Source organism: Glossina fuscipes, unplaced genomic scaffold (genome assembly GCF_014805625.2).
Source record: "Glossina fuscipes isolate IAEA_lab_2018 unplaced genomic scaffold, Yale_Gfus_2 28, whole genome shotgun sequence".
Lineage (NCBI taxonomy): Eukaryota > Metazoa > Arthropoda > Insecta > Diptera > Glossinidae > Glossina > Glossina fuscipes.
Window position 1 is genome coordinate 17,733,392 of NW_023998423.1, and position 130,223 is coordinate 17,863,614.

General features: G+C 34.0%; 1 protein-coding gene and 1 long non-coding RNA gene across 2 annotated transcripts; one reads left to right on the plus strand and one right to left on the minus strand.

Moving 5' to 3' along the window:
- Positions 1-11,907: 11,907 nt before the first annotated feature.
- Positions 11,908-17,382, minus strand: LOC119636386. Its single transcript, XM_038031700.1, has 5 exons — positions 16,643-17,382; positions 15,919-16,570; positions 15,644-15,852; positions 15,506-15,565; positions 11,908-12,011 (listed from the first exon to the last, which is right to left on the minus strand). Exons 1-5 carry the CDS (start codon positions 16,899-16,901, stop codon positions 11,908-11,910), a joined length of 1,284 nt encoding a protein of 427 aa, XP_037887628.1. The 5' UTR covers positions 16,902-17,382.
- A 21,123-nt stretch (positions 17,383-38,505) lies between these two features.
- LOC119636427 lies at positions 38,506-104,527 on the plus strand. The gene is made up of 2 exons (XR_005247139.1): positions 38,506-38,680; positions 104,183-104,527. It is a non-coding gene; the product is annotated as an uncharacterized LOC119636427 (long non-coding RNA).
- Positions 104,528-130,223: the final 25,696 nt, after the last annotated feature.

Genomic DNA, 130,223 nt, shown 5'->3' on the forward strand with positions numbered 1-130,223 from the left:
CACAGTGATCGAGAATATATATACTTTACATTGTCTCTGAAGCTTCCTTTTCGTTGTTACATATATTTTGGAAAAAAACAAAATCAGTATACCCCCATCTTACAGTGGTGGGTATGAAAACTATTAGATAAATCTAAATGTAAAGCTTACCTCATCGTTGGTAATCGATTTGTGAGAAGCGTTGGGTAGTCCCTTCTTCTTATAGTTACGACTATCTTCCCTCTAGTTACGAGTCCTTTCTTCTTACATTGCGATTCTAACGTTTGACTACAGAAACCGAAGAGCCACAAATGCTTTCCTAATTATTCACAAGCATCTAATTCTTAACCATCGTAATATTGCACGTGTCTGTCATACTGTGAGTTTTATTGTAAGTCAAAAATCAAATCAAATCAAAGAGATTTAATGAATTCAATGAAATTCAATGCCTGCTTAACAGTCGTTAAATCGCGTTCCCTTCTTTTACGTATGCAATAATGGCCTACCTATGGCTATAGCTCAGAACTTAAAAAAGATAGCCTAGTAAAATTTTGATGTAAATGGAACCGGAAAGTGAACAGAACTCTCTTCTAAAAGTTCAATGCAAAATTAGTCTTAGCAGCTACAAGTTGATAGGTCTTTAGCTAACAACATTATTCTTGTTTTTAACCTCGTCATAGGATGAGTACAATTCTCTTGCTTCGACGTACATGATCGCTTGTGAAGAGAAGCATATTATACGCATTTTGTCGTATCACTTGCAAATATTAAAACGCTTTTTTTAAACTTTAATCAATCTTTTCAATACGTTGCAGTTACATGCAACATTACTACATCCTTGCTTTTCATTCCGTTTGCGAAGCGGATGGCTTATGTATGAAGGTAAAGATGCGGTTGCAAAAATGTGCACAGCCGACAGCTATATGTTATAATATGTAATAAATCATTAAATCGTGCTACATATGATTTTTTTTTACATAGGAGTTATGAAAAGAAGAAATCCATGAAAAACATATAAAATATGAAACAGAGATGATTGCCATAAAACAGTAACACAGTTCGCATTCATGGTTTTTTTTTTTTTTTTTTTTTTTTTTTTTTTTTTTTTTTTTTTTTTTGTAGAATAGATATAAAGAAGTGAATAAAAAAATAATAGAAATAACTTTAAGAAATTAATCAAGTTGGGACAATGTATTTAATGTGCTGGTAAAATTTCGGGCAAAGGGAAATGTCGGCTGTCGGTGTGAGTTCTCCCTGTGAATTTTTCTACCTTTAAAGAGCTCATTAAAAACCAATTATAATAACGGGTTTTTAAAAAAGTATGACCAATATTTAAATTAAATTGCCCGAGTATATCGAATATCAGATATTGTTTTTTTTTGACCTTGTAACACTTTGACAGCACTTAACGGACATTTTTCGATTTTTTGCAATCTGTGCTTTTTTTTGAGCAAAGAAGTTGCACTAAACTTTGTTGGCGAAATAAAACTTTTTTACTACTAGGGAGAGTCTTTGATGAGCAGACTTTCTCGGGAAGAAGGGTTTACAAGTGGTATAAACAATTCAAAAAATGCCGAGAACGGCTTGAAGACGAATAAACCTCTACCGATGAAAGTCACATCCAAAAAATCAAGGGTTCAGAACGCCGAATAACATTTGGGGTCCTTGCTGAGGCTATTGGCATTTCAAGCGGGTCAGTCAACAACATTTCGAAAGATACTTTGGACCTGAAATGCGCTATATTTCGATTGGTATCAAAAAGATCATCGCATTAGAATCTGTGATGAGGTGACTTCTGACTATTAATCGATCACGAAACGCCTTATTACGGGAGATGAGAGCTGATATTCTTTGATTATCGCGGTGTTGTGCACTACGAATTCCTTTTGTCGGGCTAAACTTGGTTAATAAGATTGCTTGCTATGCGTCGTTTGCGCGAACCTATTCAGAAAAAGAGGCCCGAATTTTGGAAGGACAACTCTGGGTTTTCCACCATCATAATACGTTATCTTACACTGCATTAGTTCTTCGATACCATTTCATTAAAAATTCAAACCATATCGTTCCATAACCACCGTATTCACCTGACTTAGCTTCACGTGACTTCTGGCTGTTTCCTAAACTCGAAAGATTACTCCGGGGACAACGATTTGATCGTGTTAAAGGAAAACATGGTCAATCGCAAAAAATGTTGAAGGCCCTCACGGATAGCGACTATAACAACTATTTCGATGATTGGAAACACGTTGTATAGTATCCGAGGGGAATTACTTCGAAGACGACCAAATAGATTTGGAATAATAAACAGTTTTAAAAAAGATAAAATTGAATTGGTCTTACTATTTGAATATAGAATCCTACCTACCAATATCTACCAATGGATCCTAAAGAAGTCTTCCTTTACAGTCTGCAATTGTAGACAAATTCTTACAGTAAAGATATTACTTTCTAACACCACTAGGCTCTCAATAGCGCCGATAGCTTATATTTTTAGTGCTTAATTTTTTTTCTGGTAGTCAACACTGGCGTTCTTTGATCAAACGAGGAACCCTATTGAAAATGGTTCGGTTCGGTCCATCTTTTCGGTCGCTTCCAATATTACGCCTTATTTTCCAAATTTGTTATATGGAAAAAAATTTCATTTTTCAAAATTTCTCGACAAAACTCGCTCTGCGATAGTATTTGGACGTTCTAAATTGATATGAAAAATTTGGTTCGGCCGGACAAACTTTTTGAGTCACTTTTCATATACCCCTTCTTACGACAACTGAATCTTTATATGGAAAAAGGGGTGGAACTTTCAGTGTTTCATGGGGGAACTGTTTAATAATAATAGATTGAGAAAGATCTCCGCCTTATTTGGACCACGTAGGACCAGTCAGGCAATGCAATACCTCATATGCCAAAAAGTCCTAATTATTAATATTTCGTGATAAAAATTTGCTCATTATAACAATTTGACATAAAAGTGGGCCAAGTTTGAACCGCATGCGTTTATTTCTTCAATCCCACTACAATAGTAAGCCCTTTAAAAAAAGATTTAAATTTTAATATTTTATGATGAAAATTAGTCTCTAGTAACAATTTAATAAAATATTTAATGGCAGGGACTTAGAATCACATAGGTGTGTTTTGTAGACCCTAGCTCTTATTAGGGATTATTAGGAAAAGGAAGCCCTTATATGGAGACAAAGTCCAAATTCTAGATTTTATGACGGAAACTGAAATATAAGAGCATTTTACAAAACTAGATTAAGTTTGCGAAATTTGGGTCATCTCATGTGATGTTTTGGGCATGCTCCAATATATGAGCTTTCATGAAAATAATGTGTCATTTTTAATTGCATCAGTACCAAAACCACTGAATATCTGCTTTAGGCGAAGTGTTGTAGTATATGTAACGGCGGCCTTCCCCGACTGCAATGCGTGCACGTTTTCTTTATTTAATAGGAGAATGACTGAGGAATTTAGGCTTGCTTGGCCAGAGGACTCAATTGAGAGAAAGTGCTTCACGTAAAAAAGACATAGAAAATATAGATTTTCCTGTTTTTTTTTTTTTTTTCAAATCGCTTAGAAGATGTCCTCTGTAGGCACAACACGGTGACGGTCAGAAATAAGTGAGGAAAGAGACGAAGGGAAGTCTTCTAGTGAGTGGAAGCGTATTGGTTAAATGTGCTTTTACCGAGCAGACACTCCCTACAGCTACGATCATGTTTGATCTACCGTACTGACATTTTAAGCCTACCATGGCCGCCGTCATCCTTATCTACTCGGTTACTAATATAAATTCTTCAAGCAGTTAAAAATGGTTCACACCGAACCACCTTTTCGACCACTTCGCATAAAACGCCTTACTTTCAAAAGTTTTTATATGAATATGTTTATGATGGTGTAGGGTATTTAACATACATACAAGTAATTATTTAAAATGCAGAACGAATACCTTCTCCAATGACTTCCGTGCAAATTTATGTGAAATTTGCCTTGTTATCGCCTTTTCATGCACTATTAGTGTTGCCGGTTTGTATGTTTATGTATGTTCGATTTGCAAATCTATTGAAATGTGGTATCAGCGACTCTTGAAGTTATTAAACGACAGCAATTTTTGTGTGGGTGCAGCACTAAACTCTAGATATGTTTAGATTTGTAAATATTTTCAGTATTTGTTTCGGAACTGCACTTCGAACTGCAGTCGAAACCTTTTCACAAAGATTTACAAACTAAGTAACGCTCCTCTAAGCATGGTCATCGATTTTCTTTCCGCTTTGTTTGTTTTGTTGACATTCGTTTCTAACACGATGGATATATTTTCATAAGTTAAAGTGCTACGTGCGGCATTCCGAAATAACTTAATTAAATTGTAATGATATGTACATTGTATACATATATATGTATATACATATATGTAGAGAAATGAATGCAATTTTCTTATTTGCCTCTCGCTTACTTTACCCCTTTCGCGATTACCTAGCATTTTATGATATGATCAGAAACAAACGCAAAACGCAAAAAGAGAAAAAAATTTTCTTTTTTCTACGCGAATATTTTTATACAAAAATGTACAACTGTTAGTATATTTGTGTGCTGATGTCTATCGATTGTTTAAATGAGCGAGTGATAAGCAAAAAAAGAACGAAAAAATACCCTTGTTTGTCTGTATTTGTGTTGGGGTCTTACTTGTTGTTGTTGCATTTGTCCAAGTATGTTAAAGAGAAAGGATGAGAGAGGGAGAGACAGGATGTAGACATACAAGTGTAGTATGCTATTCGGAGGGTTGTAAAAACGGGTGCGAGTGTCGCTGCGCGTGTAAATATTGCGCTCTCTGGTATATATTTCTGCGATTTATTGCATTATCAATAAAGTGAATAAATTTTGAGGTTATTGTGGCGTGATAAGAGTTAAAAAGAAAAAGAATAAATATAAAGCTCTGTAAAAAAAAAGAAGAAGCAAAATACAAAAAAATTGGTATAAATAGCTGAGAATAAATGGTCAATATGTACAAAAAAACAAAATAAAACAAACAAAAAAAACAAAAAAAACGAAAAGAAAAATGACAACGTCGGTGTACTTTTTTTCCCTCGTTCACATTTTTATGCAGTAAATTTTTCAATGTAAGCAGACTCACTCGCATACATTCACGTGGCATGTACTTATAAAAAGTTTTGTAACAAAGTGTAAATGCATGCTAAAGGCCTTTTTACTGTTTTTCTGTTATCCTTATTGTTCTGGTTATTGTTCGTTGTTATTATTGTTGTTGGTCGTTGTTGTAGTTGTCGCTGTAGTTGTTATAGCTATTGTTGTTATTCATAATGTAAATTGTTGTGTTAATTAAAATAAAACTTTATAAATTTTCTCATATAAAATATTTTTTTTACACACAAACACATTATTATTGTTGTCGCTTTTGCACACATGCACATATAATGAGTAAAAAAATGTTGAAAAAGAAAACTTATATGATGAATGTTGATGGGCTCGTGTACGAGTAACAGCGAACTTTAATATTAATGTACATGCATAAGAGAGGGAATGCTCAAGTGCGTGTGCACTTGTCTGTATGCTTATGTATATGCGTACGTTGAAAACATTGTTGCATGTGAAAAATCCAAATATTGAATGTATCTGTGTGAATATGGCATACGCACGCTCCCATACACACACCATACACATATATACACAAATGTGAATATGTTGAGCACGAATATGTCAGCAAAGGCAAGTTTTTCATCAACGCAGAGGTAATTCAATGGCATTGCATTGCTGATAAAATGCCAACGCTGCAATTAACTGATTAAAACGTGTGTAATATCATATGTCACCCAGTTATGCAAACATACATATATATATATATATATATATATATGCACATATACATTCATATATTTGCATATATTTATTTAAAATTATATAAAAGTGCATATGATGAACAAAAAGCCCATATCGTGATGTGTGTACTCTTGGCCGTATGTGTGTGTGTGTGTGTGTGTGTGTATGTATGTTTGTTTGTTTGTTTGTTTGTTTGTGGAATTTGAGCAGACAAACTATTCAGCAGGCTATTTCATCTTTCTATCTCTTTCTTTCTCACATACTTTTCGTTTTTACTTCTGTGCGTATTTGCTCATTGCATATCAACAATTAATAAATGAGCTGCTCGGTGGTCAGGTGGCCAATGTGATCTGTAGACGTGCACAAATACATGCATATGTTCTTTTTTGATTACTTATCGTATATCATAAATTATAAAATGCTGCTTTTTATATACTTATCGCCGAAAAGTATGCTCGTTTTTTATTCCATATGTCTCAGCATACACAGAATGCAAAACAAAATCTATAAAATGCTTAAAGATCTTCTTGCAACAGTGGCGAGAAAATTTCATTTCATGTTTACAGACCCTCTCGAAAAATAAACAGGCTTTGGAAAAATCTCTTTTCAGAGAGATAAAAGAGAGAGTTAAAAGATGTTATTCACAGTGGAGCACTGTTGTTTTGGAAAATCGGCACTTCAAAAGCAGTCACTGCTGGGATGTTTCCTATACATACGGGCACGTATATTAATCGGGTAGGTCTATAGGAGGGGAGGAGCGAGAGAGGAAATTGTGTTTGTGATTGTTCGTTTTGAAGCTGAAAATATCAGGTACGATGAGAAAGACCACTGCTTGTTGATTGTTCCGAAAGCGGCCAGTACCGCTTAAGAATGCCCATGTATAGATGTGCGCACTCCCTCTGACCATTAATCCGATTCGTGTCGCTCGTGTCAATGCGTTACTTTCCAACTGCGCAAGTAGATTCAAAGTCAATGACAAACCACAGTTCTGGGTCAGACTATTAAAAGTAGGTTCGATTCGTGTCTTTTGAATTTTTCTGCAAATTTTAAATTTTTATTACTCTACGTAAACTTATTTACTTTCAGATCAGTTGCGTATGGATTTTGTTCAATTCGCATTTTGACAAAGTTAAGCGATCCGATCTGCAAATATTTGAAAAATTTCATCCATAATATGTATTAATAGGTATTAAAGTATTCGACTTAATCCGTGAATAATATCATTGTTGTTCTCATCGCTGATATAATAATTTTCATGGCATTATTTAAAAGTTTATCTTTGTTATTGAAAAATACTACAAATTTATAGGTTTTTAAAAGTTTTTAAAAACACTTCTGTGTAATATGATTTTAATAAGTTATCTTTAGATGCTTACAAGCAGACCTACATTCAAGCGATGTATACGCATATACTCACAAACTTTACGCATTCACTAAATAATCAAGAGTTTTAATTGTCTTAATCGAGTTGATAAGAAAATACTTGCACAGTTTAAAAAAGTTTCCCGGAGGTAAACAAAATGCTTTAAGAGTTTCGGAATTTTATTTCAATTACTGTTTATCACATTGTTTCTTTGTTTCTTAACAGTAAGCGTGCCGTAGGGAGTCAAATGAATTCTTTTGAACTTTTTAAGCAATAATCTCATATATATCGTCAAAAAAGCCATAAACCTAGGGACCGACTGGAACAGTTTTCTCAAGTTTGTTAAGAGGAAACAGTCCAAGGGGTTGTATCTAACGAATAGATTGCGCGAGAAAACAATCGGAAGACTCTACCTCTGGTTTGCTTTTGGCTATCGTGATAAAGAATCTGTGAGTTTGGGTATTATCTTGATGTGCGTGTTGGGTGTAAAAAGAATGCGCTACTCTGCCTTGCTTTCGCTTATTTTACGAGGCTTTTCATTATTGTTACGTAAAGGACCAAGGTCGCCAGACACGCAGACATAAATTGTTAATTTTACTTATTAACTTAACATATATTTTAGGCAGAGATAGGAACGACGTGGCACGGGAATATCACATTCGCACTAAGTCAGCTGATATTTTTCGAATGGGATCCATTAGCCAATTGGCAACACCAATTTGAGTTCGGGCTGTGGCGTGGAGAAGCAAAGGATTATAAATTTTCTTCCTTCTCGAACGAACCGAAAAATATTCTCCGTCATCCGCTGAGCGTAGACGCTTTCGGTGTCGAACTAGGGGCATTTTTAGAGAAAACTATCCGTTCCTTCCGATGAACGCCGACAGATAGGCCATTTAGCTTAAATATATGCATTGAAATCTTAATGTCTGTAGACGCTAGCTTCCTTCCGGCCAGTTGCACACTTTCTTTATCATTCGAATTATGTGATTTAGTTCATATCACTGGCGTAATTAATAAAAAAAAATTGAATCATAACATCAAGGCAGAGTAATATCTTTACTCAGGTGAGGGCTATAAACATCAAAGGCAAGGACGCCGGCAATAGCTGCTGAGGCTTGCCCTGGCAAGAGAAAGAAAGGAAAACAATTTTTCTAAACAGGAAGAATTGCAAACTTCGCAGTTATTATTCTGCTATTGAGTGATTCGGAAAGAAATTTGGTTTTTTCGACAAAAACAAGCGTCGTCTTCTTCTCTATAGTTATTTTATCAAGAACAGTAGAACAGTAGAATTCAATCGATTTAAACTCGCAATGTTCTCATGAGTTGTCATTCTGCGGCTTCTATTTTCTCTTTATTCGCCCTTACTGGTCTTTCAGATCGTGATGCAAAAGTGATAGAAGTAAAGTGAGCCGAAAATCCGGCTTTCGACTTTCCATAATGAAAACTGTTGTGCAAAATCAAACAACATTTTTGCCGCACAAGCATTACGATATCAGCTATCAAATGAAGCCAGTGCGCCTTAAATGTGAACTTGGCGGTGAAAAGGTGCTTTTAAATCCACAGTTGGACAAAAAACGAAATGACTTTTCGGCCAACCTAATATTATTATTATTGTAATTTAAAATACTAGCCATCAAGGCTCCATTGTCTCTTCTTCTACTTGAAGGCAAACTAGATCGTCAGTCTAAATATGTTAATGACATTCTGTTTTCCAGGTAATGTCAACATGTCCGCAGATTTATATGCTCAGAAAATGAATCTTCGAATATTGGAGAGGTTTTCGTATTCACGAAGTATAAATTAAATTGTAAAGTGGAAGAGTACACTCGTGAAGAGTATAACAAAAGCGAATTCTTGCAAATGTTCTCCCAGTCTTGATTTTCTCGGCATTGATTGAATATAAATTTGGAACGAGATTAAGTGAACGTGATTAGTGTGATTAGTGTGAACGATAGTAGTCGATTCGAATATATTTTTGAAGGTCAAACATTAGGCTATCTATAATTAGAAATGTCGAAACGGCGGATTTGGCTTTTGGGTCATATATTTTTGCCAAAATTTTTTGATTTTACGAACAATCAAACTGGAGACGAATGTACCGAGGAAGAGGCTGAAAAACAACCAACGAAATGGTACATGGATTGGTACGCTTCAAAGGCTTCTATGATACATATTTTAATAAAAGATATATCAAAAAAGGGGAACTAAGAGCACATTAAACTAGGAACCCATCACGGAGTGAGTAAAAAAAATGTCTATATGAGAGATAAATAACGATGTTTCGACTGGATTGACATCGTAGGAGTTATCTTAAAATTAAACATAATGTTTCGCATACCCTACGCCATTTGCAGAGCATATTAAGTTTCTTCGGATGCGTGTGACATCTAGAGGGATTTAACAACTACACCGATCGATTATACTGATTGATTTAAAATCAATTTCTGAATTGTTTCAAGCCTACCCGTTCGTCCGTTTGTAAGCTGTTCATATATTTTCGTGTTCAATACACAGATGACAATTTGTTGATCAAAGTTGCAACGCACTGACGTCGTTTTGGCGTAAAAATAAAATCTCTTGTAAGCCGGTTTCATCGGAACATTTTTATACAACCATTTTACATGGAACGTCTGATAATGAAAGTGCTGCCTTATAACGCAAGTAAAGTCATTATATGGAGGTAACCGTTCGCCTAATATAATTTATTGGTTTATTTTCGGGATAATACACCAAAAATTATACCTGATTCTTTTAAGTAAAGCATTGCACCGATGTGAGATCCAACCAATTTACGTAGGTGATCCGAATTCGATGCTGTTAATGTTTACCCCAAAATTTCAACTGTTATTTGTTTTTATCACAGAAAATGAAAAATCAGTCCATCACACTATACAAATACTTAAGTTTCGATACGATTTAAAAAATAGACTTACGGGGTTCAAATTCGGTATAGCTATTTTTATGTCAAATTACTACCACGCAGTAAATTTCAATTATAAAATTGATGCCTTTTATGCTTTTGCAGACATCCGTGATCCAAATTACGTACACTTTATGTCTATGTCAAATTGCGGGTCTAGATCAATTTTGATCATGGACTATTGGAAATTTAAATTTTCTTACGATACGAAGCCTTGGCTTTTGTAGTGCGCTTATGAGAAAAAATTGCCCTTCTTTTCATATCATTTCTTCAAATTTAGGGAGATGATCCAATCTAATCCATTTTTAATAGCCAAAAAACACGGGGCAAAACAAATCAGTTAATCAAATTTCATAAAAATATCTCGAAATTCGCGACCTATGCATTATCTGGAAGAACACATGGAAAGACGGATAGATATCGTTAGATTGACTCACAATAGTAAATAAATCGGTATCCGGATCGGATGGATTCATGTTAAGTCCCTTTGGATGTTACATATATCCTCAGATATTTAATATATTCTGTACCACAAGTGTTCTAGGATGGGTGCGCAAATATTGCAAATTTGAAAAATTTCTCGATAAACATCGCTTGGTAATATTTTGTCGGCATATTAAACTGATGCAAAAAAAAACTTCATTAGCTAGAGCAGTTGTTTAAGCCCCTTCTTCCTATGGGAACATTTTTATGAAACCAAAAATTAGCAGATAACTGTACCAAAATTGAAGCAGATAGGTCTATTTTTGGGGCCTATCCCAAGGTGAAAGCTCTGCTCTATGATAGTAATTTGGCATAAAGGTTAAATGTAGAAAATTTGAACCGCCCCCCACGATATATAAAAAGGTTCTAATGAAAGCTTGGCTTTTTTTATATGGGGACCAAGTCTAATTTGCAGACTTTTACGACGTCAATAAGTTCACGTTTTGGGCATTTTTCGTGTCTTATGATGAACCATATATTTTATATGATATTAAGGAAGACGGTACGTACCATAGGTAACGATATAATGTTTTAGTTATTTTATTAATTTTTTTGAAAATCTCTTCTATTATAATCTTTTTTTAAGTAATTTGTTGAGCGATAGTTATTTTGTCACATAAAAGATGAATAGAGTAGTGCTTGCAGCGCATTATGTAGAGACATGTTTGAGTTTTTGTTAAATGATACTCTATAGTTAGCGTATTTGCATGAATTGTACAAACTAGCTATCATTTCTTTCATTTCGAAATGTTGTAAATATTTGTGTTATATAATAAACGACATGGGCGTTAATTAAAATACTTTAAAGGGTACACACTTCGAAAAACAAATATAACCCTAGCATGATGTATGTGTACATATATCCGTTTATGAAACCGATTTCAACATTATTGTCATAGTTGTTCAATAAGTGGTATTTGTATATTTCATGCCAGCTCTCTACAATATTACAGTCATGTTCATTTCTTTATTGCATAAAATTTCCGCATTAACATTAATGTTCGATATTAGGGAAATCTACAACAACAATTTTTTTTTGGAATGAATTCATTTCGAGATGAGTTTTCATATCTAGAAATCTTAACTTTCGAAAAGTTCTCTCCACAAGCCGTGTCCTCTGTTTATAATGCTTTTTAAATGCGGCCTATGCCTGCTTGGGCGTTTTAATGCAAACGCTGTTAATAGCCATTGAATACGAATACCATTGAAATAAATATTTACTTATAAAAAAAAAAAAAAAAGAGAAAAAAAGGAAAAAAAGCTTTAAAAAAAAACCTCTTTAAACAAATATTTTACTCTAACAATCAATCAGATCTGTGAAATTGTTTAAACATCATCACAGTTGTTGGTCAGTCAGCAACATCATAATTTTAAATGACTTTTTGCGGTTATTATTGTAATTGCCAGTCGCGGCATTAGCGGTAGTGATGGTAGTGATGGCTGTAAAGCAGCCAAGTGTTGAACTATTTGTATAAGCGTGCAAGTAGACACTGAGAGAGAGAGAGAGAGAGGAGAAAGATTTTTATGCGCTTTAGCGGTTGATTAATAAAATAAGTGAGAACGTAATGATAGTAAACCCATTCAAAACGGTTCTTAATTGGTTTTATAGTAAAAAGAAGAAGAAGAAAATGAAAAAACGAAAAAATACTTTAAATATTTAAAAATGAATTCACTAAATTATTTATTATTATAATTAACCACTTCGGCTTTTTAATAGAAGCTCGCGTTTATGATATATTTTCCGCCGTCTGTGCCCGTCAAACAATTCAAACGAACGACTGATTAACGCTGAAATGGACAATGTTTTCCCGCATCTTATTTTAAGATACGATAAGTAAGTGCGAAAATTAAACATGACACCAGTTTTTTTTCATGAAAAAAATCAAAACAAGCAAGTGAACAATTAAATACCCTACACCACTTGGCCTAATGTAGTCATTCATATATCAAAAATTATACATTACTTGCCATAGAAAGGCTTGGTTTTTACGAGAGTCCCTGCAAACCTCTGTGATCCAAATTCTCTACGGCTAGTTTTTATGCTACGTTACTACTATGGATCCATCTTCATCATAAAATTATAAAAATTAGACGTTTTTGGCATATAAGATTTAATATTGCATACCAATGTTTGTGACCGATGATGTTCACAGAAATAGACCTACTTGATCCAAATTTGATCCATTTAAATTTCATACCAAACTACTTTTACGAATTAATTTTCATCACAACATAAAAAAAAAAATGGACATTTTTGGTATACAAAGTGCCAGAGAGTGATTCTGAATCGGGTAGGTCTATCCCAAGCACTTCTGGGTGTTACAAACCTGCGCACAAACTTTATATACCTTTGTCTAGCAAGCGGCGTAGGGTATAGAAGCGCTCGTTTCAATAGAATGATTGAAGTAAATTTTATTAAAAGTACCGTTCGTCGCAATGTACATATTTGTCGCTACCAAAGCTATTGCTAAGCTTTTGAAGCTATCTTTTTGGGACATTGTCTTAAGACTCCAACCATCGCTCGAAGAGGCAACAAATCATTGGCTGAGATCAATCTTGCTAAGAAGGAGTGATGTATACCGACGTGGGCACCAATTTTCACTTCACTACTGGTAATTGGATTTTTCGGATGGATTTAAGATGATGCCTTCCAATGGAGAAGCAAGTAATACACAAGCGCTTTCGAAGAAAGTAACATAACTTTCTAAGAAAATCGGGAAAGCATGAAGTCAAGTATATATGTATGTATGAGTGAAAGAGAGAGAGAGAGAGAGAGAGAGAGAGAGAGAGAGAGAGAGAGAGACAAAGATTGAATGAAAAAGAGAGAAACGGAGGAAGTTATAGAAGGATTCAGAGAGGAAGAGAGGGAGAGAGAGACATTACGAGAGAGAGATAAATTGAGTGGGAGAATGGGAGGAAGAGAGAGGGAGACAGAAAAAAAGAAGGAGAAAGCGAGAAAGAGAGTTGTTATAGCTATTTTGACAGGTTCGCGGATGCTATAGCATTCATTTTCATTGCAATGCAAAATGGCATGAAAGACATGGCATCCAAATTTTAAAGCCAAATATTTTTGTTTAATTTTATATAGCTTTAAAATATTTTTAATAATACTTAATTAAAAAATTGGATATGTATGATTGTGAATGCTATGGCGTTCATTGCATGTATATAATCATATTATGACTACTGTTAAAAAATATTTTTAATCAGATTTCGGATATCACAACTAATTTTAAAATATAATAAATTAACTGTAATTTTGCACGTCACTGAAGTTTTTACTGTTCAAGAACTGGACTGTGTAAACTACATATAGATCCATTAAAAACACCTGGCGGTAGTTATTAAAAAGAGGAATCACTTGAGGGACATTTTAACAGTTGATTATAATCAATAAATTTTTCTGCATTAAAAAACCTAACAGGTAATGATTGTTAACGGATAGTTGATGTCAGCTAAGAGATAACGAATAACTTTTAAGAGATTAGTGAGATATAAGTAATGAAAAAAAGGTGAAAATATGCAATGCGGTTGCAGTATATTATCAAAAGATTGCATTTATTATGTAAGCTATATGTAGATCTAGTTAATGATAGATGTAAGGTTAAAAAAAAAGTAACTTGAAGAATATTGATAATTATAAGAACAACATATCCCCGTAAGCGGATAAGAGATGTAATTAAGAAAAGGGTTACACTATGAAATTTCTAATAAGGCATCTATAGGTTAGAGAAATTAAGGAAAAGGTGGTGAAAAAAATTACATTTCATTATTATATTAGCAAGCTATCTTCACTTTGCACATTTGATGAGACATTTTAACAAAGTATGTGACGAGGTATGTGACACATAAAATGTCTCATTCAAACATGAATAATCTTGTCACTTTAATGTTGTTATTGTTTTTTTTTTTTTTTTGTTTCATAATCCCAAAGGCAAAAGCATGTCGCAAACTTACAAAAAGGATAAGTGCGAAGCACGGAGAGTAGCTCATAAACACTACACGTGCGTGTGAAAAGTAGACTTTGATCTTCATAACGTTTTCTAATACAGCCGATCGGTAAGCGGTAATCTCTTGAACTTTCAAAACTTTCATTATATTTCCGTGAATAAGTAACTAATAGTTTACAGAATAAAGAATGTGGTGCTAACCTATAGTCGATGTTATATTCCGCTCCGGAGTAGTGCGATGTAAAGCCTGATAGCGCTAGTTAGTCGGTTGCGCTTTAGACAGACGCCGTTTGGCTGCTGTTAAACTAGGAGAAAAATAATTCCAGGGTAAGCTATCTTAGCATACGATCATTACTGAAGTACATTCGGCCCTCGCTTCAGAAGGCTGCACAAAATGCAGTTCGCAGAAACCTTTTGAATTCAATAGAAAATATGTCACTAAAGCAAGAGGATTAGCATGACCTTGCCGAAACATTTTTAATACCTTCCTAAGCTAACAATGAACACATGAACAGATTCATAATAGATAATATATAGCTTTTTTCCATGACTATTGAATTTGAAGATGATTACTCTTAGGATGACCTTGATGAAACAATTGCTACGCCCTCGCGCGCTTTAACACAAAAGACATCAAAACATTCGTGTTGCGATCGAAAAAGTTAATGTGGTTTTCTTGCGAGACAATTGAACTTGAAAGGGGTTTATATTAGGGGCTTATATTGGCGAAACATTTTTAATGCCTTCCTATGGCAACAATGAAGGCATGATGATAATATATGAGGTAATTCAATAAAAATTTTGCAATCGGTGTTGATCTCAAATCTGTAATATATATATATAAAAACCACCTGCTCCAGTGAGCATGCTCACAGCTAGTGATGATAATGCGGGCGTATTTATTTTTCATTTCATTTACTTTAAATAAGTTTTTTATTTTGCATTTTCGTTAAATAATTTTGAAATTATAATTAATGAGAAAGCCAGACTCTACTTCATTACTGTGACCGTCACTAGAAAAATACAAAACATAAGGAGGCGAAGCTAAACGGAGGAAACGGATAATAATCGACGAAAATTTGTTAACGGTAAAGAATTTCTATAAACACCATTTAAACTTACCGATTACGGAAGAGCCTTTCACGAGTGATTGGCCGCAATAATGAGTGGCCATGATAATGGTACCGTTAGCCGTAAGAGATGATTGCGGTATCATTAGGTAGTCTTCACGACGATCATCTCCGTTAACTTGATTATAACTGTGACAATTATTATCGAAGCCGGGCTCTTCGGTGTTTTGTTTAGATAAGGAAAACTTTTCAACTTGATATCTAAGAAATGGAAATTCGTTAAAATGATAATTCATTGTATGACCGATACTAAGTGAGTAAACATACTGTATCATATTAGCCGCCTTTACTGGTTTTATGCAAATTACGTAGTTCATTTTACTTAAATAGTAACCGCTGCCGTCGGACTTGTAATTAAAACTTTTTATTTGCCCCTCCGATTGCGTGAAGTATTGATTGCAACCTAATGGAGCTAACAAATCGATATCGTCGAGAGTATTCTTGCTATTTGAATTGTAAGGTATTGTAAACATGGTCCTTAAATTCTCCAAATTGTTGCTATTTATGAATGGCATATAACTTGGTGAACGTTTTTTATTTTCATTCGTTCTTGGACACTGTAACTGCGTGACAATTAAATGCCATTGACTCTGCGACCATTTATTAGGGAGAGCGAATTTAATAATTAGTTCGGTATCATCCTTACTGCCATCGTAAGGCACATACAAATGTTGGCCACTATTTTCACCACACAGCATAAAATCTCCTATAACCACATGATCCTCACACTCTAAAGAGCTTTGCGTAGCGTCCAAGATGGGCGGTTGAAGTTCCAATGTTTTGAATTCAATCAGTACCTGGCAGACTTGAGTGCTAAACCGCTGTATACGATATGAGCAGGAACTTGGGATTTTTTCTAGAGCAGCACTTTTAATGACTACTCGTTTTTCTTTAATTATCGAATTGCAATCAACTTTAGCTAAATATGAGAAATAATTTTTTTAATTGTTTTCATTAAAAAATTAAAAATTAAAAAAAAAACCAGACTTACTTTCACAACAAACTTCATAAATATTACAAAATCCTTTGACTTTTCCACCTTGGCTTACACACTTTGAGCGGGACATACAAGAAGAGCTGCCTTCGTCGGCATACGCATTAGAGCCGCAGATATGAAAGAGACCACCTCGCCTGGGTGAGCGCGCTTCGAACAATTTCATTTCATCGTTCGTTGTTGTCTCCGAAGTTACGCTACTTTCTAAAATTCCTATCGTCAGTATTAAAATCCGAAAATTTCTTAGAGTGAACATGTCTCTCAAATCGTGACAACGTTTCTGCTCTTACTGTCCGCTATCAATTTATAGTTTAACCTTTTTATACCCTTTTTAAGAATTCTTTTCTTTTCAAAAAAAAATTCACGGAAAAATGTTTCATGTAAACATTGATGATATTCGAAGAAATTGATTTCTATGATTCGTTTCGGGTTTTTATTTGTGATCGTTTCAGGTATTTCAATATTTGCTTAATGGTCTATTGAATCATTGTTTATTTGTTTTCCATGTTTGAGTTCAGTTACACCCTTCAAGAGACAACAAATGTTGATTAACATAAAGAAAGGTTATGCTCCGCACTTATATCACGATAAGGTGAATGTGTGTTCTTTTAATATTCCGCATGTAACATATGACTTTTATTCAGTCGTAATTTGTGAAAAAATAATTTTATCTCTTCATTTAACTGCATCTCTCTACATCTAGTTATTGGCTGTTGTACCCACCCACATAATATCCACACAATCTTTGTGTCGACTTCGTTGCTAATACATTTCTGTGCCACTCTGCTTATACATTTCCCTTTCCAATTAGAATTCTCTTCATATCACTTAGTCTATCTATCCGCTTTTCTGCCTTAAGATCTGATTACTCTTTGCCGCTTATGCTATTCTTCTTTTATGCTATTTTTCGCTGAAATATTGTTTTACTATATTTTTGTCTTTCCACGTATTTGTTTCTCTTGCTATCAGTCTTACTATTTTCTCCTATCATTTGCTATCTTCCTTATCCAACTTTCTGCGCATGACTTACTGAGCTTCTGTCTAATTGCTTTTCTTTAATAATATAACAGATCTTGATGTCTGATTAAATTATCAAATCTACATAAGATATTTGGGATAAGATGGGCACAACCAACAAGTTAATACTATCGAGAATTTCTTTGGAACCGGGTCTTACAAGACTTTTAGTTGACGTATTTGGACCGAAGCTTGTAGATTGTGCTAGCACGTTGAAGACTTAGACGTTCCTCCGACAATCATCCGTGTCGACTATACTCAGGTATAGCCAGTTGTTCCGAAAGAACTTTTTATGCAACCCCAGCTCTTTAATTGCGTTCTTTTGCATTGTTACGCCGACACCGTACGGCATACCATTAAAGCTTTCTGTATCCACCCCTTACCCATATCTTTATGATTAGCATCATGAGAAACATCTGTCATCAGCGGGTCATTACTATTTCATAAAAATGATTTCAACGCCTACAATAGCACGGGAGATCCTTCCTTCTCAGCATCTTGTAAGCCCTAAGGACCTTCCAAAAAGAACTCATTGACAGGGTTCCACTTAAGGCCATTGTTAATAGTCTTCGTATGATTCTTCTATACCCGGCTTCGAGCAATGATTAGTTGCTGTCCTCATATAAAGCCGTAATACGTGAAGTCGCCAATCACTGGACCACCTGGCCTCTACGTACTTCCATTTTTCGATATGCGAGCTGTAGCAGGTATCTCTTACACGTTTTTGAGATTTTCGCGATTCTGTACTTAACGTTTGACGTAGATAACGATTTTTTAAAGTGTGGCCTTGATGAATGTTTATATGTTAGGTGTGTGGACGACTGTTATTACTTGTAATGTCATTTACTTTAGACTTTCAGTAAATGAAAAAATCTTGTAAGACTAAGAAAGCATCTGTCGACGAGGTGAAGTGAAAAAAGTCGGGATACTTTGAAAAATTAAAAAAAAAAAGGAAACAAGCGAAATAATTATATTCGGAGGTGACCATATCTTTTACTCCTATCACGTTTCCCTTAAAAAAAACTAAGAAACAACAACAAATGATAGAATTCAATTTTGATAGCATATAAAAATCGATAGGCGTGGTTGATCTTTTTCCCATTTCTGACCCGTAGAATACAGATTGTAAGGAGCAAAAACGTTATAGGCGGGTTTCTTGACCAATTCGGTTCAGTTTTAATACCTACCTGTGCATCAGATCTTCCGACATTTTCGTCAATATTAAAATCGATATGTCCTTAGCACCTTTACCACGTACATTGTACAGTTGGTCGGATGGACACCGTTAAGTCGATGCAGAATGCCAATCAAGAACATGCACTCTTTGTAAAGACGCTGAAGCTTCTTTTTTGCTTATGACAAAGGTTTTTACAACATGGTATAAAAAAAAAAAAGCTGAAAATAACAACACAGAACTTGCAGGAAGAAATCCGTTTTCTGACTGTAGGATGGGTACTTACTTTAGCTTAGATTGCTTGTAATTTGCTGGAATATTTTGCCAAATGATAATAGCATAACGAGCATATCTATGCTGTTTAAGAACTTATCATAAAAAGTTAGTCAGCTTGTGGTGTTTTGTCGAAAACTTTAAAGCAAATGCATAGTAAGCCGGCATCCAAAAGAGCTCTTCATTGAAGTCCATATTAAGTGAATGCGAATTGTTTGTCTAAACTTTTCTTAACATAACGATATGTTATGGCACATGACATAATACAATTTCCAAGTATTTAAAAACATAAACATTAAGTTGACATATATATGAGAGATATATCCAATAAAAGGTATATACGATATGCCGTTTAAATGACATCTTTCTTAATAGAATAAACTTTAAGAAATAAGATAAATGTTTAACTTACATTAAACATTAGCACAATAACGAAATATGAGATAAAGGGGAATTATAGGGAAAACATCAAAAATAGCAATAAATAAAAAAAAAAAAAAAAAAAAAAAGGAAGGAACATATCAAGTGTGTGAAATATTTAAACATCATAAAGTCACTCGAGCATGTTATGTTGTTGTTAAGTATCTATTTAAGTGTGAGCGAATATGTAAGTGCTCAAGTGAGTTGTTGTACATTTTACATATATATATATATGTAGACATATATATAGGGGTTTGCTTCAAGTGCCTGTGTATCCTTGTACATGTAAGTTGTAGGATATAATGTTGTTTAACAACGCACTGGTGACATTAAAAGCCAAAACATCCTTTACACACGTACATCCTTATATAACTTTAACTTTTTTTCTTTCTTCATCACTTTTCATTCATCCTCTCGCTGCCTTTCATGCAGCAATTTGGTTAAAATTCTTTGTAAATGTACGGATATGTAAGTAAATGCATGAAAATTCACATTTCATTGTGTGTACATTGTGTATATGCAGCCTGCTTACAACTGGATATTTAATGAAAAATATAATAAGAATTATAATAAGTAAGAAAACGGCGTTCCATTCAGACCGAATCTTGGATACCTATTATCTGATGGACGGATCGATATATAAGTGAAAGAAAAGAGCCTTTTAATAGATGCATTGAAGGAAGCATTCGAATCACAGACGTATCTTTAATCGACTGCATAGACGGACAGACAGGAAAGTGCTATACAAGAGATTGATGAAAGAAGGATAGAGCGATCAGTGGGTTACGGGGAGGGACTGGCACGACATCTTCCAAGAGAACGTATTGTAATGGGCGTACAGCTGGACAGCCGGACAGATAAAATAAATAAACGGAGAACGGAAATCGTGAAAAGCAGAGGAAGAATTGGCAGAAGGTTTGGCTTACCTTAAAATCGATGTACGGCGAAATGGATGGACGGATGGACTATGATCTACGCTGTAAAGAAGGAAAGACCACAGTTTACTAATTGTATGGATTACATGTAACCATGAGCCGGCCCCATAAACTATACGGGAGAATAAGTTCTGGAGTCGATCTATAGCTGTCGGTATTCAATCGACTCGACAGAACTTTTACGATCGAAACATTTTCCATTCGGTATTGAGATAAATGCATTATCAATATATTGACAGCTTTAAAGTCTCTACTCTTAGCAGCGCGAGTCGACTCGCTATCGGCCCCTGATTTTCAGAGACAAAGACATTCAGTTTATATTTTGGAATCTCTAACGTAGGTATTTTTGCTTAAGTGTTACAAACGTTACAATAAAATTAATATAACTCTTGCTTCCTGTCTTCGGTATAAAGGGAAAATTACGAAATACGTACAAAATATCATAATAAAAACGTTGATGATGTTGACGACGGCGATGGCTTTGATGAACAAGAAGACGCAACCATATGTATATGTAAAGGGAGACGGTAGGGAAAAAGTAGCGTTTTAATAAATTTGTAAACAGATTTGTTAATTTCAGCATAAAATTTTGATGAGAACTTGGCCATATTGTGTGGCGTAAAGGACAATAACAAGAGCAAGCAATATCATCAACATCATCAACATCATTATCATCGTTATCATCAAAAAGTTTGCCACGTATGTGCTTTTGTGATTGGATGCGTGTATATGCGTGCGTGTATGTGTAATGCAAACAGTATTGTATCTTCTTCTTCTTTTTTTTTTTCTTGCTTGAAAAATATATTTAACACAATCTACGGAGACGGAGTTTCGCTTACTCTTACTGTTGTTTGCTATGGGCGCGAGGGCAAATTTTTCATAGATGACTATCTTAAATAGGTTGTATGCGCCTTGATTTGGGGCCCTTTGTATTTAAACGAACATCATCATATTCCATTCATCCGATATCGCATTTGATATATCAACTTAAATATTCTGATAATTTCTGATGTGTAATTTTGTAAAAGCCATGATTACATGCATCCACCCATCCACTCATCCACTCATTCTTTTGTACGCGTGTACGCGCGAGTGTATCTATATGTTTGTGCGTGCGCGTTTAAGTGTATGTTCTTTTATAGTTGGGTGTTAATGGCTGTACAAATGTGCGTGTATTAAGTAAATAAACGCTTTTGCACAAAAGTTAATAATACCAACAACAATAGGAACAAAATCCATCGCACTTGTTCGCATCTGTACTCACAATAGGTTCGAAAAGAGACAAAAAACGCGCGCGCAAAAAAAAAAAAAAAAAAAAGAAAAAAAAGTAAATGTAAATATTCGTGTTAAACGGAAATGAAACGCATGAAATAAATGTAGTTTGTGCGTCCGCTGTCTCGTTATTGCGAGAGCAAATATAACGCACAGTAGGGAATAATGTGCCATGTAGTTTTTCATCGTCTACTTTAATACTTTGGCGAGTACTTTGTCATGCAATTCGTTATACGTAAAAACCTGTACTAAAGACTTTACAAAGTATATATACATATATATTTTCCTGATAAAAGCGAAATTTCGACCCAACGTAGTTATGAGTAATTCAATGGTTTAACATTGAAGCAGAATATTATCCGTGATGCTTGTATATGCGTCGCCACAACTTCAGTCAGTTGTTTCGTAAATGCGAAACACTTTTTTTAAAATAATCTTCTTCTGATAATTGAGGCCTGCTTCCATATATACTTCAATGATGATAAGAGACAGAGTAACTAATTTCAAATATTCGCGTAACTTAGTCTTGGCATTCTTTTAAAGCTATTTGCCTTCACTACACTGCTTGTTGGGTTGTCATGCGTGGTTGGGATCGGGTTGGTTTAGTGCTCATTTCATGATTTCCCTTCTTTTTTGCTCGGAGTAATATGCCGCATAAAATCATTGGACTGTGTATGCGTCCTTCCTAGGTGAGAAGAAATATGTCTTTGCAAAAAGATTTGATTTTATTGATCGACTTAGACCCATTCGGGGATGATACAATCAATCCAACGATTTTCCTTTACCTTTTCTGTAGAACGACTTGTTCGGATACTCACAATACGCTACAAGTTCCCCAATAATCTCATCACTTGATCCGAACGTTGTTCTGTAGACCATCCTTTTATGATTTGCCAGCAGACGATAGTTGCTGGAGTCTGGCGAATATGGAGCAAATCGGCTATATTTCATGTACGTCGTATAGGAGAAGGAATAGAAAACAACGGTTTGAATTCTATACAAGCATCCTGGAAAGCTTCTTCGACAAATTTTTTTTTTTTGGGAAAAAGAGCAGGTCTTAGATGCTGCCAACTACTTGGTTACTTCTAATGTGATTGTTAACAGAAGTAGATTGTAGCCTTTTTTATACATATCGCCAAAATAGGTATCCCAGTATAGCAGAGAGAACAAATCTGAGATACATAGCCGCCAAACTTAATACTTGTCATGCCTTCTGCAATTGAAATTCTCTTAAGGGGTAACGCTGCTGTAGCAGTACAAAAGAAGCCTATTTATCCCAATTTTTTTTTGGGATAAAAGCAAAAATGGCAAGATAGCAGTAATCGAGAGGTTTATTAAAAATATATCAGAACACATCACTCAATAAGTTCGTAGGATGAAATATAAATATCGCCTCTATCAACGAAGCCATATAATCTTTTATAATTCATATTAGTTATATGGTATCAATATTCAGGGAAAATGTGACAAAATGTCACGACACTCCGAAAATGAATTTACCAGTTAACGTGGTGTTAGTGAAGCTACTCCTGTATTTTTCAAAGCAATGGAAAAAATTTGAGTTGCATGTGTTGATAAAGCTTTGCCTTTTAATGGGGAAAAGATATCTTTCCAGCATTGGCTTGACAAGTGTTATTTACATTCTACTTCCACGAAACAAATGGTGGAGAAGTGTTTTGCTAATTTTAGACGCGGCTTTAGAAACACTGATGATTTTGAAAGCTCTGTTCGCGACAGTTCGGCAGTCGTTGCAGAAAACATAAAACAGAAATAGAAAAAAATCGGCGATGTTGCGTGTTATAGCTGATATCCTAAAGTATTCGCAAGGCAGTACATTTGCTATCGTGCAGTTCCAAGCGAAGGCCCTTCTTGAACTGAATACTGTGTTTGGTAACATGCGACCAAAACGTGAACGCGCATCAGTTGCACTTCGAGTTGCGTTCGCATAAGCCGCGTTCCTTAGGTCTAGCCCTCAACGACTATTGCTTATTTCGGAATCCCAAACAAAATGCCTGCCGGAAAGATATATGGCGCCAATGATTGCTAAAGCTGGAGCGTACTTTGAAGAATTGAGAAACATGTTTTTTAACAAGTTTTAGTCATAGCAATGTTAGAGAAGCTTTGAAATGAATATATTATTCTTGAAGAGGACTATTCTAAGGAGCAAGGTCGTATTTTGGCCAAAAATTTTTTGCTTCATTAGTGATCCTACGAACCTATTGAGCAAAAAGTTCGTTTTGAAAAATATTCAAAATCGCAATACTCGAGCGTACCCTCTTTGATGTCACGGTAATCTAACTAGCTCTAACCGTCTATTAAGTTAAGAAAATAAGAAAATTTCCCACCGAAAATTATCAACCGTTTTGCTTCCTCCATAAAATAAGATTTTTTAAATATCGCAATGCAAGCAATATTACGCAATGAACACAATAGAATCGATCAACTTTTAATATTAAAATTTTTCATAATCGTGAACATAGAATGAGAATAGAAAGCCAAAATTAATCTTCTTAAGTCATGATTTTCATAAGCGCATTTACTACTGAATCTGATTATGAACGTGTATAGAAGTGTTCCAATAGGACAACGACTTGAAAACTTCTCCTTAACATTGCAAATATTTAAAAGCAAGACCCGCTCTAAAATTATGTACGTTAGATAAGCTTGCTTTTAAGATCCGAAATTTCTTCCTCGGACGGCATTCGTTTTTCAAATCCAAACAATAGTATGTGTGTATGATTTATTGAAAGAGGAATATCTCTTTAAGTTAAATTTAAAATTTTCGTATCCAGACAGAAAGAGGAAATTTTCTATAATTAAAATTTTTTAATTATAATTTACGTAATGGCTAACCACCAAATATAGTGCAAGCGCAATAACATTGTAGCCGCATTGAGCCAGCAGCGGCACGAACGTGTGATATAGACAATTAGTATGCGTGAGTGCAGCAAACGCGAAGCGAGAGAAGCAAAATGCAAATGATGACAATCATGATATTTGGACATCGCTAGAGATATTAAAAGAGCAACATACTAAAAAAAAAAAAAAAAATAAAAATATAAACCAGTCGAGAGAACTAAAGAAAACCAGCCACGAAAACGAAAAAAAAAAAAAAAGAACGAAATGAAATCACAAGTGTCAGACCAACTAAATGTTCATGATGGTGGACTTTGTTTTCGTTTGTGTTTATCGGAAAGTGTGTTGAGGTGGCGATGGTGCACTTGAAATATGCAATTTGAAAATGTCCTTAAATAAGAAAACGCATACAGACGCACACACATACCAATATATATATATGTAAATATATATACGCACACAATTTAATATTCGCTGCTGTCCCATTTACCATCACACTAAGCTGTTAGTAATAAACACTTTGAAAAGCCGAAAAGTATGCAATATGTTCAGCAAACATTACCGCAATTTGTGTATGAGTGCTTGAAAGTGTGTGTGTGTGTGTATATGTATATTTCCTGCACATTAACGTATTCTCTTTCTCTCTCTCTCTCTCTGTTTCCCTCTCTTTCTCTATGCAATATTCTCTTCTTCACTTGCTTCACCATCATTTTTGCTAATAGCAAAAACTTGTGTGAAGCAAAATATAGAGAAAAAAAAAAAAAAAATTACACAAAAAAAAACTTGAGGGAAAAATTGGAACATTTTTGAACAGTAGCGAAGTTTCATTTCATTACGTAAAAATGAACAAAAATTCCATGTGAAAATGTTATGATGACTCGTTGCCGAACCGCACAGACACACCCACAAACACATTTCATTGCTAGCGAATCTCCGATTGCTACAATGTTTAAAAGTAAAAATAATTTTCCATAAGCTTTTCAACATCATCAGGACTTTTTTGCTATTGCTCTTTTTTCGCCTACACCAGAGAAATGCATTAACATAGAGAAAGAAAAATAAGTAAAAAAAAAAAAAAAAATTTAAAACGTACATTTAATTGCGGCATTGTGCAATGACATGATAGCGCTGAGCGTTGATCATTAAAATGAAACTCCTACATACATAGAACTGCAGAGCTATTCGCGTAACTCTCCCTCATCTCACTCGCATCCCCTTTTCTTCCTTATAACCAAAAAAAGGAAAGATTTATATAAAAAAAAAAAATAAAAAAAATTATAAAAAATAGATAAATAAAAAAATACACAGAAAACTAAGAAAAAAAAGGAGGAAAAAATTTGCAATGAAAGCAGAGGTTTTTAGCTTTTTACCGAGAAAAATTAAAAAAAAAAAAAAGCAATGAATAAATGCCAAGTGAGTATACTCTATAGTGTCGTTAGACCGACTGCCAGTGAAGAAGTTAACAATTTACAAAAATTTCATTACAGAAATCATGTTTTATACGCTTGGCTGTACATAACGAAAAATTGTTTCTTTTTTTTTTTTTTTTTTACTTTTCTTCTTTTCTAAATATTATTGTACATCAGGGCAGTAATTATTAAATTTTCATTAAACACCTATCAACGCATATTTGTTTTATTTGTAGCAAAACTATTGTCTACGACAACAATTTTATCCGTATAATCAACTTCTGTTACTAAGTCTTCTACGTATTTACTTGTCTTTATGAAGCTTTTAAAATTAAAACAACAACAGAGTTTTTTTATTTTTTTTTTTTTGATAAAGAAATCTTAACACTCTCTTTCTCTCTCTTTGTGACTTTTAAATGGCAAAAAAAAATATCGTTTTTAGATAACAAAAAAAAAAAAAAGTTCCTTAATGTTTTTATACCGTGTAATACTTATGGGCGTATACAAGCGTGTATTAAGTGTGTGCGGTAAATCTACTGTTGTCTTTAAGTAAAAATAATTTTATTTTAATTCCTTCAAATCACTTTTCTTCGTCCATGACTTCCGAGTACAGACTCTCTTTTCTAGTACTGCAAGTAGAGGGAGTAGCATAAAACAGGATTTTATAACGAACATCAATCTATTTTTATACTGTACTACAGACATGTGGCACAAGCATCTATTAAATTTGTGCGGATGTATGCAACACACAGAGTGGCTTCCGATAGACGCAACTTTTATTACACCGATCGATCCATTTTTAAAATCTATCCAAACTTGTCTGTCCGCTTGACCGTCCGTATGTCTACCCGTTTTGTAATCTTGTCTTCAACCCATAGATTGAATGATATTTGGTCACATGTTTTGGCTCAAGGTCAAGCATATGGAAAATCGTTCGGATCGAATTATTTCGGCGAACTCTTCCCACGTAACAGCTTATCTTTGAACCGTCTTCTCCTGTCTCTTTGCCTGTTACAAAAAAAAAAAAAAAAAAAAAATAAAAAGGCGTGTCCACGCTTCCTCTTTGTTCCTAGAGAACTTACAATTTTTAACAATTAAAAAAAATTGTTTTTTTTCAATTTTCAGAAAGACAAAATTAAAAAGAAAAAACTTTATTAAACAAAAGTTTTTTATGCAATTAAAACAATAAAAACCGTGATTGTTACTGACAGTTTGTCTGTATTACAAGCTACCCGGAACCCTTCGACTTCGAGATGGAGCACCATCAACAAATTAAGGAATATAATTACTACACCCGACGGAAAAATTAAAATGTTATGGGTACCAAGTCACATCGGTTTACTGGGAAATGAGCAGGCTGATCAAGCAGCAAAGTATGCTGCTTCTGCTCTTCTAATTATGGATGATGTCATGGAAAAGTTGGATCTTCAAAGATACATTGGAAGAAAAGTTAAAGAGAAAATTGCAGAAGGATATTTACAATACCATCATCAACACTACTCTTGCATTAACCCTCAATTAACTCCACCTCTATATCCAACAAATGTTGAGAAAACCAAGATCCAAACATTTTCGAGAATTCGCCTTGGTAATACAATTGCAACTCACCAATGGACCCTGAAGAAGTCTTCTCCCCCAATCTGCTGTTGTGGACAAACTCTTACTATAAAGCACATTCTCTGCGACTGCCTCAACTTTTCCTTGGCTAGAAGTATTGCATTTGGAACGACTAACCCTTTGAACATTCTACAATCAGCTTCAGAACAGAATATCAATTCAATATTTTACTTTATTAATACTACTAAGCTTATTATCTAATATCCATTTTTTTAAATTAGAGCCGATAGCCTGTGTTGCTAGTGCTCAATGTCTCTTTTTTTAGTCTAAGAATTCAATTCAAGTCTAAAATTAAAATAATAATAATAATAATAAAAGAAAATATTTCTTTTAATATTCTTTAATATTTTTTCAATCAAAAAAAAAAAAAAAAAATGTCGGCATAAAAAAATATTAAAAATATAATTGCAGTTGAAAGAAATATTTAAAGTTTCTAAAGGAAAAAACTCTTTTTTTATCGAAATATTTTTTGTAGCAAACATTTTTAAAAAATATATTTACAATTAAAAAAAATCTTTTTCATTCGAAAATATTTTGATAAAAAAAATTTTTCCCCTTTAGATTTCAGAAATTTTTAAAGAATATTTTTACAATTAAAAAAAAAAATTTTCATTTCAAAAATATTATGATAAAAAAAAGTTCTCTTCCTTTAGAAATTTAAAAAGAACCATTTTTTGCTCTTAGAAAGTTAAAAAAAAAATCGATGTCTTATTTTAACTGTGAAAACTTATAACTTTCCCAAGAACAAAGAAAAAGTTATGAAGGTCAATATTGAGACAATAAATGCTTCATTGTGATCGATAAAGTTTTTGTGTTGAAAAGTAAGACAAACTTGTTTGTTTTTGTAATTATCTCGAAAAATATTAATCGATGCTCCACCAAGTAGGTGACTGTGAGGACAAGAGATGGTATTTCCTCTCTTCCAATGTAAATAATGTGATTCCGTATCACGCTTAACGCTAAAAGATCTCAAAGACCTAAAGTCTTGTATGATAAGCAATTTATTAAAGATTTCTTACTTAATATATATTCCTATGATTGGTCCATCTTCCGTAATTCATAACTTAATTACATCTTAATTAGCAATCCATTCAAAGCTCATCAAGTTAAGTTCAGATAGCTTGGATGTTAGCAAACTCAACCTGAATCCTCTTTCAGTAGTTTTGGCGTGTCTCGGTTCTCTAAAAACTCTAGCAGATCTTTAGAACGGGTTTCAATGAAATTAAATTAATTTACAAGCGATTCAAAACTTTTTCGCTTTATTCTTTTTTCTTACGATATTAATAGTTACATATATGAATTCCAAGAACAATAAACGATGAGTGCATAAACACGCGTACATATGTAGATATGTTTACATTCTTAAGCATATGAACTCAAAGAAATCAAAAATTACTAAATCTACTCGAAAGCGGTTACAAGAAAAGCAAGAAAAACAAAAAAAAAAACATATGCTGGATTCTTTTCCGACACACACACACACACACACACGGTTGCAGAGAGTATCTGTTGATATATAAATATGTGATCACGGGACCTATTGAAGCGACTTGCGTAGTTGTGGTTAGAAGAAGTAGCTTCTTCTTCTTCTTCTTCTTCTTCTTTATTTTTAAAGCTTATTAATAATGCAATGTCTTCAATTCAATGAATTTTTGACTTTACCACGATTGTTGTTGTTCTTGTTGTTGTTATTATTGCTAACTTTCTTATGGTTACGTGCTTGCCAGACATTTTACCTGAGATGAATCAAAAAAAAAAAAAAAAAAAAAAAAAAAAAACAGAGAAAGAAGAAAAAGACTTTATGGGTACATTTTCAAGATGAAAAACTGAACTGAACGCTCTGCCTCTTAGTAGTGTTGGGGTTAAGGTGAAAGGAGGAGCACAAGAAGAAGAAGAAGAAGCACATCAGGGCGAAATGATATCTTTGGGTTAAACTAGTGGGCTGCTTGTACTGTTTTCTGTTTTGTGTGCTGTGATGAAGAGACAACCCTTACGTGCGACAAATTTACGGCTTTAATGCGGACAGGAAAAGTGCTTACCGCAATTTGTCTGGCCATTTATGGGTTCATGCATATGTACATAACGTATGCGACTGTGTATGTACTTTTATGGTTTGTACGCGTACATCTGTACATTCAAACATTTGTATAACACAATAGCAAAATTTGTATATGTGTGCACCTGAATATTTGCCACAATTTGTTTGCATTATAAAGCTTAAAAGAAACAAAAACAAAAAAAAAAAAAAAAATTCAGGTATGAATAGAGGCTCGTTGTTGTTGGAGCAAGAAATCATATAAGGTTGAAAAGTCAAAATGTGGTCAGGTTTTACTTTTCTTTTCTTTTTTTTTTTTTTGTTTTTTTGGAGCTCGCACATACATCTGTGTGGACGGTTGCTGCCGTTATTGTTGTCGGCGTAGAGTATGGGTGGTAACGAAAAATACATTTAAAATGGTTTTTCAACGCGTGCTTTTAAAACATTTTGCATATGTTACGTTTATCGACTTTCATAGAAAGGTATGCACTCACCCGTACACTTAACTTAAACTTGAGTACAATCATGTGCAAACAAGAAGAAGTAGTCCTTGGGAAAAAAAAAAAAAAAAAAACTTGAAAACAGAAAACAGAAAACAGAAAGTATCTTAAATGCAAATATAAACAAGTGTTCGCACGTGAGTGACGCTAGTAGTTGTCTGTAATACAAAGGATTCCATATATTAGATATAAACATATTGTACGTGTTCTGTTGGGGGTCTGTGCGTCGTATGTGGATAGTTATATGAGTGCGTAATATTTGTAACAATATGTCGTTGGCCATACATACATTAAATTAATATTTCATTTGAATAAAACGTGAAGAGAGTTTATGAATATTTGCTTCTTCTTCTTCTTCTTCGTTTTTTCTTTTATAGTCTGTTCTGAAAGCAATTGCTTGGAATCAAATCAAATATGCATGTTTGTGTTTATTTTAAATTATTTTATCTAAATATATTTTGCATTTAACATCAACAATATTGATATTTTATTAACAATAAATTATAAAGAAAAATGAAGAAATTCCGTAAACTAACAGACAAGAAAAGCTAAACAATGAACGAAATTTTAATACCCTTTACGCATTCATAATGACTTTTAACTTTCAACAGAGTTATGTCAAGTTATCTTTTCACTTTTACCCGCAAGACTTCTTAACCGCCACCCCGGTACACCCATACTTCCGCCAAGTGACTGCAGGTATTTAAGAACCCGAACAAATAGATTGAAAAGCATTGAAGATTCGTTCTACTCATTGTTTAGTATTCTGCAAAGTTATTTATTGATTGCTTGAAAAACTAGTGACTTGTTGAGGCATAACGTGGAGTGAACACGTCGAATAATGCGCCCAAATAGAGGGTTGAAGGACGATTGATTAAATTTGATTTGCATACACCTTTGTCTTCTCAGTACTACTACTATATTTACTGCAAGATTTTGTCATGTACGACAACGCCGTAATCATGCCTCAGTCACCATATTCATTGAACTTGGCCCGCCGTGAGTTTTATTTTCCCCTAAATTGAAAAGACCCATCAAACGACGGTGTTTTGCCACGACTAAGGAGCGACGTTAAACGGGCTTCAGGTCCTACCAAGAAGTACATATCAGAAGTCTTTCGAAGGTTGGAAAAATCGCTGGCACAAGTGTCTTATATGTAAGCGGGATTACTTTGAACCGGACGAAATGGATGTTAATGAATAAATAAATATTTTTCGAGAAAATTTCCTTTCCTTTTTTATGTATGATTTATTACTCACTAAATCTCCTAATAAATATATCATGGTGGTGAATAAAAAATAGTGACTAAATAGAAAAAAATAAAATGTGACCACAGTTTAGTGGATACGTGCTTAGTCCGTAAAGCTACGCCTTTACTTACGGAGAAATTACGATACCTACGCAAGTAGAGCAAGTAGAGTTACCGCACTAAGATTTAAACCCTCCAACGCTGCTTTGGCAGCCGTGGATTCTTATCTACTAAGCTGCTTGGTGTTGATTGTGAATTTTGATCAGACAAAAAACTAATTTTTTTAACGACGTTAATAAACGTTTCCTCGGCTACAGGGATAAATAAAGTTTTTTTGGAAGCAATCTTCTAACGGAATGATAATTTTTCGTGCTCTATGAACTGGGAACTTACTTATCATGGTCCGAGTCGTTTTATTTATGAAGATTTTCGGATAAAAGTACGTACATGAGATGATTGTGAATTCACTCAACTTTTAGTTATAAATAATGCATGGAAAACGCATGCATTTTATCTCCTTTGCTTCCATTCCAGTCCAGTCCATTCCATTCCATTTTGCTTTCAAGGCTTTTGCGTCTAAGGGAAAATTAGGGCTGATGAAGCACTTTAATAATGTGACAAGTGTACTGTTGTGAAGTGTTTCCGTAGGAACTTTCAGATATATGTATTGTCTCTATAAAGGAAAGACTTAAATTTCCAGGTAAAAATGGGTGCGAAATGTGTATCTCTATCGCGACTTTTCACCTGAACATTAAGTTCAACTGGCTTAATTAGTTTTAAATCTTAAGCTTTTGTGATGGGGTAAAATTTTTGGGATTTCCAACTCGTGTGAAGTGAAATTAAAATCATATTCCCGAGAGCTTTAATAGTGTACCGGTACAATGTTGCAAGATATTGTTAGCTTATAAATTTGTAAGGACGTAAGTTCTCCAACTGGCTTACGGTCCAGGTTAAACCGTGAGTTTTTTACAAGAAAATTTATTTATTATGGGGCTCTCTATTTATATTCGTTCTCTCTTAACTTAACATTGTACCATTCGAAGTTCAACCTCCTCACGCTTAACTGAATCGCTTACGCAGGCACTGATCGTAAGATGAGTTAGAGATCTTCTAGGCTCCAAGCAAACGCCCGCTTGTTATAATATTTGGATACGGAAAGCACAGACAACGCAGCGTCGGAAGGGATTACCACTGCCTTAACCCAAATCAGACCATAGCCTTATGGCACTTATTGATATCACACTCTTAACTTAGTACACAGTGTCGAAATGATCTCTGATTTTGCTCCTCACAGCTTCCGGTGTAAGTGTTTGTTACTTCGAATAGGGAGTGAAGTTATGCTATGTTCCTTGTTGTCTGAAAAAACAAGGAGAGACGCTCTTCTCCCCTTGTTGTTCTCAGCTCTTTGCGACCTTTTCGTGGCGTTTTCCTTCATTACCGTTCTTTGATACAAGTTTTTGTTCCGGTTTTCTATATGGAAGAAAATTCTTTCGCGGGGCACCGTTGCGTCTTCTTAAGCAAGACTACTTTCATTCCTTTTGTATGGCTTTGTTGGTGTAGATGAGCTAAGCAGGAAAAATGCAGGGAAGAAAACTCTTGAAGTGCAAGGCTAAGAAAAATGTAAACAATTTTTGTTAAAAAAAAAAATAAAATAAAAATTAAAATTAAAAATAAAATAAAAAAGTAAATACCTTTAAAAAGAGGACAAAATTCTTATGTCTTATGTCTCTTCTCATACTAAACCAAAAAAAAAATGTTCTGTCGCTTTAATTATTGCACAATTTATTGCGTTGAGAAGAAAACTTTTATACACTTATGTTATTTAACAAGTTGCAGGATGAGTTCTTCGCGGAAAGTAACGCACGGATGCGATATTGGAACTTTTTTAAACAGTTTTAAGATTACGATAATTATGCGTAAGTTCGCATGTCTACAGTTAAAATACCTAATGCATACGTGTCTGTGACTACTTGGTGAAATTAACATGTCTTTTAAGAATACTTCAACTACTTTTGTGTATACAGGGTGCACCATAAGCCATGGAGCAACGTTTTAAGGATAATATGTCAACAATGCTAGTATAACATATAAGAGACTCTTGTGCGTCTAGCTGTGAAATACAATTTCAGGTAAATGTATATCAATCTGCGTTCCACATGTCTAAGCTCTTACTCCTTGCAAAGATTATTACAGATCTTCTAGAAGCTTTGAAACAACCTATCAGCAGTGGTTCCTCTTGCCGTACCTAAATGTCTCTATTTTCAAGCGTAACGTTAATAAACACTACATGCTTTCTTCAACCCATTCTTCCTGTAACTTTCGCTGATCACCAACGTGCCTGCACATATGGGAACCTTCCCTTAGTCATACGAAAAAAAAACATAAATTATTATAAATCTTCTCGAAACCGTGAAAAACTTTTCGATATAGCCCGCTACTCGCAACGTAGGTGAAGATGTGTGCTTCACGATTCATAGTCAGTGAAAGATCAGCAAGAGTTGCCGAATAGGTAAGAATCACGACTACTAAACACAGTGTTTGCTGCTTCAAATCGCTACGCAGTAGTGTTTACTCTGGCCGTAGCTACAGTGAGAGCTCAGTCGGTAAAGGCATTATGCCTTACCTATTTTAGGTCTTTCCTTCTTTCTCTTCACTTCTTAACAGGTTAAAATCTCAGTTTACTTTGGCTGTAGCAAGCGCGCAGTCGGTATAGGCACAGTACCTGTCGACTTTAAGTAACTCGTTCTTGTTTTCCACTTCTTTCTAACCCCTTCGTCCCCTTTTACTATACATATATAGGCAACATCTCTTAGCTGATCAAAAATCAAATTGTTAAGTAAAGGCGGATTCTCACGCATCAAGATACGGTCATTCCGTCCTTATGTGAAAAATTTCAGTGTTGATTATGGATCATTATGAATCATCTATCAAGTCATGCTTCTTCTGAAAAGCCCAGTCGAATGCAAAACTTTATGCCGGGGCAGTATTCCCGTATACCTATTGGGCGGTACATTCTTTGTAGTGACAATTAAGTTCCGATTTTCAGAACGCAATTCCGATTTTCAGAAAGTAGTCCCGCTTTTCAGAACGCAGTCCTTCAATTTACTTTTTTGGAGAAAAGTTGAGAATTTTTACATTTCGTACCTGCTGAGTATCATCTGCATACAAGTAGTAGTAAAAATAAGGTAAAAATAAGGAACGCTTGCAGGGGAAGAAATTTTGTTAGTAATCCTTTCATCGGTAATGGCCAACCCTATTGTAAAAATTACGTGTTGTTATCCTTTCGTCTATTTATATGTATACAATAATATAAATGTAGAATTTTTTTTTTTTTGTAATTGTCGTAGATGAATTTGATAAAAATCAAAAAAGAAACAAAAGGAATAGTAATACGTATTACAGGATTTACGATATTGAGTTAGATGCTTTCATTTAAATGCCAATGTTTGCGGTTAATTTGTCAATTGCTTTAATGCCCCAGGAAAAATTCTTCTGTAAAATGATTTTTGTTCAATTTATGTAAAATAATTTAAATTCATTTCATATTTTAGCAAAAAATTTATTTATTTATTTGTTTTTGTACACATGCTGATATGAACATATAAATAAATGTAACGCCGTAAAATAGATTCTTGTGCATTTTCTGCTTGATTGTTTAAACGAATAAATTAATAAATAATTGAATGAGAAAATTACTGTAACTGAATATGCTAGACATGGTTAACATTCTCAGGAGTGGCTTTGAGACTTTGAAAAGTACACACATATGGGAATTTTACAACTTTGTTTGTTACAATTATGTGCTGAGCGATTAGCGCTGCGTGTGTAAAGCAGACAGGAGATTTGAATGGACAGGAGAATGCATACCGCCTTCGTCTGGCATCGATCGAGAGAGCAATGATCGACAATGACACACTTTGCCAAGAGACATATGTAGCGTGTTGTTATGGTAGACGTAACTCAAGGGCAATTCTCCTAAACATTAGTTTATACCGTCGTCGTCTGGTGTCGGTGGATACGTCTATGATTCACATTGAATTATCACGTTAAGGGGCGAACGCGCCGAGAGAAAAAATATGAAAAAGTTGCTTAGGCACTCTAGGGTTTCTCTGAATTTATTATAAAGATAACAGCTATGTGAGAAGATTCTAACTAACTAAATTGTAAGCCTGTTATAGGTGATCGAGGTAGATAGTTATTATTAGTAATTCAGTTTTCATCTGATGACATTGCAATATTACTCTTCGGTACTCTACTGATTACATGAGACTTGATTTGAAGGTAAAAGTTAATTTTCGCTAGCTTCGGTGGTATTCAGAACTGTGAAGACTAACGAAAGTTATAGATTAACCTTTTCGTGAGTATTTTCCAATGGTTTGCTCTTTTTTGATAAATTTATTTAGATTAGTAATATTAACGATTATTTTTAGTGAAAATAACAACACTTGACAAACTCTAGAATATATTCGCAACAACTCATATTATGATAGTGTATTTCATCCTTTTTTTCTCTTATTATATTCATTTTACAATTCAATCATTTAATTACTCGGTCATGAATTATTCGAAGAAGTATGAAGAAGTAAGCCAGAGCTTCTTACGACTACATAACTGCGCGAATGACAGGAGATGACACTATCTTTTTTCTCTTCTACGAATTTTACTAAATGTCATACGTCAAAGATTGTAGTAGGCTACGGCCCACCATTAATTATCATAAACCATCCTGCAGTTATTCACATAACGTAGCGCGTTGTAGGGGAAATACTTGTAAGGTCATTGGTTTACTATTTTCAACAACGTCCGTGCTTGGCATATTTATTAGCATATCTCAACAACTTGCGACCTGTTCATTGAATGCAAGACAGCAAAATGGACGTAGGGACAAACAAGCTTAAATTTGAAAGCAATTTTGAAACGATCTTTGTAAGGAAAGGTTGGTCTGTCTTAATCTCTCCTGCGAGTGGTCGAGTAAGTGGATCGATCCAAACCATTTTTTTTTTTATTATGGTGGAAGCTGGATAATAAAAGACTCTTTGACAAGTATATTAAGTTTGGTAAGTTTCGGCCACATTGACGTATGAGTATCCTCGAAAAAGGGGGCTTTCATGAAAACTGTGCATTTACATATGCATAATCATTTTTGGTCCATTGTTAAGAATATGAGCGAATGAGTGTATTAGCAAAGCGGGGTAGGGTGTTTAACGGTCGGCCTTATCCGACTATAATACTCTTGCTTGGTTTTTTGTTTGTTTACATATCCTAACGTAACCGTTAATTACCGTTAATTAAAATTTTGCTTACAATTATGGTCTAAAGGTGGTATTGCTATGCGGGTTTCTTTTGTTGTTGTTTATATGTGTGTATATAGGTTTTTCAATTTTTGTGAATGAGTCATGTCATTGCATGCATACTACATAAAATGGATTGCGTAAGAGTTTATTTATGTTTATCTTCGATTTCTTTACGCATATTTCCCTCAGTTCAGGAAAAATAACAGATTAACAGAACTTGAACCGGGAAAAATTCTGTTTCAATTCAATGTAATTCCTTTCTTGTTTGATTGTCCGTAAACTCTCGGCCCTCAGACAGTGCCTATAAAAAAACGAAAAGAAAAAAAAAAAAAAAACTTCTTTTTTTCCTTCACTAATTACGTAAAACATTTGAAAAGGGCAGCGAAAAAAATTGTTTTCTTTTTTCTTTTATCGGACAATTATAAATGAGTTTCTCAGTTAAAATAATATTCAAACAACAAGTGATCGAATGTTGTGTTTATACCGAATATTGAACATTGAATCAAGTATTGAACCATTGTGTGAACTATATGTAGAAACATTGGTAGGCAGATGTTGGTATCTATATATGAATGGTTGTGTGTATGTGTGTATGTGTATAAGTTCAAATATAAACCAAATGCACAAAATTGACATATAACCCAAAATTGATACGAAATGAAGCTGAAATTGCATACAATCGTACACACACATCTACAACATATAGAACAGAGAACGAGACCATATACACTCGTTTAGACAGATTAGGCTTCAGAAAACGACATACGCACTTCAAACTCTTGGCATTCGTTATGCATATCTCTATGTAAATACGTATGTTTAGGAATTTTAAATAGAAAATTTGTCGATTGGTGTTACGGTTTCTGTGTTATTATGTCCCCACCCCATCTATACTGTAGCTTCTGTTTCTGTTGTTTTTCGGCGCACAAACAAAAAAAAAAAAATGTTATTTAAAAGCCATTCCTATGCACATAGATATCTATATATATGTGTAAGATGCCAAAATCATGCAAAATTGTAACAAATATATATCAGCATAAATATGTATATAGGTATGTATACATAAATATATGTATGTAAAGAGATATATATGTATATATATAAATACACATGCATATGAATGGACATAAAGTGTATGAAGTACTCTCTTTTTATTTTGCTCTTCCTCTGTCATTTCATTGAAGAGCAGAAAAATTTGTATTGTATGTGTTATCGCATTTGGTCAAACACATAAAAGTGTTACGATTGTAAAATGTTTCCCTTACATACAATCCAGGCATATCAGTTATTCTTTTTTAAATGAGAAAACTTTTATATTTCATATCTTGTAAAGAATAAAATTTTTTCAATTCAAAACTTTACTCAGCGTTGATGCAAGAGTGTCCTTCAAGAAAGTTATTCCTATGAATTTATTGATAACATTTACAGACGGGAACGAACGGGCTGCCCTGCTACGGCGTCATATAGGCACATCGTCTGCTTCTTGTTTCTTCATGGCAAATCTGCCTACGTGCTGGAGGATGACTTACGCTCAACATATCCCTAGACTGACTGGACAGCAACCGACTCTGAAGATCGATCGAGGTCTGCCTAATGTGATCTGATATGTCAGTTCGACTCTTATTCTTAAGTTTAATCTTTTAATCACAACTTTATTATAAATCTAGGCTAGACGTAAAGAGTTTTGGACTAAAACCAGAAAAGAATTTTGGTCCCCATATTAAAATTATTTTCTTTTTTTTCATATTTTTAAAGTTTTAATGAGGTCTCCATTTTTTTTTTTTTTTTAGGAAAGTGTACGAACCGCTTTGAACTTAAGGTTTAAGCGGTAATAGGTTTCCCGACTCAGAATTGTGCGAAAAGTTTGCATTTTCCAAGGGATTTATCAAAACCTCTGCACAGAGTGTAGTAAACTGAGTGTTAAGTTAAGAGATTATGGAAGATGCTTTTCTTGTTTTTTTTATGCAGTGAGTGAGCCAAACAGGTAAGAGGTTCTAAAAACTAATGAAACTTAACCCTTCAAGGTGACATTGCATTCAAGCAACATATGTTTCGTGTACAGTTTCAATAGGATTTTTTGTTCGAAAAAATATTTGCAAATGATGTCTTCTTTGCCCTGATTCTCCTCTAATAATACGCAGTATTTGTAATTGGTGCAAATATTGGCCCAGTTGGGAGCTGGAACTCAAAGGGCTTAAGATAACTTTTGTTTATGTAGTTTATCATTAAAGACAAGTTTTCTTAAAAACCGTTATGGTATTTGCGTTGCTTACCTTTCATGGATGACTTCTGAAGACGGCAAATATCCTCTCATTTCTGTGTTTGGCTTGAAGTCTTACGTAGCTTTTCAATTAAAGTGCGCCTAATCTTGGTAGTTTCTTCTAACCTCTACACAGAGTAATTTTTTAAATTGTATATCTCTGAAAAAGCCTTTTGTACAAAAGCAAACTTCAAATATACCTCAACCAAATCAAACACGGAAGGGACAACGCTTTCTATATTTCGCTTTTGTCTCTCTTTTCAAAAGTTCAGAAAGATCTCTGTTAGTTGAAATGTTCTCGGCTATCACTGGAAAATCACACAGAATACATCCCTGTTTTCATGGCCTAAAATTCTCGATCTCTGTACATTGGTTGAATGCTTTATCCTAAAATTTTTATCTACGATTTCGATACTTTTTGGATGATTGCTTTTTCAATCCTGGGATCTCCTCTCCTCCCGTTCAAGATTAAGGGCAATTGATTCGTGTTGTTGTCCAGTTAAACAATTGATTTTTTGCTCTTAACGTCAATTAATTAAGGGAAAGTAGTAAGAAAAAATCGAACTTAAAAAGGAATCATCGATACATATGTGATGTGGTGAGTGTGTGTGTGTGTTGACAAGAGGGCGAATAAAGAAATGAGTGCGTAAATACACAAAAGTCCATCACACATTCAGTCGTCCATACCGTCAGGTAATGAAATACGAGAGCATGTTTGTGGGAATCATGTGCGACTGCATATGGGTTATGTGTAAAGGAAATGTGTTACAAGTACTCGTACCCTTAACCAATGTCATGCTGCATGTAAAACATGCATGTATGTGCGTCTGTGCTGACTATTGTAGATAAATGTATACACGATCATGAAGTTTGTATATATACATATGTATGCGTGGGTGTTTGGGTTTTTGTTTTTTTTCTTTGTTTTTTTTTTTTTTTTTGTTTTGAGTTTGTATTGCTGCTGTCGTCATGGTTTTTTCGTTTCTGTTTTGTGTTGTTATACTTTGTTGAACTATGCCGTGCGTCTGTTGCAGTTGTTGTGAGCGGAAACGGAAGTTACAGCCTCCTCAACGGATACGTATTGCAAGTTGACTTAATGTTCTTATGTGTTTTACCAATCGGTTCCTCTGACATACAGAAGCCGCCTGACCGGCCGTTCAATTGTCGTTTTGTTTATGCAAAATGAAAAATCAATCGCTTTGATTTATCAGAATATATGATAACGCACAGCTAGTCAATCTTATGTCATTCACTTATTTGTGTACTGTGTCGTCCCTAAATAGACACAGATTTTTGATAAACGTCGCCGTTACTACGCAATTTTGTCAGACTGCGTTATATGAATGAAGCCGATGCTTACTTATGTGATGCTAGTTTATGCCAAATTGAGTGATAATTAATTTTAGCTCTACTTACAATTGATTTATATGAACGTGTGCGTCTCTGTGTGTGTGTGTGCGTGTGTGTGTGTGTAATGGCGTTTATGTGCTGCGTGGTCATGTTAACATAACACCTCTTAATCAATAATTGTTCGGTTAAACGTTGGGGTCCACTTGACGTAATAATGTTTAGATGTTAGACATTTACAGACATGTTAGTATACTTTTAGGCTCTCGAGAATAATTCAAAGTATTTGCAATAATCTTAAGATCTACTAATAATTAGTGTGTCTATGTTAATTGGCAAGTAAATGTACTTATGTTTGTATGTGTATGTCTGTGTGTGTATATGTGCGCAAGTAGATACATTTATAAAGATTTCATGTGCAAATTTTAAATAACTTAAGTTCTTGAATAAAAAGACGGATAGAATATCATGAGTTTGCTGCCGCAAGAATATCGTCTGTGTTTTTTGCCACTTAGCCGCAGAGAAAAGTCGTCTCTCTATAAGAAATAATAAAGAGATAAAAAACGAAATACAAAAGCAAAACTATAACTATAAAATATAGTTCATCATACGACATGTCATCATTTTTCTGTAACAATACAAAGGTAACAATAACAAAAAACAATGACAACGACAACAACAACAACAATCATAACGCCACACATGGCATATTAATACATCACAAGACAACACATAACATTTATTTCAATTGTGCCTTTCTTTTCCCCTTTTTTTTTGTTTTTTTTGTTTTTATGAGTGGCTGTGTGGTCAAACGAATCATATTTTTTTCACACATATACACACTTGCATTCGCACATATGCATATATATAGATATATTTATATATATATATATATATATATATATATACATACATTTGTATATATTTTTATACGTAAATACCCATGCACATCAAGAGAGTGTAAATTTTTGCATTGAAGGAAAGTTGTTGCTCCAATATATTCATATACGTTTAACGCTTGCGGCTGTTTAAATGCATAACGTGCATAGCAAAACGGAAAAGTAAAATATTTGAAAATTGTTTTTATATATATGAAAATTTAATTTGTGGATTAAAATATTTTAAAGGATTAAATTTCCAAAAATCACTTCAATAATTCGCCGCAAGCGATATATATAAATATTTTGATATAATTTTGAAGTTAATTCGTAATACCCTCTGCGTAAAGCAATTTTTTCTGCATCGCATTTCAAAATCAATGCTCACGCCTAAATTAGAGGCACGGTTATTTGTTTTTTTTTTTTTTTGTTTTAATTGTTCAATAGCAGCTATATAAGAATATATATTAAATATAATATAAGTAAAGGGTTTAAGTTAACTTAATCTACACTTTAAAGTACTTAAATCAAAGTGTAAAGTGGCAAAAGCAAGACAAAGAGGAAATAACAGCGAAACGAACTTTTAACAACTTTCAATAACGTTATCGATTAAATAACATACGCTTCACAGATTCACTTTTATCCGAAATGGAGAACAAGTGGTAATTATCATTACAGTATTCACAGAGGATTCGTATAAGAGAATATATAGCAGTCTACACTTAACCCTACACCGCGATAGGTGCAAGCGAAAAAAGTGTACGGGACAGTACATTCAAAGCCATTTAATAGGAATAAAGGTTATATTCAGCCATTAACACACTTAGCCACGAAACTCAAAGCAAAGGCTAACGTTCTCTTCTCTATAAAGTTTGGGTTGATTAAAAGGACACCAATCCCATAAGAAGGAAGTGCTCGTTGCCTTACTTCCTTACCTTAAGCCAATGAAGGGCAAATAGGGGAAATTGTTTCTGAACAGATTCTATCAACTGCACATAACAGCTATAGCTTGATCATCATATAACTGAGGTATATATACTTGGTAATAGGCCGTAAGAATCACCAAATTCTTGAACTCACAATAGAAAATATACAGCCCGAAGCATAGATTCGGCTTTAATTGAATATTTATAAGAGAATTTATTTCTTCATCCTTGTTGGGGAATCATGGTGTAATGATAAAAACGATTGTTTTCCAAGAAATATGTTTTCTTGGAAAAAAAAAACGAGAGAAGAAAAGTTCGAGTGAGTAACTAACAGCGTCTATCGATACTAGGATTAGAGACCGTATTTAGTGGAACAACGTGGTTGTGCATTTTGAAATTGTAGATTTTGTGTGAAGCACTTAGTCGTAATTCAGTATTAAAGAAAGCCGGTGTACGGCATATGTATCTTTAACAAATGTCGGCGATATTGTCATAATGTCATATATGATAACTCGAATTTTGATGAACGTTACATTATATGAATTATTTTCGAGGAACTACTTGGGCTCTGGATTGTGTGGTTTAACAGGTTGCATAATTGCAATCTTCGCACTTGCCTGAAAGAATATTTCATTTACACTATCCTAACGAACGATTAACTTTTCCCTTTAGTGTCACATGCCCGCTGTGGTCAATATCAAAGCTCAATTTCGACACAACATTCAGCACAACATTTTACATATATTATAAGTCGTTAGTAGCCCGGGCAAAAGCATTGAAGTTGTGTTAATGTGAAAGAGTTACACAAAAGCAGCAATAAACGGCATTAAGGGAATCCGTTTATCATCAGCTTGAACAACGAGAGTAAACGCTGTAAGCAAACGTTCGTATTTTACGAAGGTTGATTTTATCCTAAAGAGTGCTAAAGAGACAGACAGCATGCGATGGACGAGAATGAGTCCCCCTCCAATTTAATGGAAGAAGTAACAATTCGATACGATTGTTAAAAACTACTACGAGAGGTAAAAAACAACTACAAGAGAGAATATGGAGGCATGGGAAAGTATGAGTTTATCAAGCGGTAAGCTAGATCTCTTGGAAAATTCCATTTTCAAGCATAGTAGTATGCTTTAAACAAAAGTGCCGTAATTGTTGCATCCCGTAGAGTCGGTGTAAAAAACACATGTATATATGACATGCGAACAATAGTTTCGAAAGTAAAGATCAGAGGAATCGATAGTCAAAGTTAAACTTAATCAAAGCAGACCTGTTTTTTTGATATGAATTTCTGCGAGTCATGATCTCAAACAATTGCGAATTAATTGATTTGATGAGTTATACCGCTTTCGAAACATTGAAACAAACGGAAAGAATTTTGAAGTTGTCGTATTTATATATACGCAAACAATTCGAATGAATTTGAAGTCCTCTTAGAATAGTTGAAATCATAGTATTATTCCATAAATGTAAGGCGGCTATACGCGAGAGTGGCGAACTTAGGCGTATCTGGCTCTTTTTAGAGACTTCCTTTTAGCCGAATTCACAAAATTGATAAGAAAGACGAGTTGAGTCGTTCAAATAATGTGGAACGGAATGGAATGTAGTTATTGAAAATCTTTCCCGTACTTGGTAATAATTAGTTGCGATTAGAAGTAATATTTAGTTTTGGCGTTAATTAAATTTCTTTATTGTGCAATATTTTGAAAATAGTCGCCGAGAATCTGCTTCTTTTTTAATGGAGTTACTCTTGACAGACGGAAATTGCAATTCATAGAAGATCAAAGGACAGGAAGCCGCAGTCATAACTAGGTATTACATATCGGTCGGATCAAAAAGTAAATTTTTTAATTTTTTGATGTTTAATGGCGTGGTCGAAGCTGAAAGATTGGTTCCGAGGCATCTGACACCCGTGATACCAAAATTAAGTAGAGGTAAAAATACTGAAAGAAGCTTAACAAAAGTCACTAGCCAGACTTCGCTACAAATTCCATATAAACTGAAACTCGGTGAGGGATATGGTCCGCAGACGAGACTGCAAAAATATGGAATCAGTCAAATCAATGCACGTGGAGACAATTGACATGTTAGGAGACCAGGTGAAGTCAAATTTTAACGCCTTCACCCGTCTTAAAGGCTTCATGACACGCGCTCCCTAGGCCCATAGAAAATTTTTAAGTGAATTCGGACACCCTTCAGCTTGCAAGACAATCCTACAAGATAGAGGAACTATTCCAAAACTAAAGTGAGTGGTTCGTACCATCCTCTCTTAGCAGGACGAGCCCTATCAATCATCTCTAATTACTTAATGCAAGGAATACTCTCTGAAGGGCCGCACCCAAGCTGTTACACCGCACCCATTGTAATAATTTGGGTTTGAACCGTAGGTGCATGTCCCGATTTTTATACATATACTACTGCTTCTACCGCGATTTCTTACAGGAGTCAACTATTGTTTATTAGAATTCATGCTTTACATACAAACTATTCGTCATATTTGTGTATGTGTACCCATTTCCACCGAAGTTTCTTGCGCGGTGTATGTAAATGCAAGCTTTTCCGCGAGGGATCATAGTAAGCACCACTTCTTGCTCCGTGTTTAATAAATGCAGTCACTCCTACCCTCCGTAGGAGATAAGTAAGCGGGCACCCTGACCTCCGTGAATTCCATAGTTTCCTTTTATAATGCTTTGGAATTGTCGCCGTTGCGCGTATCGTAATATTCATAAACTTACATTCGGATTATTCATATATCCTGGGATGCCACTCAACTACTTTCCCGTTTGGATTTATTGTACAAAGAGCAGGTCTCAACTCCCAATTCACCCAATCATCCCAGACCTGTGACCGTTATATCTTGGGACTCCACTGAAGCTGAATTCTCAGTGGTGAACTCTGCAAGCAGACGATCCCTCACACTATGACTCTATGACTCACCAAGAAAACTATTCCTGCCGTCGTGGTGTAAGGAGAACAGTAAGGTGAACATATCTCCGTTCCGATATTCGGACTTTTATCTTCCAGAAATTTGACTTACCACGATCCGCGTTTTGGTCAGTCAATCATAGATAAAGTCGATAAATCATTCTAAAAAAATAGAGGATGAACAGTGTGCTTTATATTAAGGCACGCCTATAAAACTGAAAATTAACCCAAAAATAGTTATGAACTGGGAACCTCATGAGCAGAGAGAGAATCTGAAAATCGCTACTTTAATGAAGCGAAGCCTAACGAGTAAAACGGATAAACCCACACTATTAATAGCATAAGTCATGTGTTTTTCGGGAAGACTTAAAGGTAATCATGCAACATCAGCCGTTGGAACCTGGCCAGTGGATTGATTCCAGTTTCCATCGTTAGCAATTAATTAGATGACGTTTGTCTTTCGTCACGACAGTGCATTTCAAACTTGATTGGATAAAAATTTAGAAAGCTTGACATTTGTATTTTTCCCTTTTAGCCTGGGCCTTATCTCGTTTGACTATCAATTATTTCACTCCGCTAAGAATTCTCTACGAAAGAGACTGACAGTGATTTTAAACTTAACTTGGAAAAAGATTGTTAATGATGCCTGTTATTCCGTTTTTTTTTTTTTTTTTTTTTTGTAACCTTTAGCTCTTATATGAATTTTTAATTTTCTAAATTTCTTTATGCGAACATTCAAAGCGCTGCTTATTAATGCCGATGTGCCTTGCTATAGCAATTTTATTAATTAACTATTGACCTGTAATATGGAACAGTACGTGAATTGTAACAAAATGGCAAATAAACGTTAGCTGTATCTACGATAGTGGCAGCGGCAGCGACAACGGCAACGGCAACGAGTCATATACTTAACAGAATAAAATCCATTAATGAATAATCGACGGAATTCATATTACAATGGCGAGTTAAAAACATTTATGGTTGTTGCCGTCGATGTTGTTATGATTATCGTTACTGTTGCATAATTGTTGTACTCGTAAAACTCGGCTCTATTTTCATCCCTGTTTGCCTCTCTTTTATTTTAAGTACCACGGCAAACTGTCAAGAGTCTCATTAATTGAACAACAATGAATGCCATCAGGAAAATAAAATAAAACAAAAAAAAAAAAAAGAAAAAAAAAAACAAGAAAAGAAAAACGAGAAAAAATTAACAAAAATAAAAGAAAAAAAAAAAAAACAAAATGAAAAACTAAAGTAAAAGGAAAAACTTTGAAAACAGTGCAAAGCAAAGCTAAAAATCAGTTAAACATGAAAAAACGAGAGAAAATAAGTGAATAAAACAAGTTAAAACTTGCGGTTTTTGTTTCTGCGGTAAAACGAAAAAGTTCAAACATTAACAATATCAACAACAAAAGAAACAAAAAAAAAAAAAAAAATATAAAATAAAAAAAAAACAAAAAAATAGACTGAAATTGAAAATTTTTTGCTCTCAAAAAAATTGAAACAACAAAAACAAGAAAAAAAAACAAAAAAAAAAAGAAAAATATAAGACAAGAAAAACCAACAACAACCATCTATAGAAAAAGTCATAAAGTTTAACTTAAATTCGCTTTATAAGTGGCTTGAGTTCTAGTAGAAGTACTATAGTAGTACTCAGTGCTACAGTTACAATTTCCGTTTCCGTTTGTTTTTTTAGTTGCGGTGAATAAACACGAAAGCAATACAGAGATATGGATGGGATTAAGCTCTACCGAAATGGTAAAAAGGGAAGGGAGCGAAGCGAGCACAGGCAAAGATAGATAGAGCGAGAGAGAGAGAGAGAGAGAGAGAGATAGAGAGAGAATGAGAATGAGATGATGACTGAATTGAAGCGGGCATGGAGATTAGTGTGTTTGCTTTTCGTAAGCGCCACTTAAAAGCAGTCGCCAAACACAGCTAACGTACTTATTTCCAAACCTTTATACGTGCGTTTATAATTCAATGTGATTTTTCAGTTTTTCAGTTTTTCTTTTATGTCAAAATCCTTTCTTTTTTTTTTTTTTTTTTTTTTGCTTCTCATTTATTTCATTTTTCTCCTACGGATATTTCTCCCTATGTTTTCTATGCGACATAATCTGATACGAATTTTTTTGACGCTGTTTAATGTTAACCGTCTTGTTACTGTTGTTATTACATATTTTACTAACAATATAATATAATTTCATTTTCTTTTCATACTCTTTCTCTATCGCTCTTTCGCTCCTTCTCTTTGTTGTTCTCTATTCCATCTGTGTTACCTTTAATTGTGTAAATATTTTTGTAGCACTAAGCTCATAAATGTTTTGTTTTAGTTTCAGTCTGCGCTCTATGCTATACTACTGTTATTTAGAGCGTACATAGATGTATGCTTGTGATGAAAAATTTTTCGGTTATGAACATAACAATAAGTTGAAATTTTTGACCATTATTTTTGCTAGCATGTAACGAAGCTTTACTATGCCTTTCATGCCATTCAACTTACCTTACGCTTAAATAGTTATCTCAACTTGATCAGAACGTTCGTCTAAAAAAGACTTATGTGATAAATGTCGAATTTCACGGTATTAGTTCACTTTGTTGGTGTAACCTTTGAGAAATACCTAAAATATTACAGAGAGCAAAACTCATCTTAGTTCTTTATTCCTTAATCTCTCTCCGTTTTTTTGTTTCTTTGTTTGAATTTCAAGTATATTTTAATCTTTCTTCCTATTGTTCTTCATGGATATTGTTTGTTATTTGTCCAGCTAATACTAGTTTTGTTATAATCATTTAATTTTTCACTCAGCCCTTTCTCACTTTTATTCAAGGTTGTGTTAGACCTTTCTCTCTTCTTTTGCGGTGTACCTTCCTGTTTTGAACTTTACTGTTCTTCTCTTGTTTCATCTCCTCTCTCTGTTCTTATCTTATTTCGTCTCGGTTCGTCTTGTCTCGACTTATTTTGTCCCGTCTAGTCTTTTCTCATCCCATTTTGTGCAGCGTCGTCTCGTCTTGTCTTGTCTTAACTCGTCTGGGCTTCTCTTGTCTTTCCCCATTCTGTTTGCTGCTGTGTCGCCTTACCCTGTCTCGTCTTGTTTCGTTTTGTTACGTTTTGCCGCCGCTTCTTGTGTCTCATATTTTTTTTCTTTTTTATGGTGTCGACTTGCCTCGCCTCGCCCCGTTTGGTCCCGCATTACCATATCTCGTCTTATCTTATCTTGTCTCACCCAGTCTTATTTCGCTTCTTCCTTTCTCGTTTCAGCTTGTGCTGTATCGTCTCGTTTCGTGTTTTTTATGTCTTGTCTACTCTTGTCCTATCTCGAATCCTCTTATTTCTGTTCGTGTCATGTTGTCTCTCTTCGTCCCGTCGCGTTTCGTCTTTCTAGGTCTTGCCTTTTCTTGGCCTATTCCGTCTGCTTATCTTGTTTCGTTTTCCTCTTGTCTTGTCCCATTTCCCCTTTCTTTCTTTCGTCACCACATGTCCCGCTTCATTTCATCATGTCTCATATCGTCTCGTCTTTCTTTATCGTATCTTGTCTTGCCTTTTTTGCTCTCTCTCTGCTTCTTCGCTGCCTATATTTTTTCTTTTTTTTTTGTTTCTTCTCCTTTCCTTCTTCTCTTCGTATCGCTTTTATTTTTTCAATTCAATTACTATTTTTCCCTTCGTTTACCCTAATTTTTTCTTTTCATTTCTTTACTTTTTTTTCTTTTTTTCTCCATTTTATTTTCTGTCTCTCCTCTCTTTTTCTTTTCGCTTATAAGCCACATACTTTTCATATAAAACGTCATTTACAGCGCAATGGAAAATGGCCTAACGAATTCGACTTGACCCAATCATGTAGATCTGCTTTTCTATTATTATTGTTATTTAGTTGGTTGACTGACTGCGTGACTACCTATTTTTGCTTTTTCCTCTATTTTGTTTCCCTAGTTATAGAAATTTAATTTTACGCTAAATTTGTTCCCTCTTGTTATAATTTGCAATCACTTATTATATTAAATGTATACCATTGTGGGCACTGCACTCTAATGTGTACGGTACGGTATCCATAAATTCGAAGGTAAATAAAATATCATTTCACATACTTACGGGAATGAAATTATTGATTTAAATTTTGTTGTATTTGACTTTATTTCATTTCATTAATATTTTTAATTAAAAAAGAACACAAACGGCATAAAAGAAGAAAGCTTTTCAAAATGAATTTATTCCTATTGAAGAGACCGTAAGGTATCGATTTCAAAAGGGAAAATGAGTCTTCTTTTTTTTTATTATTTAATTGTAATAATTGTCTTATATACGAGAGTCGTAATAGCAGTATGTTTAGAGCAAACAAACATTTATCTTTAAAATTTATCTTTTAAATTGTCTCTTCACATCCCCTCTTGTTAAGGTTAAGGTTAAGACAAATATTTGTGCAACCATTAAAAAGTGATCTAAAAAGTTTGTTTGTCCTGATGAGCAGTTTAGTTTTGTTTATAACGAAATGAAACGGAGAAGTTATCTCAAAAACAAATATTTGCCTCTTTTTGGTCAAGCTGTGGCATGTAAGCTAACAGATAAAGGAAACGTGATATATTGACTTTTATTATTAATTAGTAGTAAGTTGAAAACAAAAAATTTAGGTTTAATTTGTTTGCTTTTCATAAGCTTTACCAGTAGAGAAGAGCAAAAATTATTATGTCTCTAAATGAGACGAAATTAATACGTTTCGATGTTTGTATTGTTTACTCAGTTCATCGAGCTACTTTAGTGTTTTGATTTTTGATTTCAATCTATGTCCATTCCAATTGTCGATTCCAGTGCAGAGCATTGCAGTGCAACGTGTTCTCAACGGACACAGTTTCACAACAGCACTTGTGCTATTTGTTAAGAGTGGATTGAATTTGTTTCGCTAAATATTAATTGAGTATCGTATTCTCAAAATCACTAAAGGTCAGATGGTCGATATTTCACATGTAGTATATAGTTTCCAATTTCAAGATATTCCACTTTCTCAATTTGATCCCCTAATGTATGAGCCAGTCTTCAGCCTGCTCTATCAAATCGCTGTACATTCATATTCTCAACGACAAACTGCAGGCATTCGCCAAAATGAGTTCAGAATTTTACTCCTTCTCCTCTGACTGGAATTCGTAGACACAGATGAGCACGCTCCTTTGAGCTTTGAATTACATTTCCGAAACTTGTTTTTACATTGATTGACATTAACAATTAGCGCAAAAAGAAAAAAACATATATTTTTTTTTGTAAATTTAAACTTAATCGAAGTGTGAAAATTAACTCTTTTCGATCCACCTCTCTTGCTCACAGTCCGAAACGAAACTTGTATCAATAGGACATGAAGGGCCAAATGGACTTAAAATTTGAGAGAGAACGAACAGCCGCTCCACTATCACCTTTGAAAATTTTTCTATGAGCTCTAAATTAAAGTTGATGCCGAGCTTGTAACAACAAAAATGTTTTTTTTTTTATTCTTTAAAGGCTTCTTTTTACATAACTCGAAATTAGAAGGAAGAGGATGGAATGGTGTACCACGGTCCGTCATTAAATACTCTACACCATCACTTAGTTTATTCTTAAAATGAATTTTGAAGGTAAGGCGTTGTATGGGAAGCGGGCGAAAGCGGAAGGCGTTTCGAACCGAACTACCTTGAAGAGCGGTCGTCTTTGGGCGAAAACAAGTCGGTGTATCAAATTTAATAAAACTATTTCAAAGACTGCGGCTTGTAGGTTAAACTTAAGAAAACAGGACGAATAGTCGGGCAGTCGGGACGATGGATAAACAAGCTTAGATCGACCCAGAAAGTGATTCTGAACTGATCGGTATAAAAGCTGAGCTCTTCCGAGTCCTTCTGCTGATTGCATACATCCGCACAAATTTAATCCAGGCGTAAGTAGTGTTGGGTATAACAAAAAATATTGTTGTAAACTATAATATCTATTAAAGCCATTGAACAACTAAAAACGTATAAGAAGCAGGAATTCTAGGCTCTTCAACAGCGAACACTATTGTGAGATAAGAATTAAAATTTGAAGGTCATCGATGAAGAATTGCAAAGTCGAAAAGAATTGTTTCGTGAAAAGTTTTGAAATAATAACGACTTAATCACAGGATTAGCCTTGCAGGCAGAGTATATCTTCGAGTAATGTAGACTTGTATCAAGTGCTTGCATGTGTTTTGATCAGCAAAGTCTCTTGGTGAAATGATGTTGGGTTAATCAGTGCATTTAGACGCTAATCATGCAACGCTCAAAATTACATTTTCGACATTCGTAACTTTTGCTGTTCGACCTGAGGCGAAATCTGCCCCGAAACCCATCAAACACTTTTAGTAGCTTATGATTATGCTGATCCAAAATGTATCAGTTATCGGTTTTGCTTTCAATCGTTTCGATTTGGATGTCGACGACAAAGAACGGCCTGGAGGATTAAAAAAGTTCAAAGGCAATGAATTGCAAGACTTATTGGACGAAAACCCAACTCAAAGTTTCAAGAAACTTTTCAATAGCTTAGCCGATGAATCAACTGTTTCTAGACGTTTAGATAACGAATCAGGCCAAAAAGGAAGAGTTTCCTCTGGCATATTATGAGCGGCAATGAAAAGTGGTTCTACTACGATAATCCCAAGTGCGAAAAGTCGTGGTTTCGTCACATCGCGTCGACACATAAGCGGGATATTTACGCCACAAAATTTTGCTGAGTGTATCCTAGAATTGTCAAGGTGCAGTGCATATACAAGCTGCTGAAACCGAAAGACTCTGCTACTGCAGATGTCTGCCGACTACAATTAAACAAATTGACCGATGTTTCGATCGATTACACGTCGCAAGAGTTGTTAAGGATACACTGTTCCAGCTCGAATGGGAAATTCTTCTGCACCCAGCGTACTCACCAGACATAGCGCTTTCTGATTACCACTTCTTCAGATCAATGCAGCATGGTTTGGGTGATCTTTGGATCGCTGCCAAACGAGTATCGTTCTTTCGACATGCTATCACCATGTTGCCAGAGAATCTCAACTAGCAGCTCAATCATCGCGGTTTCGAAATTCAAGTGCGGTAGAGTTTTTAATAAAGCCGATAGCCTTAGATACTGATGCTGATGATGATTTTAGTTTTAGAATTTAGTGATTTAGTGGTGATTTTAGTTTAAGAATTTATCTCGCCGGTTAAATCAATAATAATAATGATAATAATAATAATAATAATGATAATGATAATGATAAACTGTATTATGAAATGCCGAACTTCAACGCGCTTACACTATACTGCCTGTATGGACATCATTTCTAAATAATTGAGGGAATAAAAGGGAAAAAGAGGGAAAGGAAATGCAGCAAATTCGTTCAAATAAAAAAGTTGGGTTCTCATAAGTGATATTAATCCAAAGAAAATTTAAGATAAAAGTTTTCGTAAATGCTGCGCTCATGTTTGCGAGCCGAGTATATTAGATCTGTAAGAAAGAGATTTTGCCTGCAGGGGTATCCATCGGAAGCGCAATCAAGTACCTTTGGTTAACAGGAAACTCTTTTGGTCCGCAGAAAATCGTTAAACTATATAAAACCACAGAAGATAGTCGTGGCTAGGCTGAGACTCTGAGATCCTAGAAATTATAAAATCCTAAGGTATCGCAAAGTACTTTATAACAATTATAAGCGTATAAAAATGCAGAAAATTGATTTAAGCAGAAACGTATCTCAAGACTCTGAAAGGTATTCCTGATCGTTACAAAACACTAAGACCATAGAAAGTATTCTTAATTAGATATGAGTTTTTGCTAAAACGTACTTCAGCTGAAGCCAAGTGCATCTCGCGCTATTACCTGCGTGTAAGTATAGTGATTTGCGTTAAGTATTTTTGAAATTTGTTTTTGAAAACAAAAAAATCCAATATTTTCAAGAAATGAATTTCCCTCTAAACATTTTACCGCGATATAGAGAAAGATAAATCTTTTGATGCTTAAATACGCGGCAATCGTGAATAACGCAACGAAGCTATGCTTTTTAATTCTGTACTGAAACTTGTACAAGTTGGCGGGAGGAGAAGGTGTGTTTGTTAAGAAATCAGTAAAAACAAGAAAAAGCCGAAAACATGTTTAATTTTCAAAATTTTCTATATCATCGTGTTTTATTTTGCATGAAAATCACTTTGCTCTAGTAGTGTTTCTTTTTCTTTTCTATTTTTCAACATTTAAATTGTAATACCATTGCGTTTACATTGAAACATAACGTATATGTGTTTATATGCATATATGTATACAAAGCAAATATACGCGCATCCCAACCACCCATACAATCACTATCATTGCCACTACTTATGGCCTACTTGAAATTTTTAATTTTCACCACAAAAACCACATACTCGACGGTATGCTCGGAGTACTCCTCTGTACATTAACACAAATACTTTCATATTTATCCATATATTCATATATATATATATACATATATATATATATATATATACTTATATATATAAATATTGTGTGCACAAATATATGAATATATATGTGTTTACATATATGCGTTTGAATGTTTATGCAAAGTTCAAAAGTGTATACTTTACATAATGCTCGCACAGTTACATAAACTCTACTCATCTCTTACTATGATGATGATATGCCTGCCAGCCTATAACTTATCAGAGAATCACTGACATACCCAGTGAAAGAATGAAAAAATTAAAGCAAAAAAAAAAGCAAAACAGTTATGTTAAGGGTCTTGGGGTAAAAAAAAAAAAAAATGCAAAAGTAAAATAAAATGTGAGAAATAAAATTGCAATATGTATGTAAGAGGAGTTCTGTTGTTGCAATAGTAGTAGTAGTAGTAGTAGTAGTCGCAGTTGGTGTTGTTGCAGTTGTACGCCAACACTTTACACTAAAACTTTATTAATAACGACGCGCCTACAAGTACAAACCTTGCTTTGTATATTTCAACGTATATATATATATATATGTATATATGCTAGCATGCAACATTGATGAGATATGTGAACGATATTGTTGTATGTTGTTCGTTATTGTTTTTATATGTATTTCTATATAAACATTTCTTTGATTTCTTTTTGTTTTTAAACGATTTTAAGTAATTGTTATATTTTTTATTTTTTTATTTTTTTTTTGTTTCGTCTATGAAAGCAATAAGTCTGAGACTTGACTTGAGGTAGCGTCTATCATGGAATTTCGGTTAAAACTCAAAAAATCCAATTAATCTCTTATATGAATAGTTTTGCAGAGCAAAGCATAGTCAGTCATAGTCTCCTTCACTTGTATTGAAAATGAATTTGAAAGACTTTCGGAAAATAATTTTCTATACCCTACGTCACTTGTAGTACACGGGCATATTAAGTGTGTGCAATCAGAGGGACGTGAAGCGGACGCATCTTTTATTATATCAATCGATTTGAAACTGGTCCGTCTGTCTGGCTGTCGGTATTACGTTGCATTGTTTAGCGTAGGGATCGCTATTTTTGGGATATTTCGATGAGATTTGGCACATTTTGTCTCAAGAGCGAATGCTATTGAAAATCCGATCACATTTTGGACCTTTCTTTCGACTACTCCTCACAATAAAATTTTATTTTACAAAAATCCTTACATGAATAAATCTATTAAGCGAAGTTATGTAAGGTGTTTAATTGTGGTCCGCGTCCCACTATAGTCTTTCTACTTGTTTGTTTTAAAGTTTATCTTCAACGGAAAGGCTTTGAACATTCGAAAGCAAACGGAAAGGAAAATATTACAAGTAAATTAGGCCGACCCTTTTAATAGCCAATGTATGTATTTTGATTTTGAAGTATTTGCATTTGAATTTTTTATTGAGAACTTTTAATCAAAGACATTATAGTTGGGTACAGTCGACCATTAAACACCATCCATCGCATAGTCTAATACAATTCTTTATTCAATGTCGTGATAAAGTACAAAAAGTTATACTTTCTTCCTAGGTAAAGACATACTCCTCATGAGATGTTTTACATTAGAAAGGGCTCAAAACCTCAATTGACTTGGTCCGAATTTAATAAAATTAATTTTCTTATCAAAGATCTTATTATAGGGGGCTTAGTTTCACTTTCTTTGTCGAGTCTCCATTGGAACCCCGTCATATGGAAGTAGACGTACGTGCTGCGAAACTTAATTTGTATAAAAAATTTTTATTATACCCAAATTTTCCATTATAAAATAATAAAAATTCGACTCTATCTACGAAAAAGACGCATGTGATCTCAATCCTCTACGATTAATTTCTATACCAATATTCTTTACTATAAGGCAATTTTCATCTTGAAATATTACACTAAATTAGACTACGCTGAGTAACGGCTTACATTTTATGCGAAGCTTTATGTGGAATTGGCTTCGATAAATAGACTTACCCGATCCAAATCGAATACAATTCATTTCTATATCAACTATGTACCTTGGCACAATTTTTATCATGAAATATTCAAAATTGCATCCTGTTGCCGGGCGAACACTTACTCCTGTTGAGAAGCCTTAGTGGAAGGTGGGGTGCAAAACGTAGACTTGTGCGATTCGAACTTACTACACTTAATTTTTATGCCAAATTACTATTATGGGCTAGTTTTTAGTGTGAAATGTTAAAAATTAGACATTTTTGCTGCTCGAAGGCAGCTCACCTCTCTTACGAGCAGCTATTTGAGAGCGGTTTCAAAAATTTGGACCGTTACATTTATTTCGTTTGAGATTTTTATCGCAAAATGTTGAATACTGTATCTATGGATGGAGATTGCACATATCATCCGGGCGAATTCATTCTGTGCAGTGTTCGTCTTTGAGCCGGAACAAGTCAGTGTCTCGAATTTCAGCAAAATATCTCAAAAGTTACAATATGTAGGTTCTAAACCAAGAAACATGGGTAGACATGAGCCAGACAGGCGGACAGACTGCGGTTTTGAATCGATCGATATAGTTAAAGATGGACCCATCTACATACATCCGCATAGACTTCATGTAATTTGCAGCGGGAAGTCAGCCGGGAAATCTTGCAAACGTATCATGTGGCATAACCTTAATTAGAAGCTTGGTTTTTTTTCAGATTGTATATGTAAGGTAAGTCAATGGTTAGGAGGAGGGGTAGGGAGGAAGGAAGGTGAATAACAATATTATTTCCGCAAACGTATGTGAATTTGAGTTAATTGTATAAGCGAATCTATTTATAAACTTGATGGATTTTCAATATTAATGTTATGTAAATGATTGGAATAAATTTGAGACTAAGATTGATGTTCTGCTGAACAGAAACGTGTGTAGTATTGATTTTATACACTTCCCTTTATGCTTGTAAAGAATACATAATGTATGGTGACTCTAATCGACATATGTAATGAATTCACTGGAACCCTTGTGCTAACCATTGTATTGCTCTTGAATAAAAGTTGCAAAGTCATTAACCCTCCGTGTTTTAGAAAATGAAACTTTGAACAAATCTTCAATTTCTGTATATCGTATAGAAAATAATCTTTTCATGACATACAAAAGTTGCCGGCAAAATTTCTCAGCGAACATAGTTTATTTTATGAAAACGATGTCAAAAAAAAAAAAAAATCTTTTAATGTATATAATGTATATAGTTGTGCATACATACATACATTCGTACACATTCATGCACATTGTAATTAAATAAATGTGAAAGTAATCACTATGAGCCAAGTCTTCTAACTTTAAATGCATGGCGGTTGAAGTTTCTATTCTGTTGCTTGAGATGTGATATGTCAAAATCATTTTTGACCATTTAACCTGATAAGCAGATAATATAATCAAATCTATCTCAATATTTTAAAGTGATCACATATATATATATATAATATATCAGATAAATTATATTAATGGAGTGAATCTATGCAGGGTGTTCATTGAGTTTGTCTTTCTTATTTAGCACAATTATTAGTTATTGTATGTTTCCTTGCAATAGATTGATTGCCTAACATATTTACTATTCAATTTAATTGATCATAATTGCTATCTCTTTAGTCAACTTTGACCCCAGAAAATGAAATGGAACTAATTTAACAAAATTTGATCGGAAGTAATGAAATGATGCAGATAAGAAAAAAAAAATCTCCTTTCATTTTAACACTTTTTTTACTCGGTCTTCAATTCGCAATGGTGCCGCTACGATACAAAAGAAATACAATCGCTCGCTCATTGTTGGATGACTGACGTACACCATCTCAGTTCGGGAAATCTTGCTTTAAGTTTGCTTTGTAGATTAATGCAATATTTTGGCACGCAGACAAACTAATACATCAACCAATAAGTTTGGAGGTTCATATACAGATGTCATGAATCGTTTGATTATGGCTACTAAGCTTTAAGTGAAATGTAGCAAAATGTCATAACATTCTGACCATTAGCAGTTTTAGCGATGCCATATGAATGGGGGCGTGTGTCATCCTACGGCTTTATTGAGGCGTGCTTTTCCAAAATATATTTTTATAGGTAAATTTTGACAATTCTCTTAATCAATTTAATATAACATTTTTATAATGTGAATGTGTATGTGCATGTAGATATGCTTCATATATATAATTATATATATTATTTTTAATATTATTATATATCCAAGTATTTTATAAGAACTATATACATGATGACTAACGACTAACGAGTAGGCGTTGACTTTAACAATATTTATTTTCTTTAAGATAACAAAATTTACAGACTCAGAAGCTTAACAAAGTGTACATTTCTCTTTCAATTGTCAATGAATTTATATAAAAAAAAAAAAAAAAAAAAAAAAAAAATTTATTTTTTTTATTATATCGAAAAAAATTCACATTTGAATATAAGTAGACATAAATAAATGTAAAGGACAACACAATGGGATTGGTTGTTTCTTTGGCAATAGTATAAAAAAACATGATTTCAAAAACTAAAGCAAACTGATTCGTTTGTAACCTACAAATAAATCTGTAGCCATGTTGACATGCAATCGCTAGCTACAATTACCCTTAAGGCGAGGAACTACTGTGATAGCCTAGAAAAAAAAAAGAAAGGTTTGTTTTGGACAACTTTGTTGGGATGAGGGAAAAACTTATACAATCGAACAGTAATATGAGACATACATTTCGTAAAAGTATTATATAAATTTGACTTCATAAAGAATTAAGAACACGGTAACAGGACATGCCCTATCATTAAGTGCCTTACACCGCTACGCATAAAGCAGTTATTTATATAATAACTTTTTTAAAGCAAGACGTTATATGGGAAATGATTGAAAGAGTGGTCCGATTCGAACCATTTTCGTTGAGCAGAAATGCTCTAGTGTGCCAAATTTCAATAAAATATTTCAAAAGTTACGATCTATCGGTTCAACACGAGAAAACATGGCATACTTACGGACAGACATGCCCCAAAAGCCTGAATCACGTAAGATTTTCTCATGCCTTCAATCGATCCTAAAAATCGGGCCCAATCACAACTGTATTTTATGGTCAATCTTACTTGTAAGTTTATTGCAGTTTATCGCACTGTAATTTTATTTCACTTAACTCTCCTAGAGGTCTTTATCTAAAGTTCTTTGTACTAAGTGTTCAAAGTATAAGTATAAACTCAAGCTTGTATAAAATTAATTTGCCTTTGTACAAAGTGTCTTCAGCATTAGGAATTTAAACTTAGCGATACTGTGAAGTTCACGATATTATTTATAAAAAAGCTTTCTCTAGCTATGTGAGCTTAAGTACAAAATGCGTTTGGGTAAAGAGTTAAGCTTATTACCACTCGTCATAGTCAAAAGTAGTGCACAACAGCAAATTGACATGGATATCAACCTTAACGAATTCGGATCACCTGAGTCTACTTTTTGGATATTGCTGCATATAAGGATTCATGGAATATGGGGGCTCTCGTGGAAAGTATGCCTTGGCATGAAAACAATGTGTAACTTTTAGTGTATTATTATCAATATCCGCGTGAGTGGCCGAAGGCGAGGTATCTCGCCTAGCAACTCAATGGTCGTGGGTTCGAATCTCTAGTGCGGTAGAGTTTTTAATAAAAGCCGATAGCTTTAGATGCGAGCGCTTTTAAGGGCTTAATCTTAGAATTTATTTCTCTGGCGAAATTAAAAATAATAATAATAATATTATTACCAAGAGAAGTAAAAAACTGTATTAGGCGAAGTGAAGTACGGTATTTAACAGCAGCCCTTGGCCGACTATAGTGTTCCCGCTATGTTTTAAAATTAAGCATACATTTTTTTCTAAAATATTCTACCGGATCATTTAAATCCTAAATTAGGTCAGCCATTTAGCTAATAAAAAGCTGTGTGAACTTTATAAACTTCAATTCAAATTCAAACAATACTGAATCAAATCGTGCTCAAAACTATGTTTAGTAATCTTGCCCATGAAAATTTGAATTTAAAATATATTGAACTACTATTGAACTAATCCTCTTTTTGCTTTCTTTTACAGATAACTATGAAAGCGAATAAATGGGAAAAAATGTTAATCGGATTTGATATATCTTAGATTGATCTGTAAAAAATTTGTTGTTATGACATTTGAAAGTTTCAGTTCTTGCATAAATTACTCATGCACCGAGGAGACAATACGCAAAATTATTAATTAACAATGTTACCCTGCAAGCTTCTATGCTATTGTGACGACTCTTCTTTTTAAATGCCCCGAGCTTATCCAAATGTGTGTCTTTTTTTCCTAAGCGGCTGTGTTCACACTCGCACCTCAGACAAGTTCACTTACTTTTACAACAAAAAATGCAGTTTTGGTTTTTTAAAATCTGTAAAGTATCAATCTATACATATAAGCCTTATATCGCATTTGCGTAGGGCACATCCTATTTACTCCGTAGCTTGTAGGGAAAAGAACCGTGAAAAGGTTGGGTAATAGAAAATGATGGAAACGATTACTTGTGATAATGAACCGTCTAGATTGATATAAATTATTCAAAAAAGCAGATCATATATTGAAGGCGGTGAACATTGTGGCTACTTTTGACGACAACTTCTGAACAACATATCAACAAAGCCAAGATTTTGATGGTCAAGTTGTTCCAAAAGGTTTAAAAACTAATTAAACGGTTTGTTGATATCTTGAAAATTTCGTTTTGGTCAACATAAATCAGATTTGCACGTTACATCCACCTCACGATAAAATTCATTTGCATAATGCTTTTGCGACTTTTTGGCCAGAAAATTAACCGAACCTCTTTTATAATTGAATTGCTCGTTTGATTTAGTTGCGGCTGACTTGTGGTGATTCTCGCAACAGTACCGAAAATTGTCCAGGGTACCGTCTTCATCCATTTTAACAGAGGAAATTGCATCGAAAAGGTCGCTTTTCAGATGAAATTAAACGAACCTTAACTACTGAAAATATGGTCATGAAATTTGACATAGAACTCATATTTAGCGCTGGAAAAAAGGAGTCGTTCGTCACGCAATTTGAATGGAAAAAGTCTTACTATAATTTGTTGATAGTGATATGCGCATGCGAGGAATTTTAATAAAACTTATCCAACGAAATGCCGTCAAGGAAGAAGGCAGCGAATAGAAAAAAAGGAAAATGTCTACCTTAAAGGAAACTGGTATGTCATCCACGCCTATAATATGGACTGACGATGATAATATTTCAGAATTTTCCATTTATGTCGTTATAAGTTTTTGTGATGAAAATCCTGATTACTTCTAAACGTATTCGGTGAGAGTTAAAGGAACTTGTTTTCTGCCCTGAAGGTAGATAAGTGGATGAATTAAGAGATGGATGCTAGAATAGACTGATATAAGGGTAGTCTTTTTTATGGTTTTGATCGAGTACTAACAGAGTGGACTACCGAGTGGAATAGGCTAAGAATAGATTAAGCTATCGAGATATTACCGAATCACTGATACACGCGCAGAAATGTGAATAAATGCACAGATTAAGTCGTTATTTTTTGTTTTTTGACTTTTCCTTGTAGCTGTACTCAGCGCTATATTGTAGGTTAATATTGCTACGTTTTTGTGATCCGACGGTGGGCAAAAGTTGAACATATTGAAACTACTTGAACGACAACATACGCTTAATATAAAAATGTCAAGCAGTGTAATAGTAATATAGTAAAATACCCTACACTACTCTATAGTCATGCGTGTAATAACTTTTCAAAGCAAGTCTTTACAAGGGCATTGGTCGGAAAATGTTGTCCAATCCGTAACACTTTGAATAGCGTTCGTTGTTGAGTCAAAACATGGCAGTGTGCAAAATTGCATCAAAATATCTCGAGAATTGCGAACCATAGGTTCAATACAAGAAAACAAGAGGGGCAGAGACCAGCTTAGATCGATTTAGAATCACAATGAATTTAACTGAAAGATTGGTTGTTTGCATCCCAACGAATTTAATATATAATCTTTTGCCACAAGTGGTGTAGGGTGTAAAAAGTGAACATTTTGTAAAAATCTTCAGTCAATTTTCAATATCCGCTTCAATTAAAGTTTGGACTGACTTTAACTGAAGTGATAAAGTAATCATTCGAGAAATGAAAACACAGGTAGGAATAATTGAAGATTTAACAAATGGTATAGCGATTGTAAAGATTCTTCACATACTCTTGTGTATGCGTGTACCCTTTCAATTAATCGCAATTTTAAAAACAACTGAAAATTTTCATTCGCTTTAATCGAAATTGATATAGCATCTCGTCTTTCGTGCAATAAAATGTGAGTAAAGCGAGCTTTAATGTTTATTTTTCTTTTGCAAGTAAAATATTTTCGAATTTTGTTTTTGTTTTTTATTTTGAAACGATATATAAACAAGAAATTTATTCATATTATTATTATTATTATTATTATTATTATTATCTCAGAAATCGGAAATTGTTTATGCTGTTCCGTAAGTTGGAGATTTGAAATTTACTGCTCATGTGTAAACGGGCTCACGAGCGAAGGGGATATTGAAATATAATCTAACAACAACATCTCGTGACACTCGTAACGAACACTAATGTAAATGTGTACCTATTTAAGGGTTTTCTCTGTTTAGTTTATTGGTAGTGATGTATGCGTTGTCGTGTACGTTTGCATATTTGGTTAACACACCCGAGAACAAGTACGCACACGTTTACGCATATTAAACCCATACTGTCAACAATGATGTCAACTATGTACAGCAATAAGTCGTTTAATAAATGCACACAGATCTTGCAAAACGCAAATGCCGTTGTACAGCACACACACACACACACACACACACACACGTGCCAGTGCTTAACGATATGGGCACATACATATGTATGGATATATTCAAACACGTATATAAACAAAGTTGATTATTTGCATTTAATCCTCTAAATATATTCACACATTTATAGAGGAAAGCACACAGACAAATCCACATGCAAGTAAAGGTATTGACTTATATAAGCTATGCAAACTGTCTAAATATATATATATATATATATATATATATATATATATGTGTGTGCGTATATTTGTATATGTGTATGAATGTGTTGAATGTGTGTAAGTGTACGCGTGTATACAGCGTATTTGCATAGATGTGGTTTTTGGGTTATTTGCTTGCTTGTGCGCGCGTACACATACATACTCTTTATTTTATATATACCTATATACCTATATACATATATATATATATATAATATAAGTAAACATATACGTATATATATATATATAGATATATTGTACAAGTTATATTGTTCGCTGTCAATTACAGTTGAGCTGATAATTAAGAGCTATTAAATGTAGTAAATGCTTATGCACACACGTATGGATTCTATGCATGAGTGTAGTGCTCAGCCCGGTCCAGTGAAGCACAGTACAGTTATCGACTTAATTATGAATAGAATTCAAACGTTGGTTCGTTGCTTTTTATAAAAAAAAAAAAAAAAAAAAAAAAAACAGAAACAGAAAAAAAAAGTAAAGAAAAGTAAGTAGAAAAATTCCTACATCTTCATCTAAATCTTCAGAAAATCTTTAAAGCCTTTAAGCGTGTATTGACATAAACGCATATGTTTTTGTATATGACTTGGCTTTAACTTAACTGCATGCATGCTTAGGAAATTTACTTTTCGAAAACTTTATTTTAATGTTTAAATGTTTCCTAAATAGAGAAGTTTTTCGTAAACAAGAAACATACAACGTATATCTTCACACATACTTGTTCATGGATTTTAAGTATTTAACACAAAATAAAGAAAAGTTTTAGAAACATTTTCATCGTCGTCATTATCATCAAAACCCTCCCAGCAACTATGACAGCAACTTAGAAATCAACAGTCAAGTCAAAAACTACTCAAACCAATGACGAGGAAAATCAAGTGTTTTCTAAACTATATATATATATATATATATATATATATATATGTATATGCGTGTAAATGTATATGCATGTGTGCATATTTGCCGATATATATTTGTATTGGTAAGCAACTAAGTTAAGAGTAGTAAGTGTTTATAGAAACTTTTCTTCTTTTCTCCAAGTACTTGCTATTGTTGCAGATATTGATGCTGTTGTTGTTCCTGTTGTTTTTAACTATACTGGCTTATGGTTAAATACAATTATTGATGCTATCATGCACATTTACGGCGTTATTATCATACACATCACTATCATTATGATCATCTTTATAACCTTAATCATTATCAAGAGCATATTGTTGACTCTGGCAATTCATTGATAGCTTTTTTTCTTTTTACAAGAATTAGTTTTTTTTTTTTTTTATTTTCTTCTATAGTTATTTGCTTCTAAGTCTGAAAAAAGTAAAAAATTTAAATTTTTGCATAAAAATTTGTAAATAAAATTTAAACAAAAACTCTTGGTTTATGTATATATATATATATATATATAATGAAATCCTTCTTCTGGTCTTTTTCTTTTTTATATTTTTTTTCTTATTTTTGTAACTTGTTTTCTTTATACTATGAAGTACTCTGGAGAACAAATCAGTCATTAGCAGTAATTGGTTTTCCATTTTTGTCCGATAATTAGTCGTAAGGGTTTCTTTTCTGACGTGAACAATCACTGAGGGGACGCCTCCTGTTCGTATAATTAGTCGTCAAGAAAGGAAAGAGAAAAAAAGAAAGGAGTAGATAAGCGGCGGTCAGAGGTTAGTGGGCATGTGCCCAATTGAAAAACCCTGTACCTTTAAGCACTTAATACAACTATAACCAAAGCGAACTTTACCGCATTTGAAATCTGAACCCCCGAATACGGACTTGATAGCCGGTATTCTTATTTGCTCTGCTATTCGCATCAGGAAACTTTATATAATTCATGTTCGTGTCATCTCACGGATATAAATAAATTTTTGTTCAGTTCCAAAAAGTGGGCCCATGTGTTGGATAAACTAAAAATTGCATCATACGAATAAAAACTGTTTCGGAAAAGAGCTGGGAAGTGGCTCAATAATGAAGAGGTCTTTCTATAAATATCCACAAGGACGCTTTAGAGCACACGAAGGATGCCTATACGTACATTATGAAAGTGTGCCGATCTCTAGCGGTTAAAATGAGGGAGGCATTGTCAAAAATTAAATTGTTTTACAATGAAAGCTTTGGAAGTGTTGGGGGGACAATATCTGTTGTCCTGGGAAAAGACTCGCCGGCGACCCTGATTTTCCTTCCACGACCTTTATTATTTTTTTGGGAGGGGCTACACTATCCTTCCACCTTTTGGTCTCAGTCTTCCGGCTTCTCTTATATGTACCGTTCTGATTTCGTGCGAAAATTACTCTCAGCTATCTGAAGTTAGCCTTACAAACCTTTTTTATATATCTACTCGCAAAGCAATATTAACCCATCCTCCAAATTATTTAGTTAAGTTATCGTGCTCTGCTTTTCGTTCTAAATTCATATGATTTCATTTATTTCAATTTTTGCCATTTGTAAGTTGCACTTCCACTAATTCACTCACTTTCACTCTGTGATCTTATGATCATTTGAATATATCGACTACGAAGACGAAAGGAGTTTATCTTCGATTATCCTCGAAGCGTTCGTTTTAGATCGGTGTTGCCGATTAGACGGTTGTTTCATGTTCGAACAGAACTTCCAATAAGAAACAACTCCATCTTGCTGTTCAGTTAGTCGGGTAAACTCAATCTAATGCTGCTATACGTATTGCACTCAAACTAACTTAAATCTATATGTGAGATTGATGTAGAGAACAATCTTGGTCCTTAAAGTGTACATTCTTTTGGTTAGTTGCGAAAAGCGAACCGATCGGGTGATTAAAATGAGAACAACATTGCAATAATTAAAATTATTTCCGAAAGCCTGCATAAAAGTGCTTCATATCGGAGTTGTACCGGGTATTAGAAAAATCTCTTATAATACCTAGAAGTCCACCTTAGATTCCTTAATGGATATAGCAATATTAGTATAGCGAATCAAGTTGTTGCAGAAAAATTTCTTTTACAAACAAGACCTGGAAACTGTGTGCGGCTAAGCCGAGAAATTTAATTTTGAAAGCTTTTGAAAACTGCGATCTATGCGGTGAAGAGAACTGAAAACAAAAAACCTAAAACTTTATAGTTACACGTGACACTCCCTTGTTGTAATTCGCTTAGTGTTTAGGATTGAGACTGATAGTGTGGCTCTCTATATATGTAATGAAAAGTATATTACATAGTTATTATTCTTGTTTGAAATGCATTCGTGGGAATAAACCCTTAAAACGCTAACATAATATGAGTATTTATAGAAGAGATTTTATCTACACAATCGCTTCGTTAATTTTTGCTATGGGTTGATTAAGGGGATTATATAGAGAGTATGTGGGAACTCATTTTCTTCGTTTAGCTGATTTAGCTGACCCTGGCTGTAACAAATTTATTTACAAACTTTTAATTGCCTCTTTTTTGCAGTCGATGTTCTTTCTATTCAAAGATTCTAACCACAAATAGTGCGAAGATTCTACTTTACTCTAATTATCTTATTTCTTTTCAAATACTAGAACACAAACCAGCAAAATACACTACAACACAACAACTTTTAGTTATTTCACAAGTGGTTCTTCAAGAGATTGTAGTGTAAATGAACAACCATTACAAGAGTAACGCCACAGCTACCTTCACCGCTATTGCCACTTAATGAGTTCTGTTCTTATAACAACAACAACAACAACAACAACTTGGTAACAACAACAACAAAAAACACTAGCAAAGCGAATAGGAATGACAACAACGATAATTACAATAATGGTGACATAATAATGATAATAATTTGCCGTCTTCCCTTCGTCCTCTCATCCTTTAATTGTTGCGCAGGTTTTAAGAAACACTCTAATCAAAGAAAATTTTTTGTCAACAACAAATACTTGAATATGTGGCAACAAAAGCCTCAGAGAGAAAGTGAATAAGAGATTTTTTCTAAAGTACGTGCAGTCAGTAGGTATTTCTTCTATTTATTATTCGTAATAGGTTTTTATTTCTTTTTTTTTTTTTTTTTTTTTTTTATTGTACGAAAATACAATTTCTGTGCTAATTAGCTATTAATCTAGAATTTTCTAAAAATTTTCTTAACGATTATTTTCCTCCAATTTTGAATGAATGATGTATTGACTTTTAATTGTCGATTGCAGACGAGTGAATGAATGCTTTCAAGAAAGTTATAAGAGTAAAGTTGTTTATTACTTAAAGTAACTGTGTCAGCGGCGTGTTGCACAAAAAGAAAAAAAGAAAACAAGAAAAGAAAGATGAAAAAAAAGTGAACGAAATAAGTTGAAAAATATCTGAAAAATCGTTTTATGAAAGAGTGATTTTAATAAACGTGATCCAAAAACTTTTTACATACATTACAGTTGAATGATAAATGATTATGGAATGTTTGTGCAAAGTTTAACTTGAAACGCTAGTAAAGCAAAGAAAAAAAATATAAAAAAAAAAAATAGAATGCGTAGTAGTAGTAGTAGTAGTAGTAAAAGTATAAAAATTGGATCAAACTGTTGACTTAACTTTTTCAATTTTTTTTTTGAAAATTTCAAAAACACTTTTTTATTTGTTTTATATTAAATCTTAATCAAATCTTCGTAACGACAACATCAAATAATTTAATAAGAAAGTCGAATGTCGAGTGACTTCAGTTACTAGTTGATATAGGTTACTATTCGCTTTAAGAAAAGAAGAAGAGAAAACGAAAATGCGTTATATTGTAGACGAGTCAGTTGACAGGTTAGGAGAATTCTCTCAAAGCATTCAAAGAAGTTTTTCCTTTAATAAGTTTCTTTACACCATTTGTTATACAAGAGTATATTAAGTTTGTGCGACCTGATATAGCTCTCGTTTTATGCAACCAACCGATTTAGGATTATGTTCTGACTCCCACACAAAATTGTAGGCTAAAGGATCCAATCGGTAGAGCAGGATGTAGAATAGCTTGTGGCTTAACCTTAGGTGAAAAAGTTTCGATGGCCCGTCTGTCTCAATATCTTGTGTGTAGCCATCTGTTGGAGAGAAAGTGAAGCCATCGCCTTATTGGTTAGCGTTTATCCGTCACCCCGTCCGACCATCTGCTCCTTTGACTATGTTTATATAATGCATTATTTTGTTCCTTGCATACAAGTATTTGACTTTCACTGGACGATTGCAAATAATGCCTTCTCTGTCCGTTCTTCCTCAACTTACAAGTCGCAACTTTTGAGATATTTTGATGAAACGTCGTTCACCGACCTGTTCAAAGTGATGCGGATTGGACTATTTTTTTGACCACTTTCCACATAATGCTTGATTATGAAAAATCGTTATATAAATTACTGCCTAGGTTGTATAGGGCGTGCAATAATGGGCCGTCGCCAATCATGAGGTTTTTACATATTTTGTTTCTATTTGCCGTCAGAATTTCGCATGAAACAAACATTAAAGAATAAATATAAATCCATTAGTTCCATAAACCATTCGCATGCGAAAGAGAAAACGGCGTTGGAGTAAAATTTTTTTTTCATTTCAAAATTAAGAAAAGTTTAGGTAGAAGTAGGAAACTTCACACATATATTCGTACTTGAATTCTCCCGTCCGTAATTGAAATGTAAAAATTAAACCTTCCGCAAGTACTCGTACAACACTTGCAAAGTGTAGATATTAAGTTTGTGCTCACTTTCTAATTGGTTACCTTGATCCACCTCAAGGACTTTAATCTTACCTGTGGTCATCCGTAATAATCTTAAGCAGCGAATTTCAGAGGCTAAGACGAATAATTGGAAAAACTAATTTCAGTTTCAATATCAATATGAAAACACCAGAGCGGCTCCAAGCTGCGCACAGTTTAGCTCCGCGCTGTATAATCTTAAGTCTTGGAAAGCAAGAGGGTCAGGTAACCCATAGATAATTGCTCCAACAACCTGCGGAAGGGCTGCGTAATAAATGTCTCTTCTCTATCTGCTGGTAATTTCGTGGCGGCATTCAATGATGACGTGTTAAAAAGCCTTAGAGTTTGACCAAAGATATGGGCATGACTTATACTTATTTTCACATACGCGTATTACAGGAGTAACTGGTGAGGCCTATTGTTTTGTATTTAACTCGCGTGTCATCGGGCGATTAAACCTGCACGGCGGGAAACCACGTTAAACTGCTAAGGATGTCTGTATCTGAAGAAATTAAAGACTCTTTTGTTTTAAAAAGATGTGCACATCACTGTAGTGGGTTTAAGAAAAATTTATTCTAATTTTTTAAAGTTCTTTTCAAAAAAAAACAAAAATTATCTTCCATCGGTATTTAATTATTTCGCAAATCCGAGGTATCTCTGAGGCTCGCGATTAATTCATGCGAAGCTCACAGGGCGTTATTAAGGAAACGCTATAAAAATTGTAGTGTCTTAATGGTAAGGGAAGACAGAAGATTTTCAAAGATAATCGAAAGCATTTTTGCATACCAAGTGTTCATTTCCTTTATATCGTCTTTACTTCATCTTGAGAAACTGAAGTAATACTCGACTCACAAGTAAGCTTGAGTATCCTGTACATGTTATACGGACAGAAACATTCGATTTGAGTCGCACATATAAATTGGATTAGAAAATTAATAGGATTTTCCTAACTCTGCAGATAACTCACCATATGCGCTAGTATAAGTCGTGCAATATGGAAGGAATCGCTTAACAATGCAAATGATTGCTCCTTTAGTTCATCGTGTGTGTTTATATAACGTTTTTCAAGTTTTTTCTTTATTATTTGTAATTTTCAAGTAATTTTGAATTAAATTTTTAACCAAACTACAAAGAAAACCAACAAATTAAGCCAATTGCCCCTTAATATAATGCTGAGTCATTTCTTGGTATCCCCAGCCAACTATGTTAACGACGAACTTTCTAGTCGAAATTCACACAAACTATAAAACATTGTCAACAGAAATTTATTATCAATAATAAATTTTCATTAGTATCGTGCAGACTCTTCTACACCTGAACGATAAAAGCTAAAACAACAACATCTTAGATAACAACTATCCATAATAGCATAAACTTTATAATCAAGTATCGAACAAAGTTTTGTTATTTTAAAGAGTTCAAGTTGATTTAAAAAACAAAGAAGAGATGAATTTAACATGAACAAGACATGTTCGATCATTGAACACTTAAACACATGAACTCAATTATGAAGGATAGATGCAATATTTTCGATATCTAGGAATGTGCTTAAGAAACCTGCCTAACTATATCTATATTTGATTAACTTTTTGAGTCGATTTAGCTAAGTATGTCTGTCCCTCGGTCTTGTGTTTTTTCCCAAAAAGCCGACAAAAGTATAAATTCAGGTAAGAATTTAAAATTTTGAACCGTAATCCTAGTTCATAAGAAGCGACAGAGCATGGAAGTGGACTTGGCTTGCCCACAAACCAAAAACAAACCGGAAATTGTAGCCCTGACCTCACCATTGGAAGGCGCGAGGATCGAAAAGGAAGCTTCAAAGACTAGCAGTGCTAAAGTGTAAAACGATCTAAGCATGTCCATCTGTCCATCTATGCTATGCAGACACAAAGAGGAAAATCGGGGGTAAAAAATTTAACAGCAGCTGAATATCACTTTCTTGTCTACTCTTGTCTATATGCCAGATGTTAATTTAAAGATTTATCCAAATAAATGTGTGGTAAGGAAAAAAAAAAAAATCAAATTTCTTACACAGTGAAATCTTAGACGTTTCAAGCTTTTACATATGGTCACATAAGGATGACTGAAACAAAATGCATTTCATTTGAATTTATTTAACAAAATCTTTTTATATATAATTTATTTTCTAATGTTATTTCAATACTTAAATCATGTAATATGTAATGGAATTTGATTTTGTTATTTTAATTAGTTTAACTTGTAATAAGTTGACAATAATTTACAAATATCGTATGTCCTCACTTTAAGCCGGGAAACTAATGTAAATCTTTTAGGAAAAAAATTGGTTTTCATTAGTAATTTTTTTGAATGTTCACTCCATTCGCTTCCGTTCCGGAAAAATTTATTAAAAATGCTATTCTTAGATTGTTACAGCGACTCTCCCTCTCAAACCTATTGAGAGTTTCTCTCAGATTGCTCAGCTAGAAGTATTTGAATTCGATTATAGTAGAATCTCTCGATCATCGGAATATACGCTCGCTAGGGTATGCACTATTTTAGCAATGAGTTTCTTTGGAAACTCAACTTCATTCGGGTCTTTGCAGCATGTAAATGTGGATGTATACCATGCGGATGCACACGCTTGGGTATCTTATCGCAACAGCGGCCACGCTTTTAAGCCTAGTCTGAATAGAGTAAACAAAGCTTTACTTTTTTATATATGCGCCAAAAGTGTAAGGTATCAAGTACTTTCCAACAGAATTAAAAAAGTTTGGTGATCCGTTGCAGAAATCGGTTCACTTAGAGGAAATTTTTGAAAACTGGAATCTTCTTTCAAGTAATTAAAATTCCAGAAAAAGCTGAAAAGTGGCAGAGTATACATTGAGAAAGCGAAAGCAAAAGAGAAGGAAGGAAGGAAAAAAGCAAAACAAGAGACAAAAGAAACAAGTAAGCAAATCATATTCGAATGTGACCGAATCTTTTATGCACATCAACTTTATCTTCTTCTTTTAAAAAAGCGTAAAAAAAAGAGGGGGAAAATTACATTTTCGTATTCTTTAAAGCTGGGCGTGGAATGATTTTTTTCATTTTTATAGAAAATACGTGATAGTTTTCATCACGTGTCTATTCTAGTCTTGAAGTAATGAACGAAAACCCCACAAAACAAAGGTGCTCTCAATTTTTGTTGCAATTCTATTGTGGGCGTGTGCTTTGACCAATATGACCTACTTTTAATACCTTCAAAAACTTTGTTCCACTTGCGTCCGATATTTGAACTTTTGTTCAAATTTTTTGTTGTTTGTTGATGTTTGTTGTTTTGTAATTTGTGTGACTAGGAGAATATTTACCCCAACAAGCGCTGCCATTTTTAATTAAAAAAGCAAAATTTATCCGAGTTGCTGTTAAACGAAGATTTGCCACGATGTACCCTGATTCATCTAACACAGTTGCGAAACGAATTAAGGCTTTTGTTGTTCGGGTGACACCTTTCACTCAGAAATACCAAATATAATAATCAAACTAAATCGAATAAAGTAGATTTCTTTGTTTGCTTCTTTGTCAGTCGTTGCATTCATCTTTTAATCTATCAATGAAAATTCTCTGTAGCATACCTAAAGGGCTCTTACTGAAGTGTGTCTAGCTCGCCGAAATTGGGGGGGGTTCATAGGAGAAATTTGCCCTAAAGAATTTTTATAATATGTAAGTGATGTAATTGGAAGTGTAGTGTATGTGAGCGTATAGTGTGTAATCTTACTTCGCCAGCCAGAACCACCTAACAATTTAGTTAACTGGCATTTTAATAACTGAAATAAACAATATGAATGTATATAAAACAAATCATATTATTATTGATTATTTTCCAAATTAATACTAATTAAGTTAAATATATCTTATTTAATTAACATTAACGTAAAACTCACCCAAGTTGATAAAGCCTCGTGTTTACACTAAAAAAAACTATATATTATAAATTAATTATTACAATATTAAAAAAATTTTCTTTTTTTATTCTAAAAATACCAAACAATTAAAAGCTGCAGAAATGATGTGGACGGTTTGCTGATAGACTTATTGATGTCGATGTTTTTTATCCCATGAGGGTCTTTGAGTTAGAGTTTGCATAGATTTTTATTATGAGTTCTGCTGTGTAGATCCACGCAGTTGTACGGGATTTTGTAATATCCAAAAGGACCCTTCACATTGGTATGCAACGGTTCCGTAATGTTTTTGACAAATTTTTCAATCTTTTTTTTTTTTTCATTTCTTTTACGAACAAAGGTTACAATTGCTTTTCATTTCATTTATTAACAAATTTTACAATCGTTTTTCACTTCTTTTATTAACAATTGATAAGGATTAATTTTAAAGTCTTTTGAAAGCAAAAATTTAATATTCGAAATTTAAAAAGATTTCTTTTTCTTTTTTTTTTTCTTTTTTACAATCAAAAATTGTGAAAGTCAAAAATTTTCTTTCCTTCCCAAATTCCAATGACTAATCACTTCAAATTCAAAATGAGATCTCCCCGTCTTTTCTTGTTTCTTCTTTTTCACATAAAAAAAAAATAAATCCAACGCCTACTTGTTTTCCTACAAAGTTCGTTTATCTGTTTGTCCTTTTTTCGTGTAAAAGTCCAAAGTTTGGCCAATGGTTAAGCTTTCGAATGCTGAGTTTTTGAAAGTAAGTAACACCCAGGTTTCTTGACGTTTCTATGATTATCATAAAAATCTCGAACGTTAGTTGCTGCAATTGTTGCACCCGCTTCTGTTATTTTAATTACCTAGAAATTGAATGAATATCATAAACTGACGGTAATTGATAGTTGCCTCAAGATGCGGCTCAGTTGTGTAAGAAATTTCATCGCTTAATATTATTACCTTTAAAACTTATATTGTAATGATAAACATCGAAGTGCACTACGTGGCTGACATGCCTGCGTTGTTAACATTTTTCTTAAAAGCTCTTAAGGTCAGATATCTGAAGAAGAATTTTTTTTGTTTAATAGAGAGATAGATACGTATGGTTATGTTACAGCAGCTGCAGCAATAGATAGTCAAGTAGCGCTCAAGAGTATTTAGTTAGTTAGTGGGGTTGATTGCTCAGAGCCGACCATCGACATTATCATCAACATCATCAACGTCATCATCGTGATAATAGTTAGCATGACAATGTACCCAAACAAGCGCGCATTTGTAAATGCATTGAAACATAATTCACAATATGTGCTGGTTGGTTATCAACAGTTAATATCATCATCATCATCATCATCATCATCATCATCATCATCATAATCACCATCATCATTAACGTCATTATCGTTCCCATCATCGCTATCATCGCATCAACAAAAACCATCCAGACAAACTTACGCTATGCACATGAATGCAGTGAGCTCTGATGTAATAGACTATAAACTGGAGTCCATTAACTTTATATGCAGTTATGCAAAAGGTACTCACTATCAGACACACGTTGCTACCTTAGCATTGGTTACCTATACTTATACTTAGTACTTAGCATATCTATGCATAAAAAAAAATTTATGTTTTCATAATTTCTTTATTAAATTTTCAATTAAAGAATTTATGTTACTTTCCTTAACATAATACGCTTTCAAAAAAAAAAAAAAAAAAAAAAAAAAAATATAAAAAAAATTAAAAAGAAAAAAAAAAGAAAAAAACCATGGTATGGTTTTTCGTTCAAAAATGATTAAAAAAAAAAAAATTTTTTTAAAAAAAAAAAAAAAAAAAATATTTTACTATAGAATTTTCCAATTTTCTCTCGGTGATAAGTAACGAGATCTAATCGCCGCCCTATTGCTGACAAACTTTAGTTGCTTTTACCTACTGATTCCCATTATTTTTGTTCGTTTTTTTTTACCGCACATTAAGTGATATGCTTAAGTCGGAAGTGACCTCATTTCATGCAGAGCTAAAACATCATCACACAGTGTCATCTATGTCATCGTCATACTATAAACAAATGATAAATGTATGTTTAATACGTGATGACAACAGCATCAGCAGCAGTAAATATCACTCAGATCTTCTTCTCTTTTTTTTATTTTTTTTTTTTTTTTTGCAAAACAAAGAAAAATATTAAAAAAATAAAAAAAAAAAGAAAAAAAAAAAAAACGAATAATAATATTATTCCGTGTTTTTCTTTATCGGAGAGCTTGTAAAAAGTAGCGACACATTAATTGCATTAATAAAAACCTTAATTGGAAAATGTTTAACACTTGATAACTGTTTTAATTACATTATCTATTCCATCATCTCTCTCTCCCTCACAACTTTTCATTGCCGTAGATTTGTTTGGCTTTGAAGCTCTTTATCCTCTCTCTATCTCTCTTTCTCTTTCTGTCATTTTCCCGCTTCCTCCCTACAAGACCAAAGTGTCAAAAATCGTTTTCATCTCATTTAACATCTTTCCGCTCTCTTTCAAAGTTTTGTTGCAAAAAAAAAAAAAAAAACAACAAAAACGTCAAAGTATTGTATGCGCGTCATATGTCCGCCATTTGTGTAACAATTCACGAAAAAGTAGAAAAAAAAAAAAAAACCGCCTCACAAGTGCTGGTTTTCTTGTCTACAAGTAATTCGGGGCATTCATCTATTACCTGTATACATATATGCATACATACATACATACATACACACATACATACGGTTTGCTTTTGCGCTTCCGGTGGTTGTCTGAAATTATGCACACATGTGTATGTTTTAATTCCTTTACAACACTAATTCACAATGAATAAACATTCATTCATACATATATATATATATATGTATGCATGTATGTATGTATGTATATATAAATACATGTGTCATACATTCAAATGTTTTTATTCATATCACTTCATTTCCACAACGTGATACACTCACTGCTCTCCACAACACGCTCTGCAGTCTATTTTACCATAAACAAACACGAAAAAAAAAGAAAGAAAGAAAGTAGAAAACAAAAAGTAGAAGTTTTTGTGAGAAAGAAAACCCAACGACAGCTGCACACACGCAAGCACACACAAACCTAGCAGCAACAGCAGCAGCAGCAGAAGCAGCAGCAGCAGCAGTAGCAGCTGCAATTTCACTGCATAGCATATCGTGATGAATCTTTAGAAATTCTTACATTTGAGTGACACCGTTATTCATTTGCAACTCTATGCTGTTCATTTGTTTCTCTTTTTCCTTTTTTTTCCTTTTTTTGTTTTTCTTTTTAAGTTTGTTTTGTTTTTCTCCCTCTTATTCTATTCATTGCAGGTATGTAGGAATAATACCCTTGCGCGTGTGGGTGTGCAAGTGTGCAAATGTTCAGATGTATAGTGTGTGTTTCGTTCTATTCATTTGTTTTATATATATATATATATATGGATGATATAATGATGTTAATTTTTATAGCTCTGAACCTTTCGTGTACACTTGCAAAAGTTGCACGCTATCGTAACTCTGTCAAACAGGTTGGCATGATTAAAGGATATTAATGTTATTGCTACCTGAAGTTGTAGTTGATGATAAGTGATGGTTGGTTTCGTTGTCTTTAGTTGACGGTTGCAGATTAAATAGATTTAAAAGATTTTTGCGGTTTTTCGAATAAAAACGAGAGAATAAAAACGAATTAAAACGAAAATCATAAAGGAATAGAATAAGAAAATGTGTAACAGTGTAAAGCTTACGCTAACACGGATGGCTGCTGTTATGTTGTTAATTATATTGTCATTAACTAAAACAATGACTTAAATTATATAAAAAACAATTTTTGCTTTGCTTTCGCTTTCGCTTTTGCCCAAAAGGTATTTATTTCAATTTGCAAAGAAAATAAGTTGACATCATTGTTGAATATTTGAAAATGTCATCCTTGTTGCAGTTCTACTTAGTGTCTCATTGTCACAAAACGCAGACTGAATAAATGCAATCCTTTCCTTTCATCATTCTGTCGCGGTTCTCTATTCTTCTAATTTAACCCGAAAATATGGACCATCACCCAAATGCATTTTGCACGCTGTCATAACGTTTCCTTCTGTGCTTGCACTTTGCTGCACGAAAATGATGATTAATTTGTTTTGAGAGACATTCAGGCGAATAATTATCGCTTATCAGGGCTGCTACAAAGGCTGCAAATTGGCGTAATATCCGTGCGCTACAACTTTGATATTCATTGCAGGTCAGAAGCCTTTGGTAGTTTATAATATGAAATAATAAATCTGAAGCTCCCAATGGCTACCATTGCCGCAGATCCTTGCCGCCGAAATGGTGATACCCTTACTTTAAAAACTTTGACTTTAGTCCGGTGAAGGGAATAAAGTCCAGCATGTCGCGTAAACTCACCCGTTTCTAGGAGAAACATGGAGACGATTAGCGTGAAAAACAGGCTCGGGAGAGACGTGGGATCTCCGCAACATTCGGTCTGCAATGGTTGCCTGCAAACAGTTTGATGTGTTCCACGGCGAAACGAGTCCGGAAATAAGTATGCAAGATCAATTGCTTCACGTAGGGAGCCATCTGTTAGCTCCTGACCTTCTCTATAGCTCCTATTTAACAAATTGACTAAGCCAATTAGTTGATGATGGTGAGGTTCGCGCGTCGTCCACGACATTTGTATCGCTGTTGAAATGAAAAAACCAAAAAGATGGAAACCTTTGGTCGGCATGTGAAGGATATAGCTGCCTTCAATGCTTGGGTGGCCTTAAAAAAACCGGAAGAAGATAACCTTTGCTCAGCATACAAAAGCATATAGCTGTCTTCATCGCCTAGGTGTCTTTGCCAGACGATTTGCATCCTTGGCAAGGATAACTAAATTCTTTAGGATGCGAGCTACTTCACGTACGCATTTTAAGAGATACTTATACGTTAAGGCTATATGTTAGCACATGTACAGTGATAATCTAGATACTAAATTACACATCACCATATTTTACTTTGGCGGGGCGTTAGGGCGAGCTATGTATAACTCATAATCGATGTAGGATTGCTTTGTCTTCTGTTGTGCGAATGGAACACACTATGATGTATTTATCTAGGTCTCAACGCATAGACGAGTTGAATAGTTTTTCTTTAGAACGCAAATAGGAGTGAAGAAGAGAAAAGGTTTTTTAGGGATATAGGGCTGTTTGCCGGGCAAGAACGTCAAAGCAACCCTTATTTTAAAGTAAATCTACTAAGTCTTTCAAGATTCAAATTTCTTTGCGCTTCCAACTACTCTTTCGATTTTGCTTTAAATTATAGGTTTCTGCTTTTAAACTCCGATGTCGCTGAATGCGAGTAAAGCAAGCTTATAACTGTTTGGTTAGTCGGTTAGATACAGAAAAATAGAAAAAAATTTACAAAATATTTTTAAATTATTAAAGTATCTGCTTAAGTCAAATCGAACAACCACAGCAAAGTATGTATAGACAACCGAACGCACATAAGCCGAACTATAGCTCGCGTGAAAATGCATTAGCGGAGTAGAAATTCTTTTTACTTTATAATTGGTGCCGAGAAGAAGCACATCTCAAGTTAAAAGCTTAAAAAATCCTCTTTATTGAACGTATTTCCACTGGCTTAAATTCCGATTTTCGTATCGCAACGAGCTACCGTTCTATGTTCCCCAGCCTCATACTCTCGTTTACAATTAACTCAATTTCCTAAAAAAAGGACTTCTGCCAAAAGCAGAGTAAGCACTTGATACATGATTCGCACATAGCCACACATCTATATATACATATATATATATACATATACACGCGCACGCAGCCACACGCACGAGCATATTTCATAATTTTACCCACACATACACACTTGTGTATATGTATAAATAATAAATCACTTTGAGATTTCCCACAATACTCATAAAATAAATAATATATTCTATCAAAAGTTTTTGAAAACAAGAGGAAGAATAAGAAGAAGAGAAGAAAATGATGACGAAGAAATAGAAGGAATCGAAGGAAACGAGAAAGGAGAAGAAAAAATTAACGTCAGTCTTAATTGTAGCTGGAAAAGGCCACAACGTATACATGCACTCAGACGTAGCACTTTGCACACTCACATAAATTGCAATTTAGGTCAAATTGTAAAAACTTTCTATAGTAAACTTTAAAGACAAACAGCACAGACACGCGTATACAAACATAAATACACACAAACACATACGGCACTTGGAACACGCAGACCGACCGAGTTTTTGATTGCATACAATATTAAGTTTTGTGTCAACCAAGAGAATGAATCACGAGGAAAATCTGCCAAATGAAGACAAATGGAAACCCAAAAAAAAAAAAAAAAAAAAAAAAAATATATATATAAAAAAAAGGAATGGAACACAACAACAACAACAAGAACAACAGCAACAACCTGGGGAGGAAAATTAAGAGAGGAACGGAAGATGAACCGAAAAAACAAAAGAAAAATAAAAGAAAACCTGAAGATAATACATTAAAACAATTGCCTGAGTTTGCACTCTTATCAAGAACAACAACAACAACAACAACACTAACAATGACAACGAAAACTAAGATAACACTTCTTTAGGCAACTATTATGAACTTAAGCTCTCGGTCCCTTTTGCTTTGTTGCAGCGCATGTATACGAGTATCATCTGTTGGATCTGTGTAATTGTTGGTCCATTTGCTTTTCCGTGCGGCTGATGCTCTTTAATGCAGTCAAGTGTTACAAACACCTAAGAAAAAGTAAACTTTCCACATCTGCCAGCGAATGCTAAGCCTTTCGTTTTCCTTCTTTTTTGTTTTTTTTTTTTTTGTTTATTTTTTCAAATGACTATTTATTTTACAGCAAATGCACTCTTGGGCACTCTCGCTCTCTCATAATCCTAGAAATTCAATAAAATGTTCGTATGCCTTGTGATGCCTTTTGTAACCTAACAAAATTTACTTTTGCTAACTAAAAATATAATCAGATGAGCAAATGCAGCCTTAAAGCAACTCAAAGAAACATTTTTCACTTCCGCTTACAACAAGAATTACAAAATTTATATGACGGCAACAAAGGCAGGCAGGCAGGACGAAAAGATGTAGGCACCATTGCGCCAGCATTATTGTCTGCATCGCACAACATGAGTCTAGTTTATAAGTTTAATTTATTTTAAAAGCCGGAAACATTTCAAATCGACGTCGTACGTCGTACGTCGTTAGAGAGTACGATGCTGCTGAAGTAATGTAATGCTTTGCTGCCACTTGTAGCAAACGCCATAAATATACGACTTATTATAACTGACTTAAGGTTTAAGTATTTTTTACTATTATTTTTGTTGTTATTGTTGCTAAAAGTTTTCAAAAAATTTCTTATCTCCATCAGTTAGTTCTACTTCTCACACCCTTTCTTTCTCGCTCTTCTTGCGGATAACTTTTAAATCATGTCACAGTTTTGTTGCTGCCACTTATCGATGGCAATCGTACACAATTGCGTTTCACTAAATGCTAAATAAACAGAATTAATCCTTAGAGACTATGTACAACCACAAGGTAAATTTTCGAAGCATAAAATGCAACAAAAAAAAAATGCTATTTTATCTTAAAGCAACAAACCTTTACGCGTTAGTAGAAAATGGCATATAAGAGTAAAATACAATTTTCATATCCATCATATAGAGGATGATATATAGTTAAGTGTGTTATGGCATAAATTTTTCTAATGCGTACGAACGAGTAAATCTACGCTTCGAACGTGAATAGTCGAGTCACGATCGTCGTCATCATTAATCAGTGGATGTTGTGATGATGTTGTAGCACGTGCTCTTTCACAAGAAAGTAAAAACACTATAGTGGGCCGTGCCGAAAGGAACCATTTTCAATAGCTTTGTTTCTTGGGCCACATTATGTCACTGTATCAAATTTCTTATCGCAACGATGAGCAGACGCACAGACAAGTTTCGATCGAAAATTGATTCATAATGTGCTTCTGAATTCATCGCTACTCCGGTTGTTACATACATCCGCAAAAATTTAATATACCTGTGGTGTGGGGTATAAAAACTGGAACTCGAATTTTTCTGTTTATAAATTGATTCAGCTGATACAGTCCATAGGTCCGATTGAAATAAATGAAAATTTTCAAAAAGCAAACTTTTACTCTAATATTTTGTTACTTGTTCAATAAAATACTTGTGCTATTTTGCGTTACGGTAACTAACTACTTTTTCCCTCTAAACAATTAGAAATATTACACTGGGCCATGGCCTAGTTTTTATTGTATGCCCTGCACTAACATACAGTCAGTCATTCACATAGCTAGTTTCCACAACAACAAGGTTTCGCCTGGGAAATGGCCGAAGAAGTGGCCCAATCCGAACCGTCTTCAATAGCGTTCGTCCTTCGGCCAAAGCACATCAGCGCAACAGATTTCATCACTATATCTCAAGAATTGCGGCCTATAGGTTGAATATAGGAAAACAAGACGGGGAGAAGGACAGACAGCAGAACGGGTTTAGATCGATTCGGAAAGTAATAAAGGTTTGGTCTATTTCAAGTCCTTCTGAGCGTTACATACATCAACACAAGCTTAATATACCATTGTACCGCAATTGGTGTATGGTATAAAAGAGGTCACAGTAAGAGTGTGCGAGGCAGCCTTCTCAAAACTACCTCTTTTTAGCAAAAAGTTATTATACCGTTCCGTAAATATAGTTTCGATTCTAATTTCTATTGCGAAAGGTGTACGGAAGTCTTTAATGGTTGGAAAATATTTTGTACCCGGAATAGTTTCCAACACAAGTAAGAAAGCTTTTCACGAAAGTATTTGTTCATCTCTCTCTGTCTACTCTACTTTTCCAAAAGAAAAGATGGGTGGACTTGTTCTATTTACAGTAGTATTCCAAAAGAAAAGATGGGTGGACTTGTTCTGTTTACTTGGCCTACACTTGCGAATCCCTTTCCCATGTTTTCTCGCTGACGATTTCAAAGACTTCATCATAAATGGACTACGCTCACCTCTTCATCCTCTTACGCAGAATCACTGACTACATGTTTCTGCCAAGCAACGACAAAACCGGTAAAGATATGAAAACAACTTCGAACATAAGTAGCAAAGATACTCAGCAATTACCTTAACTGAGCTCTGTGAACTCCCTAACAGAGCTTTGTTAGGTAGCTAGAATTAAGGTATGATTGAACTTGGAAGCCTGCTCCGTCCCTAATAGGAAACGTACAATTTTTTTGCCGGTTCTTCTCGAATCTATTTGAAAGTGTGTTTCAAAGAAGCTACGTAGATCCACAAGCTGCTTTCCGGAACTATTTTTATCAAATTTTTTAAATTTGGTGTCTTACCAGAAACCAATTAGGGGAAAATAATCAAATTCGAGACTCTTGCGCGGCGTGTTAAACGTTACAAATTGACTACTTTTCATATTTCACGCAAACATAGCTATGACAAATAAAGGCGCTTGCACGTATTTTGACACATATTAGTGAGAAGAAGCGAGAAAGTAATGAGAAGTATCAATGAGCAGAACATTTTAATCTTTCTTAAGATAACAGTTTTCCATATAGCGGTACTGCGTTATACAGTGCGTGCAAACACTAATCATGGACCGCTCAAAATTGCATTTTCGACATTGTTTATCTTTGTTGTCTGATTTGAAGAAAAGTGCTCTCGCAGCCTACACAATAGTTTTAGAAGCTTATGGTGTTGTTGCTCCATCATACGTCAATGGTCGCCTGTGGACACAGTCACTTTCAATAGGGGTCATGCGCCAAAACATGGCAGTGTACCAGATTTCATCAAAACATTTTAAGAATTGCCAGCTGTAGCTTGAATACAAATTTACATGGACAGACAGCACATGGACAGACGGACAGACAGGTTTAGGTCAGTTCAGATTATGATTCTGAACTGATTGGTATAATAAAAGGTAAGCCTATCTTAAGCCCTTTTGCATGTTACATACGTTCGCACTGACTTAATACACCCTGTACCAGAAGTTATGTAGCGTATAATAAAATATTAATATTTTATCTTCAATTTGCTCCATTTTCTAACGCTACGTGTTTTTTTTCTTTCTTACATTTAATTCTGCTGATCTCGTAAGGCAACAATGTTGCTTTAAGGAAATTATGATATTAGAGAGCTCTGTTGTCACTTTGGTTTCAGGATATGATATTCGGCACAAAGCGAATGAAAGAAAAAAATAAGTTGCTTATGAGGCGTTCTTGTTTTTCCCTACTTTTACGCTTATAATATCGAACGCTTTTCTACACCCAATCATCGACGTCTGCTATATCCAGAAAGGAGCTTCAGCGTTTCCCCGAATATACATACTCTTGAACAGCCTCGAATTCTTAACCTATCTAAGCCGAGTATTTTTAGCATAGAGGTAATTGCTACAAACGATTTAGTCGCGGCGCATATAATTTTCTTACTTGCTTAGGTTCATTCAAGTTCAAGTAGGAAAAGGTTTTCAAAAGATATTTTGGTAAAAGTTTTCTTAGCTTTTTTCGTATTTTGACAGGAGAATGTTTATTTACCATACTGCTATTATAGCTGTAGGGTTCTCTTTCCGTACTATATTCAAAGAACGGGGATTGACTGATATATTTCCGCCCTAAGTAACACGAGACCATTTTCTTTGCTGTAATTTGCACTTTATTCATCGAAGTGATCTTTTTCAAGAATGATATATTTTTCAAGGTCCTCAAAATACTCTTCAGTTTCACCTTAATCCAAAACTTTTCTCTTACAAATAACTTTGAGATTTCTCTCTAGAGAATATGAGATTTCAATCTGGAGAATATGATGCGTGGAACGGCAAATCGATTTCCGTTCTTTCAACTTTGCCATCTACTTGTTACTAGAAGTTTCTCGGTCCATATACGACAATATATGACAAGCCCGCCCTTTGCATATGAGCATAACCATCATGATCTCTTGAGCGGCGTTTTCGTCCGTCGTTTACTTTTTTGGGCCGTCATGATGCACGCTATTACGTTTCAATTCTGCGACTCAAAATTTGATTGTAGTAAATAATAGCGCACACAGCGTTCAACTTGTCTTCAATTTGCATAAGCCAATTATTTTGCAGAAATAAAATTTTAATGACACAGCCCGATATTCAATTTTTTCCATTATCACAAAAGCACACATCGAGAATTATACGCGCAAGGTGACTCATACTTTACAGAACACTTATTAATCACCCATCACTCTGAAGTTGTCCCCTATTTGGGGCAACAGTGAGATCGTCAGGTAGAAGTGAGGAAAGCGAGAAAAGAAAGGAAGTGGTGATCGCAGACTAGTGGGTTGTGCCCAATCGCTAAGTGTTATTTCTTTACCAACTGAGCACTCGCTATAGCTGAGACCAAAATAAGCTCTGAGATTTGAAAATCCCCAAGCATATGCTAACATATCCATATCCAGGTCAAATACTTTTCAGGCAATTCACGTACATGTAGACATCTACATATATATGTGCCTATAATTATGAAAGCGGTCTAAGTCATATATATCTTGTTTCGAGATATTTAATGATATGCATTTGAATAAATTAAAAGTTATTTTTACATTATGTGACATTTTAATTTGAGAATTTTCTTAGTCTTGATTAACGGAAATTTATTATTAACATGAAATTTTGTGTAAATTTTATACAAAAGTTTTGTTTTTAAAGCTTGAATTGACTTAGACCATTTTCAAAATTATTCCATAAATGTCCCATAAATGACTTAAAGCAGTAAAAACCTATGAGTTTTAACAGAAACAATAAATTTAATGAAATAATTCATGAACATTTATTAATTAATTATTTTTGCAAAGCAATCCATTTTTATCATTGCAGACTTCTATCATTAACAGTTCTTCAGATTTTTAGAATGATTCTGAAAAACTGAAAGGACGTATGTTGGTAAACACATAACATCTTTGTATTATTATTCCGTTACTGGTCCAGAGGTGTTGTATAATGGAAGTAATTTAATATTCTCGTATATTTTTGGCCCTCGTCTTTTAGATGAAAGATCCAAAACGTGGAATTTAGAATCGTCTAAAAAAGTTCTATAGAACATTTTATAAAGTTTATCTTTAAGTATCTCATCCATTGAATTTGCAGCCAAGAAACAGATTCTCTTTACTCTTCGTGTCGTTGCCTCTTCTGGTGGTTTCGTCGAAATAATATCCGGCTACGAAAATGTATTTCTTCTTCTACACTTTTCTATCAATTCATAATAATACTCAAGGTTGGTAGATGTAGTTTGCTTCTTTTTTTCTTCTTTCTTTCATTTCTATCCTGCATATGCATTAAAATACAAGATAGTACTTCCTTCGCACTTCTTGAAGCGGTAGTTTCATCCCATGCATACATCTTAACATTGTCATCATGGAAATTATGGAAAAGCAAGTTGTATACGTAATAATAAGCTAACGAAGCAGAGAGTTTTCGGTGCGAGAATGTTTTTTTGCAAAGCAAATGAGTATCCGTGACATACACTGGGATTTTCGTTTGCTTTCTCTGGTCCTCTGCAAGACAGTTCGTAGCTCGTTCGGCATTTCGCAAATATAAATCATGACTTTGTCTAAGATGTAATTTCTTTTCCTCGTTCATGCATCCTTGGACTTCCCTCTTAAGTAAATCGCATTTTTAGCATGTATCTTTTAGAGCAGTATGGAAATTTAAATTGAATTGAGTTTCCTGTAGATCCATCCACTCCTTAACAAACCATTGGTCATTTTCTTCATATTTTTCCACATATACGAAGTGTGACGAGCTCTGGTGTATTTGACTTAGATCACTTTCATGATTAACACTAAATCAGTTCCTTGTAATGTTGAAATTAGTAGTAGTAGAAATCAGTATCTCATGGGTCATTTTTAACGATATCGTAAAATTTACATTGAATTAAGTTAGTTCAAATTAATGATATATGAAATAAGTGATAAGCTCTTTTTTTTACAATATGATTTAGATCACTTTCATAATTATGGTCACATAGATGTCTACATCAATATGCATATACAAGCAAATATGTTTACATATATATATATACTTTTTTTTATTGAGTTTTATAAGTGCATACTAACATTGCCTGGACGGGAAGTACAAATTTGGGTAATGTCACACCAGCAATGATTCAATGATCATCTTTATTTATTCATTCTTTTAAATATTTATTTATTAATAACTTTACTTTTTTTTTTATTTATTCAGTTGGTTATTTATTTACTCTCCCATTTATTGATTGTTTCATTCTTCCATTCATCCATTTATTTATTTAGTCATTCGTTTAATAATTCATTCATTCGATTATTCATTCATTTGCTGATGAATTGAATTAAGCAAAAAAATAAAAAAATTTTTTTTTTATACAAGTACACGATTACGTTATCAATTTATAAACTAAAGATTAAATAGACTTTTTTAAGTATAAAGAGAGGTCTTAAAAAAAAAAAGAATCCATATAGAAATACGCTAACACAGAAGAGCAAGAAAGTAAAAAATAAAAAAAAATAAATAAAAATCGCATAAATATATGTCGAAGAGACGCAAGCGACCCCTTTACCAAAAATGCATTATTAAGGCGATGGAAAAATGCGATCGCTTAGTAATCAACTATACCAATACTATTTCTTGATGTCCATTTCTTAACCCCCAACTACGAGTTACAAATTAAGCCTTGAACAACTCTGCGATCATTTCATTTTTATTCTGACAATATTCTTAATGCCTAAGATTATAACGCCGTACATATTGGATAAAGAACTTTTTCGTCTTCCCGTTTGTGTTGTGTTTCAATTCTTTTCCCTCAATTTTGTTTCGATTTAAAACTCACCAACACACCTTTCGTATCCAACCTTCTGCCAATAGATTGGGAGTTTTTTTTTTACGATAGACTGGCTTAGCGGCGCCTGTGATGGGGCAGAATTTCAAAGAATTGCATCGACTTTATCAGTCGTTTATGGAGCAGAGCGCGGTGCGAGAAATCGATCTCCCCAGTATTAATTAATTTGTAGAAAGCATCTTCGCCACAAATACTATAAAATCTTTTTTTTTAGAAGCGAAAGTGACTTTTTTTTCGTCAAAGTGACTTTTTTTTCGTTTTTTTTTACGCAGAGTATGTCATTTATTCGTGCACCATGGTGCCTGCCTTCCGAAAAAAAAAGGAAAGAGAAGGAAATGGGGATCGCAACTTATAGGTTGTGTGTCCAAATGAAAAGTGTTATGTCTTCACTGATTGAGCACTCACTACAGCTACGACGTCTATTGCACTTAAGATTTGCATCGGCCAACTCTTAACTTGGTAGTCGCGATTCTTGTTTACTCGGGTACATAAAGGAATATAATGATTTTTCCAGGCTTCGTGGCTCATCTTCAAAATCTAGCTTACACTTAACTAAATTAATGGATCTCGCAATTATTTTTTTATTTTAATTATCTGTGAAATATCATTTTTCAAATGTGCCATAGCAAGGCTTGGTAAAGTTAAATGTTGCCAAAGTTACGCGACCTCAATAACATCTACAGGAGAGCAAATTCACCAACTTATGCAATTTCCTAATAGTTTGTTCGCATGTGTGGAAGGATTTGTACAATTTGAGAAAATATAAGGAAGACCAAGATAGAAAACAAAAACAAGTTGTATGTGTATGTATAGCAAAACTATCTAACTGTTTTGTTTGTTGTTGGCTCCTACAAACCCATTGTTTTTGACTTAATAGGGCAAAGTAAGCAGAAACAGTGCACAAATGTATACAAAAGGCAAAAAATCATAAATTAGTTTTCGAAAATATTTCATAGCATACTTTTAGTCACATAAATATATTTACAAATGGCATCAATTCTCAAATAATTTCATCAAATATTTACCATTGAATTCGAACAACAATTGTTCAAGCGAGAGAAAAATCAAATACTGTTGCTACATAAATAATGACCATCAGCAACTAAATGGAAAAAAAAGAAACGAAGAGAAGAGAAGAGAAGAGAAGTTGAAACAAACAAGGATGAAAAAATGATAAAAGGAAAAAGAAGCGAAGCAAAAGCAAAAAAAAAAATAAATAAAACAATTCAAAAAATGAAAAGTAACCAACTAAACGTTCGCTTGTAATTGCAAGGGCAGTAGTTTACGAGCTATACACAAATGTGTATTGTATCGGTATACAATGGATGAGTTCAGCGTTTAGAGACCGTTGTTAAAGTAACAACACAGAAAAATAAGTAAATACAGGCCACAAACAATGCGAGAAAGAAAATCAACGTCAAGATTACCGTTGAAATGTTTAGAAACAGAATTGAAAAAAAAAGAAAAAAAAAGGAAATGAAAACCTGAAGTAGTCAATATTACATTGGCTCGCGCATATACACATGCATACATTTAGAGATTGTGAAACATATGTTAGTAGTTTAACAGCAAAAACAACAGCAACGATAACAGTAGCATTACCCTAAGGTAATGCGTGTAAAATGTAACGACGTTTCATTTGTTTTCGATATGTTTGCCACAAATTGAAATTTTATTTTCAACAAAATGTGTCCTGCACTACCACTCCATACGGACGTGTATACATATATATTTACATGCATACATATATATACGTAAGCAAAGCATACACAGACGCACGCCACACTTAAATAATGTTTTTCCAAGTTTTCGTTTATCAGGAGAATTTTTCAGTTTTTCGTTTCCTAACTTTTTTGCATTTTTTTTATTATTATTTTCTTCTCTGCTTTTTTTTTTTTTTTTTTTTTTTTTGTGCATTTCTTTGAACTTTGTGCTGTAAAACGTTCTTTGCACGTACGAAAATTTCCTTTCAACTAATGGTGGATTTCCTGACAAAGTTCACATTTCAAAATGTAGTTTTGATAAAGTCATCATCATCATCATCATCATCATCATTATTATCATCAGCATGCTGTGTTATGGATGATGATGATATTTACGTATATATATATATATATGGCTGGATGAGAAGCGTCATCGATTTACAAACAGGAAATTAACAAAATTATATTTTTATAGAATTATTTCACACTAAACAACTGTCAGGATTTATATCGCATTAAAGGAATTTGAAAGATGTGTTGTGCGAACATGAATGATGGATGGATGGATGGACGGATGGATGGATCGAAAAGCATTCCCCGAGAAGCATTAAATCTTTAATTAAAACGACCAGAATAGCAACGGAAAGCCTTAACGAACGAGCCAAAAAGATATTTTTTGCTTCTTTTCCTAATGGCTATTGAACGCTTTAGCCATTCTATACGCGTTAAGGGTTAAATTTGTCGTAAATTCTTTCCAATATGCGATGTAAACTGTTGAGGTCACGTACGCTTGTCCTATAACTTCTCTTCTTGTTCTACTAGTTTTGTCATCCGTTCATTTTTAGTGAGTAGAGAGGGTTTTTTTTTTTTTTTTTTTTTTTTTTTTTTTGGTAATACGTTATCTTTGTTTTCCCCATGCTTGTGAGGAGTAATTACTAATGATGCTTCTACACAACTCATTTATAAATCAAAACGAATATTGTTAGGAGCAAGCAATGTTTGCCATTAGCTGCTTCTGGCACCGTAATTCACAATTTCTTTGTTTTCGTGCAAAAACAGGAAACTTATTACAGCGTCAAATAGAGATGATTTTTGCTCTACGCCGTTCGTTTTTCAATTGTATGCTGCTCTTGTTGTTAAACAACGAGTCAACTGTTATTTGATACAACAAGATCAATTATTTTTAATTAATACTTAAGAGCAAGCATAGGAAATGAAAAATGAAAATCAAAGATGCGAGTTATGCAGCACAACAACAAAGTCGGACTGCAGTAAACGAAATTCTAACTTGCACGAAAATGTTGCTTACTTAGGCCGCCGTAACTCTTTCTCGCATGCAGAAATACACAAGATTTTTTACATTAATATCGGTTTGAATATATTTCGACTTGTATTGATATCAAAAATGACTGCGAAAATGATGGCAAGTCGGCCTTTATTAAAAGAAATATTTATTTAGATAAAATTCTTTTTTTCAAATTGATTGTTGTTGCTGTTAAAGCAGATGATTGTCTTTACTGTCGGGAAATTCTACTATTTATCTTAATTAAAAAAAGTTCAGTACAGAATGAGCAGATAAAATGGCCGACAGGCGGTAAAGTAATAAAAAAAAAATTGAAAAGCTCATATTCACTGCCCTAACAGCAGGACTCTACCTTAATTTTTCGCAGACAACAATGAAGCCTGAAATGAACTCAAAAAATTATATTTGTCTTTATACCGAATGTGCACGTCTTAGCAACTCTCTGCTATCCAATCCTTACTCAATTTGATTTTATTTACTAAACGAATAACATTTGTGCGATCGTTTCGAGTAAATGCTTTAAGGCAAGTTCACCATCACACCTGTGTTTAAATGCAGCTTCAAGCATGTTCTAGGTAAGAGATTATCAACTCTTATCCCTTGTCGGTTCGATGGCGTTATCATAAGAGGACGTAACGCAAAACTTAACTAGGCTGGCTCAACGCAAGTGTGGACATTATTTTAGGAACCAATCACATTAGGAATGACGTATGGATTACATAGACTAGCGAAATGATTAGCGTATTCGATCAAAGAGGTTTTATGCTTCATAGGATTTTATTCATAAGAAGCGATAAGAAGGATTGAATTGATGGCGAGAGGGCTTAAACTCCTCGAATTGCGCTGATATTCCTCCATTCCTTGACGTCAGATACTCCTCAAGGTAACAACTTAGGGCACTTTCTGTTTATACTGCACATCATCAATGATTTCCCTTTGATGATCAAGTCCGTTCATATTTTACGCAGAGCTGTTGTCTTCCTTTTCCTTGGTAACTCTTTCGTATCTCCTTCGATCCGATCTAATACTCAGTACGTTTTACAAAGCTGAATTTAAAAAAATATAAGAAGCTTTCTTCTCAAAGGGGACTCCATTCACTGCTAATTATTTCCTTGGTTCGTAAATATTGGAACAGGTAGATCCGTTCATGGACTTTGTTTGGTTTGGTTCGATCATAGCTTCCATTATAATTTGCAGATCGATCCTTCTTAAATTGAAGCTAGGTCAATGCTTGACGACCCCTACGTTACTACAAAAGGCTATATATAGGCTTAATAAATGCTTGACCATGCGTTTGTTGTGGTCACCCCTCTATAGGCGCTATGTAGATTTAAAGGTCTTTTTAAATCTGACTATGTTTGGCTGATGTAAAGTACAAAAAATGCGTTATTTTTACCGTAGATAAGAAACATAAGATTGAAAATCACTGGACGAAACCGAAAGGCTACCTCAGCATCTAGCTTAAACAAGTACTTGGCAATTTTCGGCAGATTTAACTTCTTGAACTATATATGAGAAAAGCCTTTCATCTCGATAAATGGTAAGAGCTACATGTTGCAATCAATATTTCCATTAAGTTTAGTTGCTTCGTGGCGTCCTTTTCCACTTCAATGTGAATTTTTCACTTCATATACTTATTTGCGCTTTGATTAATTTCCTTTTCAAACAGTTCGGCTGCATTTTATTATATATTTTAGTAAAAATCCGCAAAGAGGATTTCGGTCGACTTTTGCAACGTGTGGCCAGAGATTTTTCTGGAATACTATTCGAGCTTCAATTTTTTATGCATCGTTCGCTTTCTGAACAAAGATGCCTGATGCATCTCTTGTTCTTTGAAGCATTGCTTCTTATTTGATCGATGAAGACGTAATACTGATAAGGTGGTAGACACTTCCCCAACTGGGTCTATGCCCACGACAAATATGTTTGCTCTAAAGCATCAATTAATCGATTGTTCGATTGTGAACATTGCTACTCCTTTTCCTCCTCCCCTATCTATAATCATCGTCACATTTGCATGTATAACCAAATTCCCTTAAGTCTCCGGTCGTATAACAAAAAAGAATCACAGCACCTGATAGCATGTAAGCATCATTATTTTGCATCTAGGGGAACGAGTAGCTCTACGGCTGCCACTAGTCGTTCCAAGACCATTTATTTGTTTCCGGAATCAAGACTTACTGACATGGCTCGACTCGGAAAAGAAAGGATGCTGGTCCTTATTGTAATTCAATTTTCTCTTCTATGCGCATTACACTTCTATTAGTTCGTTCTGTTTTAGATGAGAGGCCCTTGTTAATTGCGATGTGACACGTTCATATGTGGTTTAATTTTTAATTATGTAACTATCTTTTTGCATTTTTTAATTTATATCAATTATTACAATTGACTACAATTTCGATGGTTGTTTTATTCTGAGATTCTCCAGAAACCTCCTACAGACTCGAGAAAAGAAGGACCACGTAGAGGGCAGGTCCACTTCTCCCTACTTCTTTTGAAAGGCTGTCTATGTCATTCACATCGTAATTTGATCGAGTCATTTCGAAGAGGGTCGTCACAAATTCTAGCTTAATAAAAACATTGGTTTGTTTATTTATCCATCCATCCATATAACGGTGCCTTGCTAATAATAATAATTAAGTACAGAAACATATCTATCACTTCAGCAATTTCACTAAGCCCCCATATTTTTGCCCATCTGCTCCTTCTTCCGATCGTCCTTCCATCCCTTACCTAAGCATTTACTTGTCCAATCGTCTGTCAGTGGCGTAAGCCGCCTATCCACAATTCCCTAAAATCTGAACATAGGTCTGCCTATCCTCTTTCACTGCTATCTTATCCGATTTTAGAAATTATCAGATTAAGGAATTTTCCTCCTAACTAATCTTCAACATAAAGCGAAATCAAGCTATAGTTATGAAAAAATGTTTGTATTTAATGTATTTTATTCCTCCCCAGGCCAACGAGGCGGTTAGTTGTTCAAGATTACAACTACTTGTGGGGATTACAAATTTTTTGATGTTATTTAATATTTTTTGCAAAAACTTTTACACTAAAATTTTGGTTAGGAAATAGCACAAAAACAAAAAAAAAGAAAAAAAAAAAAAAACGCTGAAAACTAAGATAAATACCCGCGAGGTATTTTAATTAAATATTTATTGTTGTTATGGCGATACGAGCCCTTATCAGTTCTCCGTCCAGTTGTTTGTAGAAATCACACGGGGCGAAAGAATGATAAGGGTACGAATACACCGGCAATTTAATGCGCTAAACCAAAAAAAAAAAAAATAAAATTTTTTTTTTTTTTTTTTTTTTTTAAACTATAAACTACAATATGAACATAAAATAAAATGAGATAGTTGTTATACATAGAAAATTATCCCGTTTTCTTTTTTTTCACATAACGTAAATTGAATACAATTATGCATAAACGATGAAAGCACAATGTTCATACATTTACCACAACATGAATGGTAAGCAAGTAAGTAAGCGGTTATGTGGGAGGATGATTGTCATGTTGTATGCGGATAGAAAAAAAAAAAAAAAAAATGTACATAAAAAAAATCGATATTTCCGGTTTTAAGTTTTGGGTTTTTGCTGCTTTGTTTTCTCTCTTTCTCTCTCTCTCTCGTACAGTTTTCAACAATAATTATTTTTATTTAATCAACACTGAGCTCGGGTTAAAGTCAATAGTTGAAGAAAAAAAGTTGATATAGCAAAAAAGCAAAAAAAAAAAAAAAAATGCAGAGAGTCATTTATTCGTGTGTTACGTACATATATGTGACAGCATATCCGTAGTTTCGCACTTCCGTTACCACCAGCATTAGTTTAAGCGAACGTTATGTACGGTGTGACTTAAAACTTGTCAATCAATCATTTGAGGTCATATATACATATCAAAAAAGCTACAACAACAACAAACACAACACAGCCGCAACTATAATAACCGAACAGTGGAAAACCCTATAGCAATTTACTGTAAATTGGTTGTGACTGAGCTTTCATATGCAACCGGACCGACATAGTATACGCACATACACAAACACGTGCTTACATTTCTCTAGTGCATGCATATGCACCTTCCCTATGATTGAATGCGTATATGAATGTGGATAAGAGCTTAAGGGTTTTATATAAATCTATGCAAGAGTACAGGTTTTCTCACAGTCTGTATATGTGTAACATATAAAAAAAAAAAACAAAAAAAAATATCTGAAAACTAAAAGAATTCTTATTGTATTGCCGCCTGCGATGCGAATAAAAGAGCAAAAGAACAAAAAGATGAATTTGTAAAAAAACGGCGAAAAAACGCTGCAAAAATATTCGTTAAAAAATAAACATATGCTCGGTGTTATGCTCAGCTTGTCCGCTCTCTTCAAGCGTGCAAGAGAATGCAGTCAAAAAAAAAAAAAAAATATATATATATAAAATATTTGCGGTATTTTTAGTTAAAATGTCACATTCAATAAAGTTTTTAATATATTATCGCCATCAAATGAAAGCTATCTTTATCTCCCTGTTACAAGCGCCAATGCAAATTTAAACGAAACTAATAAAAATAGAAAGAAGAAAAAGGAAAAAAGATTACATTACCTTGGTCACACTACTGGCCTCTCGTTCAAATTGTTTTCATGTTTCTGAAATGTTGTTAATTTTATTAAATCATGTTTTTTTATTTTTTTATTTTTTTATTTTTTTTAATTTTTGTATAAACAACATAAGCGTCTTTTTTAGTCACCATTACTGGGCAAAAATTACAGTTCGATTTCTCTATCTTTCTCTCTCTCTCTCTCTCTCTCTCTTTCTCTCTTTCTCTCTTTCTCTCTTCCTTTCTCTCTCCCTGTCTGTGTGTCTGTCTGTCTGTCTGTCTGTATAAACGACCTTTTGCGATCCATGATTTTCAAATTTACATAAATAACTTAGGCACACAACCGTAGTTTCTACTTTGTTGCTTTGAATTTTAAATGCTTTCCAAATACTCGTAAATTATTCAATATTTAACAAAATCTAATCAGTATCGTTTGCTATTGAATTAATTTTGCTATTCGTTAAAAGGCGGGAGATATACATTTGCTGTGACGAGAGGGCTATATAGATAGAATAAAGATCGATTGGAACCAAGTAGTTTCATCCTCAACTTGTTGATGAAAACATTTTAAAATAACTGATTACGACGCAGTTTCGCCATCTGATGTGAGATTTGTGGACAAGATTAATGCATCAACAATTCATATTCAGTTAATTCTGTCGAAAATCAATCGATGATTGGACCGAAAACCAGAATCACTTGAACCCTGTAAATGACATTAGTAGTCTTTGAAAGGTAAAATTTGCCGATCATCTATCATCTAAACCTGCTTTGCTTCTAATCACTTTCCTTTTCATGTATATCTGTGGAAGATACAGTGAATAAAAAATCAAACGACTTTGGAAGAAGAAGCCCTATGCAGAGACAATGAAGAAAAAATGATTACGAAGACGCAGCTGTACGCAGACGTAATGAATGGAAAATGTTTACTAAGAAGATGGTGTACGCATCACTCGATAATCATTAGTTATGAAAATTTGAAGCAATAGCTTTCAGGTAATTTTTTTAAACCCCTATTGGGCGACCAATTGCATAAAATATCAGCCAAATATATGTAGCTGGGTCTGAGCTAAACTTAACTTATAAGGTGCAAACAATTATACATACGCCAGGGATCGCAAAGGATCCTGGGTAAAATGATGCAAACGATCTGATATACTTTATTCGACTTCCAATGAAGAGATTGGGCAAATAAGTATAGCTCTACTCTTCTGTGGCCTCTATAAACAATCGAAAGGCATGTATGTCACAAACAAGGTATCAAACCACAAAAAGAATTCTTAGAGAAGGCGTACACCTAAGTTCCCTTAATTGTTGTACTTTTAGGGATTTTCACTTAATTAGGCACAGCCGTGCACCCTTTTTTTTGTTGATTTTTTTCAAAATCTATGCTTTAATTATTCAACAATGTTTATTCGTATGTAAGGCAGATTTACGTTTGCTTGAGCCAATGTGCACTCGCTGTAATCATTTCGATAAGCGTAGGAGTCTTCGTAGAGTGTGCTCGACGATTAAAATATAGAGTCAGTAAGCCGGAAGGACAACAAGTGATAGCTTAAAAAAGTGTACAAAAGCGTGGTAGTAGAATCAAACTCGCTGTAAGCAAACTGACTGAATCTGAAACTTTAGATAAAACCCAATAAATTTCGCATTTGTAAAAGCAGTTCATAACAGCAAGTGATCGACGGTTTATTCCAAGCGGCAAAGCCAAATTCCTACAATCAGAGGCAGTCGGGTGGCAAATTTCATACCTACAACAAGCCAGCACAATATGGCACAGAGCATAAATATTATTGATCGAATAATTTATTTTATCAAAACTTTAATTTAATTACTCGCACTATATACAAAAGCGAGACTACGGAAGTAGGTCTGTAGACTTAAGCGAATTAAAGATTTCAACACTACAAGTGACAATATTTTGTATATACCTGTTGCTTTTACCAAAAGGGGTGACACTTTGATTTCCTTTGATTTGTCGATTTGTCGCACAATTGTAGACGTAATAAACCGATCGGGACTATTTTCGGTGTGAACATGATAGTGATGCGCTGACAAACATTAGGCTCAGAATTATCTCTAGGGATTCGAAATTTATAGACACATACCTCAACGATCAAGGAAGTTTTATGCCAAATTCCAGATTCGCTGACTTTAGCAACTCAACGAGAAAGGTAGATCAAAATTATTCGTCTTCGTAGGAATAAACCTTTGTCATAGTCATCTCGAAGGCTAGGGCACATACGAAAAGAGTGCTTACAGATATTTAAAAGTATTTTCCATAACCTTTTATACTCGTTGTTTTGAAGATCGCAAGTTAAAAGGGATCAAAATGGCGTATTCGGTAGTTTTGGTGTCGAAGAAGGTGAAGACACTCAGAAACTACATTAATAGAGGATCTTATGGAAAAGCCTTAAAATAATGTTCAACTTTGTGAAATGTATTATATAACTGTGTAATAACTAGATATTGACTCTTTGCGAGCGAACATGTGATGTGTGCGTTTCATTTCATCGGCTCTGTATGGAAAAATTTTCAAATGAATTTTTTATTTCGCTTTCGTCTAAGAGCGTCTTTTATCGTTCCTTACGCGACCTTGGTATTTGAAAGTGATATTCGCGCACCATACACCGAACATTTTACATATAATCTTTGCACCTTTTAAATAATTTATGATTTTAATGCGCGCTCACTTACTGAACTTTGAATTTTATTGTCTTTCATTATAAGAAAATTTTCGCTGTAAATAGAGAATTGGAATTAATTTTGATTTTGCCTAGAAATTGAAAAGATTCGAGTGTAATTTTTTTTTTTTTTTTTTTTTTTTTTGGTATTTTTTCTGCATGGGAGGGTATGGCAGTCGTATAATGACTTTACAAGCAAATAATAAAAAAAAAAAAACATAAAAATAAAAAATATGTTAATTTCATCATTCCATTTGCATATACATATGCATATGCCTTAGATTTCTTACAAAATGTACTTATTTCCAATTAGCGTAAGATTTGTAGGCAATTTTCATCTAGGCTGGTCTACTCATTTGGCCTTACGATCTTAATCGAAGCTAATTGATAGTCGTCGAAAGTCAATGTTTAATCAGTCGAATCAGTCCAGTGTGTATCCATGAATCGTGCAAATGTGACGAGAAACATCAGAACGTTATTGATGAAAATACGAAAAAAAATTGTGGATAGTTTTTTTTTGCATTATGGGCGTGGCTGTTAAAAGATTGCTACCATTTTTTAAACTCCTATCAACTTTATACCTTCATTTTACCGGTTGTGACAATTGACAATTGAGTTATCTGTCACATTGACGAGTTTCATCAAAATAGAAAAAGTGGGCGTGTCCCCTAAAAATCCCTATAATATAACACATCACCTAAAAGATATCGACTTTCTTATACCGAATTGTTCCATTACTTATAAAATAGTTGCTGCAGTAAAGTCGATTTTCACAATTCGTTGATTAACTCTTTTTTTATTGAATGAAATTGAATTGTGAAAGGAAAGTAACGTTTTTTTTATCAAAAGATTGATTTCAAAGCATTTCGTAAGCCTGAGGTCATTTCTAAAAATCAATATACCTCACAACAAACATTTTTATAACCGACAGTTGATACAGTAGGTCCTGCACTTATAGCACACACATGACGTGGTCATACAAAACGGACACATATAACGAGGCTGAAAAATTTTGACCGTGCTCGTAAAACACTATGAAAGAGCCCCGCGTAACATGCTAATAAATGAATGAGACAAAAAATGTAGTGATAAATTTGTATACATCTCTCTTTCTCTCTTTTTCTATTCCCCCTTCTTGGACATTTGCTATTCAACGGTCATAGAACTTGTTATCATATAGTGAGTGTCTTAAGTCTCACTGTTAATGAAAGTTCCTTTTAATATAGGAATTGGGTTAATCGCTCTGTCGATGGATATGAAAGGCTCATTTATTTGCATAATGTAAGGCAAAATGAATTTATTTAGTGCCACACAAATCGACTCTGCCATGTTATAAGGATAGCTATTGTGTCTTGACTATTTCTTAGGGAGTTCGTTCTTTAAGATTTTTTTGCAAAAGTTTTCTTAATTTTAAAGCTTTTTTGTACTGTTTTCTTCTTTTTATTCGCTTCTCTGCTATGCGTGACGAGCCTGTAGTACTGGGGATGAGATTGCAGTAGAATCGCCTTAGGATGAATTTGGCTTTTCCTGCTTGCTTACACAAATCATGTAGAATTAATTTATTTGAAAAAAACAAATGTTTATAAATTCCATAAATATTCGTAAAATTCAATTAACAGTGTAGTCAAAATAATCTTAATTAAAGTATCATAAAGCATAGAAAAAAAAAAAAAAAAAAGAAGAAAATATCATAAATCTCTTCATCCCTCTCTCACTCTCTCTCTCTCTCGCTGTCAGAGTTTTCAAATCCATTTATATGTATATAATAAAATTGTATATAATTTATGCAATTATCGTTCAAACATAATTAATAATAAAAGCGTAATCTATACAATCGTAAAGGGAAAGAAGGCAGTGGGAGAGAGAGAGAGAGAGAGAGAGATAGAGAGAGTGAAAGAGTTAGACTTGATAACATTAAAACTATTCTATAAATGAATAGTGCACAAGGGAGTCAGTCAGTCTAACATATATATGAATGCATATTTTCATGTATTCGTAGAGAGAGCCTTAAGGGTTAGTATGTTGTACGGTTTATGGGTTATGAATTACGTATAAAACAGATATATAACTGTGTTTGTTTTTGTATATCTACATAGATCTTGTATCATTTGTTGACAATTAAATGATAAATATCTCCGAGGATTTAAAAGTTAGTCAAGTTTAAAACTATGTTTTAACATATTTATTACATTACATTAATGTAAGTCACAAAGCACAAAACCATAAATGAGTGAGTGAGTGAAATGAAACGAGAAGCGAAAAGAAAATACTTTTGTATGAATTCGAAAAGCTATGGGAAGAAGTGGAAAATGAAAAATACCTTTGCAATGAACAGACATTTCATTTATCCGATAAGAAAAATATCTGACGGTGCACACAGTGCAAACTGGTATGCATACCTATATACCTAAGCAATACTGATGACCTGGCTTTTGCTTAGTAGTGAAACGCAAGTGCCTTAAATCTGCTTAGTAGCTGCAAACTTTATGTCTTAACATCGCCTTTCATTTGTTTGCATATTATGTAACGTTCATGCTTGATTGTAGAATGAATTTTCAAAAAAGGAAATATTTATAAGCTTTCGATACTGAGGTAAGATTAACTTGTACTGTGTGCTTCTTCTCAATAAAAGTACGTCTTATCCAACTTTAGAATTATATGTATGTACGGCAAGTTAGGAGGCATTTGGATTAAACCGCATGTCGGAACCAAAAAATTCAAGTTCAATTTGTAGCAAAAATACGCTTATCTTGCGAGAAAGAAACACTCGGATCATCATCATTAATACTTCTGTGCGTAGTGATTAAATTTTCTTAATCTTAGCATTTATTTGAATTTGGAACATGGCGGGATCCTATGCCAATTTAAAGTCTTTTCATGCCAATGCCGCCATTATAATAATGCCCAAAAATCGTACAGATAACTCACGTGACTTCTGAAAGAAAATATTTCGATAGTTTTCAGATTTCATTGAAAGCGCGTATTATTTTATCGATAAATCACTACATGATGCAACAGATGGTTTAGGGGAACGACGACTGTATCGTGTGAAGATCAGTGTTGTCCAGAAATTAGACGGAGCTGTCAACGGTTATGCCATATAAATGTCAGACAGGGAACTTATTGAGCGGCGCGCTGCTATACTCAGAAATTAGACGGTTCTATACACAAAGCTTGACGCTTCCATCCCTTCGTTCGTTTCTTTTTTGATACGCACTACTTTCGATGAAACTCTTCCATCGCCTTAGCAGTAGATTTCATGTGCATGCTGATGTAGTATAATCAGCTGATTGGCGGTCCATTTTTTCCCAACAACTATACCCAACCGATCTTGTTACCCTTCTTTCCGAAATTAGAATCAATGGACTATTGTCTACTCGAGGAGACTTTTCTTTCTATAACGATTCTATTCGAACGAATTCTATTTCTTTGAGGTAGATAGTCTCAAAAGATCAATCAGTTCTCTTCGTAAAGAATACTACGTGAAACACAAAGAATACTTTTTACAAAGCTTAACAATCAAAATATGAAGTGGCATTATCTACGCTCTTTTGTCATTGATCACGTACTTTATGGATGCCCTAGCGGTAGAAACTTACGGGTTTTGAGACGAAACGGCCATGGATCCGTTATCCATATCGCGATCTTTGCAGAGCTGCTGATCTTCTAAATGTGATCGTGGGGATTTAAATCAATGCTAATCAGAAGGAGATAGGTCTGGAAAAGGACACGCAAGCGACCTTCCCAGCCTAAGCTGAAATTCGCTTCTTGGGTTGCCTTTTTGAAGACATACGGACGTATGAGAATTTTCAACGTTTACATCATTAACATTTATTGCCCAAAAACTCGTAAAATCACTTTCTAACTTCTTCGTGGCTCAGTGTATTTTCATTTCAAGTCAACTTAACCATTTTCGTAGCCTTGAATGCATTTTTTTGCAAACACGAAACAGTCAGTTCCACAAACGGCATCCTTAACACGACAGCTTGTAGAAATTGAACGAGTCAGGTACCTTTCAGGTAGCAACCAATTTTAGCGGGAGACATATATTCGCACACCTAATCGATAGGTTTGTTTGACGCTCTGACAACAGTATTTAAAAAAACGGCACAACTTCATGAAAAATGTTCGTAAAATGTTTGAACATCAGAATTCGTCTGATACTGGCAGCTGCTGACGTAAGGTGGGGTAGAGCTTGCTTTATAGTTGCAAATATATTTATCAAAATAACAAATAAAATCAATCAATCAGTGGGTCACGGCTTACCGTCAAGTACCCTACCCTACCCTACAGATACCAATCTATCGGCATTTCGAAAAAAAAAAACGTTCTAATGGAAGTTGCCAAAAAAGTGATCCGATCCGATCCGATCCGATCCATTTTCAATGGCATTCGTCCTTGGACCAAAACGTATCTTTGTAACTAATTTCATTGAAATATCTCAACAATTGGAGATCGTAAGACTAACACAAGAAAACAAAGCACACAGATGGACCGAAGCACAGACAAGCTTAGATCGATTCCCGCATTTTTCGTTGTGCTATAAACATCGACACAAACTTAATACACCACCGTACCGCAAATGGTGTTGGGGTATAAAAATTGAGAAAATGAACTGATGAGCAATATTAGAAAAGAAACAATGCAAAGACTTTATTGCTTTACAAATAAAAATTTCCACAGAACTTGTTCTTATTTTCGTCATAAACTCGAAGTAAATAGAACGATATTCACCTGCGCAATTTTGTTGTCTATGCTGTTGTAACATTGAATTTGTTGAAAATTTGAACATTTGCCAAATAATTTGGCATTAAAACGTTTATGCCATATTTTCTTTGTTTTTTGTTTGTTTTTTTTTTTTCTTTTTCATTTTTACATTTTAATAACGTCACTAAATTACCAGCCAAGCATTCTCATGCCCAGATTAATCGTTCGTCATAGTCCGGCCCGACAAGATGCAAGGCGTGTAAAATTATTTATTATTAGACTTTAGTTGTCGTCTTAATTGTTTTCAAACATTATTATCATTAAGAGGAGAAGAAATGCTTTTTTCGGCTCGTGCATACAAACGATTGCTCTCAAAACAATCAAGAAAATTCTTAAGGATTTTTTGAAAACTTTTCGGCATAAAAAGATTATGAAAAGAAATTTTATAAGAAAAAAAAAAAAAAAAAAACTTGAAAAAGAGAACCTGTAGAGTTTATTTTTAAAAAATCCCGGAAGTTTAATTGGAAATAGGTTGTTTTAACAATAAAAAATAAAAAAAAAAAAAAAAAAAAAAAAAAAACATTTAAAAATCCTCTAGAATTTCATATATACAATATCCTTTACACTTCAACCAAACAACATTTCCTTGCATAAATATATAATGTATATGAAAAGGTCTAAAACACACAAAATAAACATTTTAAAAACCCGAAAAATAACGCAGATTAACTCTCGTCGCACATGTACAAGTTTCAATATGTCCGGTATACAAAAATTTATGTTTGTTATGTTTGTTCATAGCGAGGGAAAAAGAGGGATTGAGAGAGTGAGAGAGTAAGAAAGAGGAGAGGAGAAGTAACAAAAACCTAACACAAATAATAGAAAAACCCATAACAGCTATCAACAAAAACGTAACCAGCTTTAACAATAACAACAATACCCACAAGTATTTAAAAACTGAGCTAATATTGAAATATTTCCCTGAACAAGACCACGAAAACGTTAGCGTGGTATACCTACTCATCCTTACATATCTAAGATGTATAGCTATTTGAACAAGCAACATATAGGTCAATGGCTAAAGAGATAAGCCAGGCAGCCAGGCAACCAACCAACCATCCAACCAACTAACCAACCAACCAGTCAGTAGTACCGGCAATAAAATTTCAAAAACCTTTACAGCAGACCGGAAGAAAAAGAATGCTTTTCATGTTTTCTTGTTTTTTTTTTTTTGTTTTTATTTATTTTTATTTGTGTTCTTTTCATATTTATGTTTATATTTTGGCAATTTATGTAAGTTTCTAAAGAGAGATTATCCCCATTGAAAACGAAAGAGAGAGAGAGACTTGGCAAAGCCATAAAACATTAAAAAAAATTTACCGCCACCTTTTTTTTTTTTTTTTTTTTTGTTAGTGTTCTTTGGTGTACAACAGCAATGATCTATTGAGTTAAATAAAGACTTAAACAGGATATTAAAAGAGATTTTAAGTACAGTAAAGTTACCCATTAACATGATTTTTAAAAGAGGCAAACTGTAAGTTGAACGCGTTGCAGATGGTCGAGAGTCCAATTTAAATAAATAAAGTGAAACTTTTCTGAAAAATCGTTATTTTTATTTCATTCCATTACAAAAGACTTAAAAAAAAAAAAAAAACATTCATTTGAGCAAACATTCCACGCACTTTCTCTCTTCCTATCCATTACGCAGATAAATAAATTCAAATATGATTTTATCTGTTTTATTACTGTTCTAACAATTTTGGACTACTTGTCTTTTCCTCCCTGTCTTCTGATAGTCTGATAAGACTACGATCTAATAAAAGAGAGAGAGAGAGAGAGTCGATGTTACTACCGTTAGCAGTAAAAATGCTTACAAGTGAAAACCCCGGGATCCGTCTTATGGTCCTGAAGAGTAACCAATTATATCATTTCTTGAGCTCCCTCGGAGTAATTTGTTTCTTTCTGCTGCTGCTAAAATCCCGAGTCGATCCTTTGACAATTCTTGCATCATATCTCAAAAAGCTAGGCTTAGGTAATACGTTTGACATAACACATGGCACCTAACATGAACTGCAGGCAGTATTCGAGCTTTACTTGTCGCAATATGAATTGTAGACGCGTATTACTTGTAAGGATCAAGCATTAGCTTACTGGTTTTATTCTCCACACTTAGTTTTAAGTTGTTTTTACATATTGAGCCTACGTTAAATACATAGCCGACAAGTTATAAAGAAAACAACGTTGTGAAGTTAATAGGGTTACCACAGTTTTGTCATCATTTTTTTGGTTGGCAACGTAAATTTTTCGAAAACGAAATTGGATGGAAATTGCAATCCATCCGTCAAGCAGAGAGGACGAGGGATCACGGTGAGTGGTTGAGATTTTTAGGCTTCAGGGGACTATAAAGAGACAAATAGGCGTGGACGTCTGCATTACAACTATCCGATTCTAAATTAATAATTGCTAGAAGTAAAATCCCTTTGGTGTAAGAATCGGATTTAGATACAAGGCTACAAAGATTCACGAAAAAACGGGAAACTGGAATAATACGCAAGGAAATCTGTAGAGGCCAGAAGGTCGCTTTTCCATGCTACGTAGTAATGTATTGATAATATTGAACTGAGTGTATAACAAACACCCATATACGGTAGGGTAGAGAAGTATATTTTATAATGAATTGAGAAAAATGGAGACGTTGTATTCATTGGTCTACCATCCCGAAGAGAAGGGAAAGCCTGGCTAGTAATATATCAATGGAACGACGGCCTACCTGAGCACTTAACTCATTACGGCGAATATTAGGTCTTTACGTACTTCAAGACACCAAGTCAAATATCAGTCAAATATGAGGACGATTAAAATTGATGCTTCCCATTGCAAAAAAGGGGACGGAGTATTTTAAATGGAATATTTAGTATTTTCTTCTTGAAAAAATAGTTTCTAGTTTACTTTACACGAGGCGTTAGTTTAGTGATTAGTGTTGATTACGGTTCTATTGGATTTGGAAAATTCTTTGCGACGTCATCTTGTAATAAGTGGTGAAATCATTAGAGGTATGAAGATGTATTTTTCATTTAATAGAGTCCGCATCAGACGTTCTTAAGAAACTTTTCGAGAAATGTTTATAAAAAATTCATTTTCGCTCTGTTCACTCAGCAAGCTCTGAGTAAAGTAAAGTAAACTATGGAAAAAGTGTGCGCACCAAGAGATTTCTCATTTGATTTAAAAAAAAAAAAGATTCTTAAAACGTTTTTTCATTAAATTTTTTATTAAAAAAATTTTTTTTATATGTATCACTAAAGGACAGCTGTGTAATGACTTATCTTATTACTTATCTCATTTTGTTTGTGCTTTTATACAAAGTCTATTTATTTATTTTTTTTTTTTTTTTTCAGAAACTGAGAAGTAGCGTACAAGGAAAGAGAGTAAAATAAACTGTTGATCGGACACAGACTGTCTCTACAAAAAAGAGAAAAAAAATTTAGGGCGCATTAAAATCTAGTTATTTTTGATTGAAGCGAAATTTTGTTTTATTTCCTTTGCCTTTCAGTTCATTCGTCTGCTTAAGAATCCAGAACAGGCAAACGCTGAAATATGGTACGGAACTGACTTTGATATATATATATAATTTTAGGTTACATACACTGATTTTATTTATAAACGTAGGGCGAAGCCATTCTTAGATCGAGCGAATTTCGCGAATTATAGATTGTCTTCTAAAAGAGGCCGGTTGCTATCTATGTCTGAAGAAAAACTTTTCAACTCTGTAAACAGGAGTAAGGCCCTTAATCTTCAGTATTATGAAAATGCTAAAAATTCAATATTGAATCTGTGATAGATTTAAATAAATGTCTATCAAATCCATCCAAACTCCGTTCCTCCGCTACCCTCAAAATAATACATCCGATATAAGACGGGAGAGTGCTTGAAATTCGTCTTATAGTGGATATGACTTCTTTTACTTAATATTACTTATTAGCATTCTTATACCAGCTACTGAAAGATGGTGAGTATGTTCGTCTTATCAAAATGTCTGAAGCCTTCATAAGGAAACTTGCGAGATGCTTGAATAAATTCTCAATCAATCCTTTGTCCATGCGTCAGTCTACGTAATGTATGTGGAAAACTTTTCTTTCGTCGCAAAAATGACGAAGGGCCACGCCCACAATGCAAAAAAATTCATCTCTGCTTTCAAAAGCGAAAAATCCTAAATTTCTTGCTCATTAGTCATAAACTGCTGTAGATACAAAGATAAAAAATTTCCCCATGTAATGTATTCCCTCCTCCTAGGTGTTCCTAAAGCAATTGTATAAAATAGAAAAAGATCAACCATTTCCACGCCATATTACAGAATATTGAAATCTAATTTTTTCGAATATATTCAAGACTAAGCTGAGTATAGAAATTTCGGCTATAACCGAATATAATTTTCTTAGTTGTTTTAAATGAAAATGAAATGGAAACAAAAATTAAATGTTTAAAAACCATTAGAAGCAAAGTGAGAGCAAGAAAAAGGGCCTAAATAGTTACACTCGAGTTAAGGATCTAGCATAGTATATATGTACACGACGTACGTGCGTACACGTTTTGATATACTGGGTGCGGTAATTAGGTCAAGCAGCCCCTCTAGACTAATTATCATGAGCCGAAACATTATAAAATTGCGCATATATGTATACAAATGGCATAAAAAATAAATTTGCTGTTGTTGTTCACGATGATGATAGCGATGATGATGATGATGATGATGATGATGAGCAAAAAGATGAGTACGCTAAAACAGACAAATTAAGTCTACAGAAAACCGGAAAATTTTAAATACTTACTACAGGAAAACAACACACAAAAGGGAAACCAAGTTTTTGTTATACAAAAAAAAAAAAAAAAAAAAAAATTCAGAGATATTTTTTCCACGGGCATATATAAAATAGTAAAGGAAAGATTAAAGGATTTATAAAAAAAATTTATAGTTAAACAAAAAAGAAATTATCTTATAGAAATTATAACGAGGCTTTTAATATCAACCGCCTATATTGTTATGGTTAAATTTTAACAAGCAGTGTAAAATAGTGTAATTAAAGACTTTGAATTCTTCATCATATTCAAGGTAAAGACGCACTTGCGTTTGCTTTCCTTGAAATTCTGTCATGACATATGACAAAGTGTTCTGCTAAGGTCTACACAAATTATTCAAATTCTTTTAAATTAAATTTAAAATTACTCGTACCTAAGCTAGCGATATCTTATGGTCGTGGGAAATAAGGCAAATCGTCGCAATATATTACCCCTTTCGATAGGAAGTCGGCGGAAAGACAATTGCTCATCAGTTTTAGGGCCACTCTGCTTGAGGTCAAACGGTTTACGATTTTCTTTCACAAAATCAAAACTAAGCAACAAGGTAGACAGAGTCCAACGATCTCACCACGAATGTCTTATATATAGCACGAAAAACAACTGTTGTTGTTTTTTGACTTTTTAAATAATTTTTTCTTAAGATGGAGAAAGGCTTGCGTTTGACACAGCGGTCTATCCCGGATTTAAGGTAGTCCCCACAAGAATAATTGAACAAATCGTACAACCATATGTTTTTTCAAGGTGTTGCCATTTGCAAATTTATAATATATAATTAGTTGTTACAAAAGAATGCGAAAACAAACGAAAAATGAGTAAAAATTAATATCATAGTCGTTGGCACCGATCGTGCAGAGCTTAACCTGCATCTGTAAAATTATTTCTAAGTGAGCAGAGAGTCTCTTAAATCATCTTGTATTTGCTGTGATGGAATTCTACAAAAAAAAAAAAACCTTAGAAAAAAAAAAAATCTTAGAAAAAAAAGAAAATCCTAGTGAGAAAAAATATTCGTTTCGAAACTCTAACCTCAAACTAATTTGGTCTTGAATTGTCCGATTTGAATCAAATTAGATAAATACTTCTTCTATTAGCCTTGCGTAAGGATGCGGTAAATTACAAATGTTTGGCTATAGAAGGGCGAATCATTTTCACTGATAAAATAGTTTAGCTTGTAGTTTAGATATATTTCACGGCTGCTAAGGTCGATGCCATCGCTAACAACACAACAGTGCTGGTTCGGACACCCAACATGTACTCTCCGCGATTGAAGCATAATCTTCAATTCCTACTGCTAATATCCTCCCTGATTTACAGTTGATTAAAAAACAATTCTCAGAAATAGTAATGTTGTCCGAGTAGTAACGTTGTTGCAGAAATGTTTGCTTTGAAAAGAGTGAAAAGTCCGACCGAAGTTTAGTGAGTACGATGCTAGGGCCATTAAAGATATAAACGATTGTTTTCTCCTCTTGGGTTCATTTTCTGTCAGCTTCTTTATGTTGACGTTCGTAGTTGTGAGACGGCGAAAGGAACGAATCGAATCATATATAATTTCACGCACCATGTGTTCTTGTGCTCTCGCTGTATGCAACTTGCCCTACACTTTTTCAAAATTTTCAACGTTTCGAAGAAATTTTTTTTGAAACACAAAAGTGAAGAGAAATTCAATGTTGAGCTAATTTTTCAATTACGATAACCCACATAAACGCATATCGGAACAATGATTAATGAGAATCGCAGTGTTAAGTACGCGCAACGGTAAATTACAAGGAAATTTCAAGCGGTAATTTGCTCAACACGGCCAGTTTATAAAGAAAAGTAAAAGAGAGAGAGAGAGAGAAAAAGTAATATCTTCTAGAAAATATTAAATTCCGAGCGGCATACGCAGAGACAATTCATTCCACGTCTCCATGTTTCGAAATATCATAAATCGTGCGACAAAAATTAAGGTCCCGCCCATCTTGCCCCGCTCTTTGATGAAATTAAAAATTAGAGCAGAGAAAATATGAATTAATTATTATGTATGCACGTTCATACATACATATGTATGTATGTATGTTTGCTTCAAGCAAATACGATTGAGTAACATTTGTGCGATTAATAAATTGTTCTGCTGCTTATCAGCTTTTCCATTAGTAAGATAATTGTTATACAAAAATCCACGCAGACAGATATATATATATATATATATATATATATATATATATAATATATACATGGTATTAGGGACCATCTGCACTATTATGTGTACGAGTAAATAACATTTGCTTCACAATTTCTTATCGATCACACACTTAGAGGCTTTTAAAAAAATCACTTTTTTTTTTTTTTCGTATTCGATCACGCCTTTTACATTTACTGGCATAATGCCATGCCAGTCAACCGTCCGTCCCTAAGGGTAATTATATGCAACGGACATACAATTCAATTAATGTGTGTAAACGTGTGAAATATCGCGATTGCCTTTTTAAGCGATTTTAATATATGCAAATGCTTATCATTTAAAATCGTAAACTGAACGTAACTAACGTGTGTTATCAACTTCAACTGAACAATCACACAATCATCGGTCAATCAGATTTTAATGAAAGCAGCAATTTACGAAAAGAACAACAGAAAAAGAAAATGCGGGAAACAATAATTATTTTAGATTTATTTTTTTCCCTTTTTTTTTTCTCTCTTTATTCCCTCTGCATAAATATTCCCGTAGAAGTACTTAAGTATTTACGGTTTCCCATAACCATATATGATGACCGCATGAGCAGAGGCTAAAAGAGGTTAATATTGCGTTTATTTACGGTATTTATTTACAAATAAATAAAATGTATATTTTTCTGTTTTCTTTTATTATATCAATAGATAAGATAAGAAGTAAGGAGTGAGTGTGTGAAAAAAAACGACCTAATAAAGATTTAAATATATATATATATATATATATATAAATATATATATATATATATACAAATATATATATATGGGAAGTGTGTTTATTTTTTGAATAGTGTTGTATAGAGGGAATCTTTTGGCGAATATCAAGGTAAACTTTTTAGGTTTGATGGATACAAATATCATTAAAATCTGACAGAAATTTGATCACACGGTTCGATTTGTTACTTCACAGATTTAGAGCCTTTCCTCTGATAAAACTTTGGAAACAGTTCATGTATTATGTTTACTGGCTTCTGATTACATTAATCGTGCGAAAGAAAAAGTCTCCCACCATCGTATATCCTTCTTTTCTTACTTTTTCTCCCTGACTGTCACTGTGTTCATACACCTACAGAAAAAGCTGAGCCTGAGTTGCTACTCTTAAGTACATTTGCGTATATAACACATCAATCAATAAGTTCGTAGGATAAGATATAGACATTACCGAACCAATATGGCTTCTAAGTATTACCAAACTTCAGGCGAAATGGTTTACGAGTCAGAGGATGTCCCCTATACGTGCAAACACGACTGCGGTCAACAAGGATTATTAGTAAAGACAGATAAGTAAGAGGGAGTGAGTATGGCTTATGTACGGTTGACTTCAATGTGGAAACATCAAGCACGCTAGGCAAGACCACTGCTGTTACATTGTTGCGGAGGCGAGCAGTGTGATTGAAGAACGAAGAGTTGCGGTAGTGTGTCGTGCGATATGCAAGCAATTCCAGGACGAGTGGATAGAAACGCTGAGAAAGCTTTGTGGTTCTGGTAAAAGACTTAGTTGCTGGACATATCTCTTTTATCTTGTTCTAGTTATACGTACATGCAACCACCAAAAGGCTTGCAATTTTTTTTTATCATTCTGTTGTCCTACTTATTGAGTGATTTTCTATACACCACAAACGAATGTGGTGTACAGTCGAACAAATGTCGTTGAAGGTGTAAATTTAAAATTCTTCTAACTTGTTCAAGCACTTGAAAGAAACGTGTTGTGAATAATATGAACATGAGCATGGCTTACGCCTTCTTTGATATGGCGCTTTGCATCGATTGTATCACTAATAAACCAGGGGTTGTTTCCAATGTTTCATTGCCATAAGACTTCATTAACGCATTTGATGCAATTGTGCAATAAATTGTATTCTTTAAAATAGATTTTAATACAAGTATTCTTGTTCAGGAAAAATTATACATTTTCAAAAGTCGCTGACAGCAGCAGTGGAAAAAATCGTATAACAAATCGAGTGCAACATGTCTGTTAACGGCATTGCCTGCCTGCCTCATAGTATTCCTGAAGGAAAAACAGGAAGAAATCGAGGTAAGAGCTGCGGGTATCTTGTTCTAACGCTTATAATGCCCCTATCGCTATCACCTCTCTCGTGCTGGTTTCGACTTTCCTTCCCTTTAAAAAAAAAAGAAAAAGAGGCGTAATCTCAGCGTAGCAGCCAACTGATTCTTTGATCGATTTATAGATATCAACAGAGGGGACACGTCATAGTTGAAGTGAAATTTCGTAATTGCGTAAAAAAAAATGTTGCTGACGTATGCGTAATGGTAACAAGAATTATCTCAATTATTGCGTTCCTTTATATTTCGTGTTCAAGAATATGCCCTCAGCAACTTAGTCGAATTTGACTTGGCACGCATTAACAGCAGTAAACGAATTGCAAATGAAACAAAATTTCGTATTTACTTCAACGTTTGTGCCGGCGCAGAATAATGACGTTTTTTTGTATATCTCTCTCCCCCTGATTTCAACTCGTGATTGTAATAAACATTTGTTTATTTAGCCAATTCAACAAAATGAGTTTTTGATTAGAAGCAATTATTTTAATTGAAATGTTATGTATCTTCTTATAGATATCAAATTTAATTTATCAAACACACACACACGCACACATATACACACACATTATGTACATATATAAATGCATACATCAAGATAAAGACAAATAATAGATATGTGTAAAAATATATGCTTTTGAAAAACTATTGAAATTTTTATCAGGTACACAACACAACATAACAAACAACACAAATTAATCCAAAAACAAAAAAAAATCCGCTTGATGTTGTGATCAAATTTCTCATGGTCGCTTAGCATTACTTTTTCACTCTTCTTTAATTTTCGTGTAATCTGAAATTCTAGCCCATAATGACTAAACTCTCAAAGCAACAAAAAAAGAAGAATTAGTTGATAAATTATACTTTTATTATAAGTTTTTTTTTTGTTCAAATCGTAACTAAAAAGGGGGACAGGAAGTGTACAGTTATGTTATATATGATGTATGTATGCCGGCAATGAATGAATGAATGTTTGTATGCAATGCAAGCATGATTTGTTTGCTACTTTGGCATTGTGCGCCTTCACTTATTAGGAAGTAGCTATTAGTAATGTAACTGAGCGACACAAGCGGCTGCGTGTGCGTGCTTTCCTCCAGCAGTCCAACATTATGCCATCAAGTCTCCAGCCAACCCGCCAGCTAACTAACCAACCAACCAACCAACCTTCCGTTTGGTCTCTTGAGTCTTCTGTGTGTACGCTTTTGCGTTTGTTTGGATAAATTTTTTTTTTTTTTTTTTTTTTGTCGTTTTGTTATTTATGACCTTACTTTACTTACTCCGCACACTGTACACACACAGTGGAGAATCCCTTCTTGTAAAACGCAACAGTTGGTCGTTGAGTAAAGTCTCATGTTTTTTTGTTTTTTTTGCTCATTTTTTGATTTTTATTTATTTATTTAATTAAAATATTGGCTGGTTTGGCTATAATAGTTTCTACTTTCGTTTTTTGTCCTTGTGCTGCTTCAACACTACTAACACCAGGGTGAGACTTTTATTCGTTTGCCAAAGGGATGCATGAGAAACATAAGTGAATGCAAAAGCGAAAAGAGGGGGTTGTTGCTGTTGGGTATATTTCCCAAGAGTCGAAACGAAGTGCTGAACTGCAATACAAGCTTTTAAATGCATTAAAGCGAATATTATTACTTTAAATAGGTTATATAAAAAAAAATAAATAAAAAAAATTTGAGAAAAAAAGGTTTTTCAATTTAACCCTGTAAGCCCCTGTAAAATACTATACAGACTTACCATTAAATACCCTACACCACTTTGTTTAGTAGAATCATTCATGTAACGGCTTTTGAAAATAAGGCGTTATAGCAGAAGTGGTCGAAAAAGTGACCTAATCTGAACCATTTCCAATAGCGTTCGCGTTTTGAAATTAAAGATGAACCTGTCTCAAGCCCTTCTAGGCGTTGCACAGATCCGCACATACTTAATAAATATATTCTTGTACCTTAAGAGGGGTAGGATATAAAAATTTAAATACTGTCCATTAATTCCAGGCCTGTACCATAACCAATGTAGGGTATAAAAATTTAAATACTACTAGACTAGAAACTTAATTAAATTGAGCTCTCTCTTTCTCTCTCTCTCTCTCTCTCTCTCTCTCTCTCTCTCACTCACTCTCTCTCTGTCTCTTTGCAAGACTTTCTCCAATAAGACTTTCTTAGCATAACAGAGGACCTTCCCTTGTGTTCCTTTATGAACAGTCCATTTGTTTTCACACATTTTGCGTTAATATATTTATAGATGATAATGTGCTACTGCATCATACATTACAACGCTGGTACATTGAGTTTAGCGGTAACAGTTTTGGCAAATGATTTCAATTTCTTTTGTCCATAGAAGTGAAAAGAAATTTGTACGATTTTAAGATAAAGAAATTTTACTAAAAACTTTTATTCGCCCTTTAGGAAACCATAGTAATAATGGAGATCATAGCAAAACAATTTACTAACAACTCAGGTAGAAGCCTTGTCAATCAATTATCCTATCTTCCATTATCGAAATGAAAATTTTCACTAAGAGATGTTTTTGAAAATTACAGCAAAAAATTCGAAAGAATCGGAGAATAATATTATTAGTCTTTTAAGACTCCGTATGTGTCTCACCTATCACCATTAGTATAGGCAGAACTAAATAAAGTAGAGGAGGAAGCAAGCTAGGTGTAGTGTAAAAAGAAGAACATAGTAAATTATTTATGATTATTCAAAAAGAAAATAAATTCTTCAACAAAAATTTAATTCGATCGTTTCAGTCCAACATGCTTTACGAATCAGATTAAGGTAATTTGAATTATAATGAAAAAAAAAAGATCAAAAGTCAAGTGCGTAAAGTAGTATAACGTGTGTTGAATTAATTCTTTGAAGAAATGTTATGGAAATCAAGGTAAAATATGTTTATAATGAGTTTGTGAGAAATTTTTCAAAATCCAAATTCGTTTCACAAAAAGTTCGTACGAAGGAAATTAATATCTTAAGGAAAGCCGAAATACTACGAAGTTATTCTAAGAAAGGTTAAAGGATTTGGTTTTAGTTAAGAACGCCTATTAGAAGACAGCCGACGCTCTTTTTAATTGCGGGTTAAAAAATTTGTTAAAAGTTCTACGAACGCTTACGAACGAGTTCACGATAAATTCTATGTCGTTCACAATTTGCTTTGAACCTTTCTACCTATTGACGGCATTAGGAACTCTTTAAAGAGTTTGCTGTTTTCATCTAAACAGTTTAACTTGCATCAAAACCAAAATATAAACAGATTAGAAGAAATCGTCTACAGTGTAGCGTTAATGACTTCATTTGTTTTATTTTTGTTGAACTTGTTTGTACCCGCCTAAAGTTAGAATAGAGCTAGAGTGCCGAATAAATTGGATCAGTGTTTGGTCGTTTCAATCCTAAGTAAGGATGGGTTGTTACGCAGAATTGTGGCGAGCTTTTGTAAGCTTCAATTCTGAATTACCTCGCCTTAGTTCCCAGAAGTTTAGAATCTAAGTAAAAAAAATTTTTTCCTGTTTTAGATATTCCATAGTTTCTCTATACCTTTGCAATATCTTTCTTTATGTGGGACACAATTAGTCTAACGGTTTCTCTTTGTATCTCTTATATAGTATGATTTGTCAAAAATCTCAAAATAAGCTCCAGTCTCCGCAATGACATCACCATGCGAACGGAATCTTTTTCATTGATATATCTTTTTCAAATTTGTCACGATCGAGAGTACATAGTAGCCAAAGAGGGTTATATTTGGAAAAAAGTGTAGGTGTAGGAGCGTATCGAACTTCCACTCATGCCATTTTGGAAGCATAGCCTTCATTTAATCGCTCGACGTTTTTGCGTGACTAGCTTTTTTCTCATGGTTAAATATTGACTCAATATGAAGATAAACTACTTCTCTCCTATACCCATAGTATTTGCCATCTCTTTAATCTTATTATGAAGTCTAGTACCACTTGGTGAACTTGAGCGATGATCGCTGCAATTTTTGATCATCTAGAACGTTGGACGACTTCCACGCCCTCGCTATTTAGCTGTACACAATTGGATGGTAGTAAGAGAGTGCAGAGTCTTCGCAGATATTAAATTTTCTCAATCTTTGTACCTTTAATATCGACGACTATCAAACGACGACCGCTGACGTTTCGCTATTTTTTTGGACAAGCACTGCGATATTCATGTTCAGGTCGGCAACTTTTTGTACACTTCATGCATGTGGCAGTCAAATTCAATTCTACTTTACATACATGTCACAGGTTTCAGGAACTTTTTGATAGCCATAAGGACAAATGGGCTTGGTGAAAAAACAGAGCAGAGCATTCAACATGTAGATCTAGCGCCTGCAAGATTTCTGCGAAGTTCATTCTTAATAATGGTCGATCAACTCGATGCACTTACTATGACTACGTCGTAGTGAAATCTGATGGTTTGAAATGTTAGGATTTTGCAACTAATTGGAAAATACACTACCGCCTGAGCCGAGAGATTCTCATTTCAACAAAATGCCGCCTAATTGCTGAGTTTCTGACGGCAAAAATATTGACGTCTTCATCTGCTATAACATCTTCTGATGGATAGCCCGCCCGCTTGAGTTTTTTTAAGCATATAGCTATCGTATTTCAATTCACTTAAACAATTACAATAATGAAACGTGATTTTCGGCAAAATGTTCAGATAATTTAAAAATGAAAGCAAGGTTTTAAAGCAATTTAACGGTAAACGTTCACAAGTCGAAAGAAGCGAAAGAAGATGGAAACAAATTTCAAAACTTAACCTCAAAAAGAACGAGTACTATATATGCGCAGCTTATCATTGGTTTCCTTCGTTCCTTTGACGAGTAAGTAAAAACGATCTTCTAAAATTTGTATTTAACTAAGTAAAGTGCTATGCGTAAGCATTGAATTTTTCTATTTATCACAACCAAGGCGGTTTGCTTCGTTTGTTACTACCCAACAAGAGTATAGAAAATATTGGACATATGAAATCGTACGTACATATAAATGCGGGTAAAAGATAAGAATGAAATATTTTATTACATGAAATGATTAAAGCAAAAACCAACAAACTCGACAACAATTTGTAACACTTAGCCGACGAGGAATAAAAATAAAAACTGATATTATTTGAAAAAGCAACAAAAAATTAAAATCGTTGAGTAATTTATGGGAAAAACATATCACACAACAAAAGCTAATCAAAAAGTAAAGGCAACGTTCAATTCCCTAAACCGCACAAGTGTATTTAAGCAAAAAAAAGAAAAGCTTATATAAAAAAAAAAAAAAAACAAATCATTCCAAAATGGAGCGTACATGGTTGCTACATCCTGTACCAGCACCGCCAGCGACGTAGGGTATGAAAGAATGGTATCAAAAGACCCAAACGCTTTCTCACCAAAACGTTTCATTTGAATTTCTGCTCATGTAAACGATAATTGAAGAAAACAAAAAAAAAAAAAAAAAAAAATTGTTTTTCATAGTTGGTGTTTGTTGTTGTTGTTGTTGTTTTATCTCTCGTGTAGCGCTTTTATGCGAAGCGCTTTTTAATTAAAAATAATTGAAAACAATTAAATAGTTAGTAAATAACATTTCAACCAAAAGTGCGGCGAATACAATTCTTTTTTGAAGATTTTCATCAAAAAATTGATTTCTTATTTGATTTTTACTTTTTAAGCGAACAATAATAACCTGGATTTAAAGTGACTGGAACTGATAATTATTTTTTGTTCTTCCATTCCACGCTCAGTTATTTACATTGATAATAATTCATACTATATATGCTATACGTGGGCCAATAGTTTCATAAATGACTGAAGTTTTTTCAGAATTTTTCTTGTCTTTGAATTGTCTTTCCTATACCGATTGCTGCTGTTGGTTACAAAGAAAGGGAAACAAGAAAAGTTTTTAGGTCAAGGTCATTACGATGTAAAAATATGTATCGATCGGGATACTCATAGTTCTACTTTGAAAACAAATGCCCCATCGCTTCTTCTTAAGCGTGAAAGAGCTAACGAAAGGCATTTAGTTAAAAAAATTCTGTCTGATATCCGTAAAAACTCATCGAGATATGCTTATGCTTATCTCGCCAAGTTTCGAAAAACAATCATTGTTACGAACATTTTCAAATAAAATATCGGCTAATATAGGTCAAAGTTAGTGTGATGAGTAAACCGGCGAGATGTGACCGATTACTCCGTTTCCTTCGCCTAACAAAAGGTGTGGCCTGTTTTCGTAATAACAAGTCAAAATGTATACCTCATGTCCATGTAAATGTAAATGCTACCTTCTCATGCGAACTGCTCCGACGGACGGAATACATCAATGTAATCCAAACTTATTACGTCAAACTGTCCTATTACGTCAATATGTCCTATTACTGTTCCGCACAGTCTGCATTGCTGCCATTCTGTATCAAATAGTAAAAGTTAGATATCGTTGCAATGTAAAGGGTCATATCTATTGTAAGCAGATTGATGTGAGAGGAGATCCAAGAAATAGGTCCATCCACTTCTAAAATTTATTAAGTATGTCAAAATACTTTCGCACTTTTTATTGATTTAAGTTTTTTTTTCCTTTCGCATGAAAACTTTTATTAAAGGAGAGTTGCGCTGATATACAACGATAATGACTTTCACTAAATGGACATTTATATGGAGAGCTGTCGTTAAATAGGATTCTCGTCCCCAGGTCAATGTATCAAATTTCATCAAAATATTTCAAAAAATGCGACAAAAATAGTGGAACAGACATTCGACAGACAGATAGACAGACGGACGGACAAAGTCAAATCGGCCCAGCAAATGATTTTGCATCGATCGTTATAATAAAATGTGGGTTTATTTCATTTCCTTTACGGTTTTGCATAAATCTCATCACTTCACTATATTCAACTTATGGGGACAACACTACAAGACGGCGAATTAAGAGAAAGCGAATATATTTTTTCGAATGATTGCCGGGACAATCAACATCAAACTTACAGTTTATTTTATTAAGTATTTACAACACAACAGTAATCAATATATATATATATATATATATATCAATGTATGTGCATATGATCAGTATATGTTGCTAGAGTTTTTAATAGTAAGTAAGTATAATAATTGTGAACCTTCAAGATATTCATGCGCACAATTAAACGGTTTTGAGTAAAATATTTTTTCTTGCTTTCGTAGTAAAAACATGTACAGTTTGTAAGGCTTGTAAGGTAAACGTATTATTGATCAACGAAAGATCTTTCTACTTTAAGGACGTTGTAGCAAAGATTCATTTGAAGAGAAAGTTTTCATTTCAATATTTCCTAGTTTTCGATTTTTTTTTTTTATATATATAATCTATCACGAAGGGGATATATACGTGACGTTTAGAGGATATTGGAAGAAGAGGGAAAGAGATATAGAGTGCTTCCGATCGGTACGTGCTTGTGGCGAAAGTAAATTCGATTGAACTGAGATTTAAACCCGCGCACATTGATTTCAGGATAGGCACGCTTCTTATCTAGTTGACCTTTTCTTTGAATGTAGCCGATCATTCCGCGAAAGTCCGCTATATTTAGAAAGAAGTGAAGAAAAATAGGAAAATAGAGTGTGCGCTCGATCGCTAAAGCATAAGCCTTTACTAACATAGCATTCACTGCAGCTCAGACCAAGGTAAAGTCTATCACACTGAGGATTAGACTCGCTAGCATTGACTTGGTGGTCGCAATCCTTATCTACGTGACGACTTACGACGCAAAGTGTTTGGAAACGAATGTGGTCAGCAAATTCTATCTTTTTTATAGTTCCCAAAAACATCCCACACAAAGGAAGACGACTAAACGCATAAGAAATAAAAAAAATACGAAGCCGTTTTCTGAACAGATACCCCCCTTCTCTTTTCTAGTATAAAGCGGGCTTTGATCCAAGCTTAATATATATATATTATATTAATAATTTTGATTTTTACATAAGTAGGAAAGCTATCGAAAGGGGGTGTATTGGATAAAATTAGATAAGGAAAAGGTTTTAAACCGTTTGGCGGGGCTCAAAACTATAAATTCATTTCGCATGACTGCTATAGCGAATTTGCCTTAACTGATTAACAATTTTGAAAATGTTTTTTTAAATGGTTTACGATAGTGATAAATACCACCGACCGCCGACAACCATACAAAATAATTATAAAACTCTTGGATCGCTTGTATGAATTATTTTGAAATTTTCGCAAAAATCACGTTAGCTTAAGTAAGTCTTTAATTATTACATTAATTTAATTATATATTAAATTTTTATTACATAAAATTTTCTCTAATAAACTTCATAGTAAACTTTAATACTTATTATCTTCTCGTTATATTAATTTGCTTTACTGTTGTTAAAAAGGCCATAAACGACTGAGGAAAATGTTTGCTCATCTTTCGTAAGCATTTACCGTTCACTGTACTCTTTTTCGCGAAGAAATATTTTTTTTTTTTTTTTTTTTTTTTTGTTAACAAGTAAAAAGTAAAACTTTTAAATAAGAAATAACGGTCAGACAAGTAACCGCTCTATTGCATCTATGGGTATAATACTTTAATTAGTTTATTATGCCGTATTTTAAAGAAAAGATCCTCGAGAGTGGTGTGTTTCAGTATTTCCCCAACAATGATTCTAAAAAATATCAATATCAACAACAGGGTCTTACTCTATCGCTCACGTACAGTAGATGATGATATATTTATGAAGAAAAAAAAAAATAAATAAATAAAAAAATAAATAAATAAAGGCAAAAAAAAAAAATCTTTTTCATTTTAGTCTTCTTTTGCGTTTTTCTTTTATGATAACGTCATCATTTTATACTTATTATCACTCATTACATGTAACACTACAGCACAATTAATAAAGATTTTTTGTTTGTTTTTGTTTTTTTTTTTTTGTATTTTTTGTTTTTCTTCTCTTAGTTTGATTTAAAGATTCACTCACACAGAGGCACATTCAAAGAGATATACGCATAGGGAGGAGGAGCGCATGCATCACTAAGGCATTTTTACTTTATACTGCTATGATATGCTTCCTGCATCCGATTTTACGAAAATTTCTTTTATGAATTTCATGCTCATTTAGGCTTAAGCGCAAAGGCGACAAAAATCGAGTATACAACGCTCCGTACCGTTCCTCTTGCCTCGATTGTTTCCGTCAGACTGACTGCCCTAAATATACAGATTGTCGTATGAAAATGTGATTTTTTTTTTTTTTTTTTTTTTTATTCTTTTTTGGCTTTCATTCGGAATTTGTCTTCTTTTCTTTTTTCTTTTTTTTTTTTTTCGTATTTTTGTGTTTCTCATAATATTCCTAGAGCTTACTGTTGCTGCTGCTGCTGCTGTTGCTGCTTCTGCTGCTCATTCGCACGCTCGGGCGTTCGCTTATTCTCTCCCAAAGTAAATGGCATTCATCAGACGGACAAAACACACACACACACACACAACATATGCATAAACGTACACATCATAACCTCGTATATGTGCACGCATACAGTGGGCCAATGTATTATTATTGTGTAGTTAATAGTTTCGTCTTAACGAGCTCGACGCAATTCAACAGCAGCTAACCATTAGTGTAAGTATGCTTGCCTGTGTATGCACACGCAGGTTCTCATGTGTGAGAGTACTTACGTTCGCGCACATACCCACAAACGTTCAACCGCTTATTTCAATTTTTTCATAATTTGCGTAGTTTTCCTTTGTTGTTGCTGTTACTGGTGTTGCTGTTGCTTTTGGTGGAGCTGTTGCTTTCGCTGTTACATTATATATGCTCGCTCAGTTCTTCCTTATCTGCTATTCTCAAGTGTAGCGCGCATACCGAAGAGTATTAAGCCGTGTGTGCCTTCTTTTGTGTTCTCTGTACATAATAGTTATATATGTGTGTATTCATATTTTCCTTATGAATATACACGAGTGTTTATAATTGTATAGGTTTGACGACGATGACGTTTCGCGTTCTGTTGATGTTATGATTTCAGTTTTGTATTCTATTCTTTTCGTTCGGTTTTCATTTTATTATTCTAAATCAGCCACGATGACGCTACTGCATGACGACGATGACGACGATGACGACGATGATAATGATGATAATGATGATGATAAGCGTCAACGTCACGTTATCGTTATTGTCGCGGCATTTGCATGAAAACCTACAATTTATACCCGCCAGGCGTCTGTCTGATATTACTTTGCTTGTTGCTTCTTGTTTATCCCTCCGATTTTTTCTTTTTCGCCTTTCATTTTTTTTTTTTCTCTTTTTTTTTTTTTTTTTGCTTTCTTTCTTTCTATTTTGTTTACTATTCCTTTAATGAGGATTTTATTTTCCTTGTATCTGACAGACAGAGAACAAATATATACACACAGTTTTCATATATCTATGTACGGCACATATGACGAGCGGATGTGAGAGATAAAGATTTTTACTTAATATGATCCAAATATCCTTTTTTTTTTCCATTCTAGTAAGTTTTTGTGCTGTTCACAAACAGAAATATTGTAGACAACACATTAACTATACGATTACTTAAGATTTGCACAACATGCGTTAAGCCAGTAAAGTAGTAGTAAAAGTAAGTAATAAAGTTTACATCACAACTTCTCAATTGCTTCATCTCCACATTTCTTCTTAATAGCGTATACGAGGTCACAGCTTTAGCAGGTATCTGCAAAATAGTGCCCGGAAAAAACGCTGTTCAATAGAAAATTCTCTTTAGTTAGAGGTTACAACCTATGAAAATTTTCATAGGTTACATCCTTCCCACTTTAAGTGACTAAGTAATCTTTTTCACGACTCATAAGTCTACACCATTACGTATTAAGTTTGTGCCGATGTTTGCAGAATCGAGAAAGTAGATCAAACTCGGCGATCGTTTTGGGATTATTTTCGAAGGACGAACGTTATTGAAAGTGGATAAAATCGAATGATTTTTCCTTTAATGCTTCCTTCAGTGTTGTTATTATTAATATCATAAATTATTTAGATCAATGAAATAGGTTCTGGCAACCAGTGCTCATCTTTCTCATTTAAAAAGGTCTATAAGAAAAAAATGCATGGTCTTCGATTCAAACGTTTTTACCTATTAAGGGGCAAGACTTTGTATGAAAAACAAAACTAAGTTTTTAGCATTTTGTGATGGACATTAAGTGCAACTAGTAACCTTCTTTCTAGACCCCACGCCGTACAAGGATTCTTTTGAAAAGCAAGCCTAGCAAGAAAATCTGGTTCTTTGCACAAAAACCAGGAAAGAATAATAAGATAAGAAAAGTGTTGATAAGAAAATTAATTTAGGTAAATCTTGATCGTGTCAGTTGAGGTTTTGAGATCCTTTGCTCGCAAGGATTTCCATGAAACGTGCATGATCGAATATACCCGCCTTCCTTGTACTTTGTGTTAATTCTTTGTTTCAATTTACTAGTTAATAAGACTCCAAGTAAAGACTAACAAAAAGGAAATGAGTCAGTACGCAGGAAAAGGTCAAACTAAACCTTAGCAATCACGAAGTCTCCCTCAAAAAGTGGAGTCGGTCTCTATGCGACATCTTTCTTGTCAAAAATTCGACTCACGATTTATAACGGATATGTCAATTTAATGTATTTTTCCATACAATGATCCATTCCTACCTAAACCTTGGTGACCCATTCCTAAGATCTTTTTAGAGATCGACGTGATTCGGTTTTGTTTGTGCGGCTTTACGCTTGCGAGTTGAGTTTTTTGTCGAAACTTTTTCTGTATTTTCTTGTAATCTTTTAAAATCTATTATTTACTTAATATCCACATCTACACATACTTTTCGTTCAATCACGCCATCTGCTCTTGAGTTAATATTATATTGGCCGAAAGGTGATAAACTGATTTTTATATTGATCAGTCAGTCAGAGCTTGTCCTCTATATGTATATTAGGGAGTGGGCAAAGAGGCAGGGTATGGCTGCTAGCTATTGGATACGTGCTCAAACGGCATGTGTTACACCTACACTGGCTAAGAATTCGCTATAGCTACGACCAAGTGTGGTCTACCAAAATGAGATTGGTGTAGCAATCAAAGGAGATCCAGACGTTATATGCAGAGAGTACTTGACAATATAGCTCTTTTTTTCGTGGAGATGACAAACATGTAGCTATTATTATTAACTATATACCACGATTTCAGAAAGTACCCAAGAATGCAAGGATGATGACAACCAACGAGCTAATAGTTTATGTGGGACTTACTGCCTTGAAAAACACACGTTCGAAATCGATCAAGTTGTTAGACTCATGACTTTTGGGGCGCCTACAGTGTATTGAAGGTTTTCCAAGCAACGAATCGTACGTTACATTAATACAAATGTTTAGCATTACGTACGTGCGGGTCGGTAGTGTTCTTAGTAGAATTTTCTCTAATTTGCTTACAAAATTACTTATACTAATTTTATGGTAATTAAGACGGTAAACTAACCAAAGCGACCAAGAATTTGTTGAAGAATGCCAGACCTTTTTCAATTCTTATTATTGTTTCTTTTTAACTGCTCCATATATAGTTGTTAGGTTCTGGCCGCGAGCAGGATGACGTTATTAGTAACTAAATATAGTTTTTTTTATAGAAATGCGAACCATATGGAATCAAAGCTTTTATCATAAACGAATCGCTTCTTTGGGTTAATTAAAAAGAAAATATTTAAATTTCGAGTAAAAACTTAAATATTTAAATATTTACATTATGAGAGATCAAGTTTTACTTACTTAGTTTGCGAACCCAATGACATTTCGTTTGGTATTAGGGAAACTGTACTCCGCAATTGAATTAACTATTCGCTGTAATTGCAAGAAATGGAAAACGAAATTGATTAAATTGCTTAGTAAATAAGGGAGTGTGTGTGTGTGTGTGTGTGTATACGAATATATATATATATATATGTATATATAGAGCAGTGTGGCTTCTAAAATTATGGTTATATTAAATCTTTTTCTAGGTCTTCTTCTAAATATTTTAGGGAAAAAGCTATAACCAAACTATATTAAAAGACCATTAAGGGCATACGTAGATGGTCTTATCTCGCATAAAACTCCACACTGGTTTCATTATGTCCGTCTATCCGTCCATCTGGATAGCGATATTTTACTAAAATTGGGAAAATTCATAGATTGCGAAACTTGATAGGCAGCCTTAACTAACACCCTTAGAATGAATTAAAAAAACGCAAAAAGAAAAAAAAAAAAAACAAAATAATTCTCGGTCAAAAGCATGCCTCTAACTTTACGTAGTCTAAAAAGATCCTAACTGCTTTGAACAGATTTACAGATTTATTATCTTATTTATTCTTACGATCGTATAACATATTGATCTGTTGCCATTATAAGTCTCGACTAATAATGCTCATGTGCTTTAGATGGTGGGTATCCATAATTCGCATAAAAAGAAATTTACAAATTTCTTGCTCGATTTGAATTGCACGTCAAATAAATATTCATAAAATAAATACATATATGTGTATGTGTATTTGCATGTGTGTGTGTGTGTGTGTGTGTGTCTGGTTTAAGTTGACCACAAAACAATTAAATAATTGTATTCAATAAAAACAAGAACAACAAAAATATAAGCAAATAAATCAACAGATCCAGAGACAGAAAATGGATGAATGCGAATGTGATGAAACTGTTGTGTGTGTGTGTGTGTGTGTGTGTACTATGAAAACAGACACAAATATGTACAAATAGAGAGACACCACACAAACAGATAGATAGTTATATATTCTCTCAAACAGATATAATAATTTTCTTCTCAATTAGCCAGACAGACAAATAATAAACATATATATATATATATATATATATATATTTATATATATCATATATTGTAACAACAGCATATAGGCAAATAGGCAGATTGACTGACGGATGCATATATAGACAAAAATTATTAAATTTTAGAGACATAAATTTTATAGTTAAACGTACTAAATGAATACATATATATAAATAGGGTCATGATATATGTATATGTTTCATATATATACATGCACGTATGCATGCATGTAAAGCAAATACATATTTATTTACTCATCAAATCCAAATGTATGCATTTATTCCTTTTCGAAATGGGAAAAAGCAGAGCAACATTTGGACAACACATGTCAGTGGCATGGTTTTTACGCTCTTTACACTTTTCATACCAGCAACGATGATATACTAATTCTATCATTCCGTTCGCTCTGCATGAATATATATATATACATGCGAAGGGGATTTGCTATTACAATTACGCAAAAGCGTCGGCAAACAAGATTCTGAATTGCAAGATTGAAAATCTCGGGACATGGTGTTCACATGAAATGTACGAGTCTGCGAAACATATTCGGGATATTTGAAATACTTCAGATCTCTCATAATCGATAGAAAAATAGTCGATCTATTATGTGAAACTGCAATATTCCCCGATTAGCAAGCCAAACAAATATCAATTTAGTGTTATGTGCCCTCTAGCCCTCTAGTTATTCAATATAATTATGGGCAAATAACTGTTGGTTTTCGCATTACGATGGTGCACCTCTTCAAAATGCATGGATTTTTCGAAACTTTTGCAGCAAAAATTCCCCTGATTTAACATCGCCTGACTGTTCTTGAAATCCAAAAAATAGCTTCAGGCACATCGTTCTGACTTGTTTCAATCTTAATAGATTGCGCCTGCCGGGTTTGACAGGGAAATTCTTAATGTTTGACCTCATTATTATTTTTGATAAACTTTTGCTAAACTCTCTTTAGGACTGTTGCATAAAGACCGTCCGTAATTACTGTTTAGTTCCATGATGCTCGGCACAACATTTAAGTATGAACTGATAATTGGTTGTCCTCTAGTGTGCAAAACAATTCTCAGTAATTACGGTATTCTAACAGAGCTTAATGCGTTGCCAGAACGAGAATTTTGGTGCGATCTATATCCTCCCCTCTACATAGGACGAAACATATCTAACAATTTGTTATATAAAGTCTCGGCGATTCCCTCGGCAAACATACCTTCCAGTCATTCGCTGCAGCCAGGGGAGAGGCACTCCGTATGCATTACAACTGCAACCATCTATTCTAAGCCATTCGTTTGGACACCTAACCACCATGGCCACCAAAAGTTTGGACTGTACGGCTTGAAGCCACTTCATACATTCTGGTGTGGAAACTAAATTTCCTCTTCTTATAGGCATAATTGCGCTTTCAGCCCACCTACTATCTCTCTGATGCATAAGCTTTTGCACAGACCTGTTTAAATTCTGTGAGGTGGACGCCACAGTAGTTGACTATATGCAAAAGAACTCTGCAAGCAAACGTCTTCTTATACTCTCGACGGTTTTCCCTATGAATAGTTTCCCGGGACTCCTCCAGTAATAATTAAATTACACCATACGAATGGTTTGCAGTTTATGCAATATTTTCGCTCCGAATAGCAATCACTACGAATGTGGCAATGAACGTTATACTAGAGTTGTAAGAAACATTTTGCACCAAAAATTTCTCGTGCATTCTCAAAATCGAAGATTAATTGTTGCGGTAGCCATCATAGCTTCCAACCACCAGCAACGCATCATTTGAATTAATGATGTTTTCGGTCGGCTGGATGTTTCGGAGAGGACATGATCCGTGATACCGATACGTAGCGACGACTTATGCAGCTACTAGAGGGTGTCGATGAAGGAGTCATAGTCAATGTATCTGATTTGCCACGTGCGCACAGGTTTGTATTTAAGGGAGTACACGCTCGTAGAAGAAAAAAAACAAAAATGGCAGGGCTTGTAGTACACTTGGAATTTGTAGGCTATTGGAAAAGAATATCCAATCTGTGTGTGAATTAAAGTTGAAATGATAGAAATCTTTAAAGTACGCCATACGTACGTGGTCCCATGCATCATGAGTTATGCCCTTGCACACTTAAGAACTACAACAAATTCGTGTCAGATGCCATAGTGTGTGTATTTGTTACAAAAGAATTATATTTCGCACCAGGGGTGCACTCGACTTCTCTTACGTCGCGTTAAAAGCAATAAGAAAGGCAAGTCGCTTTTGGCAGAAGCTGCGTAATGCCCCATACAACGTCGCCGCATTTCCATCGTTCCTTTTGTTCATACGTTTTCAAATCCGTCTGTTGTTTTCGTTTTTCTCAAAGTCTACCGATTTGCATATCTTTTCTTCTTCCCACACCCATAGAGGCTGAGATGAAAATTTGTTGTTTTTTCAAATTTTCGAGGGTCAAATGTATATGTGCTGACGTTGATCGGCCCATAGAAAAGTTTATAAGAAAAAACGAAGCAACATTTCTATGTTTCCTTTACATTTAAATGTTCGCTCCTTAGGTGTGAGGAGAATTTCCTAAAAGCAAAGGATCCGAGGAGCTCGCCTACATATAAATGTATATATTATTATTTCGAATGCGGAGGCGCATTAGAGGGCTAACGGATATTGTTCTGAAAATTGAAATCATACGGTTTACTTCCCTAATACTTAGATGTAATATTTAAAATCACAATACAGGCGTGAGAATTGCATAAGTTTATCTGCCGTTCGAAAATCAAGCAGACAAATATTGATAGAAAAGCAACGCGATGTGTGCTAAGAAAACGTAAGGACATGAGTAAAATTAACCTTTTTTTTTTTTTTCTTTAAATATTAGCTATAGTGAATGAATGTAGTGAGCATCCAGGATTCGCTTTCAAGTGATAGCAATTATCGTATTTTTCCCTTTTAAATTTATGAAATCTTTATAACTTGTAATCTTTTACTTAAACGCACGCACATATGTACATAAAAATATATATGTGAGAAAATATATATGGCAACATAAATACAAGCGTACAATGCTACGGCAAAATGTACACAAAGAATCTATGTAAGTGCACGCATCATCATCCCTACGCACAAGCACATAAAAAATGTATGCTTATACTCCATAGAAGTAAGTACTTGACTTTATTTTATATAAATAAATAGAAAGAATTTTTCTTGTTTTTTTTGTTTGTTTTTTTTTTTTTTTTTTAATGCTTCTTGTACAAGATTTTTCTGTAACAATACCAGAAAGTAAAAAATTCACACATGTGTTTATGTAATTATGTATAACTGCGCTCGTATACATGACATTATAATAAAACTTTGTCTCAACGCGGCACATATCTTTTCACGCACGCATACGCTTCCTTAACTTACAATCGAAAGCATTTTTTTTTTTTTTTTGCTTTTGTTTTGCAAACGAAATTGAAATAAACAAGTAAAAAAATATGTAGCTTTCACTTTATACGACGTTCATGTCGATGATAATGAATTCAGCGATTTTTATCGCTTTCCTCATTTCATTTCAAGTCGTCATTTCAGAGAGATCTTCTTCAACGATTATCTTCGGTTTTTCCGTCAAATTAGTGCCCGATTTACTAGCAAAGCAATATCCAATGCTTTGTATTTCTTTTGCTTTCGTTGCGCTTGAAAGTTCAAAGTTGCGTCCAAAGTTCAATTTATATGATGATATGATATATGATTTGTTTAAATGAAATCATTTGCCGAAATCATTGAAATCACCGCCAGTGTAAAGCACTATTGGGACAAACCTTGAATACCAAATAGTTGACATAAACGTAATAGGTGCACGCAATAAAAAAATTCTCTGTGTTGAAATTGGTTGCTTTAGAAAATCTATACGCGTCAATGACGCGTTCATTTCTTCCGCACTTTTAGGTATAGATAATATTGACATTGATGTTTATATGGTATAAAGTTTTAGTTATTTTCAGCCTGTCATCCGGCGTATATAAAAATGTGCACAGATGGATGTCATTTGCACGATACTGCATTTTATTCTGTGTTTCAAGCTGGGAGAGAACGCAACTGCATTTGCAGGAATGCTTAAGTTAACGTGGATTGCAAACGCAAAAGAGCTACGAAATGGTTAGAAAGCGATTTGACAAAATTTGAGCAAAAAATTAAAGTCTTAAAGATCATCACTTCTCGTATACGTCCGTCCGTCACCAGAACGATGGGAAGGGATGTTCAACTTGAGGTCGGAAATTCTCCAGGTTGCCGCATTATTGTCCAAGTCTGTCCCTTTTCGATTAGCCCTGATTCAGTTCGGTGCAGTCATATTTAGCCGATCGCCACCTGATAAAAGTTGAAAGCGAATGAAAATCTAGCGATGACCATCTAGCTTCTACTGCGAGAGCATCTTCAAGCCAGTCGATAGAAAACAAGAGATCGTAGATAATGATTGTTCATAGGTCGACTATGCTTTGCAAATAGCTTTTCTTAGTTGAAATTTAATTTTATTAAAAAATATAAAGAAATGATTTTGAAAATCAAAAATAATGAAGCTTTGCTTGAATTTCGATTGATTTCTAATGTGATAAGGAAATAATGGCGAGCATTTTTACAATCGATTCCTGTAAGGGCCTAGTAGCTCGTCATACTTCAGGCCATTATTAATGAAAATTATTGAAATTTTGCGTTTTTTTGATGAAAAAAGCCCTTCTTTACTAACAACACTTGATTGTTAGCATTGGGCTGACCTTACATTTGATGGCTGCAAAGGAAACGATTTAATTTCGTTAACGTAATCTCCAGTGCATATATGGGTTTGACGGTCTATAAATCAATGAGTAATAAGTTCATTAAATTCAAGTTACAGGCATAACGAGTTTTTTTTTTTGTTTTTTTATTTTCTCTTTAGGTCGGAAATTGTTTCAGGCGCATATTGTTTGTTTTTTGAATATAAATTTTCCAGACGCGCTAACTTTTACTTATTAGTTTATGTTTTCTGTTCATAGAAATATTTGTCTGCATGTATTTTGATAAGCTACGTGGATTGGTGAAATAATAGTTCTACAGGTAGTATTCAATTATGCAGTGTATGATGAAAAAAATTCGAAAACACGGTTTAACTCAGCTCAAACACTCAAAGGACTTTCGAACAGCTTAGCTGCTGATGAATCAACTGTTTCCAGACGTTTAGATGCAATGGGAAAGATCTAAAAGGAGGGAAAATGGCTACCATACGATTTCCTGAAATTTTTCTCGCATCTCTGCGCAAACCTTTAAAGGACTCGAGATAGATCCATATTTATTATTATGCTATATTCAATTCAAAATGCTTTTCTGACTTAAGCTAAATTTGTCCATCGCTCTGCTTCTCTCATGTCTGCCAATATACTCTTTAGTTCAATCAATACATAACTATTATCGAAATATTTTGATGAAGTCGTACAAATCGTTAAGATTGGGCGGCAGTTCTTGCGAGGTGGCAGTCGTTACTTGGAAAAATTGAAGAAATGAAATGAATGGAAAATAGTGTATTAACAGACTATGTGGCGGGGTGCGAGCTGTTTTTGAAATCTGTCCCATATGACCGTCCGTCCAAAAAATATAAGCCATTTAAGCCATTATTCTGTCTGTGCCTACTCATTAGTCACAAACGAAATTATTGTCTCCTTTGGTCACATTCTTTGTGACAGTTCAATTTTGGTATTTCTAAGGAATAGTCATCATTAGCAATGAAACTTGTTTATTGTATAAAAGAATAAATTTTGTTATTGTATAAAACAAGGTTGTTAGTTAACTCATGCAAACCAGAAAACAAAGTATGCCTTGTGACTCATGATGTCTCTGTGATGTCACTCAGAATACGTCTGCTCATTATTTGCATTATTAGTATTTCGTGATGAAAGTTGCTTAAGAGCGTTGTAGTTTGACTTGTTCACGTATACTTTGGTAAGTTTGGATCAACATTGGTCCATTTTGGGACCTCTTCCACTGGTCAGTTTATGTTATTTTGTGATCATTTAGGTTCTTTGAAAAAAAAGATAACTATACTAAATACCCTTTCACCTACCGGACCATCTTCCCCAGACGGATTTTTTCAAAAATCCAATTCCCCTAAAAAATTTCTAATCTCTTTTTAAAATCTTTACTTTTTGAGCTTTTTGAGGTGAGGAGTGAAGTCGTCCACGATCTTGTCCAAATATTGTCTCTATGTATGTATGAATTTAGATTAGAAATGCCATTTTGCTTATTCTTACCTCGGAATAATAAAGCAGGTTATGAGCGAAAATTCGAAAATAAAAAGTAAAGGCTTTCCTTTCTTGCTTATAGAAGCGTATTAAAGCTTAAGCAGGATATTTTTTAAGTTTTACATTCATTAAAGCCGCTTGGCTTCTATTTCATTTCTCAATTTATTTCAGTCATTCCCACACTTCTTCCGTCACCACTTTAAATTGATTTCTTCTATAAACTTTCTTTAAGCAAACATGATTTTTTAAACTCTGGAATGAAATATATTTTTTATGAGTATTGCAAAAACAAAAAAAAAAAAAAAAAAAAAAAAAAAAAA

Excerpts from the sequence above, each read along its gene's own strand:
- LOC119636386 (XM_038031700.1), bottom strand. The coding sequence starts at position 16,901 with ATGTTCACTCTAAGAAATTTTCGGATTTTAATACTGACGATAGGAATT. Across the intron at positions 15,566-15,643 it reads GAAAGGCTCTTCCGTAATCG|CTTCGCCTCCTTATGTTTTG; the intron begins GTAAGTTTAAAT and ends TCCTCCGTTTAG. Across the intron at positions 12,012-15,505 it reads CAGTAATGAAGTAGAGTCTG|CCATCACTACCATCACTACC; the intron begins GCTTTCTCATTA and ends GCTGCTTTACAG.